Source organism: Erpetoichthys calabaricus, chromosome 16 (assembly GCF_900747795.2).
Source record: "Erpetoichthys calabaricus chromosome 16, fErpCal1.3, whole genome shotgun sequence".
NCBI classification, from domain to species: Eukaryota; Metazoa; Chordata; class Cladistia; order Polypteriformes; family Polypteridae; genus Erpetoichthys; species Erpetoichthys calabaricus.
Genome location: NC_041409.2, coordinates 22,751,981 through 22,860,569, shown reverse-complemented (window position 1 = coordinate 22,860,569; position 108,589 = coordinate 22,751,981). Strand labels below are relative to the sequence as shown.

At 41.0% G+C, this 108,589-nt stretch overlaps 2 protein-coding genes across 4 annotated transcripts; both read right to left on the bottom strand.

The window, feature by feature from the left end:
* Nucleotides 1-10,400: 10,400 nt before the first annotated feature.
* tmc4 (transmembrane channel-like 4) lies at nt 10,401-69,007 on the bottom strand. Of its 2 annotated transcripts, XM_051919799.1 has the most exons (17): nt 68,658-69,005; nt 57,791-57,923; nt 47,265-47,469; nt 47,029-47,177; nt 43,438-43,599; nt 40,602-40,684; nt 40,364-40,512; nt 40,036-40,183; nt 38,561-38,734; nt 36,759-36,922; nt 33,689-33,815; nt 28,955-29,052; nt 23,804-23,987; nt 23,555-23,685; nt 14,656-14,811; nt 11,119-11,197; nt 10,401-10,841 (listed from the first exon to the last, which is right to left on the bottom strand). In XM_051919799.1, exons 3-17 carry the CDS (start codon nt 47,342-47,344, stop codon nt 10,782-10,784), a joined length of 1,944 nt encoding a protein of 647 aa, XP_051775759.1. In that variant the 5' UTR covers nt 47,345-47,469; nt 57,791-57,923; nt 68,658-69,005; the 3' UTR covers nt 10,401-10,781. The 2 variants fall into 2 exon arrangements, with proteins under 2 accessions (XP_051775759.1, XP_028677835.1); XM_028822002.2 differs by lacking the exon at nt 57,791-57,923 and having other exon boundaries at nt 68,658-69,007.
* Nucleotides 69,008-82,463: 13,456 nt separating this feature from the next.
* On the bottom strand, nt 82,464-98,836 carry mboat7 (membrane bound O-acyltransferase domain containing 7). 2 transcript variants are annotated; one of them, XM_028822367.2, is made up of 9 exons: nt 98,756-98,836; nt 95,940-96,039; nt 95,635-95,764; nt 93,213-93,339; nt 92,901-93,057; nt 91,261-91,456; nt 85,086-85,238; nt 84,756-84,932; nt 82,464-84,016 (listed from the first exon to the last, which is right to left on the bottom strand). In XM_028822367.2, the coding sequence occupies exons 2-9, from the start codon at nt 96,013-96,015 to the stop codon at nt 83,647-83,649; spliced, it is 1,386 nt and encodes a 461-aa protein (XP_028678200.1). In that variant the 5' UTR covers nt 96,016-96,039; nt 98,756-98,836; the 3' UTR covers nt 82,464-83,646. The 2 variants fall into 2 exon arrangements, with proteins under 2 accessions (XP_028678200.1, XP_028678201.1); XM_028822368.2 differs by having other exon boundaries at nt 98,774-98,809.
* Between the last annotated feature and the right edge of the window lie 9,753 nt (nt 98,837-108,589).

The following is a 108,589-nucleotide window of genomic DNA, read 5'->3' as shown; positions in this document are numbered from 1 at the left end:
CAAGAAATTCAACTGAAAAAGAGTAAAGATCTGTAAAAGTGGTGCATGTGTGTTTTAGGGGGTTGGAATAACAACCCTTCAGCTGGTCAGTTCCAGGCTATTTTTCGTCATCTCATGGATCGGTGTGGTGCCTCTCCAAGCACATCTGGAGATATTCCTGCAATTGTGTGTGACCATAGCTACTTACCAACCCGCTTTGGTGGCCTCGTGGAAAATGCCCTTGTTTTTACATCTCAGGGTTTGTCGTTCGACAGATCTTGAGAAAGCTCTGCTGTGATGTGTGCCACGCTAGTTTGGTAACAGATGCTGTACCGGCATCATATGATCAAAGCTACCACTCACTCACGTTAAAAAACAAAGGAGGTTTGATGACTCCTTCTGAGGGTACAGTCAAGGTGGTCAAAGTAGCTGAACGTGTTATCTGACAGTCGACATTAGGGCAAGCTGTCAGTGGGTCCTTGATCAATCAGTTTGTTTGGGCTGAGAATGGTTCAGATGACGTGTTTTTTCTCAAGGAACACATTGAGGAAACACAGTTTGAAATTGACAACCATCACTTTATGCTCATGACTTTAGTTGTGTCTGTCTTTCACAAACTAAGGCTGCACCATATTCCATCCATCCATCCATCTTCCAACCCGCTGAATCCGAACACAGGGTCACGGCGGTCTGCTGGAGCCAATCCCAGCCAACACAGGGCACAAGGCAGGGAACCAATCCTGGGCAGGGTGCCAACCCACCGCAGGCTGCACCATATTGCCAAACTGAATTCTCTCAAATTACAGAGTGGCAACACACGGAAAAAGCTATGTAAGACAGTTCTGTTTCAAGGATTTTAGATCCTGTATATATTTAAATAACCACATTGTGTGTGTGTGCACGCATGTGTGTGTGTGACAGAGAGATTGAAAGAGGAATGAGTGAAATGTTTTCAGAAATTATTAAGCCAATTTGTATACAATAAAATTGTTTATTTTTGTCATTGAGTGTATCATTTCACTGTTAAAAGAAAGACCAGACTGCCACTTGCAGTCTTACTATTTTGTCTTTCAGACATCGGTCAAGTTTTCGTCTCAGTAATTGCCATTATTAGTGTACAAATGGATACAAATAATTGCATTTAAACGATTCGCCAAAATCTGTTGTATGTAAACGATACTGTTTTACACGTTATTGTTTTTTTCATCAGAAAACCCGGTTTCCACGTCTACCTGTATTAGTTTAAATGGCACTTTTGCCACTCGCAATGTGGCGGACGCTGACGTATCGTGTCGACTTGGCAACACAGTGAATACGGCGTCTACATATATATGTCTATGTGTTAGAACACTTGCAACCCAGCCACAGGGGATCCACAAACCAGTGTGTTTCTTTGTGCCGGTCCCAAGCCCAGATAAATGGGGAGGGTTACGTCAGGAAGGGCATCCAGTGTAAAATTTTGCCAAATCAATATGCGGACAATAATACAAATTTCCATACCGGATCGGTCAAGCCCCGAGTTAACAATGACCGCCACCAGTACTGTTAGTCAACAGGGTGCTGGCGGAAATTGGGATACTGTTGGCTGAAGAAGAAGAAGGAGAAGAAGAGGGGGGAGACATGTCTGGAGACAGGAGGAGAGGAGGAAGGTAAAGAGAGTGGAACTGAGGGTAGGAACTTTAAATGTTGACAGTATGACTGGTAAGGGGAGAGAGTTAGCAGATATGATGGAGAGAAGGAAGGTTGATATATGGTGCATGCAAGAGACTAAATGGAAGGGGAGTAAGGCCAGAGGTGGATCAGAGGTGGATTCAAATTGTTCTATCATGGTGTGGATAGAAGGAGAAATGGAGTAGGGGTTATTCTGGAGGAACAGTATGTCAAGAGTGTTGTGGAGGTGAAAAGAGTGTTAGGCAGAGTAATGATTATGAAGCTGGAAATTGGAGGTGTGATGATGAATGTTGTTAATGCATATGCCCCGCAAGCTGGATGTGCAATGGATGAGCTAAAAGAAGATTTTTGGAGTGAGTTGGATGAAGTGATGAACAGTGTACCCAAGGGACAGAAAGTGGTGATTGGAGCGGATTTCAATGGACATGTTGGTGAAGGGAACAGAGGAGACGAGAATTTGATGGGTAGGTATGGTGTCAAGGAGAGGAAGGAAGAAGGTCAAAGGATAGTGGATTTTGCCAAAAGGTTGGACATGGCTGTGGAGAATACGTATTTTAAGAAGACGGAGGAACATAGGGTGACTTACAAGAGTGGAGGAAGATGCACACAGGTACATTACATCCTATGCAGAAGAGTCAATCTGAAGGAGATTGGAGACTCCAAAGTGGTGGCAGGGGAAAGTGTAGTTAAGCAGCATAGGATGGTGGTCTGTACGATGATGTTGGACATCAAGAAGAGGAAGGGTGAGGGCAGAGCCAAGGATCAAATGGTGGAAGTTGAAAAAGGAAGACTGCAAGGTTGAGTTTAGGGAGGATATGAGACAGGCACTGGGTGGTAGTGAAGAATTACCAGACAGTTGGGGAAACTACAGCAGATGTAGTAAGGGTGACAGCAAGAAGGGTGCTTGGCGTGACATCTGGACAGAGGAAGGTGGAAAAGGAAACCTGGTGGTGGAATGGGGAAGTACAGGAGAGTATACAGAGGAAGAGGATGGCAAAGAAGAAGTGGGATAGTCAGAGAGATGCAGAAAGTAGACAAGAGTACAAGGAGATAAGGCACAATGTGATGAGAGGTGCCAAAGGCTAAAGAAAAGGCGTATGAGGAGTTGTATGAGAGGCTGGACACTAAAGAGGGGGAAAAGGACCTGTACCGATTGGCTAGACAGAGGAACCGAGCTGGGAAAGATGTACAGCAGGTTAGGGTGGTAAAGGATAAAGATGGAAACGTACTCACAAGCGAGGAGAGTGTGTTAAGCAGATGGAAAGAGTACTTTGAGAGGCTTATGAATGAAGAGAACGAGAGAGAGAAGAGGTTGGAGATGGTGAATCAGGAAGTGCAACAGATTAGCAAGGAGGAAGTAAGGACAGGTATGAAGAGGATGAAAAATGGAAAAGCTGTTGGTCCAGATGACATACCTGTGGAAGCATGGCGGTGTTTAGGAGAGATGGCAGTGGAGTTTGTAACCAGATTGTTTAGTGGAATCTTGGAAAGTGAGAGGATGCCTGAGGAGTGGAGAAGAAGTGTACTGGTGCCGATATTTAAGAATAAGGGGGATGTGCAGGACTGTAGTAACTACAGGGGGATAAAATTGATGAGCCACAGCATGAAGTTATGGGAAAGAGTAGTGGAAGCTCGGTTAAGAAGTAAGGTGATGATTAGTGAGAAGCAGTATGGTTTCATGCCAAGAAAGAGCACCACAGATGCAAGGTTTGTTCTGAGGGTGTTGATGGAGAAGTATAGAGAAAGCCAGAAGGAGTTGCATTGCGTCTTTGTGGACCTGGAGAAAGCATATGACAGGGTGACTGAGAGGAGTTGTGTTATTGTATGAGGAAGTCGGGAGTGGCAGAGAAGTATGTTGTACAGGATATGTACGAGGGGAGTGTGACAGTGGTGAGGTCTGTGGTAGAAGTGACGGATGCATTCAAGGTGGAGGTGGAATTACATCAGGGATCAGCTCTGAGCCCTTTCTTATTTGCAATGGTGACGGACAGGTTGACAGATGAGAGTAGACAGGAGTCCCCGTGGACTATGATGTTTGCTGATGACATTGTGATCTGTAGTGATAGTAGGGAGCAGGTTGAGGAGACCCTGGAAAGGTGGAGATATGCTCTAGAGAGGAGAGGAATGAAGGTCAGTAGGAACATGACAGGATACATGTGTGTAAATGAGAGGGAGGTCAGTGGAATGGTGAGGATGCAGGGAGTAGAGTTGGCAAAGGTGGATGAGTTTAAATACTTGGAATCAACAGTACAGAGCAATGGGGATTGTGGAAGAGAAGTGCAAAAAAGAGTGTAGGCAGGGTGGAATGGGTGGAGGAGAGTGGCAGGAGTGATTTATGATAGACGAATATCAGCAAGAGTGAAAGGGAAGGTCTACAGGATGGTAGTGAGACCAGCTATGTTATATGGGTTGGAGATGGTGGCACTGACCAGAAAGCAGGAGACAGAGCTGGAGGTAGCAGAATTAAAGATGCTAAGATTTACATTGGGTGTGACAAGGTTGGATAGGATTAGAAATGAGGACATTAGCAGGGTCAGCCAGGTTGGACGGTTTGGAAACAAAGGTGACAAGGATGGATAGAATTAGAAATGAGGACATTAGAGGGTCAGCCAGGTTGGACGGTTTGGAAACAAAGTCAGACAGGTGAGATGGCGTTGGTTTGGACATGTGCAGAGGAGAGATGCTGAGTACATTGAGAGAAGGATGCTAAGGATAGAGCTGCCAGGCAAGAGAAAAAGAGGAAGGCCTAAGAGAAGGTTTAGGGATGTGGTGAGAGAGAACATGCAGGTGATGGGTGTGACAGAACAAGATGCAGAGGACAGAAAGATATGGAAGAAGATGATCTGCTGTGGCAACCCCTAATGGGAGCAGCTGACAGAAGATGTGTTGGAACACTTGTAAACAGGAAGTATTAATATTCTGCATTAATATCAACTCACTTTTTTCACTCGTTTTTGCCAGCTGGAATTAAATAGGGGGTCTGTGCCTAGTAGTACTTGATTATATTGACCTCTTTGGTAACTCGCTTTGGATAAAAGTGTCCGCAAAGTGACTACATTTAAATATAAACATAGTGACCAAACACTGACCTGTTCATTTGTTTTCTTTTAGAAGTATAAATTCCTCTTCTCAACAGACTGTTATGAAGACACGCGTCTTTCTTTTTTAAATATGTAATCAGTAGATGACGGTGACAAGACTATATTTTAGTACTTTTACTGTGCCAATGAGCACAGCAGTAAGTGGAGTTCTTCGGGTTAAGGTGATCGCATTTAAAACAATAGTTTATATACTGTACAAAAGGAACATTTTATTCTTACAGGCTTTCTTGTTTAATGTGAGTTGTTAACCTCTGGGACTGAACCCTTAACGCTGGACTGACCATTTATGTTAAGCAAGGGTAATACATTTTTTGAGTTAAGGAAAATTCTTCACATAATCGACTGATAACTCCACAATCTTCACTTAAAGTTAAACCGAGTTTCAGAAACTATCGGTAACATTAACAAAGTTGTCCGGTTTGTGAAATAAAATGAAACGAACAATAAGGAGTATATCTATCGGTAACATTAACAAAGTTGTCCGGTTTGTGAAATAAAATGAAACGAACAATAAGGAGTATATCTAGATTTTGTTCTTTATGGTACACACCATAATAAGAGACGTCACGGTGTTTCATAAACTATATAACGTTATGAACCCCTTGACAAAACGTAGTGTGTACGGTGGCAGACAGCTAAAAAATTCCAAGTGCAAGATTTTCTTTATCTATTAGAGAAAAGCCAAGCAAAATGACACCTTTTATTGGCTAACTAGAAAGATTACAATATGCAAGCTTTCGAGGCAACTCAGGGCCCTTCTTCAGGCAAGATGTAATCAGAAGAAGGGCCCCGAGTTGCCTCGAAAGCTTGCATATTGTAATCTTTCTAGTTAGCCAATAAAAGGTGTCATTTTGCTTGGCTTTTCTCTACATTCATAATGGCTAACACGGTACAACACCCTAGTACTACTTTATCTATTAGTAAACCTGACATAACATTTTAAAATCAGCTTAACCGTCCCCTCCACAAAACCATAAATGAATTTGTATAACGTTTTTATTCGTAATTATTATTTTAAGAAATCCCACTCAATGCAATCTATATTGTTGGGCGTATTTACTCGCTGTTCTGTCCTGATATGTTGAAGGGTGGGCGTATTACCGCGCATTCCTCATCACAAGGGGTTCCGGCTCTTTGCCTTAAGGTGATTGGCTGTCGAATACAACAATTTGGACTGTGGGCGGACCAGCCACCAATTATTTTTGTGATAACCAATCGCTGAATTCACACTGGTCGAGACGGCACAATGTGTTTTGAGAGAGACTTGTCCCATTTTAAAGCAGCCGCTGCTCGCAAAATGGTGTTTTTAAAAGGAATTTGTTATTCTTATGGGTAAACGTTAAGTATATATTTTTCTATAGCAGTTTAGTTCTGTCACGGAGTGCAATTTTTGAAATGTAGGCTCTCGTAAGGAATACACCGTGGGAACAATAAAAAATATTTGAACTGTTGTCCTGGACGTTATTTTTTTTGAACGACTACGTTTCGTTGGATATACGCTAACCTTTAAAATGAAGAATAAGTAAGGCTTGACCACCTACCTCGTCCGCGTATGAAAAATTGCTTATGTGCCATGTGGTCTCGTTTGCACATTTGTCGAAACAGCCGGAAGTTACGAAGCGATGGATCGTTATGGAAGTACTAGGAGTTGTCAAACAAGTAGGGGGGACGTCGATTCGGTAAAAACATCTAAGGCTTAAAATTAGAAGAACAGAAAAAAATCGGGTTTGCACTATTTAAAGAATCATAAGAACATATTTTTCTTGTCGGGCCCGAGCAGCCATGAGTCGAGGTAGTTCTTGGTAGCGAAAACCAATCGGATCGCTTTCTGCTACCAAGATTATACCAAGAATTGAAAGCTCGGGCCAAGGATATCGCGTATTAGTCGAGGTATTAGCTGCGATTCTTGACAGACAATCTACCAGAAATTATTGCAGGGATTCGGGTTCGAATTCCGCTCATGGCACATTGCTGAATAGAAGAATATATCTCCAAAATATATATATGTTTTTTTAAACTTTCTCATCGACGAACGGTGCTTTGAATTCTACTTTGCAGATTTGGTTTATTTTTATTTTTTGATTAAACAAAAACTGTTTAATGAATGATTGATTTGTTAAGGAACACAGGGGCAACAAGCATAGTTAAAATCAAAATTAAACTGCCTGCAAATTCTATTGAACCATAATTATAACAAATAATAAGCATTTCACTTACTTATATAGCACCTTTACCATGGTCTCAGACGGCCGCACAGATAATCAAGAGGGGTACAATAAAAATGAAAGCACAATAAGAATGAATAAATAATAGTTCACAGCCTTGTGTTTGTATGTATTTATAAAATTTGGGAAGTAATATGTTCAATTTGATGCTGATTTTTAATTAATTTGAAGTAGGTAAAAATAAATATTTGGAAATATTGCAAAGGGAAATGTTTATATACTTATAGTAAACAGCACACACACCATTTAGTTAATTATACATATCTTCTTCTTTCGGCTGCTCCCGTTAGGGGTTGCCACAGCGGATCATCTTATATATACAGTATGCTGTTCTACAGCACGATTAGAATCGTCTGAGTATTAAAGGTGTAGCTCTATTTTATAAGCATATTTTATAACATCTATGTTAATATAGAGTATAACTATAATTATTATTCTGTATTAGCATTGATTTGAACGATTTGTGAAATTAGTGTTAAGTATAAATGAAACAATGATTATACAATTCAATGTTTATTATACTTATACATTATTATATGTCTTTACACGTTTTGCACACATATTTAATAAATATAATAAACTGCACCAAGAATGCTTTAAAAATCATTCAAAAATGTGTACGTGAATGTAAATATATCTGCGCAAACCGACGCTCGTGACTAACATTTTTAGAAAGTTCAAAATGAAACGCAAAGCGTCAGTGTGCCGACTCGAACAAGCTTTTGCAGAATACATTAACTGACAAGAGGCCGACCCGCCCTTTCTGAGTTTTGGTAGCCAACACGAGCCGTGATTCGCCCATTCTTGGTAGCCGACCGAGCCGTCATTGGTCAATTCTTTGTAGCCGATACGGGCTGCGATTGGCCCGAGCTTTCAATTCTTAGTAGAATCTTGGTAGCAGAAAGCGATCTGATTGGTTTTCGCTACCAAGCATTACCTCGACTCGGGGGCGCCAATTACAACCCGTATCGGCTACCAAGAATTGGCCAATGACGGCTTGGTCAGCTACCAAGAATTGGCGAATCACGGCTCGAGTTGGCTACCAAAACTCAGAAAGGGCGGGCCAGCCTCTTGTCAGTTAATGTACTGTATTCTGCAAAAGCTCGTTCGAGTCGGCACGTCTGCGTTTAATTTTGATCTTTCTAAAAATGTTACTCACGAGTGTGTTTGTGCAGATATATTTACATTCATGTACAGTGATCCCTCGCTATATCGCGCTTCGCCTTTCGCGGCTTCACTCCATCGCGGATTTTATATGTAAGCATATTTAAATATATATCGCGGATTTTTCGCTGCTTCGCGGGTTTCTGCGGACAATAGGTCTTTTAATTTCTGGTACATGCTTCCTCAGTTGGTTTGCCCAGTTGATTTCATTGGCAGATGGCTGAGAAGCTATCCAGCTTACTTTCTCTCTTCCTCTCTCTCTCTCTCTCTCTTGCGCTGACGTAGGGGGGTGTGAGCAGGGGGGCTGTGTGCAGCTGCTTCCTGAAGGACAGGCTGCACGGAGCTTCGCATACTTAAAAGCTCAAAGGGCACGTATTGATTTTTTTTTTGACTGCTTGCTTTGCACTCCTTTGAAAAGGAAGATATGTTTGCATTCTTTTAATTGTGAGACAGAACTGTCATCTCTGTCTTGTCAAGGAGCACAGTTTAAACTTTTGAAAAAGAGACAAATGTTTGTTTGCAGTGTTTGAATAACGTTCCTGTCTCTCTACAACCTCCTGTGTTTCTGCGCAAATCTGTGACCCAAGCATGACAATATAAAAATAACCATATAAACATATGGTTTCTACTTCGCGGATTTTCCTATTTCGCGGGTGGCTCTGGAACGCAACCCCCGCGATGGAGGAGGGATTACTGTACACATTTTTTGAATGATTTTGTAAACATTCTTGGTGCCGTTTATTACATTTATTAAATATGTGTGCAAAACGTATAAAGACATAATAATGTATAAATATAATAAATATTGATTTGTATAATCATTGTTTCATTTTTTATACTTAACACTAATTTCACAAATCATTCATATCAATGCGAATACAGAATAATAATAATTATAGTTATACTCTATATTAACATAGATGTTATAAAATATGCTTATAAAATAGAGCTACACCTTTAATACTCAGACGATTCTAATCATGCTGTAGAACAGCATACTGTATATATAAGATGATCCGCTGTGGCAACCCCTAACGGGAGCAGCTGAAATGAAGAAGAAGAGATATATAATTAACTAAACGGTGTGTGTGCTGTTTACTGTAAGTATATAAACATTTCCCTTTGCAATGTTTCCAAATACAGTATTTATTTTTACCTATTTCAAATTAATTAAATGTCGGCATCAACTACAATATATTACTTCCCAAATTTTATAAATACATACACAAGGCTGTGAACTATTATTTATTCATTCTTATTGTGCTTTCATTTCTTATTGTACCCCTCTTGATTATCTGTGCAGCCGTCTGAGACCACGGTAAAGGTGCTATATAAGTAAGTGAAATGCATTATTATTTGTTATAATTATGGTTCAACAGAATTTGCAGGCAATTTGTTTAATTGTGATTTTAACTATGCTTGTTGTCCATGTGTTCCTTAACAAATCAATCATTCATTAAACAGTTTTTGTTTAATCAAAAAAGAAAAATAAACAACTAAATCTGCAAAGTAGACTTCAAAGCACCGTTCATCAAAGAGAAAGTTTAAAAATATATATATATTTTAGAGAGATATTCTTCCATTCAGCAATGTGCCATGAGTGGGATTCGAACCCGCATCCCTGCAATAATTTCTGGTAGATTGTCTCTCAAGAATCACAACTATACCTCGACTAATACTCGATATCCTTGGCGCAGTGGGTAGCTGTGGGTTCGCTTCCCGGGTCCTCCCCGTGTCTGCGTGGGTTTCCTCCCACAGTCCAAAGACATGCAGGTTAGGTGCATTGGCGATTCTAAATTGTCCCGTGTGTGTGTGTGTGTGTGCGAGCCCTGTGGTGGGCTGGTGCCCTGCCCAGGGTTTGTTTCCTGCCTTGCACCCTGTGTTGGCTGGGATTGGCTCCAACCCCGTAGTTAGGATATAGCAGGTTGAATAATGGATAGATGGATAAAACAGAATGTAAGTTGCATTGTACAGCAGTGGCTCAGATTATTTACAATGTAAAAGGGTAAGTGAGGTTCAAAAAGCAGCATGGAAACAGGTTTCAGTATTTTTAGGTGATCTGTTGCTTAAATACATTTGTATATCAACTTAATGATTAATCTGTTAATTTAAAAACTCGGGCAACTGAATTGCTTGTTAGTTTATTATGGTCATTACACTGTTCACGTTCATGTTGATATATAAAGTACCTAGTGATGATAAATGTGGTGAAGGATACCATTTAATACAAAGATTAACAATGTGCAAGCTTCATCATTCATTCATTATAAAAAATGCAGATTATGTTTAATAAGTATTCTTAATATACAGATGTTTTCTTTATTGATACTGTAGTAAAATATAAGCTATAGGCTTTTGATAATTCAATGTGCTTACATCACAAACGTATAGTTTGTTTCATAGTAACACAGATGTGATGGTTACAGCAATATTTAACTATCATTATTAAATTGCAGTCCTTATTTTAATTTCTGTTAATCTGTGAAATAGAGTAGACACCAATTAAAGGCTGTGTTTAATATAAAAATAAATAACTTCTTTTTTTTGCTATTCAGTTATGAAAAACCATTTCTTGCTGTAGCACTGTTTTGCTTGATTCGACTTGAAGTGTTGCTCATTCTAACATCCAACTGCAGGCTTTCTAGTGGCCTTTGGACACGTCTGTAATCTCCATCAGCAGGAACTTTTTTTCACGCCCCTCCTGAAAACACAACCCGGAAAAATTATTTATGACACTTGAGTGAGAAGTTATGTCTGGCAACATGATTCAGATAAGCACAAACAACCACATTTCATATAGTCCCTTCCAGTTGTGAACAATTGTAAGCAGCAACCTTATACTTTAGAATTGTTATAAACAATATTTTCATAACCGGTAGTAGATATTCCATCTTACATCCTGCCATCTTTTCTCAATTGAACAAACTACAGAGAATGTTATAGTTGAATGTTAAAGTGAGATACAAGGAAAAGCTTACCCCTTTAAGCTTAGCCCGAAGCTGAGTGATGCTGTCTTTATAAACTGCTGACAGTGCCAATATGTAAGAGAGTACAACGCTGAAAAGAAAGAACAAAAACGAAAGCTAAAGTGGAGCCTGTTTGGTCAGTCAGAGGGGCAACTGGTTAGGTTCCTCTCACTTCAGTAGTGCTTGAAGGTTTGTAAAGCTAACCACACAAGTGTCCGGTGATTTATTTCTTTACGCAATCTCAATATAAGTTGCCTTGGTTTCCCTCTGTGCAGTACAGGAAGAAAGAGGCAGCATAAAGTGTGCCCAGTTCCACTTTCTATTTGACTGCATCACTTTGCTCACATAGAGAATCACACCTTTTGAAGTTTTACATTAAATTGACAGCACATGCGTCTTTCAAACAAAGAAAGATTGATTCCTAAGCAGTTCAGGCTTTATGGCAAATGTTAAAAGAGTAATATTCACGATAATACAATACCTATTCCAGAAATGTTGGGACAATAAGGAAAATGCTATTAAAATTAGAAAGGAGTGATTTGTAAATTCTAGTCACCCTGTACTATACCGAAAACACGGCAACACATTATTTGATGTTTTACCTTGGGGAATTTTATTTTGAAAATATACACTCGTCAAATCTGATGACTATAGCAAGCTCCAAAGAAGTTAGGACAGTCGAGTCTTCACCACTTTCTAGCATCACTCTTTCTTTTAAAAACGCTTACTAAGCATTTGGACACTGAAGGCACAAGATGGTTAAGATTATCAAGCCAAATTTCTCCTCACTCATCCGTTATGCATGTCTTCAGCTGAGCCTTCTTTGCTGTATTTTGTGCTTCATAATGCGCCACTCATTTCTAATCAGAGGCAGGTCAGGACTGCAAGCCAGGCCAATCAAGTACTTGCAGCCATGCACTTGTAGTCCAGGCAAAATGTGGTCTGCCGTTGTCTTGCTGGAAAAGGCAGCATCTGAATGGCAGCACATGTTGCTCAAAAATTTGTTCTTTAGACATTAATGGTGCAGTCAAGGATGTGCCAGATGCCCATGCCGTGGGCACTGTCACACACATATACCGTGACAGAAACTGGCTGATAATAGCCACTTTTTCCATAATCTGTTTGTAGTACTGGGGTGTTGTACCGTGTTAGCCATTATGAATGTAGAGAAAAGCCAAGCAAAATGCAAGGGGCCTGAGTTGCCTCGAAAGCTTGCATATTGTAATCTTTTTAGTTAGTCGATAAAAGGTGTCATTTTGCTTGGCTTTTCTCCATAATCTGTTTGAAATGTTAACTTGTCAGATCACAAAACACAATTCCACTGTGCTACTTTTCATCTCAGATGAGACCAAGCATAAAGAAGTTGTTGGGGCTTCTGAATAGTGTTTCTGTATGGCTTATGCTTTGTATAGTAAAGGCTTAACATGTATCTGTGGATGCAGCGACACATGGCATTGAATGACACAGGTTTACTAAAGTATTTGTGAGCCCATGTCATGATATCCATTATAGGTGCATGTCAGTTTTTAAAACAGTGACACCTGAAGGATTGGAGATTATGCAAATACAGAAGTATTTTTTGTTCTTGCCCTTTAAGCACCAACATTTGTCTGGATTCCTTGAATCTTTTAATCATATTGTGCACTGTAGAGGTTGAAATACCCAAAATCCTATCGATTTGTCTTTTGAGGGAATATTGTTTTCAAAGTGCTAGATTATTAATTGACACATCTGTTGGCACCTTCGTGAGCCTCAATCCACTCTCCCTCTTGAAGGATTAGGCCTTTGGAGGCTCCTTTTATACTATAACATGATTTCCTCACCTGTTTAACATCACCTTGTTATCTCATATCTATTTCACTTCTGGTTCGTCCTGCTTCCACTTCAAAACCGGTCCCGCCCACACGCAGCCGACACGACATTTCTTGACAAGCTACTGAAGTACGCTTACAAAATAAAGCAAACTCTGCATTAGGCAAAAATGTACTTCTCCAGCTAGATTCCATGCTCAGAACCATCAACCCCTTCGCTAAATCATACAAACACATGCATGAAATCGATTTGCATCTATCCCATAGGCAACTCCTGTAAACAGATTTTCACGCTCAATATGAATTGCGATCCTGTGGTTTACCCACTTTTATTCCCTTACAGAGACATTGGCTGGCACAAAGATTTACAACATGTTCCCGACAAAAGAACCGCCAAGCGAATATGGTTTACTCAATGCCAATTTTACACGTACAGATTAGAAATGAGGAATACATTTAATATTTTGTACTCCAGCGGCAAACTATTCCAACAGTACGTCGTAGATGTGTATGTTACAACAGAGGGCGCGCGTCTCAACTATCTCAGATTACATCAACAAGATCTGCGCGTGGAACAATACAAAGGACTATCAGACGCGCTGCAAGCAAACACTGAAAATAACAACGTACAGCAAAGTGATCATATTACCGTCCACATTTCCAGGAAGTCCAAGATACACGCAACAAGACTATCAGGATGCCATGGCCATAGTACGTAAATTCGGAAAGCCTGATTTATTTATCACTTTCACATGTAATCCCGCTTGGCCGGAAATTCTACATGCACTGTTGGATATCCAAAGACCAGAGCACAGACCTGATATTGCAGTACGAGTCTTTTGGATTAAGTTAAGGGAATTACTTAGAGACATTCTACAACAACATCTTTTTGGGGTTGTTATTGATTATATTTACATAGTCGAATTTCAGAAGCACAGCCTTCCTCATGCCCACATGCTGTTTACTCTTCAAAATAATTCTAACGACCAGTCTTCAGCCACAGTCAGTTGTACATGGCTTTTTCTAGGGTTAGATCTTTCGACTCATCTATCGTCTCCACCAAAACACCTATTCACAACTGTGTCTTTCAAGAAGTATTTATTTTTTCTTGATTTCTGAATTCCTTTCTCACTGTTTTCCGTTCCTATTCTTACACCGCCGTATGCTACGGTGGGCGTCGGCTAGTTTTGTCATATTGTTATTAGTCCTGAACCACCCCTGTCCCAACTTTTTTGCATGGAGTTGCGGACATCAATTTTAGAGTAAATGTGCGTCTTCAAAAAACAACGCAGTTGATTAGATAAAGCATGAAATGACTTATCTTTATACTGTTTTTGTTTTAATACAAGTCAAAGTATATTTGCAAATCACTCCTTTATGTTTTTATTAGCATTTTCCATACTGTTCCAATTTTTTTTTTGCTCTTGGGGTGACATAACCTGACTGCTATCCAGAGTGCATGCCTCCCTAAAATGCCAGCATGTCATTGAGTTCTTTCCTCCCTGCTCTTGCAATGAATCAAACACAATATATGAACACAAATTCTTGCCTGTGCATAGGTTTGCATGTACTGCTTCTAAACTGGTAGACCACCAGCACCTGTCTCCATACACACTACTCTGTACCTAGCACCTGCCACCCTCCGGTGAAGACTGGTAGTGCTTTCTTAGACTCATTATTAGAACTTGACATATTAGAAAACAAAAACAATATGGTTGTGATAATCATTTCTCATTACCAGCAAAGCAGGAACAATGGCACAGCAAAAGCCTGAGATCCAAGGAAGTACAGAAATTGTTGTGTTGTGATTGGCAGTTCTGCAACTGAATTTGGAATAACATCCCAAATCCTTGATAGTGAGCGGAATGGTCCACAGCCTTTAGAGGGTTGAATCCTGCCAAGAAAAGATCAGTCAACACAGTCAAATATATAGGAGGTATGTAATTTTGAAAATCAGATCTCACTGTAATGTTAAATAATCTTAGATGCCATCATCTATATGCTACACCGATCCCTATCCCACTTGGACAGAGGCAGTGGTGCTGTAAGAATTATGTTTCTAGACTTATCTAGCGCCTTCAACACCATCCAACCTCTGCTCCTTAGGGACAAGCTGACAGATATGGGAGTAGATTCAAACCTGGTGGCATGGATGGTGGACTATCTTACAAACAGACCTCAGTATGTGCGTCTCGGGAACTGCAGGTCTGACATTGTGGTCAGCAGCACAGGAGCGCCGCAGGGGACTGTACTTTCTCCGGTCCTGTTCAGCCTATATACATCGGACTTCCAATACAACTCGGAGTCCTGCCACGTGCAAAAGTTCGCTGACGACACTGCTATCGTGGGCTGCATCAGGAGTGGGCAGGAGGAGGAGTATAGGAACCTAATCAAGGACTTTGTTAAATGGTGCGACTCAAACCACCTACAACTGAACACCAGCAAAACCAAGGAGCTGGTGGTGGATTTTAGGAGGCCCAGGCCCATCATGGACCCCGTGATCATCAGAGGTGACTGTGTGCAGATGGTGCAGACCTATAAATACCTGGGAGTGCAGCTGGATGATAAACTGGACTGGACTGCCAATACTGATTCTCTGTGCAAGAAAGGACAGAGCCGACTATACTTCCTTAGAAGGCTGGCGTCCTTCAACATCTGCAATAAGATGCTGCAGATGTTCTGTCAGACGGTTGTGGCGAGCGCCCTCTTCTACGCCGTGGTGTGCTGGGGAGGCAGCATTTAGAAGAAGGACGCCTCACGCCTGGACAAACTGGTGAGGAAAGCAGGCTCTATTGTAGGCACGGAGCTGGACAGTTTGACATCTGTGGCAGAGCGACGGGCGCTGAGCAGGCTCCTATCAATTATGGAGAATCCACTGCATCCACTGAACAGGATCATCTCCAGACAGAGGAGCAGCTTCAGCGACAGACTGCTGTCACTGTCCTGCTCCACTGACAGACTGAGGAGATCGTTCCTCCCCCACACTATGCGACTCTTCAATTCCACCTGGGGGGTAAACGTTAACATTATACAAAGTTATTGTCTGTCTGTATACCTGCATTGTTATCACTCTTTATTTAATATTGTTTTTTTGTATCAGTATGCTGCTGCTGGAGTATGGGAATTTCCCCTTGGGATTAATAAAGTATCTATCTATCTATCTATCTATCTATCTATCTATCTATCTATCTATCTATCTATCTATCTATCTATCTATCTATCTAATATGTACAGATTATTTTCTGTGTGAAAACAGGAAATTATCTATTCGAATACATTTGTATTCAAAACTTTGTCACCTACATTTAAACCGGTTTTTTTTAATGAATCTCTTACTGAAAATATGTTTTTTTTTGTTCTTTATTTCACCTTATACAATTTCTTGTGTTAGGAATTTGTTAGTTTTCGCACACCCCTTGGGGTCAGAGCGCAGGGTCAGCCATTGTACAGCCAGCGCCCCTGGAGCAATTACAGGTTAAGGGTCTTGCTCAAGGGCCCACCAGAGTAGGATCTCTTTTGGCAGTGATGAGGATTCAAACCGGCAACCTTCTGGATACCAGAGCAGATCCTTAGCCTCAGAGCCACCACTCCGCCCTAAAGTTTTTTCAGAACATCTGCAGGGTAAAGACATGAACCAGAGATATGCCAGCCACTTTGATGAAGGGAGATGTGTCAGTGAATAAGCAGTGAACTTGTCCAGTTGATTATGAGTTTTAGAAGTATAATGAAGCAGTACAACAAACTTGACATGTATGGAGTGAATTCCTAATTTGAAGGCAAATCTGAAACATAAGGAGTCAAATTCTGAATGTAAAAGTCATATATAGCTGATACTGAGTCATTTGTGACTATTCAAAGCAAAATGTTAATATACAGTATATATACTGTATGTTAGGCTGGTCAGATTTGTGGTGAATAAAAATGGGACAGACACTTCTACCTAACACTACCATCAAAAAAAACATTATAACCGGCTAGGGAGTGCATTACAAATGAAGTCAAGGAGGTCTACATAAAAAAAAAAATACAAAACACCATTACTGAGAATTAGTTGAACTTGGGTTCTGGGGCAGCTGGGGCTTCCTATGAGGTGTATTTTGAACTTGTGGCAGTCTTTCGCAGTGTCCTTTTGTCCTTTGGCAATTTCTCATAAAAAGAAGAGCAGTCCATTCCAAAAACGACACAAAGAAATAGCATTGCTTTCGTGGTGGACACATTGAGAAGGGATTTTTCTGTTCTCCATGCAAAGTTAATCAATGAAAACACTCACTGAACAGAGGCAGGTGTTCCAGGCACACACATAACAAATTCCACAGCCATGGCTATTTCTGTAGAGCTCACGGTGCCGTTGAGCAACTCCCAGAAAACTTCCACCTGCAATGGCAGTGTTCTTTGAGTTCCAGTCAGGGCTGCAGCAACCAATGATTTCTTTTACATTGGTCCATTTGTCAGAGTCTGTTTTCACCACTTTGTTTTAGAGTGGGAACTCTGGAATTAGAAGCACTCAAGCCACTCTGGATGTCACCCCACTGTGGGATATCTTTCAGCAAGGTCCATGCAAGTTTGCCAGTGCTCTCAAATGATGCACTCTGCTGCTAGAGGTAATCAAGAGCTGTTAAATAAAAGCTGGCTACTGGGGCATAGCATAGAACATCTCAGGCTTTCTGTCACAAACTTCAACCAGGGAATTCAGTTGCATTTTGACACTCAAGGTAACAAATGTTTCAGTGAGTGCCTGGCCTGAAACAGATCTGGAATGTGTAGCGAAATTTTTTGTACAGGTATATTGTCCTGCTGTATTACCCCAGCTGCACACTTAAACACAGATGTTTGTTGTAAACTTCAGCCATCATTTGTTTTTTGAGGGGGTGGGGGGGGGGGGGGCACTGAAATTGTTTTTCAAATATTTTGGGCACTTGTTCTGAGAAAGGAAGTATGCACATAGTCCAAACAGGAGCAATAATCCTCCTAAGAGATGGTCCTAGAAACAAAAAAATGGATGTTTCCATGCTGGAGCAATTTTGAGTATTCCACCTGCACGAAATCACAGAATTCTTTTAGCTCTTGAACTCTATGTAGATATGGAAGTGTTTGTATACTGTCACAGCCTCCTGCATTCCTCCTGCAAGCTTCGTCCTCTTCATCCCGACTCTGGCTCTTGGAGTAGTGGCGGGCAGATTCCGGTGACCCAAAGGCTTGACCTGTGAGCACTTCTGGGTAAGGCTGGAGCCCCATGAAGTAGGGTTCCCCAATTCCCGCAGCTCCCCCTGGTGGCACCCACTGCACACAAAAGGGCTGAATCACCAAACTCCCATTCCCGTGAAGCCCTGTAGAAAACTGTGGTGTTGCTGCAACCCAGGGGGACTGCCTATGCCTATGAACATTCTATCCCTGGTCCTTCCAGTGTGAATGCATCCTGGCCGGGTAAGTGCCACGGCCGTCTGCTACAATACTTTGAGAGCAGAACACTCGAACTTAATCAAAAGACAGTCCACAGCAGTTTGCAGTGCATTGTGTTGAGGAACGTTTAAGCACATAAAGTTTTTAAGTAAATTTAGCTGTGCAGTCACTGTCAAGAAAACTATGGCAATGAACAGCAGAGTGATAAGCAAAAACTTCTTCACTTGCAGAGACCTTATCAGATTCCAGATTTTGTGTGGCAAACAATTCAGAAACACTCTGAGTTGTATACTTACTCTTCTCTGCTTCTTTCTGCTTTTTGCTACCGATATAATTTATTAATTTCACACAGACCTCCTTGTGCAACGGAAAAATGTACTTCACAAGTTTCACAAAATACCTTGCTGGCATCAGATGGAAATAAGTGATTTCTTTCTACATATTTAAATGAATTCTGAAGGATTTCATTGAAGTTGAAAGTTCATTAATTATCTATATCTTTTAGCAAGCTACACGGGGACACTGATTTGTCCTGAAGCTGGGACAAAACAAGAGTTCTTGAGAAAAAGTTTAGACACTTATAAAAGTCCTAAAATCAGGGTCTTTCCCAGAAATGGTGAGACATCTGGTCAGCCTAATATATATGCACATTTTGAAATATACAGTATAAAGTCAAACACCAAATTGTGGTCAGGGACATCCTGTTTGCTGCAGTTCTCCTGAAGAATTGGAGTCCACCTATAACAAACTGAATTAATCTGACATAGTTTAGAAAGGCACACACCTGCGTATGTAAGGTCCAACAATTCACACTGCACATCAGAACAAAAACCAAGCCATGAAATCCAAAGAACTCTCAGTAGATCTCCACAATCAGAATGTGGTGAGGCATAGATCAGAGCAAGGGGATAAAGCCATTTCTAAAGTTCTCAGTGTTCCCAGGAGCACAGTGGCCTTAGAAGTTGTGAAAAGGAAGGAGTTTGGAACCACCAAGACTCTTCGTACAATTGGCCGTCTGGCTACACTGAGTAACTAGACAAGTGGGACCTTGTACAGAGTGATGAGCAAGACCCTAGTAGTCACTCTAGCAAAGCTTCAGAAGTCCCCTGCTGAGATAGGAGAACCCAGTGAAAGGATGACCGTCACAGCAGCACTCCATTTATGAGATATTTATGGTAGACAGAGGCCATTCATGAATAAAATGTATATGATGGCCCATTTGGACTTGGCTAAAGAACATTTAAATGACTCTGGGAGCACGAGGAAAAGATTCTCTGGTCAAATAGGATTAAAATTAAACTCTTTGGGCAGAGCTCTAAGCACTATGTGTAGCACAGATCAGACAGTACTTAGCACCAGTCTAATACCATCCCTACAGTGAAGCATGATGGTGGAAGCATTATCCTATGGGGGTGCTTCTCTGTGGAAGGGACAAGGAGACTGTACGGAATTGTGGGAAGAATAAATGCAGCAAAATACAGAGAGGTCCTTATAGAACACCTGCTCCAGAGTGCACGTTACGTCAGACTGTGGCGAAGGTTAACCTTTCTGCATGACAATGACTCAAAGCATACAGCCAAGACAATGCTGGAGTGTCTTCAGGACAAGTCTCTGGCCATCCTTGAGTGGCCCTGCCAAAGCTCAGACTTAATCCCCAAAGTAATATGTGGAGGGTAATGAAGATATCATTTTACAGACGCTTCCCATCCAATCTAAAAGAGCTTGAGAAGAATTGCCAGGCAGAATAGGATAAACTGCCCAAATCCATGTTTGCAAAGCTTGTACAAACTTATCCAAAAAAAATTGAAGCCGTAATTGCTGCCAAAGGTACTTCTACAATGTAGCGAATTAAGGATCTGAATAGATATATGATTGAGAGAGAAAGAGCCTCTTTAGGGCAGTACATCACCCGGGATGCTAGATGGCAGCTCCCCTGGACGGAAATGGTTCTCTGGATTCCCGCAGGGCAGCATGGGACATGGAGTCCGGTTCTTCAGCCCTGTTGGGTACCGTGGGTGCCGCCAGGGGGAGCGCATCTATTTTTGAAACAGATGAGACCTGTTCTGCCACAATGGGTTACATATGAACCAAAGGGGTACCAATGTGTTGGGGAGGTGTACTGTATAAGTAGTTTAGTCAAGGATTGTTTAAACTAGGGTATGGGAGGGGCAGGGAGTTTAGGATAGGTCAGGTTTAGAACTGTACATGAAGGAACAAAAATAGTGTAAAAATAAAATTGCATAGTAATGTAAATTCAAGTCCAATATTTAAATGCAAAAGTAAAATAAGTAATACATTAAAAATAGCTTACATTAATGCTAGAAGTATCAAAAATAAAACAAGTGAGTTGGAGATGTATGTAGCGGAGAATAATTATGATTTTATAGAAATAACAGAAATCTGGCTAAATAACAAAGACAGCAATGAGAATAACATAGAAGGATACTAATTTTAAAGGGAGGATAAAGGATAAAGGAAGGATAGACAGAACAGAAAAGGAGGTGGGGTTGCTGTTTATGTCAAACATAATTTAAACACAAGTCCTCTTCAGTTAGACAATGAGCCCCATCTTAGTGAGGACATCTGGCTTCATCTGGAAAGCATAGGGGAAAGAAGCCTTATTGTAGGAGTGTGTTACAGACCGCCCAATGCAGACAGTAATTTTAATGTACATCTTTTTGGTAATATTAAAAACAAGTTTACAGTGAGATTTTATAGTCATGGAGGACTTTAACTACCCAAATATTAACTGGGATAATCTTGCAAAAAGCGGAGCACAAGAGCAAGAGGTTTTAAAAGTATTCAGTGACTGTTTTTTAACGCAGTATGTTAAAGCACTAATGCAGGCAGGAATCCTGTCTGAATTTAGTCAGAATTGAGTTTGTAGAGGTGATTGAACCATTAAGGTCAAGTGACCGTAATATAATACAATTCTCAGTGTTTTGGAAAGAGTGTGGATGCAAAGACTCGAACTGTTAAGTGTAACTTTGGTAGGGCAAATTTTAAGCAGATGTGGCAAAGTCTAAAAAGGATAGACTGGGATAAGCTTTTAAGAGTGGAGATAGTCGAGGAGCACTTGAACAGATTTAAAATGTTTTACATATTATGCAGGACAGGTACATACCTAAATTTGGAATTAGGAAATTTAAAAAAAAACTGCAGTGGGTTGATAAATAGCTGTATATGGTTTATAAGGTTAGTGAATCGTAGGGTATATAAGAACATGAGGGCAGCCATTAAGAAGGATATTAGTGATTTGGAAATTGTTGAGGTAGAAGTAGTGATCCAGCAAAATTCTTTTGGCTTAAGGGTGAATCACATACTCAAAGTCTTCAGTGGAATTAAGGGGAAGTGCTGTTAACACTGAAGCCAGGAAGCACTTCTCTATGTAAAGTGTTGTGGGACTATGGATCAAATTACTGAGCCATGTAGTTGAAGCAGACACCTTGACAACGTTTAAGAAAAATCTGGATATTTGGACAGCTTAGCTATTAGGTAAAAAGAACACGGGGACACAGTTGTAAATTTGCTAAGGGTAAATTTCAAACAAACATTAAAAAAATTTTATTTTATTTAATCATAGACATGCGTATTATCACGGACCTTTGGCTTACTGGCGCTGTTTTATAGCGCTATACGTGTACAGTCTATTTTGCACATGGACAGCTGCTTTACACAAAGAGACTTACTAGCCTAGCATAACCAGACCTAACAGTTAAGCTACACCTGAGCCATTCACCAAAGCAGGTATCCACTCACCATGCTGCTAATATTGGAAAATGTCATTTCCTCAGCGGCTAACCCCTGTAGGAATATGGTAATCCCCTACACCAGGTGCTCGGATCGCTATACATTGACCCAATCAAACAGTATAAAATGTATACTATTATAAAGCAACATTAATAAAAACACAATAAAACCAATGGCAGAAAAAAGTAGGAAATGTATTTGAAAAGAGACTTTAAAGGTAAAGAAATGTATTTGGTCTTATTGAAAATACTACTGAAGAAAATTAAGGTGATGGAAGCTAAGTCTGTTAAAGTCTAGGGGCAGAGTTTCTTCAGATTGGTGTTCAGACTGCAGAGATCCTTGTCAATTTCTTTCAATTGTTCTCCTTCTCTGCTCTCACTTGCTTTTATCTCTCCTGTTCTGCTCTGACTGCTGTCCTTCCTTCCTCCCTCCTGATCTGCCCAGCATGCACCCAGACTTTAAGGACCTAACTTCACCTTGAATTAACAATGATTACAAGAATAATCAATCAGTGTTAGCCTTTCTCAGGCTGTTAGTCCATTCTGATCCTATTTACCCCAAGTCTAATAAATTAACAGTTTGTTTTAAGATTCTAAAAAATGATCTAAAAGATACAAGTTTCAAGTCAGTAAAGATACAGAATTTAAAATCAATCTATAGCAGTTGTTTACAAATATACACAGAGTGTCTTTAACATGAGATATACGAGTCCAGAATTTAAAAAGTCCAAGGCGAGTCAGTTCAAATAAAGTCAGAAGGTGTAGGTTTTCTAATTACTGGCTGTTTACTCGGGTGTCATTATTAATCAGTGTTAGCTAACAAAGTTCACATTTTGGGTATGTTTTTTTCAGTCCATTTTCTTATTTTATATATTGATTTAAGGACAGTTTTGAGTTTTGAACATTAAAATGGCTTATTTTTATACCAATTCACACATATTGTGGTAGACACTAGTGATCACAAGTAGTGTGGTAGACAGTAGGACTTCAGGGACAGTTAAAACTAGACTAAAATTAAATGGATAGGGTTAGGGTTAGGGTTAGGGTTGACAGTAGGACTTCAGGGACAGTTAAGACTAGACTAAAATTAAATGGATAGGGCTGGCGTGCTTTGCTGGGGTGAATGGGCTGTTGTCCTCTAGATTGTTCTAATAAATGTTCTTCTAATGAATTCGACTGATGGACTGAGCTTTGATTTCATGGACATGTTACATTGACCATTGACATTATGTAATAACATTCTCTAATAATAATAAAACAACAAAATAGCTTTCAAAGTCGTAATATAATGTTATTCTTTATAATAGAAATCTTAATGACTTGGACACTAATAACAACTTGTGGATAAAATATGATTTAAAAGATGGAATTTAATTTAGTTACAATCATCGCAGCTTTTCAGTTTCACTGTGCTCAAATAATGTTTGTCTGTCTGTCTGAGGATAATCTGGTCAAAAGAAATATATCAAGAAAAAGTACTATACTTACTTAGCCACGCTGTATCCTAGTGGAACACAGGACACAAAAAGTCCAATAAGCAAAATAATCCGAAAAAAGAAGTTTGAGCGGGCAGACCGAAATGTTTTCTCTGCTGGACGACAGTTACGAAACAGTGTCAGCTGAAAGACACGAAAATGAACATAGACAAAAAAAGTCCAAGACTGATACAATCAGGAAAGATGGAAATAGTAACACAGAAGATATCTGGCAGGTTTACAGCTTTTCAGCTGATCTCACCTTCTTGCAGTAGAAGATCAGAATGAATTTGATTGTGTTCAGGAGAGGCAGGAGGGGACAGAAGAACACCCCTATCCAGACCACAGTTTGACCATAAATCAACTGAAGAATATTCTGAGGGACCAGAAATTGCTGATAGCCCCAAAGTTTGACAAGCTTCCAAGAACAAAAGTCAACGAGCATCCTTGAGTACACAAAAACAGTGTAAGTGATCAAAGCACTTTTAAACACCCACACAATATACAAAGAGATTAGGAAGGCCAGTGAGATATCAGTCTTTACATACAGTTTCACATTGTGTCAAATATAATAAGACATAATAAGATATAATATTCTTAAGCTATAGAATACACTTGTGAGGCCTTGTTTGGAGTACTGTATATAGTGTTGGCATCCATAATACAAACAAGACAAAGCACCTCTATGGAAAGAGCAACTAGGCTGACTCCGAGGCTGTGAGGTAAGAAGAATGATGGAAAGATTTCAGTTTTTTGATTTAAACAAACCAATGTAAAGACGAGCCATATGGTGGCAGAGATAAAAAACTGGTCAATGGTAAATTGTATATATTTAGCTGACACCTTTATCCAAGTCTTGCAACATTTGAGATACAATTGGTTACATTTCTTTTGTTTTTCCAGATGCAGCTCAGGCAGGTGAAGTGACTCAAGGTCACACAGTGTCAGTAGCGGGATTTAAACGCATACCCTCAGGGTTTGAAGTCCAAAGTCTTATCCCCAGTACCACACTGCCTGATACAAATTTCTCCATATGTTAGATGTTTTTCTTCCTACAGAGAACCACAGATATGTGGTATAAGTTACCAAGAAGTGTGGTGTATAGTAGAACTTGGGGACTTTCAAAATTCAAATGGGTGATGTTTTACCAAATTTAGTGGTTGAATGCTACTGGGCAGAATGGCTTGTTCTTATCAAAAATGATAATTTTTTTACCTCTGGTATTGTTTGGAAGGTTCTGATATATTTTCATGCCTTCCCATGGTGTCTTATATGGGCACCACCTTTGTTGCAACTCAATTGTTCAGGATTGTTACTGAGTTGTCAAGTGGCGACAACTGCAGAAATGTGACGGTTAATGTAACTATTGCAATGGTATAAATGTCAGTGTCGTGCGCTTCCTGGTTGTCCAAGATTTCTAATATGAACAATACAGGGTGAGTCAAAATCATGTTAACATCTGAATGGCGGAAACAATTTATTGACAAAACATACTTTATATGTGTAAGATGATTTACAGGAATGTCTCAACCTGTTCACCATCATGTTCAACACATGTACCATATGTGGCACATACAATAAATTGTCCACAAAACTTGTATATAAGTATATACATAGCAGTACCATTAGTGTTAACCTAATTTTGACTCACCCTGTACTTTCTTTTGTATACTTTAAGGATTAGCTTTTTTGGTTACCAGTCCTTCTGATTTGTCTTCATACTGTGATTTAGTTTAGTGTTTTAGTTTTAATATTTGATTAATTGATTTTCCACTAAAGACTTTTTTGGCCTGTCTTTTGAATATGTCTTATCCCCTGGTCCCTTATTTTAAAAAATTGTCACATTTTTCAGCTCTGGCAAAATAAATTACTTACATTTTTTAATCTTTTAGCTCTAATACAAAGACTTGAGTTTTGCGAAATGTTTTGGCTTTAGTTGCTGGTTCTTTTGTTTTCCTGGTTCACATTTTTGCATATCGCTTGTGACTACTCTAACTTTGCCCCTAAAGGTTATTTACCTCTTGTTCCATATATTTATGTGCTTTTCTTAATTTTAATTCTAAATTTTGACACAATATATGGTGTGTTTTTGAAAAGAACAATAAATTCTAATACAGGTCTCAAATGTGGTAGCTGGACTGCTACAATGGCCATATACCTAATCATTCTACTGAATTTTAGTGCAATATGGCGTTTTCCAGTATAGCTGGATTTCAAGCTGTCGCATCGCTGCAATCTCAGCCTTGTTCAGAGTGAATCTTCCATTCTGTTTGACACTTGCTGTTAATCCTCATTTGATGGTCCAAATTTAAAAAAGCATCTCATGAGTAAACTTGTAAAAATACAAGGAGCTAGGTTCAGATTAATAAAACTTGCGTACATACTAAAGAGGTTGGAATGTATGTATGCAAATTTCCATGCAAAAGTCGAGAATTATAAAAGAAAACTTGATGGAGCAAGTTAGTGACTCATAGTGTCATCCATGTTTCTGGATAATAAAAACATCTTTGTGATGTGTGTAGTTAGATTATGGGAGATATTTAGGGATCAAGAACTTTGCCTGCTTTTTCTTGACTTTGATTTCTGATAAATCATTTGGCTTTGCTACTTTCTATTTTGTATTATGTCCTATTTCTAGTTAATCATTTGGTTTTGTTACTTTGTATTTAATGTCATTTCCTGGCGCATGTAAGAGACTTTTATTGATTTTTGGTTTTAACTCCTGGACCTCAGTAGTGTCTTTTAATCCTGTGTTGTTCTTTTCTGGACTTAAGTTGAAAGCAAGATAATTGGAAGGCAAACTGCATGTCGGAAATATGGCCAGAGGAATCTATATAAGTAAGATCTGACCAGTGACAAGATAATGATCATGAGAAAGTAGCGCAGTTGCTGCTGTGTTCAAGCATACCAGGGCCTATTGTGGATGGAATTTAGGGGTCCTGAAATGATAATGTACAGGAAATGGTCAGTTTTTGAGACTGGACTATAAGAAATTTAAGACTGAGCCTCCTTACCCATCTGAGATACCAAGACTAGCATCAGTACCGGGAATAAATGTAAAGCCCAAGCTTATCAATATGTACATTCATGATCTAGATGGCTTAAGACAGACATCTCAGTGTTACTCAGCACAATACTTCTTCTTTCGGCTGCTCCCGTTAGGGGTCGCCACAGTGGATCATCTTCTTCAATATCTTTCTGTCCTTGTCATCTTGCTCTGTTACCCCCATCACCTGCATGTCCTCTCGCACCACATCCATAAACCTTCTCTTAGGCCTTCATCTTTTCCTCTTTCCTGGCAGCTTCATCCTTTGCATCCTTCTCCCAATATCCCCAGCATCTCTCCTCTGCACATGTCCAAACCAACGCAATCTCACCTCTCTGACTTTGTCTCCAAACCGTCCAACTTGAGCTGACCCTCTAATGTCCTCATTTCTAATCCTGTCCATTCTCGTCTTCAGCACAATACTAAAGAACACATAACATTAACTTATGGCTGCATTTTTCCACGGACAAAAGGATTTGTGCTCAACTTGCTGATGTAATCTACCTTTTTTGAACATTAGATACTTAAATGGCACTTAGCAAGTACTTGGAGGATCTAGCACACAGTTCCTTCAAAAGAGACCTTTAAGTTGTATGAATTACTCAAATTCCGACACACAAAGAAATACACACTGTTGGGTAAATCTTAATCCATTTTGATATTCAAGCCCTTGAGGAGCCTGTTAAGTTTAAGTATTTTTTGTTTCTTTGCTTGTTTTTTATTACTTTCATGTAAATGTAGGGTTGGTGATGGAGCCAAAAATTCACTATCGAGTTAAGTTTAAATTCTATGATGTTCAAAGCATCAAGAAAATTTGATTTTACCATGCTGTCTGCATGTGCATATATGTGTGTATGTTTATGAAAAATCTAATTTGATTTTGACATCTTAATATTAGTCTTTTTTTTTGGAAAATGATGTTATCTTTTGCATTGCGTAATGCTCCTGGATGACTACATCGTAGGAATGATACAAACATTTAGAATGAGCAGTAAACGAGATATCTACTCTGAATGCTGAGACCTATGTACAACAATAACTTCAAACAAATTAGTCCATCTATTTCAAACAAGTTGTTGTATTGGGTTTTTCTTGTTGCAGGCTCCAGGGCTACTATTTTTGGACCAATACTTATTCCTATATCCTTCAAAAATGGTTTGATCTTTGCCCAATGATAACTGCCATAGGAATTATTTAATTTACTCAGGGTTTTTTGTGGTCTGCTTCCTTTAGTCATGGGACCAAGTCTGTTGATTTGCAAAATATTTGCTCAAGTAGATTTTTGAGATACATAATCGATTTAAATATACATGTGTGCACACACGGAGAAACCGAAGCACGCATTCACTCACTCACTCACTCACTCACTCACTCACTCACTCACTCACTCACTCACTCACTCACTCACTCACTCACTCACTCACTCACTCACTCACTCAAATATATAAGTAAAGGTAGCCATACCAGAGCACATGCTGAGTGATGAAGAGAAAGAAATGAACACACACCACAATAGATCTATAAAGGTCAACTTGGACAGAGGCATTAAGGTACTCCTGTACTAATCTGTCTATCGGTGCAATGTGTTTACTTCACTTGACCCAATGTGTTGAGTTTAAAATTAAATACTTATGTTGTTTACTTCATTCAACTTCCTGTTCATTTTATTCTACATGTATTTGTGTGCATAATACATATTATATAAGCTAATATACTTGATTTTATATTATTGTGCAGTACAGTTGGTTGTATTGCATTTTTTCTGTGGTATCAATAAAGTGTATTTTACAAGGAAGAACTGTATGAACCCTTCCAAACTGACATTTTTGTCTTCCTGGTGACAGTACTGATCCCATTCTGAGCATGTATTGCTGTGATACTGCAGTGTTGCTATGAAAGATGTGTGACATCATGGCGGCCATGTTATATAATAGTGGTTTGTGGTGCATTTGACATGTGCTTTTTGATTTAATACTCATTCTAAATTGCACGTTGTTTTCCTTTTGAGCACATCACATTCTGATTGTTTATTGTTTTCTGAATCCTTGCTCATTCACAACTAGCTTTTGCCTTTGGTTTTGGTTTGTTGCTCTCTTACTGCATCTGAATATGCCTTGACTTCTCCTTTGGAAATCCTCTTAAAAATATAATTACTGTATAAGTATCTCCATAACTTACTCCTCCTTCTGTTCTTTTTCTTATCTGAGCATTCCATAACCTCTGTGATAATATAAAATATTCTGCATGTTAACATTTTCTAGCACATCTTGTTCCTCTCAAATTAAGGAAACTGGACAGGCCATCGTCGCACTCTGAGATAGTTTTTTAATAAGCCCAATCATTGTAGACATTCTCTTACCTACTTACCTACGAGGAAATTCGACAAGTAGAGTAACAAGTGTAATGGTCAGTAAGTCAAAAATCATCAGCTTGTACATCTCTTGCCCGATTCGGGTCTCCCAGCACTACAGAAAAGGGACAACATGAAGAGAAACAATTAAGGATAACATCGTATAATTACTTTAAGAAAAATTAGAAGTTACTGTGTTATGGTTGCACACTTTAGTAACAACTGAGAGTGACCATCTATACTATTTTTGGAAATTAAGAGCCAACACTAAACAATCACTGATTATCTGTAGGTAACCACCCTCTTGCAAACTGCTATAACTCGTAAAATAATAAAACTCAGGTGAATGAAAAAACAGGTGATACTCTTAATAAAGCAAAGGAAAAAAAAAACACACACACACACAATTCAACTTTAACATGTTGCACTCCCCCTCTGTATTTTTACACTACATACCCAAACAGGCAAAGAATTAAGGCATAATCAAGTTATTGGGAACTGCAGGTCTGACATTGTGGTCAGCAACACAGGAGCGCCACAGGGGACTGTACTTTCTCCGATCCTGTTCAGCCTATATACATCAGACTTCCAATACAACTCAGAGTCCTGCCACGTGCAAAAGTTCGCTGACGACACTGCTATCGTGGGCTGTATCAGGAGTGGGCAGGAGGAGAAGTATAGGAATCTAATCAAGGACTTTGTTAAATGGTGCGACTCAAACCACCTACAACTGAACACCAGCAAAACCAAGGAGCTGGTGGTGGATTTTAGGAGGCCCAGACCCCTCCTGGACCCCGTGATCATCAGAGGTGACTGTGTGCAGAGGGTGCAGACCTATAAATACCTGGGAGTGCAGCTGGATGATAAATTGGACTGGACTGCCAATACTGATACTCTGTGCAAGAGAGGACAGAGCCGACTATACTTCCTTAGAAGGCTGGCGTCCTTCAACACCTGCAATAAGATGCTGCAGATGTTCTATCAGACAGTTGTGGTGAGCACCGTCTTCTACGTGGTGGTGTGCTGGGGAGGCAGCATTAAGAAGAGGGACGCCTCACGCCTGGACAAACTGGTGAGGAAGGCAGGCTCTATTGTAGGCACGGAGCTGGACAGTTTGACATCCGTGGCAGAGCGACGGGCACTGAGCAGACTCCTGTCAATCATGGAGAATCCACTGCATCCACTGAACAGGCTCATCTCCGGACAGAGGAGCAGCTTCAGCGACATACTGTTGTCACCGTCCTGCTCCACTGACAGACTGAGAGATCGTTCCTCCATCACACTATGCGACTCTTCAATTCCACCCGGGGGGGTAAACGTAAACATTATACAAAGTTATTGTCTGTCTGTATACCTGCATTGTTATCACTCTTTAATTTATTGTTTTTTTCAGTATGCTGCTGCTGCTGGGGTATGTGAATTTCCCCTTGGGATTAATAAAGTATCTATCTATCTATCTATCTATCTATCTATCTATCTATCTATCTATCTATCTATCTATCTATCTATCTATCTATCTATCTATCTATCTATCTATCTATCTATCTATAAATATTAAAGACAGTCCCAGAGATACAGGCTTCACTGATTTGTAATGTGTTCCGTTCAAAATAAAGAAAAATCTTAAAATGGCCACCACACTAATCATAATTCATTATACTGTGAAAACATTGATTTCATTCATAAGGAAAGGTGCTACTCTGTTGCTGCAATCTCCCTATCCCTTGTTTGAAGTAATTTTCTTGAATGTGCTGTAAATTCCGTTTAAAAATGACTGTGAGTCTGTGGCCAGACATTTTAAGAAAGCAGGCAAGAAACAGAGTCATTGCAAGAGCCAGGGGTTGGGACACAAGTAAGTAGATAGATAGATAGATAGATAGATAGATAGATAGATAGATAGATAGATAGATAGATAGATAGATAGATAGATAGATAGATAGATAGATAGATAGATAGATAGATAGATAGATAGATAGATACTTTATTAATCCCAAGGGGAAATTCACAAAATGGCGTCAGGTTCCAAAATGAACAGTATTTCTTGGTAAAATGTACTAAGCAAGGGGACTTTTTTCCATTGCTAGCAAAACAGACGCTAATAAAGAATGTTTCCTTTGTGGAAAGGCAAATACGAAGTGAGCCCTTGTGGTATTTATTCCAAAAAGGGCTATTAATCAGTAATGGTTTACAGTAATCCAGAGGTTTTCAGATAAATTATTAATTAGCTGGTAAACAATCTCTGTTCTTTCTGTCAGACAGAGGCTATCCTATGGGTGCAAGGCAAGAACAAATCCTGATTTTTAAAATTATCTTTATAAAAGGAAACTTTAGTGTCATTTTGCCATCAGTTCATCACATCAATTTCTAATTACATTTCTATAATTCTTCATTTGTACAGATTGACTCAAATACAGATCAAGCATTCTTAACACATCGCTGAGAATAACAACATTAGCTTACTCTGCAGTAGACTGGACATGGCTGTTAATCTAATCTTTTATCAGGGCACATGCTCTTTTTGAAAATATTTTAATAAACAGTCCTAACTGTTTGATGTCTCTTTGCAGTTTAAAAAGGATTACACAGAGACATTTCTCATGCGGCTTCTTATCGTTACCCCAGTAATAATGTAATGTCAGTATATTGATCAATGAGCTAATGCCTTTTTAATCTGTACAAAATGTTACTTTAGTTTATATCCTCTTAACTCTTGAGCAGTCAACCTTTGGTCTATTTTATATTCTTAGCACACATATACCTTGCTCTAGATATGAAAGAAATAATCTGATTTGGAGAAATGGTAGATAGTATTGTAAACTGTGTTCTGAGATTTTTCAGGTAAGGAAGATGTGTCATTGTTATACTCAATAATTATGGTGCTGGAGAGTGACGACATATTGTATGTTGATTAGCACACATACAGTAAGTGAGCATTTTACTGGACTCTATACATGTGCCAATAATGTACTCTCTATATATAAAATCCTAAGCCTAAAAGTGCAACATGTGGGATATGGCCAGCCAGTCATTCCGGCCAATACCCCCAGGCCACCAGATGGAGCCCTTCCTACAGCATGGAGGTGCCCCGAATTCCAGCAGGGCATCCTGGACATTGGAGTTTTCCTGTACAGCCCTGCTGGATAACGTAGGGGCCGCCATGGGCCGCTGCAGGGAGGCCCAGAGACTTGTACTTTCACTACAGTCCGGAAGTACGTCCCAGTCACATAGACAGAGGAAATGATGTGCTTCCGGGTTGAAGAAAAAGGAGTTTTCATCTGACCCGGAAGTGTTGCCAGTCACATGGACAGCAAGAAGAGAAACACTTCCGGGCCAAGAACTATAAAAAGGACTGTGGGAGATCCCAGGGTTGACCTGAGTCAGGAGGAAGGGTGGCAACGTGTCTAGGAGTGGAGGATTGTTTATTGTATTGAGTATTGTGTATTGGTTTATGAGTATTGTGGAGTGGAGGGTGCTTGGTGCACATTATTATTATAAAATAAATAATAATTGGACTTTTAACTGGTATCTGGCATCTGATCCGAGGGATCAAGGGAGCGATAGCGCCCCCTATCTGTCACAAACAATTTTGTGCAATGATTTTATGTGATTTATTATGTCACTTTTTTGTCACACTTTAAATCGGGCTTATTTTACAACCTATATATATATGTTTGGTATCATTTTTTTCAGACTTTATCAAACTTTAAGGTGATGTCGTTAGATTTTCAGATTCTTATTCCGTTTTTAAATTATAAACTAAAATATCAAGAACTCACGTCCTGCGAGACGAGACTTTGTGCCAACAGATTTAACCACACCCGGGGCCAGAAATAAAAGACAAAGAGTAGATGACAAGGACATCTGCTGTACAGGCTTTTAAATGTTCAAAGCACCGTGCGAGATGCAGATCATGCAGCACAGCAGCAGCAGCAGCAAGCAAGCCAGCAGCTGATTGAGCAAAGAGGAGGTAAAAAAAAACACTATTTGTTTCCCATTGTATCACCGTTTAAGAGGGGGTTTCGAGGAGCGACCGCGTCTCCTTGGTGTGTGTTCAGCACCCCGTCTTCACAACACGAGCGGCAGAGACGTGAAGTAGCTGGCGCATAGTTCTGGCCCGGGGGGCTGGTGAACGAAGCAAGCAGGGGGTAAGCCCCCTAGTAACCTATAAACACTATATCGGGTGTGGATCTGCTGTTGCTCTTATGTTTTAATATTAAGGAGATGATGCTCCTGTTGGTGACCATCAGCTACTTCTCTGAGTGGATTGGGTTTTATCGTGAATTCAGTTTTCATTCACCTGACACTGCTGTCCAATTAAACGATCTGAAGAAAATGCTTAATACTTGAACACAGTGAACATTCAGTTCTTTAATCACCTCCTGTCCTAGCATGACAGAATTTACTGCTAATTCTTCATATCTAAGCAGATACCAGCAATGTAGTTTTCGGTACTGAGATCAAATACTCAAAATCAGTAAAGCAGTGGTACATATCTGTTTTAGATATTCAGTTGTTTGTTTTTTACTTCATAATTTTGACATCCAGCAAGTTTGGTGTAGCAGGTCATCCAAACTATAGGCACAATCAATAATGTACATTTTTTAGCCATGTATTATGTGAAAAAATCTAAATTGTAGCAAATTGCTGAACACATACACAGCATTACATACGATATGTGGTTTGTGCCATGTGTGATTGTTGAAATTTGTTACATATTATTTAGTAACACCTAGGCTGTTGAGGATTCTTACCTGATACTGGCCATAGTTATATTCACAAGCCTTACAGTCTGTGGCAGTGACATCGCCACCACAAGTGATCTGAGCCCAAAGTGAAAAGAGTAGAACTCCAAGGCTAGCAAACCTCAAGAACACTGCCCTAAAAAAAAAAAGATTGAATTGTAGAACAGGAAAGAGACAGTAAGGGTAGCATAAATAAAAAGAGACAGAAACTACAAGACTCCATGGGGCACAGTGGTGTTCCAGTCACAAGTGCTTCTAAAGAGCACATCTCTGCACATGAAGGATGGATAGATCTGTAGACAATTCAGAAATACTTTAGTTTGGTCTTTCTAATTATTTTAGTCTAGTTTACTAACACATCTTCCCAGGTGGCACAGTGGTTTTCACGTGGCATTTGATTCCCAGCACTGTACATTTTCTAATACTTCTACACTAATCAATGACTCAGGTGCCGCCGCGAGTGGCAGCTTTTCCAACAGCTCCGTGTACGACATTACCTTTCTACCTTTTTATCTATTTAACTGATCACTCCTACCACTTTCTTTTATGTGGACTCGTTCCCTGGACACTTTTTACTATTTGGAGATGGATTTTTTTTGTGTATTTCCCCTTGGGATTAATAAAATATCTATCTATCTATCTATCTATCTATCTATCTATCTATCTATCTATCTATCTATCTATCTATCTATCTATCTATCTAATGTAATAATTGTCAGGATTACGTAAATAATATTTTGGTAATGTTTTATTTATATTATTTATTTATTTATTAACTATTTTACCATTATTTCAGTAAAGTCATTTCAATGCCATTTTGTAGTGCCTCCATTTTGTCTGTTTGTATGGGCCATTGCCTTTTATTGTTTCTTCTTTTCATGGATGCCACTGTTTTGTGTGTCTGGCTGTTATCACGCAACAAGGTTTGTGTGCCAGGTGACATTATGGAGAGCATGTTATAAAAGATGGCCACTGTCATTAAACGGCATCCAAACTTTGTAAAAATATAAAGTAAACATTTGGTGAAGAACCTTATTCTTGACCACTTTTTTTGGTAAAGAAGTGTGTGGTAACGATTCTGGTCTTGCTTCTGATATGAGTTTAGCTTAATCCCTTTAACGTAATGATTTATCTCTCTCTTACCTTACTGCATATGTATCTCGCTTCCCTTTAGTAAGGACATTAAAACCTCTTAAGTAAAGCATTCTGTGAGGAGTGCCATAGAAAATATCGAAAGCCACGCCAATAATACCTGCAGTAATAATGGTTTGTAGGTAATTCACAAAGCTGCTGACAATAAAGTATGTTGTGTCCATCTCATGCAGTCCCAAGACTGCATAAACTAGTGGGACTGCATACTATTTTTGTAGCTTCTACTGGTTTTGAGTTTTTGCTTGAATCTAAGACCATTGATTTTAGAGATAGCGGGCTTTGACAATTGATTTTCTTGACTCCTAGTTTTGATCAATGCTCTGTTTTTTGATTATGCCGTATCTCCAGCCATTATCAAAAATCTTTCCTGACTTTTCCTATACAGTCAGTGCACCTGTAGGTTTATCTGATCTTCCATTTACCTGTGTGAAGCACATTGCACTAGTCTTTATAAAACTATGTTTTCATACATTTGCCCAAATTAGAAGATTGTTTGGGTCCTTCTGAATTGTTTTTCCTCAACCATTTCAAAAAATGTTTTGGAAGTCTAAGAGAAATGTCTTAATCTTTTTATCTGAAGTATTGTTTTGAAAAGTGTACAATCTTTTAGTTAATTTCTGGCTGTAAAAGCCACGTTCGTGCAAATGACAAAGGTTCAATTTGTTCATCTATAATCAGGAGGATCCAAATCCTTCTTCTTGAGTACTGGAGTCACATCTATAACTCTCAGTCATCAAAGACATTCCCCCATCTGAAACAAATAATAGAATATTTATTAAAAAGAAAAAAAAAGTTCATAACTTGCCTCTTTTATATTGTTCAGGACTCCCGTCTTGTCCAGACAGCTTGTTAGTCATTAGATCACTTTGGCTACAGTTGTACTGCAGATTAATTCCAATTTTTTCACTCATATGTGACACAGATCTGATTTTTTTAAATGAGAAGTGTGAACCACAAGAACCACATGGGATTAGAATTTTTTAAACTGGATTTAAAGCACTGTACACTGTTTTAATTGATTATTTATGAGACCTTCATCATACGTTTGTGTTGAAAATTAACGTGAATAACAGTAAAGACCTGGTGTGTCAGTAGAAAGATAATTAGACAGGGGTGTCATTTAAATTTGGGGTTACTCTCACTGTCATCATGTTATCAGTCAGTCAGTCATTGTCCAACCCGCTATATCCTAACACAGGGTCACGGGGGTCATTATGTTATGCTGTACATAATTTGGTGGAAATGGTACAACTCAAGCAGATATTTCTCTGTGAGAGTCTCGTAGACAGCTGTTAATATAATATATGAAATTGTTTTACATCTATGCCTTTCACATGTCACCCCCACCGGTCTGAGCTCCTCTGTCGTATCGTCAGGAGTCCACAGCAGTGATAACTGCACTCATAGCAACAGCTACAGTTTTCTGTTTCTCTTTGTTGTCATTTGCAAACATCCTGAACTGAAAACAACGTGAAGTAGTGCAGCAGTCAGCATGCCAGTTTGTTCATGGTTACCTATCACTGTAAGCTGTGTCAGTCTAACAAATTTATTTTTATTAATTTTGCACATGCAGGGCACATTCATGATAGATGTCTGTACAGAGTCACAAAGAATTTGGATCACTTGCTTTTTCTTTCGGCAGTAGTTTGGGCTTTTTTATGTTTCATATATAAGTGATTTTGTCTGTATGATTCCTTAAATATTTTTCTAGCTCACTCAGGCTGACTTCAGGCTCACATTAATAAGGGGGACCAAAACTGAAAGTGGTTGGATGGATGGAAATCTGAAATTTGACTGATTATTATATAAACGGAAAAAAATGTAACCATGGAAAATATTTGTGCTGCATCCCAAATGTTCTTTAAATTATTTTGTACAAGTCAGAATCATGACATATAGAGAGTTCAGAATCTCAGGAGAGATTTACCTGAAGAGAATAACTTTAATCTGCATTGATAGGGTGTAGGCCTCAAATCGCATGACGAAATCACAGATCATCGGGACAATAAAGTTGGCTGCAGTGATGACAACAGAGGGAAGGTATTCAATTAGCAGTCCCAGGAGGAAGCTGGTCTTGGTCAGAAAGTCATGCTGAGGAATTGAAAACAATACAGGTAGGTAAAATTTTGGTATCATAAAGTTATCTCAGGAATTTCTTAATAGCGGAGATTTATTAAAAGGAGAATATACACTTATTGATATACAGGATCCTAAACCATTTATCTGCTGCTCAGGTTTTTACACTAATTTTGGAAAAAGACTTAAAATGAACTAAAACCTCCTTGATTTACTCCTTTATTATTTATCCATCCATCCATCCATCCTCTTCCGCTTATCCGAGGTCGGGTCGCGGGGGCAGCAGCTTGAGCAGAGATACCCAGACTTCCCTCTCCCCGGCCACTTCTTCTAGCTCTTCCGGGAGAATCCCGAGGCGTTCCCAGGCCAGCCGAGAGACATAGTCCCTCCAGCGTGTCCTGGGTCTTCCCCGGGGCCTCCTCCCGGTTGGACGTGCCCGGAATACCTCACCAGGGAGGCGTTCAGGAGGCATCCTGATCAGATGCCCAAGCCACCTCATCTGACTTCTCTCGATGCGGAGGAGCAGCGGCTCTACTCTGAGCTCCTCCTGGATGACTGAGCTTCTCACCCTATCTTTAAGGGAGAGCCCAGACACCCTGCGGAGGACACTCATTTCAGCCGCTTGTATTTGCGATCTCATTCTTTCAGTCACTACCCATAGCTCATGACCATAGGTGAGGGTAGGAACATAGATCGACCGGTAAATTGAGAGCTTTGCCTTATGGCTCAGCTCTTTTTTCACCATGACAGACCGATGCAGAGCCCGCATTATTTATTATTTATTCAATATTAATATTGCATTACATTCCCAAAAAATGTTTTGTTCATTTCAAAATTTCAAAATAAGCAAAGGTTAACTTCTTGCAAGTTTATATCTATAATATGTCCTCGAGTTGTCTTCTTACATGCTCACACGAGATCCGACAAAACTGTCTTTTATTGTTGAGCAGCAGATTGCTAAAGTGCAAGTGACATATTGATTATTTCAGATAACACCACCACTCTGGATATGACTCATTGTTATTATGTTGCATCTTTTATTTTAAAATGTAAATAGTAAAAAAAAAAAAAATGAAATGACTGAAATTACTTTATGAGACAAAATCATGTGAAAAGCCAATTTAGATAAATGTTAGAACCCAACAAAGGAGTAGGGGGCTTCAACAAATTTATTCTAAATCAGTTTCTGTGGAAAATGGGGGATAGCTTGTGGGGTGGGGGTAAATAATCTTAATAAAGCATTTATTTTTGTACAAACAATATATTAAAATAGTCTGGGACATTGACTTGGGCTTTGGTTATGTGTTATTACATTCCAATATGTCTGAAAGAGAGAGCTTCCCGTTTAAGGCTGGTTTTAAAACATGAAGGCTTTTGCTCAACTTCTGAATCTTTTTATGGTTCCTTATCATTCATTGTACATGGCATTATGTTTATTTAGTGACTTTATCTTTTCTTCACACCTTTCATGAGGACACTGGACCCGAATGAAAAATGAACACATCACTATTTCTAGACAGAAGTAAGCAAAGTAAATCACCAGTTTAGTCTCCTTATACATACCTTCTGCACTACTGATGGAGGAAACAGTCATATTAAGAAAACATAGAATGAATTTTGCCTTACTCAGACTTTGCTTGTGGTCAGACTGACCTCGCTCTGCAACCTCTGCGACTCCTGAGTAGCCAAGTAAATACAATAGAAGGCGCCAGTGATACAGGCTATTACCACAAGGTTCAGGGCCACCCGGTAGCCGTATAGACGAGCATTATCAGACATGGTGCGGTGTAGCGCAGCTCTGTGAGCTTCAGCTTCTTCTAGCTCCATCTGCAGGAAAGACAGAAAGAGTAGAAGAAATAACTCCAAAGTGAAATTAACAGTAACTGAGTATAACTGAAGGAAGAAATGTAACTGCGATGCAAGCGCTATTTAGGCTTAACAGAAGAAGCTTACCCTCTCATCTTGGCTTTCTTTTGTTCATGGAACATTTCATCCACATTGTGATAATCACCTTTGCTAAACATTTTCAACTGGTTTTGCGTTTCTACTATGAAGCTGGGGAGTTTAATCATTTTGGTTGATTAATAGAGCATGGTAGCAAGGCTGATATATTGTGATATATATAAGGTTGATATATTGTGCGTACAAGAGACTAAATGGAAGGGGAGTAAGGCCAGGTGGATCAGAGGTGGATTCAAATTGTTCTATCATGGTGTGGATGGGAGGAGAAATGGAGTAGGAGTTATTCTGAAGGAACAGTATGTCAAGAGTGCTTTGGAGGTGAAAAGAGTGTCAGAGTAATAGTCGTGGTAGTGCTGGTCACATGGTAGGCACAAAAGATGTCAATCTGCAGGGCACACTCCATCACATAGGGACAATTTAGTCTACCTAACTACATGTCTTTGTAATGCGATGTGAAAACCCACACAGATATGGATAGAACATGGGGATAAACCAAGACAGGGTTCAGATCTGAATCCTGTCTCCTGGAGCTCTGAGGTGGCAGCATTAATGTGAATTTCCCATTGGGATTAATAAAGTATCTATCTATCTATCTATCTATCTATCTATCTATCTATCTATCTATCTATCTATCTATCTATCTATCTATCTATCTATCTATCTATCTATCTATCTATCTATCTATCTATCTATCTATCTATCTATCTATCTATCTATCTATCTATCTATCTATCACCCAATAGAGACATCAAGCCACTGAATTTCAAAAAACAATAAAATAACTTTGGTCCAATACTGCCAGGTCTGGCTGCCAGTAAACCTATGAAACTGGCAATTTCAGAAAGTGGAACATAGAAATAACAAAGATGAAAAAAACATGTTAATGGAAGCTAAAATTATTATACATCAAAACATTTAAATTATCTTGTATGAATGTTATAAAGATCCATCACAATAGATTATCACCCCATCCATGGTTAGCTCCTAAATAGCACTATATGCTAAAAAGACAGGCTCCAACGTCCATATGCTTTGTAATGCATAAAGCTGGTTAGGAAAATGGATAAATAAGAGAAAGCAATATTATTGGAACCATAACTTGTCCTGCTTTGAAATGACAGTATGTAGTAGCGTAGCTCTTCACTCAAATGTGGAATTGCACTCACTTGGAACTCGTAACGAATTGTTTTCTGCTTCAGCTTTATAAATTTTTCACTTTTTAGTCGAAAATCCCAAGCTGAGAACACCAAACTGCCATAATGTGTCAGAGATTCACCTTCGATTAGCACTAGAGCTTTGAAACCAGAACCAGACCTGCAAAAGTAATGAAGAAAGACATCATTGCTAAAAAATATTTTTGTTTGGCACATGACTACATTTGAAGCGGTCATGATATCTGCTTCTATGATTTCTTTTCCTAAGTTATCTTAGTACTGTTACTCCTTAGGATAACTTGAACAGAATGTGACAGCCAAATCAAGGAAGTTCTGTCACCTCAGTACAATCCAGATGATGCAGAACAACATGTAACACAAGCATGTGACAAGGTAGGAGACTGGGATGTTGTAGGAGATCTTCTTTACCAAATCGACTTCTCCACTTTCATAGAACCCATAGAAAAGGTAGGAAAATTCCAGCATACCCTGTGTGGGATAAGCAAAGGGTTTCGGTTAGTAATGTTAAGTAAACAAAGATACAAAGGAGTGAGACAGATAGCTAGGTGGCTACTAACCGTTCCCGACAAAATATCAAGCACATAGTTGAAGAAGTTGACAAGACCAGTTGGAGTGGGGTTGTAATATGTGCACTCGGTATCTGCAAAAAGAACAGTTGAGCATTATGTAATTGGAGTTTTATTTTACTGCTTTATTTTTATGAATTACCTGTCTAAATTGCTGTGGCAGAAGTCAACTATAAAGATAAATGTCCCTTAGTGGTGACCTGTCTTTGGAAAATTACTGAAAGTTCTGTAATGTAGTCCAAGTGAGCTGAAGATGGTGAGAACCAGGGACCTCATGTATAAACGGTGCGTATGCACAAAAAATGTTGTGTACGCTCATTTCCACACTCACATCGCGATGCATTAAAAACTAAACTTGCCATAAAGACACGCACATTTTCACGCCAACTCAATCCCTTGCGTTCACAAGTTCTCCGCTCGGTTTTGCAAACTAGCGGCGCCCAGCGTCAAAGCAGTGCTACTGTTCCTGGGTGGTTACCCTTTATTTTTTAGAATCACATCCCTGACGCGGCTGTATCAAATACCCTGAAATTAACTGCAAATTGTTTTTTAGTTCAAGGCATCTGATTGTAATCAACCTGTAACCATATAATGGTGCACAGAATGGCCAAACTATTCCAAATGCCATAGCCACTTTAGTGTTGTTACTATAAGTGCACTACTTGGAGTATTTAACCCACTGTATCCAAGTGTGGAATCACAGCTCTACAGCAGCTGATTGGAAAGAGGATTATCGGGGTACAGCTTCTAGCACACACTGCCTCAGTCATGCGCACAATCTATTTGAACTGCTCCCATTCAGCAAACACTTCAGAATCTTTCCTGTAGGGACCTCATGGTTCAGAAACAGTTTCATCTGAAGAGCTATAAACGCACTCAAACAGTCCATCAAGTGCTCGTGGGAGAACTGTTTGTACAATTACCTGACTCTAAACTTGCATTACAGTTGTAATATTGCACAACCTGAGCCCTTATGCTTTCGTATTGTATATTTTTCACTATTTTTTATCCTATTATTATTATTGTTGTTTTTGTTATTTTACCATTTTATAGGAAAATAAGTTTATGGAGGATTTGCATATTGAATCTCATTGTAGCATACAATAACAATAAAGGAATTGAATTCAATTCAATAGAAGAGAGCGCGTATTTATAGATGATGATGACTGGCTTCTAAGTCAATACAGATTTCCAGGTGCTATCTTTATGGAGTTCTTGATATCATTTTTTAAGATGAAATGCAGTAAAGTATATATATTACATTATACGGATTCATTTTTAACTTCATTTAAATAATGTAAACTGTTATTAAACATGTGGACGCGGTGGACAGCAGTAGCAATGAGCTGGCACCCCATTCAGGGATTGTTCCTGCCTCGCGCTGTATGCTTGCTGGGACTGGCGCGACCCTGGAAGGATAGATGGATGGAATAATTAAACATGTACTACAAAGATATTTCAGTGTTGCTTGAAAGTTCTGAAGAATCAGTGTTCTAAGCTTACAGATGGCTTAATGTCTATTACTGAGCTGATTGTGTGGCGATTGGTTATTTGGAGAAAGAAAAGGAAGGACAGGAATTGGGGGTTAGTACGTTTAAGAGAGTCAGTGCTCCATCCATCCATTTTCCAACCCGCTATATCCGAACACAGGGTCACGGGGGTCTGCTGGAGCCAATCCCAGCCAACACAGGGCGCAAAGCAGGGAACCAATCCCGGGCAGGGCGCCAACCCATCGCAGGAAACACACACCAAGCACACACTAGGGACAATTTAGGATCGCCAATGCACCTAACCTGCATGTCTTTGGACTGTGGGAAGAAACCGGAGCATTTAACATGCTACTTTAGTTACGATGGGATTTGAGAAACTATTAAATTAAATGATTTTAAGATGAAGTTTATGACATTCTACTTTAATGACAAAAATAAGCTACATGATTCAAGTGGAAATTTCAACCTTTTTTTCACACTGTGTCCCAGTTTTTTTTCTTTTCTCTGTACCCTAATACGCTTCCATATGACACTCAGACGGTGGGCTACGACAGTTCACCGCAGGGCACAATATGGATTATCCTGATATAAAATAACAGGAACCTTGCAGATGTTTGTTGCTGCATTAAAGGTGCTATATAGATAAAATGTATTCTTCTTATTATTATTAGTAGTAGTAGGAGTAGTAGTAGTATTAATAATAATAATGTGATGAAGACATTAGGAAATCCACTTAATTAGCCTTTACACCAGATGCGTATTGCAAAATAAAGACTGTTTCACCCAAACCATTCCTTAAGTTTTTGGAGCTGTAATGACACTTATGTGAGTGTAAACTGATGAGTTCCTGGGTCCATGAAAGAGACCTTTACATTTCTCCAGGTATTCAGAACAGAATCAATGGAAGACAATCAAGACCTGCTCTTGCGAAGTCCATTTGAAAGTCAAGAAGCTGAAAAATATGTGGGGGAAACTGAGCAAAGAGCCAGATTTACCCGGTTAGTCATGTACTTGGCCTAATGCAGTGAAACCTGGGGCACCATTTGGCAAACTCGTTCCAAAGGCTCATAGGCTGTGAAAGGTCAAATGTTTAGCATGATGGTGGGTTTACTAGATGACATTAGCAGAACAAGCTACTGAATGACATTAGTTAGAGAGAAAAAGTAGGCAATTGTAATGCATTGGTTTTGTACAGTAAGAGAAAGTGATTCCATGATAGAAAAGGGTTCCAGAGGATTTTTTATGCCTAGTAGGCAATTCAGTTTTGTTCACATCTGGTTAGGTAAGCATGTAGATACAATATAGAACTAAACATCAAAATCCGTCTAGTGACTTACCATTTTTAACGGAGCTGTTGCTTGTGGTTGTTAGTTTTAGGCTCCTAATTGTGACGTTGGGAATCAGCACAAAACACCCAATCAGGAAGAAGGACATCAAGTTAAGAAATACCAGGAAACGCAGAAATCTGAAGTAAGACTCAATACCATTTCCAAAATTAGCTGCAGGACAAACAAAAAAAAAAAATTAATTGTACACAGAGTGAAGGAAAAATTGACTTGATTGTATATGTCATGGGCAAAGCCAGCCCATGGTTTAGGCGACCATAGCCACATGCAAGATATTTATTTATTTTTCTTTATGTGGCAGTATAAAGTGGTCATATTCAGGTTTGATTGGCTGATTGTTCTTGTATTCTCTGCTTGCTCTGCTGACAAGTTGTTTTTCTGCTCATGAAAAGATACCTGAGATACTGGGAGCCTAGGAATCAATGGAGGTACCCAGCACAGATTCCACTATGGGATACACAGGAGGGGGTGGGCAGCCAGTTTCATGATGTCTCCAGGACTCTGGTCATGTCTGACTGTGTCTATCGTCCCCCCCAGAGGTTTATTTTCTCCAGTGACACTGCTGACTGGAGTTTATATTTTCCTTTCCTCTGTTGCCAACTGGTCATAGTACAAAAATTATGTTAATGGATAAATATTGTTAAGATTCATTAATGTTGTTCAGTTTATTAGTAATTTGTAAAGTTTGTAATTGCACTTACATGTGAACTAGTTACAGTGTTCTGAGGCTGCCCTCTCAGTGAAGAGCGCTCTTCAAAAATAAACTAAATTGAACTGAATTTATGTAATGATTAGAAATACAAGGACATTGTTTTTTTTGTTTGGCACAGAAACTGATGATGTGGCTCTAATTGGCTTCTAAATAATAAGCAACGTGAGTATTCAAGTACACTGACAATTATAGCTTCAGTCTAAACTAAGACATGGCAATATTATTACTGGGACAGGTCTAAAAGGTAGAGAGTCTTGTTGGCCTGCCCCCCATTGAATATGCTTGGAGGCTAGTGGTGTGCTATCCTGACCCCTTGTAAAATTGCAGTCCATTAAATTTGTGGGTTGATGGGAGGAGAAGGCAGCCAGTGTTAGAAAACCAGAACGATATGAAGGCAAAGTGTTTAGTGCAGGTCTGTGAACAATGAGGGGCGTAAGGTGTACTTATTGCTTCAATCTTTTTTGTACCCTGATACTACCTACTTCTCTCTTTCTTGACTGTATAAGCAGTGGCTAATGCATACATTCTGAAACAATAAAGGAATAAAGTGACATGGTGTCTTCAGGGATTACTACCATTGATAATTTCAGCAAATACCTTAAAGCAAACTTTGAATTTTAGACAACTAGGGGGCTTTGCCTTATGCTTGCTTCGCTCACCAAGCCCCCGCCTTTGCTTCACGCCAGTAACTTCACGTCTCTGTTGCTCACGTATGTGGATTTCACTTTCACCAAACAATAAATCTTTTAATTCTCATGGACCAGCAAGCCCGCGATTCTCGAAAGAATCGCAAATCCAAGAATGGCAATCACTTTCTGTTCCCTCCGATACTTGGAGGGATGAAATATCATGGAGGGTGGGTGCGTCCTGGGAAAGTTCATTTAATTAAATAAACATATTTGTACTAAAGCGGTTTCTTTTTGGAGCTGTGACTCATCTGCGCCTTAGTTTATTGTTTTTATCCATGCAGTCTCTTTTTTGTTTTTCTATGGCTGTGTCGTCAGCGAGAAGTCGTTTGATGACGGCGGCGGATTCGCGTGCTTAAGTGACTATGGTGGTGGATCCGGTGCGGTGCGGTTTAGTTCCCAGGTCGTAGCCATGGTAAAGTTTTCATTTAATTAAATAAACATATTTGTACTAAAGCGGTTTCTTTGTGTGGGCGCCTTCGTTCATTGTTTTTATCCATACGGGCTCGTTTACAGGTCGTAGGCATACGGGCTCATGTTTGTATTACTAATCGTTGAGCTCCTTCCATTTGGAGCCGTGACTCCTTTGCCTCTGCTGTGTCAGAAGCGCGTTATGGGCACGTTCGTTCATTATGTTTATCCATACAGGCTCGTTTTGTATTTCCGTTAGTTGAGCTGTTTAATTGTGGAGCTGTGACGTCTTTGCTTCTGGTGTGTCTGAAGCGCGTCGTAGGAGCCTCTGTGTATTGTTTTTATCCATGCGGTCTCGTCTTTGTTGTTCTGTGGCTGTGTCGTTAGGTAGAAGTCATTTACTGTTAGGAAGCATACTCCAACTTACACACACTGACTACTGGCACAGTGAATCAGAGCAGGTGTAGTTTACAGGTCGTGGTGTTTGGGCGCCACGCACTGACTCTGGGAACTACGGGCTCGGTTTTGTATTACAAATCGTTGAGCTCTTTCTTTGGAGCCGTGACTCCTTTGCCTCTGCTGACACCGACTGCTGGCACAGTGGATTAGAGCAGGTTTAGTTTACAGGTTGTGTTGTTTGGGCGCCACCTACCGACTCTGGGAAGCCGCTGGGTTTGACTCTGGGGTGATGCGGCGCAGTGCGCATGCGCTTCGGTGCGTCCGCCGTCCGTGCATAAATTAAACTGTGGTTTAGTAATATAGATACATCTCTTCATTGGGAAGAAACACTACTTTTTCCTGATGACAACACAAATTAGACAATCTACAAGTCTGTGACTTAAAGTTTAAAGCCAAACAATATGTACATACTTCTGTCATATCACCTATGTCCATATATTCAATCTGTTTTTGTTTTTACCTTTTCATCAATATTGCGTGTTCGGAATTACATTGTGACAATCAATGTTCCCTCTAAGGAGTAGCATATAGTGAGCAAAAAACATTGTTTATGAGCGACATTTTGTTTAAGCCAAAAATTTATGAGCACCAACTCCGACGGTCGGAGTGAGCGATCGTGCGATAAGTACGAGCGACGCCGTCGGAATGAGCGATCGTGTGGGAAGTATGAGCGACGCTCTGAATTCGTGTGAGCGATTGCTCACGCGCTCAGCTTAGAGGGAACATTGGTGACAATGCAATGTATAACTTCCCGTGAGTGAATATCATTTCTTTCTCTCTACAAGAACTGTGTCTGACAATAGCATTCACACAAATGAGAAATGATTGAACCGCGTGCGTGGTTATGTGGGCAGCACTTTTTCAAATCTCTTTCCATAAGCTCTTGTCTCGCGGGGCTTCAAATTTTCTCTTGTGGGATTTCACTGTCACCAAACAAATGTTTTACTTCTCGTGGATACGCCTCTTCATTGGGAAGAAACACTACTTTTTTTTCCCTGATGGCAACACGAATCAGACAATCTACAAGTCTCCGACTTAAAGTTTAAATCTGAACAATATATTCGATCTCTTTTTACTGTTCCATTATTTCACCAAGTAATAATTTCCATTTGTTTGCGCTAATGCGATCTTTACTATCCTTTTTTTGAGACTTTAGAATTTTCGTACTTCCATTATCTCTAACCTGCTCTGCATGTGTACCACGCCAACGTTTTTGAATTCTTTACGACGTTCTACTTTGTCATCTACTCTTTGTCTTTTATTTCGGGACCCAGGTGTGGTTAATTCTCTTGGCACAAAGAGCTCAGGTCTTACCCCCAATTCTGTGGAAAGCTTGCGTCCATAGGTCCAAGTAGGCGGTCAAATCTTCCAGGTGTTCTTGTAATTGTTTTAAACTTCTCATCTTCTTAAGCTTCCATGACTGCCATTTTGTAACGATAGGAATGTAAAATTTTCGGACCTGCCTGTAAATCAGAAGCACAGAGGTAGGGTGAAAGATTTGTGTTGCCCTGTTAGCCCCCTTCACTGGGTTTCCTCCTGATCACACATACCTGATTTCCCGTTTCTGAGCCATGGTGAGGGGCATCTCTCTTATAGTTACATTTTCTGGGCTTTGTCCACTTTCTTGCATTTTTTTAAAAAGGGATAATATCTCTTCAGATAACCGAGGAGTCACCACTATTATCTCATTCCCAGAAAGTTTGGATTTTCTTCCAGATGAGGCACTTTCTTTGTCAGGGACATAAGGCTGACTGCCTGGATATTGTCCACCCAACCAAAAAAAAAAAAAGAAAAGGCATGTTTAGCATTTGTTTATTAATCCATCACATCACCTCCACCTTTCATAGCTTTGGCCTTAGCAATACTAACAACAAAACCTTTCATATGTGCGTACTCTGTGTTATCAGTCCACATGAAAGGCATTGGCACCAGTGATAGGAACTGGCACATTTGTAACAAAGTTCTTCTAAAAGTCATGAATCTTGCATGGGCAAAATTTGCCAAAGAAGTTGCCTGGGCCAGGGAATTAAACTGGATATGCTGGGAATTTAGCACTTTGCATAAATTCAATAGATTGGACATTTAAAAGCAGGTCCACCAGCAAGTGAATGAGCAGCATTATTACTGTCCAGAGGCAGGGTTCACTCAGGGATCACTTTAGTCAGTAGAATCCTTATATTTAAATTATGGTAAATACAATTCTCTCCATCATAATCTTGCATAGTTCAAATCATCTGATATTAATTCGATAGACAAATACTTTGCAAGTAGAGCTTTGGCCATTCAGGAACAAAATGAATGCAGGATAACCATGTCTTAGACATGGACACCCTCTTAAGAGTTTTTATATATAATGGGCTTGAACCCAGCCACAGGGAATGCACAAACCAGCGTGTTTCTTCGTGCCGGTCTCAAGTCCGGATAAATGGGGAGGGTTATGTCAGGAAAGGCATCCGGTGTAAAATTTTTCCAAATCAATATGCAGACAATAATACAAATTTCCATAATGGATCGGTCGAGCCCTGGGTTAACAACGACCGCCACCAGTACTGTTAGCCAACAGGGTGCTGGCGGAAATTGGGCTACTGTTGGCCGAAGAAGGAGAAGAAGAGGGGTGATACAGGTCCGGAGGCAGGAGGAGAGGAGGAAAGTAAAGAGAGTGGAACTGAGGGTAGGAACTTTGAATGTTGGCAGTATGACTGGTAAGGGGAGAGAGTTAGCAGATATGATGGAGAGAAGGAAGTTGATATATTGTGTGTGCAAGAGACTAAATGGAAGGGGAATAAGGCCAGGTGGATCGGAGGTAGATTCAAATTGTTCTATCATGGTGTGGATGGGAGGAGAAATGGCGTAGGATTATTCTGAAGGAACAGTAGGTCAAGAGTGTTTTGGAGGTGAAAGAGGGTCAGACAGAGTAATGATTATGAAGCTGGAAATTGGAGGTGTGATGATGAATGTTGTTAGTGCATATGCACAGCAAGTTGGGTGTGCAACGGGTAAGAAAGAAGATTTTCGGAGTGAGATGGATGAAGTGATGGGCAGTGTACCCAAGGGACAGAAAGTGGTGATTGGAGTGGATTTCAATGGGCATGTTGGTGAAGGGAACAGTGGAGACAAGGAGGTGATGGGTAGGTATGGTGTCAAGGAGAGGAATGAAGAAGGTCAGAGGATAGTGGATTTTGCCAAAAGGATGGACATGGCTGTGGTGAATACGTATTTTAAGAAGAGGGAGGAACATAGGGTTACGTACAAGAGTGGAGGAAGATACACACAGGTAGATTACATCCTATGCAGAAGAGTTGATCTGAAGGAGATTGAAGACTGCAAAGTGGTGGCAGGGGAAAGTGTAGTTAAGTAGCATAGGATGGTGGTCTGTAGGATGACGTTGGAGATCAAGAAGAGGAAGAGAGTGAGAGCAGAGCCAACGATCAAATGGTGGAAGTTGAAAAAGGAAGTGAAGTGATGATTAGTGAGCAGCAGTATGGTTTCATGCCAAGAAAGATCACCACAGATGCAATGTTTGCTCTGAGGATGTTGATGGAGAAGTTTAGAGAAGGCCAGAAGGAGTTGCATTGCGTCTTTGTTTTTGTGGACCTGGAGAAAGCATATGACAGGGTGCCTCGAGAGGAGCTGTGGTATTGTATGAGGAAGTCAGGAATGGCAGAGAAGTATGTAAGAGTTGTACAGGATATGTACGAGGGAAGTGTGACAGTGGTGAGGTCTGTGGTAGGAATGACGGATGAATTCAAGTTGGAGGTGGGATTACATCAGGGATCAGGTCAGAGCCCTTTCTTATTTGCAATGGTGATGGATAGGTTGACAGACGAGATTAGACAGGAGTCCCCGTGGACTATGATGTTTGCTGATGACATTGTGATCTGTAGCGATAGTAGGGAGCAGGTTGAGGAGACCCTGGAGAGGTGGGGATATGCTCTAGAGAGGAGAGGAATGAAGGTCAGTAGGAACAAGACAGAATACATGTGTGTGAATGAGAGGGAGGTCAGTGGAATGGTGAAGATGCAGGGAGTAGAGTTGGCGAGGGTGGATGAGTTTAAATACTTGGGATCAACAGTACAAAGTAATGGGGATTGTGGAAGAGAAGTGAAAAAGAGAGTGCAGGCAGGGTGGAATGGGTGGAGAAGAGTGTCAGGAGTAATTTTTGACAGACAGGTATCAGCAAGGGTGAAAGGGAAGGTCTACAGGACGGTAGTGAGACCAGCTATGTTATATGGGTTGGAGATGGTGGCACTGACCAGAAAGCAGGAGACAGAACTGGAGGTGGCAGAGTTAAAGATACTAAGATTTGCACTGGGTGTGACGAGGATGGACAGGATTACAAATGAGGACATTAGAGAGTCAGCTCAAGTTGTCGGTTGGGAGACAAAGGCAGAGAGGCAAGATTGCGTTGCTTTGGACATGTGCAGAGGAGAGATGCTGGGTATATTGGGAGAAGGATGCTAAGGATAGAGCTACCAGGGAAGAGGAAAAGAAGAAGGCCTAAGTGAAGGTTTATGGATGTGGTGCGAGAGGACATGCAGGTGACGGGTGTGACAGAAAAAGATGCAGAGGACAGAAAGATATGGAAGAAGATGATCCGCTGTGGCAACCTCTAATGGGAGCAGCCGAAAGAAGAAGAAGATGTATAATGGGCTTGAATTCAGTGTTTTAAAGAAAACACACAATTCCTGGGAAATTCTGCTACAGGTTTTTGATGATGGCTATCTATAGGACATAAATATTTACCTGTCTTACAAAAGAGTCACCTGCTTTGAATAATCAGACTGCTTTGATTAATATCTCATTAACACATAATGTGGTAATATAGAACTGCTTGCTTCCTTTCAAAATGAACAAGTTCTGGGGATATTGGTTTCTAATCAGGTACTTCTTGATAGCTGACTACAGTATTATTGTTGAACTAAAGTAAATGTGTTTACACTGTTGTTCTGCAGAGGAAATTGGCATGCAGCATTGTTTAACTGATCGTCATGTTGATCTCTGCAGAGATTGACGCATTAATATATTTCTGGGTAAATGAGAGTGAAGTAGAACAGAGACGTATGGTCTGAGACTTGTGACTCCTGTCTGCTTCTTTTATGCTTTTCACCATATCGCTGTGGCTACACCCTGTAGCAACAGTGGCTTGTACTGTAACTGGCCCAGGACTTTCAGAAAGTATTTGATAAGGTGCCACATGAGAGGTTGGGTATCAAACTAAAAGAAGTGGGAGTTCAGGGTGATGTTTGTAGATGGGTGCAGAATTGGCTCAGATGCAGGAAGCAGACGCTTGTGGTGCGAGGAACCTTATGAGAACTGGCTGAGGTTAAGAGTGGTGTTCCACAGGGACTGCTCCTGCTATTATAAATATATATAAATGATTTGATTAGGAATATAAGGAACCAGCCGGTTAAATTTACAGGTGATGCCAAATTAGGTGGATTGGCAGATAATCTAGAATCCATAGAATTATTACAGAGGGATTTAGATAGCATACAGGCTTTGCCAGATTTATGGCAGATGAAAATGAATGATAGTAAATGTAAAGTATTACATGTAGGAAGTAAAAATGTTAGGCTTGAATAGACAATGGGAGGTCTGAAAATTGAGAGTACATCTTATGAGAAGGATTTAGGAGTCATAGTGGACTTGTCACTATCAACTGCCAGACAGTGTTCAGAAGCCATTACGGAAGATGATGTGTGGAGTACAATTCACAGGAGGTTCTGCTCAAGCTTTATAACACGCTGGTGAGGCCTCATCTGGAGTACTGGGTGCAGTTTTAGTCTCCTGGCTACAAAAATGACATAGCAGCGCTAGAAAAAGTCCAGAGAAGGCTACAGGGGATGAGTTATGAGGAAAGATTAAACGAGCTGAGCCTTTTGAATTTAAGCAAAAGAAGATTAAGAGGAGACGTGACTGAAGTGTTTAAAATCATGAAGGGAGTTAGTCCAGTCGGTTATTTTAAAATGAGTTCATCAAGAACACAGGGACAGAGTTGGAAACTTGTTAAGGGTAAATTTCACACAAACATTAGGAAGTTTTTCTTAACACAAAGAACGATAGACACTTGGAATAAGTGACCAAGTAATGTGGTAGACAGTAAGACTTTAGGGACCTTCAAAACTAGACTTGACATTTTTTAGAAGAATTAAGTGGATAGGACTGGCAAGATTTCTTGGGCTGAATGGCCTCTTCTCTTCTAGATTGTTCTAATGTTCTATTGTTCAAAGTGGTGGTAAACTGAGAGCAGACTGTGACCTGGGGTCCAGCCAGTGAGATAACCTTCCATTGTCAAGGTATCCAGAGGTAAGTATTGCACGGTGTAAATGTAAAACAAGGTTAATAAGCTAAGGAACAGTATAAGTGCATTTCATTTTGTTCACCAATAAAAAAGAACCTAGGAGGCTAAAGTACCCTTCATCGATGCTTTCACCTCTGTGTCTCCCTTCCTCTTAAAGTTTGTTCAAGGGAACCTTTTATTGTTAGTATCTTGGCCACCTTGCCATCATATTGGTTTTAGTGATGGGCTGAGGGTGCCCCCAGTCCTTTACTAAGTTGAAGTGTAAAGTTTAAATGTGACTTGTAATGACTAGAGGAGACTGAATGACAAGTGGACATTTTGCTCTTCTATGTTACCAGCTGACCCTTCCTCAACATACTGTACTTACTGTAGACACTGAATTTACTTATGTTAGTACAATTAGGAAGAAGCCCTAAGAAACTAATCACAAAAATACATTAATGAATGCCTATTTGTACCATATATATTATTTGGTATTTTTGCTATATGATATTCTTAAATAGTGCATTCGGATCAATCTGAGCTTCTTCATGGGGTGAACCACATTCATCATTGGGTAAAGTTAATTTTGAAACCTTTCAAGAATATACAACATGGAGAGGAATACAAAAAAGTATAATTTAAGTACAGCATTTAAAGAGTGTAAGGTGTGGACACAATACCTAGACTTTTGTTCAGACACAGGACAGAGAGTTAGTCACAGGCCCGTCCTTCATGGTCACCTTACTTCCTCATTCTTCATTTCATGTGAATACAGTGCCGGTAAAAATGACTTACCTCCTTGGAAGTTTTCACATTTTATTGTTATACAACATTGAATCACACTGATCAACAGAAAACTACTCTTTAATTTCAAACTGCTGATTAACAGAAAAAGACTCTTTAATTTCAAACTGGAAAAAGATCTCTGTAACGTGGCCTAAATGAAATCCACTGTGATTCAATGTTGTATAACAAAAACAATGTGGAAACTCGCAGTGTGATGAATTTACAGACATTGCATATTAGCATATAACAAGTAAGCCCGCGATTCGCCAGTGAACCGGAAATCCAAGAATGGCAATCAGTTTCTATTCCGTCCGATATCTGGATGGATGACATATCATGGAGGGTGGGTGCGTCTGGGGAAATGTCATTTAATTACATGCGCATATCTGTAGTAAAGCGGTCTCGTTTTGTGGAGACGTGATTCCGTTGCCTTTGCTGACACCGACTGCTGGCAGAGTGGAGCACAGCAAGTTCAGTTTACAGGTTGTGGTGTTCGTGTGCCAGCCACTGAGTCTGGGAAGCCGCTTGGTTAGAGTCTGTGACTGTTATGTGATCTATATTACTGGCACAGTGGATTACAGCAAGTGTAGTGTACAGGTTGTGTTGTTTGGGCGCCACGTACTGACTCTGGGAAGCCGCTGCGTTTTGGGAAGCTGCTGCGTTTGACTCTGGGGCGGGCGCCACGGCGCATAACGTTGTGTTATTTGGGCGCCACCTACTGACTCTGGGAAGCTGCCGCGTTTTGGGAAGTCGCTGCGTTTGACTCTGGGGTGGGCGTCACCGCGTTTTGGGATGCCGCTGCGCAAGTTCAGTTTACAGGTTGTGGTGTTCGTGTGCCAGCCACTGAGTCTGGGAAGCCGCTGGGTTAGAGAGAGCAAGTGTAGCTCACAGGTTGTGTTGTTTGGGCGGGACGCCACTGCGTTTGACTCTGGACTCTGGGGCGGGCGCCAAACGGAATGACCGTTATGTGATCAACATTACTGGCACAGTGGATTAGAGCAAGTCTAGTTTACAGGTGGCGGGCTCGTTGCAGTGCGGCAGTGCACGTGACATCCGGTTTACAACCTTCTCGTTTCTGTGTTTTCTGTGGCTGTGTCCTTAGCTATGGGCGGGCTCGTTGCAGTGCGGCAGTGCGCGTGCGCCTCGATGCGCCCTGCGCCCAGCACCCTGCGTCCATATCCAGTTTACAACCTTCGGTTAGTAATATGGATGTGCTTACTGAAGCTAACTTGTAGTTTGTAGGGAGTTCCTGTATGGAATCCTTCATAAAATGTTTTCTGTTTGCTGTGCAAATTAAATTCCTGGATCCCCTGTGCAGTTGTAGATAGATAGATAGATAGATAGATAGATAGATAGATAGATAGATAGATAGATAGATAGATAGATAGATAGATAGATAGATAGATAGATAGATAGATACTTTATTAATCCCATTGTAGGCAGAAGCTCTCTGCCATGCCAGTCCAGGGTCACTCTACCCCAGTGTATAGGCTGAAACAGGGGTCCTCAATCACGGTCCTGGAGGGCCGCAGTGGCTGCAGGTTTTTGCTCCAACCCAATTGCTTAATGAGAAGCTCTTATTGCTCAAGTAACACTTCTGCTTCACTTTAGTTGTCTCGGTCATTATTGCTTATTTTAGTCCTAATCAGATGTAGTCTTGGTTTTTAAATTGCTCCTAATTAGCAATAAGACACAAATGACAAAAGAGACCAGCATTTCTCCATTTAGCTTGTTACCATTTACACCTCTGTGTGTATTTATCATACACTATTGGGTTTAATTAAATACTTGGAAGGAAAGTGAAGAGAAAAAAGTGAAGGACTGAGAAGTACTCCTCCATTTTAGCATTACATTCAAATCATTTGGATGATATCCTTAGAAAGGGGAAGAAAATCGAGGATATGAGAATGACCTGACACAGCAGAGTTAAAGCACTAACAAGCCATGAAATTAAATTATTGGCATGAATTGCTTTCTAATTAAGCAACCGGGTTAGAACAAAAACCTGCAGCCACTGTGGCCCCCCAGGACTGGGATTGAGGACCCCTGGGCTGGAGGGTTTGAGAGAAGTTGCATACTTTAAGGTGTGTGCTGCATTGCCATGTGTTGGTGTGCTACAGGCTTTTAATAAATGGAGATGCTGCAGTTAAAACATATAGTTGTAGTGTGTAACATGGGAAAATATCCTATCACAACATTCGTACATCAAAAAGACATGGCTGCTATTTCAAGATTTAAGAGTTATGCACTGATAAACACAAAAGTATTTAATCATCTACTGGACAGCTGAAACACAAGATAAAAATGGTTTAAAAAGCTGATGTGGTAATCGCAAAACAACAGATCAAGCTACCTAAGCTAGCACCACCTAATCAGAGCACCATGATGTCCCTACATTGATGGATTAAAAGCCAGAAGTCCATGTGACCGTCATCATCAAGTCCTTCCTTGAGAACTGAATACAATGACGACTGATAATTGATGTTAGGTAGAATGCCTAGAGGGGGCTGGGTGGTCTCGTGGCCTTGGAACCCCTGCAGATTTTATTTTTTCTCCAGCCGCCTGGAGTTTTTTTTTGTGTTTTCTGTCCTCCCTGGCCATCGGACCTTACTTTTATTCTATGTTAATTAGTGTTCTCTTATTTTAATTCTTACTTTGTCTTTTTTCTCTCTTTTCTTCATCATGTAATGCACTTTGAGCTACATTATTTGTATGAAAATGTGCTATTTAATAAATGTTGTTGTTGAAGATGCAGTACTGATGCAGGCATAGGCCACCTTAAAGCACTTCTCACACCCCCTAACTACAGATTATAAAAGCACCGGAGTGCAGATTTCAGTGTGGAGTACTGATGGCATTTTAACTGGTGAAGCAAATCGAACGCTTAAACCACTTTGCTAAGAAGAGCAACAGCAAGAAAAACACTAGCGGTCATGACAAACACGTGCAGATAGGCAACACAGGAGTGAAACAAATGTGTAATCTGTAAACAAATCACTCTATTCCTTATCAGTGTCAGTAATTTCAATGCACTATCATAGCTTGGGCACTGGAAAAAAAAACCCTCATAGACAGAGACCATGCTGGGAAATGAACACGTATGACAGTGTAGTCCTCTAACTGGCCATTGTAGGTCTACGATTTTGATAAAATCGCATGGAAACACCAGCTCTACACTTGGCCCATGCTCCTTAGTCCAGTGTGGGAGGTTGTTTGCTTCTGTCCAACTCTTTTATGTAAACTTAGTAGGACTTAAAAAAAGTAATCTTACAATGGTCCACCTTTCTTCAACTGGTGCAGTCACATTTACTTGAGCTCCATTGATTTTTTTGCCACCTTGCGTCTTGTGGACTTTCAGTTTCAAGTAGCTGCTCTGCTTTGACTCTTCTTTGTTTGCAGGCATTTGTTTATCGATGACCCACATTCCAACAATAGCTTGGATTCAGTCATTAACGCCATGAGCAATTTCTGACTTACACAAACACTGTCTGGCACACCACTGTTTGTGAAAGGTCAATTTTGTAAACATACTTTTCTATAATGCATAACCGGGGCTTATTTCAGTACTGCTGGGCATGAGACAGGAAAAATCCAGTCCATGGCAGGGCTACTATTATAACAGCCCAAAATAATGTGACATTGTCAAACCTGGAAAATTCAAATCAGAAGTGTACAGATCTGGAGCCTATCCCACTAACACCAGGACGCACTCATGCTTGATGACTTTAGAAGCACCACTCAACCTAATATGGACGTCTTAAACTTTAGGTTCGCCTGCTTTTGGTTCACACAGAGTCATGAATCACCATTATATTTAATGGGAAAGGATCCTTACTCTTTGCAAAGTGTCACATGATGGGTCACTGTGGATAGTTTAAGCAAACAACATAGCTCTGCTCTGACCTGTGGTGGCGATTCTCCAAGGGGGCTTCACTGGTGAATATCCAAGGGGGACAAGGCAACGGCAATCGGCAGTGATTCTGTGTCTTGAAGACAATAAGAACGGCAAGACAGGTGAGCGAGAAACCAGAATACCCAGAAGAAACCCCAGACAGATAAGGGAAGAACCCTGTACAGTCTACGCAATTCAAACCCAGGGCACTTGAGCCCAAAGGCAGTGGGGCAAACCATAGTACCACCTGTACCATTATGAAGTCCATTTAATTATCTCTAGAACCTGTTCTGTCCAACTTTGGGTCAAAAGTAGGCTTAAGCCTATGTCTTGGCCCCATTGTTGATCAATGAAGCCTCTACCTTCATCAGGGATCAGAAAAAGCCATTCAGCCAAAGAAGCCCATCAATAGTTTCAACAACAACAACCGTGTAGCGAATGCAAACAAGTCCCAAATTCATCCTAGTGAACTTCCACAAAGTACCATTGCACTGCCTCACTGGAGGTATCAAATATAAGTTTCTCCTTGGGGCCAAATAATGTTCTATCTATCTATCTATCTATCTATCTATCTATCTATCTATCTATCTATCTATCTATCTATCTATCTATCTATCTATCTATCTATCTATCTATCTATCTATCTATCTATCTAAATATAAAGATGGATGGATGATAGAACTGAATGTCTGATGCCTTAAAAATAGAATATTTACTAAGTTACAAAATACACACTATTAGTTCAAGTTCTTTGAGAAGCCATAGAACAGTAACTTGTAAATAGTAAAGTTTGGAAGACAAAGAAATTAGCCTGAAATAAAAAAAAATAAAAGAAACAAGAAAATGTGCGAAAAGAGGAAATTGGAGGAGAAACCCAGTGGTGTGATTAGAGGTGGTCAACGTAACTTATAGCTGTGGAAAAGTGGTGGGGTTAAGGGTGGGTAGTGCAAGTTATAGTTGCGGCTCTTATAAACCATGCCAAGCCTCAACTTAATAAACCATTTAACTCGCACATCAGCAAGATGCCTCAAGCACCATTTTCATGCTTCTGTTTAGTGAACCTGCTTGATTCCCACCTCATAATTGCTGCTTTTAGTCATTACAGCTGCACTTACTGGTTTTGATAGCTTCTTGGGTTTTTCTTGACCAACTGCCAATTAAAAATGAGATGGAATTGTTGCAGGAACCAGCGGATCAGCCTCTATCTTGGTTTCATGTTCATCGTTGTGTTGGCCATGACATACCTCTCTAATATATTTACAAAGAAATGGAAGTGAAAAAAATGGAAGAACTGAGAAATACTAATCTCCTCTGAGCCACAAAGTATTTTGATGATATCTTCAGAAAGGAAAATCAGCAATTTAAAAGTGACATGACATGAGAGAATGAAAGGCAAAAAATTACATAACAAGTTCTGCTATCAACAAGGATCAAGTTGTGCTTAAACAATTGGTCAAGAACAAAAAACTGCAGCCACTCTGGCCCTCCAGGACTGAACTTGAGGGCTCGTGGTGGATCAAAAACCCTCCCTGACTCTCCATCCCAGTGATCTGCAGTCACCTGAACCTTGGGGCGATTCTGGTGGATTCCTTTGTAGATATCTTTGATAGGATTTTCTACAACATCTCTTACCCCATAATGCCTTTTGATAAGATAGGAATCAAATTACAAATAAACTGCTCTTTGGTTCTTTTGTATGCTACTAAAAACAGTCCAGTTCCAACAAATATCAGAAGCCATTAAGCTACACACCTTTACTTCTCAGGGCAGGACTGGTTTGAGCACAAATGTGATACACAGATTTCTACCACTGTAGGACTGCTCCAATTCTACAGGGGCTCCTTCAGTTTGTTTCACATACGTAACACAATGTGCTCCATTTTGTGATGACGTCGACTCCATCAATGTTAAAGAGTGCTTGGCTATATTGGCTAATGTGGGGTTTAGAGAAAAAGTCAAGAACATTTTGTTTTTCTGTGCCTTTGCTGCAGTGCAGAAGCTTTCTTTGACCTTTGTTGCTCTGAATGGTACACTCCAGTCCAGCAGAAGTCTCCATCTAGAAGTGCGCCCAACAACTAGACTTAGTTACATTGCATCTGAGCATTTATGGTTTGATTCAAGATTCCAGTGAATTATTTAATATATCTTTCCTGTTTATTTGGTCTATAGTTACCATTTTCATTTTAAAATTCAGAAACTGAGTATCAGCAATAACTTGTTGGATGGCAGCCTGTAGCATTGCTGGTCTACATCCCCCTTGATTCTGTGCCATAGCTACCTACAAGATCTAACACTTACAAGGTATTCTTATGAGTCATCACTAAACTGTTATTTCCTGAAGGTGTTATTAGAGGGGTTTGTATGTTCATAATTTGTTCTCGCCTTCTTGATCTCATGACATCTTCTTGTGTATATCATCAAAACTGATTTGATATTCCCATGCTCAGTTCTTCAAGTCCAAAGAGACAAGTTAATTCCTTCCATAGCTTTCTTTTCATTTAATGCCTATGTTTCACAGTAGACAGTGAGACATAATGTCCAAAGGGTTCTTCAGACAGCACCACCTTTGCATGGAATCTAGTGGTCAGAATCTAATGCGGCCAACCATAGTATAACACTGACTCTGCCCAAGGTTTACGCTTTACTTTCTCCAGTACAATATATTAAAGTGATGATAGTGCAATTGGCTCCAGCAGACCCCCGTGACCCTGTAGTTAGGATACAGCGGGTTGGATAATGGATGGATGGATGATAGTCCACCAACAACTTAAAAAAGCTATAATTAAAGGATAAAAAATATGTTATGTTAAAAATATGTTCTGTGATGGAGAAAAATGGTTTTCATTTTGTAATTCAGCACCCACAATAAAATGTAAAAATCAAATTAAATGATCAAAATTATTTTTTCAATGTACATCTGTGATCAGAGCAGAAAGACTGTTCAAGGTCCTGATTCTGCATGTTCATACTTTGAGACACAAAAGCTCAAAAGCAGAATTAAATTACTTTATGGCATTGTGGATCACATTTATTGCCTAAAAATATTTCATTTTCTGGGGATGCTATAATGGAAGAATCCATCCATCCATCCATTTTCCAACCCGCTGAATCCAAACACAGGGTCACGGGGGTCTGCTGGAGCCAATCCCAGCCAACACAGGGCACAAGGCAGGAACCAATCTCGGGCAGGGTGCCAACCCACCGCAGGACACATACAAACACACCCACACACCAAGCACACACTAGGGCCAATTTAGAATCGCCAATCCACCTAACCTGCATGTCTTTGGACTGTGGGAGGAAACCCACGCAGACACGGGGAGAACATGCAAACTCCACGCAGGGAGGACCCGGGAAGCGAACCTAGATGGGTCTCCTAACTGCGAGGCAGCAGCGCTACCATTGCACCACCGTGCCACCCCTAATGGAAGAACCATCCATCCATCCATTTTCCAACCCGCTGAATCCGAACACAGGGTCACGGGGGTCTGCTGGAGCCAATCCCAGCCAACACAGGACACAAGGCAGGAACCAATCCCGGTCAGGGTGCCAACCCACCGCAGCACACACACAAACACACCCACACACCAAGCACACACTAGGGCCAATTTAGAATCGCCAATCCACCTAACCTGCATGTCTTTGGACTGTGGGAGGAAACCCACCCAGACACGGGGTTTGAACCAACCCACTCAATCCTCTTAACAGATACTTGGTCAGAAAACTACTCAAAGCTTCCACTAGATCAGACGGTCAAGGCTTTGGCTTTCTGTTGGAAAATCTAAGCGTAAATTAAAAGCAAAAAAATGGTACATAACTACAACCCCAAAAATGACAATCCCGGGCTTTCAAAGTGCATTGTTTTAAGTGAAAAATAACCATGGAAGCTCAGAGAATCAACACAAGTAGGACTATCGAGTATGTGACTGGCTGCCATTGCTGATTAATTGAAATTGTCTGCTCGTGGACAGAGACACTTCCATCTGAGCTGACTCTCAAGTCTTTCTCATAAGATTTCATTTCAGCTCTCAGGCCATGCACACTTTCTGGATTTATATCCAATATTTTTACTTATGGGCGGCACGGTGGCGCAGTGGGTAGTGCTGCTGCCTCGCAGTAAGGAGACCTGGGTTCACTTCCTGGGTTCTCCCCGTGTCTGCGTGGGTTTCCTCCCACAGTCCAAAGACATGCAGGTTAGGTGCATTGGCGATCCTAAATTGTCCCTAGTGTGTGCTTGGTGTGTGGGTGTGTGTGCCCTGTGGTGAGCTGGCGCCCTACCTGGGGTTTGTTTCCTGCCTTGCGCCCTGTGTTGGCTGGGATTGGCTCTAGCAGACCCCCGTGACCCTGTAGGTAGGATATAGCGGGCTCGATGATGGATGGATTTTTACTTACTGTTTTTAAATATTTGTTAGAGCCAATTCTGCACCCACTTCCTTTATTTTAGCTTTTACATTTTTTGTTATTTCAGTACAGTAATCAAAATGTTTACAAATAACATAAAATACAGTCAAAGATACACTCATGTAATGCTGGATTGGTACTAAAATGTTGACTTCAGTATCAATACCAGCATTTCTACCTCAGTACCGCTATCAAAATGCTTCTGAAGCAAATAATGGATAACAGTAGTACAACCTTTGTGTAAAAAAAATTGTACAAAACATGCAAAAAAAATCAAACTAAAAGAAACGCACAAGACTTCTTCCTCCTCTCTGCTATATGGCAGAAAAGCCCCTCATATTCATTAATACAACAGCAAAGGTCAAGCAAAAACCTGGCAAGCCACTGTATTTTATAATTAATGAATTCTTGCCAAATTCTAAATAATCCTTGAGCCATTCCTCAAAGAGGGAATTCTATATTTTTTCCAATTTGACATAATTAACAACATTTATTTATATAGAACGTTTTCATACAAAAAGTAGCTCAAAGTGCTTTACATAATGAAGAAAAGAAAAATAAAAGACAAAATATGAAATTAAAATTAAGACATCACTTTCCCATTGGTCATTATGAGAGGTGGATCAGGATTCTTCTTCTTCTTCTTCTTTCGGCTGCTCCCATTAGGGGTTGCCACAGCGGATCATCTTCTTCCATATCTTTCTGTCCTCTGCATCTTGTTCTGTCACACCCATCACCTGCATGTCCTCTCTCACCACATCCATAAACCTTCGCTTAGGCCTTCCTCTTTTCCTCTTCCCTGGCAGCTCTATCCTTAGCACCCTTCTCTCATTATACCCCCCATCTCTCCTCTGCAGATGTCCAAACCAACACAATCTCACCTCTCGGACTTTTGTCTCCCAACCGTCCAACTTGAGCTGACCCTCTAATGTCCTCATTTCTAATCCTGTCCATCCTCGTCATACCCAATGCAAATCTTAGCATCTTTAACTCTGCCACCTCCAGCTCTGTCTCCTGCTTTCTGGTCAGTGCCACCGTCTTCCAACTAAACAAAATTAAATCCTCTATCATGAAATTAACTTTTAAATGGACGGAATGGTGGCTCTGAGGCTACGGATCTGCGCTGGTATCCTGAAGGTTGCCGGTTCGAATCCCCGTCACTGCCAAAAGAGATTCTACTCTGCTGGGCCATTGAGCAAGGCCCTTAACCTTCAATTGCTCCAGGGGCGCTGTACAATGGTTGACCCTGCACTCTGACCCCAAGAGGTATGCGAAAACTAACAAATTCCTAATACAAGAAATTGTATAAGGTGAAATAAAGAACAAAAAAAAATGTGTGTGCTCAAAACCTACGCTGATGCCACCCCGTAACAACAATATATGAACCTCATACGTATGCAGTGATGATGCTGCTGGTGTTCATTGACTGGCAGTGCAGCCTCCCACCAGACACACCGAGTCCCATGCTGCGCTAACCGCTGACCTCACCAACAGCACGTGCTTTTTTGTTTTGTTTTTTTTCTTGTAATTTTCTTTTTGACATCCTGTAAAGACTTTGAGCTACAACGTTTGTATGAAAAAGTGTTATAGTATATAAATAAATGTTGTTGCTATTAGAGCTTCTCCTCCGTCACCTTGTGTATGTAATGACATGATTACTGTTACAATGAATAGTACAGGTCATATGAAAAACTAGGAGTTCACCCAGTTAGTTTCCAACAAGCCAGCCACGGTGCACAGCACCAGCATGTCTGCCAAAGCTACTTTGCCTCAAAATAAATGAACCACAAACTGAAACAGGCTGTTGAGTCAATATTTGATAGTCTCATTTTGGCATCATGATGACTTGTGCATTAAAAGAAATGTTACTGCTCATGGTTAACAAAAGCAGCTTTATACTCTCTAGGTTATCTTTATTGTTATATGAGTGCAGTATATTATTCTGATTATGGTTAGGAGAGCCAAACACTGCTCAAATTGACTTTTTATGTTGGCAATAACATGTTATGTTTTACGTATGTACACCTATGTGATACAAAAACTGGATGTAGCACCTCGCCAGTCGGTTCATGTCTTCCACACCAGCGGGCTTTATGGAGTGAAGCTTGGCTGATGTATCCCTTACCCATCAGCCAGTTCACTTAGAAGTGACAACAGGTAGCTGATATAAACTGATGAAAGTCTAAAAAAGTTCTTCAGTGCAAATACACAGCACTAACCTTCTTGAAAGGAAACTAAAATACTGTCTGCACATCACATTCACCACTTTTGAGATTTAATATGTTTGTCACATCAATGCACATTATAATAATGGTTCGTTGATATAAATTTTTATATGTGCGAGTCATCATTTACCTGCTTTGGTTTATTGTCACTTCCCACTTTTCCCAAATTGTTGCATATGGATGGGTCATAGTTACACATATACACGTGTTTTACTGTCAAGATTTATTTTTATTTCTTTTTTATGTGTGGAAAATTGCATACACACATTTCAAGCCTCTTTTTGTGGGTTTTACAAATCTGACCCTTCAGTACATTCAGCCGTGCTCTTAGCTTCCTGTATTGTCAGCCCTGGAGATTCTACCCAGTACTAAAAATGACCCCTATGAATACATGACCATCCCAGTTCTGGTCAATGTGCAGTTCCGCTGTTGGAATCATTTTTACTCATGTGTCACGTAGTCTGTAAGCCAGTTTCGTTGCTTTATGATGAAATAATTCTTTGTCTTAGAATACATGCATATAGATAGATAGATAGATAGATAGATAGATAGATAGATAGATAGATAGATAGATAGATAGATAGATAGTACCCGGTACCCGGATGGGGGTGGTACCCAGCTGGGACGCCCAGGAGGACCGGAGGAGGGCTTGTGCCTCCTCCAGACCACGAGGGGGTGACTGCCCTGGTTGCTTTGGGGGCCACAGGTACAGACCTGTAAGGGCCCGTGGTCACCACCAGGAGGCGCCCCAGTGCCTAGAGAGCCCTGGGCCTCAGCACTTCCGCCACACCAGGAAGTGCTGGGGGGAAGAGGAGCAGGGACACCCGGAGTGCTTCCAGGGATACAGCCGGCACTTCCGCCACACAGGGGAGTGGGAAATGTTGGGAAGCACCTGGAGCACATCCGGGTGCTTATTTAAAGGGGCCGCCTCCCTTCAGAGAGAGAGACTGGAGTCGGGCGAGGAGTGGAGGAAGTCTGAGTGGAGAAGAGTGAAGGCGGCCTGAAGGAAGCAGGCACTGAGAAGAGAGGCCTGGACTTTGGGGGATTGGTGCTGGAGGCACTGGGTTTGTGCAAAATGGAACTGTACATAGTGTAAACAAACATGTGTTGGGTGAAAATATGATGTCCGTCTGTCTGTCTGTGTCCGGGCTGCTTCTCACAATAGATAGATAGATAGATAGATAGATAGATAGATAGATAGATAGATAGATAGATAGATAGATAGATAGATGTTCGCTCGTTCGTTCGTGAACGAATCCTTTGTGAACGAAAGAACTAACTAACTAAATTCATCCCCAGTGGACCATATAGTGTTTTATTACATTTTATTTTGTATCAGGATTGGTCAGTCCCTTTAAAAAGAGCAGCACTGCAGTAGTTGACCAGAGGGGTCGCTCCAGTGCATGAACAGTTTATCGTCCTTGTTTAATTTTTCAGAAAGACTCTGCCTTTTCATTCACACAAATGTCAGTGTATGAAGTACTGCTCTCACCCGACATCTGCAGTACTGACACTTTCTTTTGGCAGCTGTCTACGTAGGATATCATAATAATGACCATCATTATCATCACCACTTTAATGTCCATGTTTCAGGTTTACCCAGGCTGGCCAATTTCCCTCTAAATCCTTACCCTCCACTCTCTGCCCTTCCACTGATGACGCCAATGGAGTCATTCTTTTCATATCATCTAACTGCACCACATCTTCTTTGCCTCATCCCATCCACCTCTTTATTTAGTCATCCTCTCTGCCTTCTGCTCCAGTTGCCCAAACCACCATAGCCTGTTTCTTCTCAGCACAACACGTACTGTTTTCACACTAAGTCTTCCTCTTAACCTCCTCTCACTCCAAGGCACTCCACATATCCACATTATCATTCTCATCTCTTTTCTTTCCAGATGTGTTCCATTACCTTCACCTGCTATGTCTCACTCCCATACAAGTCCTCACACAGCTTTTCAAAACTTTACCCTTCAATATGAGAAAGACTCGTTTAGGAGTCTGAATGTTGGGCAGCTCTCAGAATTTCTTCCAAGCACCCCTCACCGTCACTGCTGTGCCTGCACCCCTGTCAGCACTCAGTATGTCACCCAGAGAGCAGAACCTCCCTACTTTCTCCAAAACAACTTTGTCTCCAATATATCATTTATGCTTACATCAGCATTCTGCTCTCCAAACAAAGGTTGCACTTACTGCCTCTGGACTTCCCTTCCCTTCCAACAGAAATCTGTGCGGCCCGCATGACAGATCCTAGTTAGCACTAAACTTGTACAAAATGATTATTATCATTTGTGATTGAATCATTCTGCATCTTCGGTGTTACTTATTGACTTTTCTTACTTCTGCCTTCTGCCGAAAGCGCGTTTTCCCATGGCATTACAGTACGGAAACGTTATCTGCTAGTATAGCCACAAGCCATGTCCAAAATTAATGAGCCATGACGTGGCTGAACTGAAGTGCTAGGCTGCAGCAGTCTGGCAGCAGGGGCGGCCTTAGCCATGTGCAAACTGTGCACCTGCACAGGGCCGCCATGCCAATATATATTGAATATAAAACAGAAAGAGAAAATAACAACACAGCTGACGGCAATGTGGCCGAAAAACATTGTGTTTCTTGTTATTTAGTACGCTGTATTTACTAATGTCGCTGAAGTCGGAGCAGTAAGCTATATGTTGTATTATAACGTTCTGCCGTAATGAGAATATCATGGGCTGCCACTTGGTTTTCAAGATACAGACACGCGTATATAGAAGTGTGTCATGAGTATGAGGCGGCTATGCAGTGTCCGCAACGGATGCGGCCTTCCGCCGTGCATAAGATACCATATTGACATTGGCGGGTAAAGGGGCCACCGATTCTTTCTCTGCCCAGGGCCGCCACGAGCCTAGAGCCGCCCCTGCTAAGGCTACACTACTGGCTGGGCTGCTGAGACTGGCCACTGGGCAGAACTGACCATCACGAGTAGTAATAGCCCGCATATTTTCATGTTTTTTTGCTCTAATTTTATGTAATTTTGTGTTAGTATTGTAACGAACAGTTAGTGCAGACTACAGCTGAAGATCTGAAGTGGACACGAGAAGTTGGTGAGTTGTTTATTAACAAATTTTTGTGATTTTGAGTTTGTAAAATTAGTGTAGGTCAGGGGACTTTTTGCATATCGGCTTATTTTATGATATAAACTTTGTAGTAAACTCAGTAAAGGAAAATTTGATTTTTGGAGGATTTGTTTTCCAACTTGAATTACTGAGCAATGAATTCAGTGAGCGTTTTCGTGATTTCAGTTCACACGAACAGGACTTTGCGCTGTTTACGTCACCATACTCTTACAGCATTGAGAATGCGTCTGAGAATATCTAAATGGAATTGATTGAATTGCAGTCAGATTCTATTCTGAAGGCAAAATACAACGAAGTTGGTGTGCCAGGCTTGTATGCTTACCTGCCACCCTCGTATGTGCAGATCCGTAAGTTGGCATCGAGAGTACTGTCTATTTTCGGAAGCACTTACCTTTGTGAGCAATTGTTTTTGTTAATGAAAGCTACCAAAACCCCACATCGCTCAAGACTTACCGTCGAGCTCCTTTCATCCCTCATAAAAGTTAACTTAACTCCTCTTTGTCCTTTTACTCTATGTAATTGCCTGAGGTTATAAATGTACAAGGGAAGGTGGGGAGAAGTTATAAACAGTGGTAAGTCTAGGGAATTTGAGGCATTCTGATAAAGTCTACACAATAAAGAGTAAAAAACGGGAAAAGCAGAGTTAAACAGGACTCTACCAAAACGAAGCACATGGAAACCTCCCACAAATATGAATTAAGAGCTTTACTATTTCTTCTTCTGTATATTCTATTCCCCTGTTGCTATCATTGATGCACTTGACCTTCATTTTTCTAGTAACATACATGCTTACATTTCTCTGGATTCTGATTTCCTTTGAACCATTGCTCTCACACACTCAAAAGGCCCGCCGATATCTTTGACATGTGACAAAACTGCTTTAGAAATGATAATCAACCACATGGCAAACGTGGTGAATTCAGAGAGTCTATGTGAAGTCCACGTGGAGACTTCCCAGCCAGCAGTCAAACCAGCACTCTACCACCAATACTAACTACAAGTCTAAAACACAACAAACAACTGAATTAAAAAATGAAGAATAAAAGTCAAACATGAGAAATGTAAAACACTGGCAAGTGTACATGTTGCTGTAAATCTGCACAAAAACAGAGACAAAATGTTTTAATGAGCCAAAAGTGGAGGTTGTTGGAGAACATCAATGATGCCAGGGCCTACCTAAATAGCCTCAGACCCAACTTATCCAGTGAGTGCCGCCATTCATGCCACCAGGTGTTCCTTCTTTTGTCCAAAAATGGTTGAAAAAGACGTCCATGTAACCTCTACCTCAGTTACATGCCCACTCGGTATTAACAGCTTAAACACCCTACAAGTCAAGTCAAGATGGGGAGCACCCACTACACAATGAAACAACTCAGGATCCCAGTTGGCAACCCACCAAGCAGACATGTGGTCCAGTCCCACCCTCCGGAAATGACGCTCTATCTGCTACAGCCAGGTATTACGTGGGTGGCCTGGTCCAGCCACTCGGGTCCCCAACAATGAGGATCTTATGAGCCGGATCACCCTCGGGGAAACGCGCCACTTGGCCGTAGTGCTGTAACTGAAGCTCTCTCACAATGCAGGTAATGTGCCTCATTCGGGACTCCATGAGCAACCGCTCATTCGACACAAAGTCAAACCAGCTGTACCCAAGGATTTTCCGAAGAGACACAGTGCCAAAGGAGTTCAGTCTTCGTCTCAGGTCACTGGATAGCATCCGTGTCTCACAACCATATAGCAAGACAGGGAGCACCAGGACTCTAAAGACTTGGACCTTTTTGTATAGATATCGGAAGCACCACATACCCCTTTCCAGCGACCTCATGACCTCCCATGCTCTCCCAATCCGTCTACTGACTTCATATGAAGAGTCACCAGAGACATGAATGTCACTGCCCAGGTAAGTAAACTTCTCGACAAGGTCGACACTCTCTCCTTAGACAGACACACTGCTGATGGCTGTGCCCAAGAGGTCATTAAAGGCCTGGATGTTGGCTTTTATCAGAACACTCGCAAGCCCAGACCCTCAGACTCCTCATTCAGTCTCTCGAGCACCCCGATCAGAGCCTCCATTGACAACGGAGGCTCCCTACTGCGTATGTCACACAAACAGACTTGAACGTTACTGTACATTATGTGAAGCGGCAACATAAAGATATGCCAACACACATACAGTATACATGAAGTGTAACATGAAGATAAGCAGGCAGCCAAAGAAGGAGACTGAGTCCTCATCCTACCTGCTCTAGGCTGGCCGCCTGTTGGAGGTTCCACTCGGTCCATTGGCTGTCTCTTCATCTCACGTCTATATCAGCTGTATGTTAGGTCACATATCACCAGCTTGTCTCTTTCTGACTAGGTGATTCTGGATGGACGTGCTGGCTTTGCTCCGCACCCTCCTGTCCTCACTGCCACCCTGACTTCTGTCACACCACAAGAGCTGTTATACAGTGTGTGCTAGACGAAGCAGGATGCTTGTGGAGCCTCAGGATCTCCACTGCTCTGTCATGTCACTGGACTCGGTTGTTTTGTACTAACTCAACAGGAAGTGCTTAAGTTTTTAATTTGGCTGCTTGGGAACTCCACCAGCTGACAGTCTAAAGTCCAGAAGCCTGCCTGACCGGTCAGCAATCGGACAGCGACAGTGGCTCAGCAGGTTAGGCATGTTTGAGCACAATAAAGTTTTCTCATTTCTTTTTACCTTACGGTTGCCATTGTTTTCAGACCTTCATGATCTGAGGTGTGGTGACCTGTTTCATTGTTGTGACGTTCATGCCCGCCTCCTCTCCAACTTCACTCAGCTGCAGCATGTCTGGGCTTGCTGCAGTTTATTTTCTGCTCTCAGTTGGCTTTGCTTGTCCAAGGAGTAAACTTTATTATCTTTAATGATTGATGCTTTCAGGCAAAGGAAATGGTGCCTAACATAATCACTGGCAAATACTACGTGGACGTCCATCTTTTAACAGACAGAGATGAACTGGTTTAATTCTAAGAGGATGCCAGTATTGGAGCAGTGCCTTCTGGATAGAAGACGTTGGAATTACAAAGTACTTTTAAGTTGCTATATTTTTTAATATTTCAGTTTGTTACATTTTGATTATTGTTCTATTAACAAATAACCAGCTAGTAGATAGATAGATAGATAGATAGATAGATAGATAGATAGATAGATAGATAGATAGATAGATAGATAGATAGATAGATAGATAGATACTTTATTAATCCCAAGGGGAAATTCACATACTCCAGCAGCAGCATACTGATACAAAAATAATATTAAATTAAAGAGTAATAAAAATGCAGGTATAACAGACAATAACTTTGTATAATGTTAAATGTTAACGTTTACCCCCCCGGGTGAAACTGAAGAGTCGCATAGTTTGGTGGAGGAACGATCTCTTCAGTCTGTCAGTGGAGCAGGATGGTGACAGCAGTCTGTCGCTGAAGCTGCTCCTCTGTCTGGAGATGATCCTGTTTAGTGGATGCAGTGGATTCTCCATGATGGACAGGAGTCTGCTCAGCGCCCGTCGCTCTGCCACAGATGTCAGACTGTCCAGCTCCGTGCCTACAATAGAGCCTGCCTTCCTCACCAGTTTGTCCAGGCGTGAGGCGTCCTTCTTCTTTATGCTGCCTCCCCAGCACACCACCGCGTAGAAGAGGGCGCTCGCCACAACCGTCTGATAGAACATCTGCAGCATCTTATTGCAGATGTTGAAGGATGCCAGCCTTCTAAGGAAGTACAGTCTTTCTTTCTTACACAGAGCATCAGTATTGGCAGTCCAGTCCAGTTTATCATCCAGCTGCACTCCCAGGTATTTATAGGTCTGCACCCTCTGCACACAGTCACCTCTGATGATCAGTAGTATTCACCAATCTAGGTACCTTGACTTCTCACAAGAGCCAGGGCTAAAACTACAGAGCAGAACACAAAGCAAGTGCAGGAAACTAAGAGGGCATCAGTGGGCAAAATACGGGCACTCATTTCAAATGCTAGAAGGATGACAAATGGAAGACTGTGTTGGTAATCGATTTCTAAAACAAGCATGTGAAAGGATTCAGGGTTAATTGTCTGGGGGGGGGGGGGGTATTGTATGACAAATGTAAAACTCAATGATATTTGCACTGCGGGTAACTCTAACCCAGTCAGGTTTCATACACCATTTTAATAATAGTAATACATTTTATTTATATAGTGCCTTTCCCATGCTCAAGGTGCTTCTCAGTGTCTCAGAAAGATCAGCAGGGTATATGTAACAAATCAGATCAGGTTGGGGAGTATGCGCTGGTACAGCGCATTGCCGTACCCACCACACGATGAAACAGTTCGGGATCCTGGTTGGCAACCCCCCAGGGCAGACATGCAATCCAGTCCCACCTTCTGGAAATGACCATCTATCTGTCACAGCCAGGTGTTATGTGGGCGTCCCCTTGGCCTGGTCCAGCCGCTCAGGTTATTAACAATGAGAATCCTACGAGCTGGATCACCCTCGGGGAATCGCGCCACATGGCCGTAGTGTTGTAACTGATGTTCCCTCACAATGCAGGTGATGTGCTTCATTTGGGACTCTGTGAGCAACACAAAGACAAAGCAGCGGTACCCAGGGATTCTCTGAAGAGACACAGCACCAAAGGAGTCCAGTCTTCATCTCACGGCACTGGATAGTGTCCATGTCTTGTCCTTTTGCATAGATATCGGGAGCACCACACACTCCTTTCTAGAGACCTCATGACCCCCCATGCTCTCCTAATCCGTCTACTGACTTCATAGGAAGAGTCACGAGAGACACGAATGTCACTGCCCAGGTAAGTAAACCTCTCGATAAGGTCGACACTCTCTCCACAGTCAGACACGCTGCTGATGGCTGTGCCCAAGAGGTCATTAAAGGCCTGGATGTTGGTTTTTATCCAGGACACTTCCAGGCTCAGACACTCAGACTCCTCACTCAGTCTCTCAAGCACCCCGATCAGAGCCTCCATTGACTCCGCGAAGATCACAGCATCATCAGCTAAGTCAAGATCTGTGAATCTTTCTTCATCAACAGATGCCCCACAACCCTGCTCAACACCCAGTCCGTGTAACATTGGATACAAATATTTTCAGCACAGAACATTACAACAGATAAAGACAGGATATACAAAGCATTAAATAGAATAAAAGATAATAAACCAGAATTCATTACTAAAAGAAAAGCCTCAACAAATAACATAATTTGAGATGTAACGCACACACAAACTATCCTGAGCATCTGGACAGAGAGGTAAACTGAAAGAAGGGGCAGAATATTAGGAATCAGGAATACTCAGAATATCTATACTAATAAAAGGTAAAGCCCTCACTGACTGACTGACTGACTGACTGACTCACTCACTCATCACTAATTCTCCAACTTCCCGTGTAGGTAGACGGCTGAAATTTGGCAGGCTCATTCCTTACAGCATACTTACAAAAATTAGGCAGGTTTCATTTCGAAATTCTACGCGTAATGGTCATAACTGGAACCTGTTTTTTGTCCATATACTCTAATGGAGGAGGCGGAGTCACGTATCGCGTCATCACGCCTCCTACGTAATCACGTGAACTAAAAACAAGGAAGAGATTTACAGCACGAGTCAAACGCGGGAACGAAGGTAATTGACGTTAAGATTTTATATAATAAGTAGACATTAAGCCCGTTACTATAACGGGCGCTAGAACAGTAGTCCATAAACATTAGTAGGAACAGTCTATATTAAATGGCAAGGGACCTTTTACCTCATTAAATTTTTTCTGTAAAATGCCTGTAATTTTCTCTGACAGTAATACTGGCTTTGCTGTCTGTAGTATGCGTTTAATTTTCTGTCACAACAGTGGGCAATTGGCAGATTCTTCCCAGCAACTGATGTAATGTGCGCGAAAATAAATCTACTTTCACTTTACCGGGTCAAGCTTCTTAATCGCAAATCTGACATCCTCAGAGTGAACACTTGCACAACAATAGGGAAGCTGGTCTCCGCGTCTCAGTACCCGATTGGATTTTTCGTGTTTTCTGTTTCAGGTCTTACCTCATTTACCGAAATCCGATTGGATCAGCCGCACGATATTTTATAGGTCCCGCCCTCTCTGTCTTGTGTGACGCGTCAGGCGTCCTTTGAAGCAGCGCACCGTGCCCCGCGCATGCGCACATCACCAGAAGACACACACACACGGACACTGGACGCACACAGGGGTTTTATTAAAAAGGATAGACTGGATCACATACATTTGCAATCTCCTAGGTCACAACACGTTAACACGCAAGTATATTGCTTGACTAAACTGAAAATAATGACAACAGGAAATTCTGTAATTGATTTATCAAGCGTGATGTGGAACAGTCTAATACGCCACTGACAACCTCATTCGAAATAATCGCACGGTGTGTATTTGATAAAGTTTGACTTGTTACTGAATCAAATTCAAAATAACAAAGTATAAAAAGGAACACAACCTTAAGTTAAAAACAGCCCACACCTCACAGTGCCTAGCCCCCCAGGTCTTCTTTAGACAATATGGAGGTGGTATGGCAAACCCAAACTACCTAAAGGGGAATTTTAAGGCAATACCCACCATCATGTTACAGGGTATCAGACCTCCAGGACTTGACCACCCAAGCTGAAACATGTCCAGCATTCATTTTCTGGATCCCCAAAAATGGACTTTAAATTAGGATTCTTCTGTAAAACTTGAGAAAAACAATATCACTCGCTTTATCTTAAAAACTGCAACCTCCATTTGACATTACAGTCTGAACTTCCTTACGATCTCCGCACAGCAGACATTTTAAATTGTATTGTAAGTGATATTACAACATTATTATGTTGAAGTAAAGTTTCACTTTTGCAATAAATGCCCCCAGCACTGGGTTGACCCCCAGGCACTGTTCTTATCTGGCTTACTTCACACTTATCAAATCACTTTATTGCATGCTTAAGTCTCCCATTCACAGATGATGTTTACTGTTTCTTCTCTTCACGCATTTTGTACCCATTAGGAAATGTTATTAGGAAGCTCAACTTAAATTTCATTCTTATGAGGAAGACGCCTGCTTATATTTATGATAAAACCTTAACATGCCACCATTATAAAACCAAAGGGTGCTTCTCTTTTTATGTCAATAATTAACTGTGTAAGCAAAGCGAAACAGTGGATGAATTTACAAAGCATGACTTCATTTGGCATAAGTGTGTTTCAAATATTAGCACAGGATGGGTGCATCTTATTTGTAAAATGTAATGCTTACTTTTACTCGATCCTTATAAAATGTGCGACTTGGTTTTCCCACCAATCTAACCTTTAGATTAGGGGTTGGTGGCAGGATTGGCACTCCAGCCACTGGAAAAAGACTTACACTGTTCCAGTGTGGTGCTGAGGTGTCAACTGCTGCACTCGGGTCCCAATCTGGGTGGTCCGTTGTGTGGTGGGTGCAGCAACGTGCCATCAGCGCATGCTCCAAACCTCCTCCTCCTTAGACTTCACATTTCTAGCTGATCTGTTTGTTTTTTTCCATCTTAGGCATTTTGCAAAGTCACTGTACAGAACCCAGCAAATTCATTCATTTGAATCAAGCAAAACTGTGAGAGTAGGGAGCAGGTTGAGGAGACCCTGGAGAGGTGGAGATATGCTCTGGAGAGGAGAGGGAACAAGACAGAATACATGTGTGTGAATGAGAGGGAGGTCAGTGGAATGGTGAGGATGCAAGAAGTAGAGTTGGCGAAGGTGGATGAATTTAAATACTTGTGATCAACAGTAGAGAGTAATGGGGATTGTGGAAGAGAAGTGAAAAAGAGAGTGCAGGCAAAGTGGAATGGGTGGAGAAGAGTGTCAGGAGTGATTTGTGACAGACGGGTATCAGCAAGAGTGAAAGGGAAGGTCTACAGGATGGTAGTGAGACCAGCTATGTTATATGGGCTGGAGACGGTGGCACAGGAGACAGAGCTGGAGGTGGCAGAGTTAAAGATGCTAAGATTTGCATTGGGTGTGACGAGGATGGACAGGATTAGAAATGAGGACATTAGAGGGTCAGCTCAAGTTGGACAGTTGGGAGACAAAGTCAGAGAGGCGAGATTGCGTTGGTTTGGACATGTGCAGAGGAGAGATGCTGGGTATATTGGGAGAAGGAGGCTAAAGATAGAGCTGCCAGGGGTGTGGTGAGAGAGGACATGCAGGTGATGGGTGTAACAGAACAAGATACAGAGGACAGAAAGATATGGAAGAAGATGATCTGCTGTGGCTACCCCTGACGGGAACAGCCGATAGAAGAAGAAATATGGCTGCTGCTATGATTTAGTGCATATTTACTTTACAGTCCATTTTAAATATCACAAGAATTAAAAACAGAAGTAGTGTAAAACACCAGTTTTTTAAATGGCTGCAGTGCCTTCAGAAAGTATTCAGACTCCTTCACTTTTTCATCATTTTGTTACATTGTAGACTTGTGCTAAAATATCATTTACATTAATTTTTTTTCTTCATCAAAAAACACTCAATAGCCCAGAATGACGTGAAAACAGGATTTTAGGAATTTGCAAATTTATTAAATACTGGGGGTTACCCCTTGCTCGCCAACTCCCGTGACCTGTGCTACGCACCAGGCAGTTCACATCACTGTCACTCGTGTTGTGAAGAGGGGGCCTGGACGCACCCCAATGAGATGTGGTCGATCTTCTGAAACCCCCTCTTAAACGGTGATACAATGGGAAACAAATAGTTTTTTTTTTCCTTCCGCTTTGCTTGATCAGCTGCTGGCTTGCTGCTGCTGCTGCCGTGCCGCATGGTCTACATCTCGTGCGGTGCTTCGAACATTTAAAAGCCTGTAAAACTCTTTGTCTTTTATTTCCGGCCCTGGCTTTGGTTAAATCTTTTGGCACAAAGTCTTGTCTCACGGGACGCAAGTTCTTGATTTTTTAGTTTATAATTTAAAAACGGAAGAAGAATCTGAAAATCTAATAACATCACATTAAAGTTCGATAAATTCTAAAAATAATGATACCAAACATATATATGTATGTTTTAAAATAAAAACAATTTAAAGCGTGACAAAAAATATCAAATAAAAAGGTCACATAAAATCGTTGCACTTTTAGGCTTAAGATTTTATATATCTATTGTGGCACGTGGCTGGGGATGGCACCCTGCCGGGACGCCCAGGAAGACAGGAGGAGGGCTCATGCCTCCTCCAGACCACGAGGGGGCGACCGCCCTTGTTCCTTTGGGGGCCAAGGGTACAGAGCTGGGAAGCTCAACCTTATAGGGGCCCGTGGTCATCGCCAGGGGGCGCCCCCATGCCTAGAGAACCCTGGACCCCAGCACTTCCGCCACACCAGGAAGTGCTGGGGGGGAAGACGAGTGGGGACACCCAGAGTGCTTCCAGGTATGCAAGCTGTACTTCCGCCACACTGGTGCGTGTTCGCGGGAGATTGCCGGAGCACATCCGGGTGCAGATAAAAGAGGCCGCCTTCCTTCATTCTGAGACTGGAGTCGGGTGGAAGTGGACGAGAGTCGTGTTGGAGAGGAGTGGAGGCGGCCTGAAGGAAGCAGGCACTGGAAGATGAGGCCTGGACTTTGGGGGATTGATGCTAGAGGCACTGGGTTTGTGCATACTGGACCTTGTAAATAGTGTAAATAAACGTGTGTTGGGAAAAAATATGATGTCCGTCGGTCTGTGTCCGGGCTGCTTCTAACAATATATATATTGTGTGGGACTGCCGGCAGTATATCCCGGCCAACACCCCCAAGCTGCCAGATGGAGCCATCCCTGCAACATAGAGGGGCCCCGAATTCCAGCAGGGCATCTTGGAACTTGGAGTCTTTTGTCACAGCCCTGCTGGATAACGTGGGGGCTGCCAGGGGATGCTGTAGGGAGGCCCAGGGACGTGCATTTTCCTTATAGCCCGGAAGTACTTCCCAGTCGAGGGGACTGCAAGAATGACATACTTCCGGGCTGAAGAAAAGAAGAAGTTTTCACCTGACCCGCAAGTGTTATAAAGTCACATGGACTGAGGGACAGAAACACCTTCTGGGTTAAAGACTTTAAAAGGACTGTGGGAGATCCCAGCAGGGAGCCGAGTTGGGAGGAAGGGTGACAGAGCTGCTGGGAGTGGAGGATTAGTGTATTGATTTATTGGATTTGTTTATAAGTATTGTGGAGTGGAGGGTGCTTTATGCACTTTAACATTATAATAAATAATATTTGGACTGTTTATCTGGCGTCTGATGTGTGGTCGGAGGGTTCAAGGGGATGACAGCGCCCCCTATCTGTCACTATATATATATATATATATATATATATATATATATATATATATATAGATAGATAGATAGATAGATAGATAGATAGATAGATAGATAGATAGATAGATAGATAGATAGATAGATAGATGAAATATCCCATTGACTCAAGTGTTCAGACCCTTCACTTCCGACACTTGAAGTTGGGCTCAGGTGCATCCCAATCTATCGATGTTTCTGCACCTTGTTTGGAGTTCAGCTGTGGTTAATTCAATTGATGGGACGTGATTAGGAAAAGCACACACCTGTCAATAGAAGGTTCCAAAGTTAAGAGTGTGTATCAGAGCAAAAACCAAGCCATGAGGTCAAAGGAGTTTCTTGCAGAGCATAGAGATAGAATGGTGTTGAAGCACACATCTGGGGAAGACTACAAAAAGTTTCTACAGCATTGAAGTTCCTAAGAGCACAGCAACCTCCATAACTCTTAAAAAGAAGAAGTCTGGAACAACCAAGATTTATCCTAGCACTGGCCATCTGGCCAAACTGAACAATTGTAGTAGAAGGGTAAGAGAGATGACCAAGAACCCAATTGTCATTGTGGCTGAGCTCCAGAGAATCTGTGAGGACATGGGGTAAACTCCCAGAAGGACAGTCATCACTACAACACTCCGCCAATCTGGGCTTTACGACGGAGTGGCCAGACAGAATCCTCTGCACAGTAAAATAAACATGGAATCCTGCTTGGAGTTGACAAAAAGGCAGCTAAATGGCTCTCTGACAGCAAAGAATGAAACCAAAATTAGCATATTTATTTAATTTTGGAAACCAGGCACCGCTCATCACCTGTACAATACCATTCCAATGGTGAAGCATGGTGGTGGCAGCATCATGCTGTGGGGTTGATTTTGGGGGACAGGGACTGGAAGACTACTCAGGGTTGGAAGAAAGCTGAATGGAGAAAAGTACCAAGATATCCCTATTGGAGACCTGCTCCAGAGCGCTCCAGGCCTCAGGCTGGGCCAAAGGTTCACCTTCCAACAGCACAATGACTTTAAGCACAAGGCAAAGACACTACTGGACAAGCTTAGGGACAACTCTGTGAAAGTGTTTGAGTTGTCAAGCCAGAGCTTGGACTTGAACCCAATCAGGTGTCCCAGGAGAGACGCGACAATAACTGCCCACTAACAGAGCTTGAGAGGATCTGCAGAGACGAATGGAAGAAAATCCCCAAATCCAGGAGTGCAAAGCTTGTCATGTCATATCCTACAAGATTCCAGGCTTCAACTAAATATTGAGTAAAGGGCCTGAATACTTGCGTCAATGTGTTATTTCAGTTTGTTTATTTTTAATAATTTTGCAGAAATTTCTAAAATCCTGTGTTCGCTTTGTCACTCTGGGGGTATCGAGTATATCTTGATTAAGGGAAAAAAAAAATTAGAGAATTTTAGCACAAAGCTGCAAGGTAACAAAGAATAAAAAAGTGAAAGGGTCAGAAAACTTTCAGAATCCACTGTACATTTGTCTCCATTAAAGCGTGTACACAATTTTAAAGTCTTCTTTGTAATAAAGAAAATCACGAATGGTTGTGCTCCTCTTTTCGTAAGAAAACTTATTCATGCCTATAGTCCAGATTATATGCTGAGATTCCTTAACCTTCTAAATTGGTTGAATAAAATCTGCATCGGAGGCAGAGTCTTTCATGATAAGGAACCTAAAAGTGCCCACAGGTATTAGAGAAGCCCCATCTGTCAGAATATGTCAAGTGAGGTGAAAATGTCCCAGTTTTCCCTCAGTGCACTCTTGTACTCGAGCTGCTGCTGTGCCTGTTCATATTGCTTTTTATCAACTGCAGTCCCTCACATTTCCTTGGCTTCTCCATGGCCACAGATGATGCTTGGCATTACTGCTACCTAGGACAAAATTAACCCAACCGAAAAAGTCATGGAACTGCACCTCCGAAGAGACATACTCTGCATTATAACATGGATGGTTCCTGCCTTGTGCCCAATGCAGTCAGGGCAGCTGTGCGCAGGGTCTCTGCAGTCCAGTACTGAAATAAATAATCATTAAGTCTTTATTTATTATGTTGTACTTTTATTTTTTTCTACTTAAACAATATTTGCAAATGCTTACAGTTCTCTGAGATATATAAAAAATTAATAGAATTAAGGTAACAAAATTAAGTTTGAAGACCATAGCAGTGTTTTTACAGATTAAGGACAGTGCATTTCAATGTTTTTTAATGTAATAATTCGCATACAAGCTAAAATCCCATAAAACGTATGCATTTCCCTTTGATGGACTAACAAATTTTAAAGTTCTGCCAAAAACATATGGCCTTTGGAACACACTCTGTGGATTTGGCCATATAAAGCCGATTTTTTATATGAAGACTAAGGGGCTCTGCCCCCTGCTCGCCAACCCTTAGCGCTACACGCTAGCCACTTCACAGATCTGCCGCTCGCGTGTGGGGAAGCGGATGTACAATTTAAACAGATTGTTATTTTCATGGGAATTGTTACATATGCATAATAGAACTAACTATTTTACATTACAGCGAATAATTAACCATATTAAAAAAAAATAGTAAAACGTAATAATTTGAAAGTAAATTATGTTTCATGTTGCATTACAGGTATTTGTTGCGTTATATGTTTTTGTTCTGTTTGGCTTTGAAATTAACACGCAAATACTTTTCAGACTTACACTTTTACTGTAAAACTTCAGTAAAAACAATATTTGGAATTAACTTTTCATCAATATCGCATTGAATTTTGATTCCGTGTTCGGAATTACATCGTGACAACGCAATGTATAACTGCCCGTGAGTGAATATCATTTCTTTCTCTCTAATAAATAAACCGACTTTTTTAAATGTTTGTCCCTGTGATTTGTTAATTGTCATAGCAAAAGCTATTCTAATGGGACACTGTAAACATTTTAAATCGAATGGTATATCAAGATCTCCTTTGGTGTCTAATGTTATCCGTGGAAGTTGTACTACATTACCTTTCTTGTCGCCTGTTAAAATTTTACATGTCAGAATTGTTCGACCAATTTTGAATACAACAAATCTTGTCCTATTGCATAGCCCATCACTCAGACATAAATTACACAATAACATTACTATACATCCTTCTTTCAACAGTAATTAGGCCAGTGGAAAACCGGATGGTGTTAATGGTTGTAGATATTCTACGGGATATTGTAAGTTGATGTTTTCATCTTCTGCACCATCACCACCAACTGTTTCAGCATAGTCTATTGATACGCATTTAACCAATTTGCTGTGTAACTGATCGACAATTTTCAACACCAAATTGGTTGGATTAGCTCATTAAGCCTTGAACTTCATAGACAGGTGTGTCCAATCATGAGAAAAGGTATTTAAGGTGGTCAATTGCAAGTTGTGCTTCCCTTTGACTCTCCTCTGAAGAGTGACAGCATGGAATCCTCTCAAAAGATCTGAAAACAAAGATTGTTCAGTATCATGGTTTAGGGGAAGGCTACAAAAAGCTATCTCAGAGGTTTAAACTGTCAATTTCAACTGTAAGGAATGGAATCAGGAAATGGAAGGCCACAGGCACAGTTGCTGTTAAACCCAGGATTGTGAGAATGGTGACAGACAACCCACAGATCACCTCCAAAGACCTGCAAGAACATCTTGCTGCAGATGGTGTATCTGTACATCGTTCTACAATTCAGCGCAATTTGCACAAAAAACTTCTGTATGGCAGGGTGACGAGAAAGAAGCCCTTTCTGCTCTCACACCACAAACAGAGTCACTTGTTGTATGCAAATACTCATTTAGACAAGCCAGATTCATTTTGGAACAAAGTGCTTTGGACTGATGAGACAAAAATGGAGTTATTTGGTCAGAACAAAAAGCACTTTGCATGGAGGAAGAAAAACACCGCATTCCAAGAAAAACACCTGCTACCTACTGTCAAATTTGGTGGAGGTTCCATCATGCTGTGGGGCTGTGTGGCTAGTTCAGGGACTGGGGACCTTGTTAAAGTCGAGGGTCCGATGAATTCAACCCAATATCAACAAATTCTTCAGGATAATGTTCAAGCATCAGTCACAAAGTTGAAGTTACGCAGGGGTTGGATATTCCAACTAGACAGTGACCCAAAACACAGTTGGAAATCTACAAAAGCATTCGTGCACAGGGAGAAGTACAATGTTCTGGAATGGCCGTCATAGTCCCCTGACTTGAATATCATCGAAAATCTATGGGATGATTTGAAGCAGAAAGATTACATCTTGCCTGAAGAAGGGGCCTGAGTTGCCTCGAAAGCTTGCATATTGTAATCTTTTTAGTTAGCCAATAAAAGGTGTCATTTTGCTTGGCTTTTCTTTACATTCACAATGGCTAACACGGTACAACACCCTAATACTACTGTCAAATAATGCAAAGAGTACGCGACACGTGTTTCGCCCTTATTTGTGCTCATCAGGCGTACACACTCCACTGCATCCCCTCGTGGGGATCGAACCATGGACGTTAGCGTCAGAGGCGCTTACATTGCGCCATGGCGTGTGGTTCATTTATGTGACAGCCTGGAGATCGGAGTAATTACATTCATAGTCTGAATCACAATCAGATCGTGATTCAGACTACGAATGACATACTGTATATACTATGTGTATATATGTATATATGTATATATATATATATATATATATATATATATATATATATATATATATATATACACACACATACACACACATACATAATATATTTATATACACATACACACTGGTGTGCAGTGTACGTCTCAGGAAATATAACATGGGGTGTCACATGACTGCCGTACTTGGTTTTAATCATGGGCCTGGCTGCTGCCTACCAACAGTCTGCATGTTACCCCATGTCTGTGTGTTTGTTCTCCAACATTCCCAGCAGATCTGGTTAAATGTTGACTCTAAACTGTGTGTAGCTGGGTTACTGTTCAATTGATAGTAAAACTTAGACTTCAGTACCGATATCAGCTTTCGCACCTCAGTACTGATACCAAAACAATACTGAAGCAAATAACAGATAACTTTGTATTTTCAATAAAATAAAGTGCAATATTAATGTTTTTCCCCCAAAAAAGTACCAAACACCGGCTGTAGTAACAGAAAGCGCACTGCTCGGCAGCTGTGCTGCTACATCCAGCTCAGTCATTACAATACTATCTGAAATTTCTAAACATAAGAAAATTTCAAAGAAATTAGTAAAACAGAGTTGAATGATCTTTCCTGACACCTTAAATTTAAATCTGGTGCAAAACACCCTTCAGGATATCCTTGAGGGCTAATCGATATTATTAGTGAAGTGTGCATTATTTGAACTGTAGATTAAGTCTATTTAGTTTGGCATTTTGCATCAGCCTTTACAGAACCACAATGATTAGGCCTGAACTTGTTTGTGTTTGTTCATTAAACAAGCTCAGGAAAATGTGAACTCACGCTGTGTGAAAACGCTGCACATCGAAATCTATTAATCTTAACTTGTCTCATTTTTACTGTAAATACCATTTCACACCTGTCGAGTTCTGAGCCTCTGGAAGACATTGGGATGAGCAAAGGGTAAATGCTTGGAAACCTTCGATGTGTTGCTCATTGGGTGAGACAAGCCTTGTAACACAGTTTGGAAAAGTGTGCTGTAATATCTTCAGGTTCAACTTTTTCATTTGCCTCACAATCAAAGTATTAACATCAATACTTTTTTTCCCTTACTTTGACTTGTGTTATTCAAATTGGGGACGACTAGTGTTATCAGTCATTTCTCATCTTTTTTTTGTAAGTGAACTGAAGAGTAGGCAATAAAGCTCAGATGGCACAATCTGATTTTCTGCTAGACACACAAACACAGCACCACCTAATCCGAGCTTTATACGTTTTTTATGAAGACGGAGAGATTTTGTTTTTCAATAGAGGCAGAGTAAAGCTATTTTGGTCACATTTTCATGTAGTAAGATTACCACATTTCCCATAATGCTGATATAGTACCATTTAAACATTTGGTAGTCTGGTACTTCTTTATTATCTCTACACCACACATTACCAGGTTAGGTTCAGTGGAAGGTTTGTGCCCAATGCTACACAGACAGGCTGCAGTCCCCTGTGACCCTGAATTGGATTAGGCAGACTTACAAGTGTCATGGTATGTTACATACAGCACAGATTTAAAAGAAGCTTTATCAATAACACATTTTAATAACATCAGGGACAAGGATAGTTCTGCATCAAATGGCTCAACAAAATTCCTTTATAAGGAAAGCAGCTTTACAATTATCCCAGTACACAGTCATGATGCTGTAGGATGGAACTTCTCGACATTAACTCTGTTCTGGCACCTTATTGTGTCATTTACATACTTCTAGATACTAGTAAATAAGAGTGGCATAAACAGGAGAACTTGACTGAAATCCCCTGCATAACATTATTGAGACACTCCCAAACTGATAGAGCTTTATAATAACTATAAATGAGCTGAATTTATGAGGTTAAAAACCAAAGACACTGATCAACTGGCTTCAAATCCAGCAAATATAAAAAATACTAACACACAAAATAATACACAAAATATAACCGTGTGTGCTTACAGTATATGCATTATAAAAAAGTGGCAATAAAGAGTGACCTTGAATTAGAAAAAGTAGTCTTTCATACTAGAGGAAATTGGTAACTGACATACTGCAGGAATGTTCTTTGATAACTGTCTTTAAACGTTTTACACTCTTTTTGCACATTGTGTCTCAATGCTGCCTTCCTCCATGAATGCAGCTCTGAGGTGTGAATCAGACGCCATATAAAAACCATAGCAGTGTTCCAGCTGAATATTTTTTGAGAGAAGAAAAAAAAACAAAAAACGGTTGCACTGGCAGACAATCTGACAAAATGTAAACAGTTTAACAGTGATACGAAGGGTACTCTGGGTGCCCATCTTTCTTGGGAATTCAGTCTCAGCTGTATATTTATCAGCCACCTTATCTCGCATCACCTTTCGCTTGTTTCTCTTTCTGGCCTCCTCTCTCTGCACTGCCACCCAAAACTTTACCCACCCCAATGCATAACAGTGCCACCACATGAATGGTAAAATACACAGAACCCCAATAATATACGGTGTCGGACCCACTCAGCAGGACAAAGCCCATGCACATGTAGTCATAGGCTCTCATTTTTAGGAACCAGTGGACCCAGTCAAACCAGTATTGGCCCTTATCTGTTAGTCGTGTCCGAAGTCCCTTCTCCATTGAGGTTTCAGCAGCAATGCACAGTGGGATGGTCAGGAAGGACAAATAGTATCCAGCATGCAGGCCATGCCAGTAGGCGCTGACAAACATAGTCCAAGCCGCTCTGAACACACAAACAGAAACAGAAAGAAAGAAAAAAAATATTAGGTGAGCAGAGAAAAGGAGGCAACGGGATTCTCAAACCTGTTTAGTACAACACTGGGTTAAGGGGTTTTCACCAAATATATTCTACATATTTAAGATAATGGTAAAAGTTGTACATATAATTAAAAACAAAATTCATTTAAATAATTCAGTACATCATTATTCAAAATTAGATTAGCAAGTTGTGCCTTTCTAGAGCTGATGGATGCCACACTGATTTCAGGTAAGTGGTTATTAAAAGACACGGGTACAAGTAGTGAGGTGATGGATATAGTAAATTGAAATGAAACAATAAAATATTTACGGAATTCTGCATGACTTACTCAGTATGAACAAAGAACTGCAAAGATGTCATTACACAAGTTATTATGTAACTTCAGGGAGTCTGATAAATATTCTTTATTCACATTCAATCCACCTCATGCATTTTGTCACCTTCCACACCACACCTTCCAAACATGTAAAACATTAGCAGTGAATAATTGCTTTAGCAAACAACCCACACAAAGTCGTAGCTGAATCATACCTGTTTGAACGGTGTAGATACATCCCAACATGAAAGTGGAAAGTCTCCACAGGGTAAAATTAAACTTGCTCGATAACTTAGAATTAGCAATTAAATTAATTAAATTAATTAGAATTAGAATTAGCTCATCAAAACAAAACTACTGTGGAGTTGCAGGCATCCAACTACTTACCGAAATACATAACTCCTGAATGGAGCTTTCTGGTAAATGTACTGGTGTAGCCACCACTGCACTGTCATGTTCCAATACCGCATGCCATGTCGCACCTTCACACAGAAGTCAGTGTTGTAGCAGTCTATGTTACGGATTGTCTCAAAATTGTACTGAACTGGGGTTTCACTGTAAGTGCTAAGGAAAAGTTATCAAAAAGAAAAGAACTGTTGGCAGAAAATAAACAGAAAAGTTTTTAGAAAAGTATAACTCTTCAAAAACCATACTATTATTATGACCGCCCGCCCCACCCATGAGACTTTTCTTGTTACAGCATTAGATGAGATTTACTTGTACTCCACAGAAGGTCCACCTCCTGGTTTGCATTGTGCCTCCTCTGGGTAGGCCCCAAGTCCAGCAGATATGCACCCTGCCTCAGCAGCATTCCAAGCTGCGTAGAAGCGCATACGGAAGACAAAGAAAATAGGCACCATGTAGAAGATCCTGTATAGGAGACAATAAACAGAATATTTATAAATACAGATGTACATCAGGTCAGTCAAAGGGAAAAAAAAAATCTAGATAAACAGTATATTTTACTACTAAATCTAAATGCAATACATATTAAAATAAGTGATGAAGGTGTGGTGTGGGTCTGTTTTAATCAAGGGTGTTATACTTGAAATATTTATTTCAACAGAAATTACACAGGGCAATCAGCATGGGATGAAATAACAGAACAGAGAATATCAAGCATCATAATTGAAAAGGACAGGAAGACACAGAAAATGGAGTTTTTAACATGACTAACAATTATACAGGTACATCACAAATTGAGTGTATTATAGTCATAAAGGGAATTGATATAATTCCATTTTTATTACACAAGGGAAAAATCAAAGACCCTATTTGAAGAGAGGAGTAAAACTATACATGTTTTAAGTTGTACACAGTGTTCACGAAGATCAAAGAGTTTTAAAATCCATTATATTGTTAGAACTCCTCCTGCAAGGTCAATGCTTTCACAGAAAAATACCCACACACATACCACCACAATTTACAGTAGCACCCAATATAAAAGCCATAAAGAGATGTGATGCAGATGCAGAGATTGTGTGGAGAAAAATTTAACAACAGGCATATTAATTAACCTCCATAGTGTTCTGTTTACCACCAAAAAACAAGCCAAAAGTGCCGATTGTTTATCCAACAATAAAAGATGTCTGTCTAAATGCCACAATAACTACAGACCAGTGGTACTTACGTTTCACATCATGAAGAGCTTTGAGGGGCTGGTCCTGGACTATGCGAGTCCTCTTGTGGTAGACCACCTGGACCTACTGCGGTCTGATTGACGGGCAAAGACTGAAGTGGAGGAGGTAATTATCTGTCTGCCCAACAAGGCTTATTCTCACCTGGACAAAGCTGGCAGCCCTGTGGGGATTATGTGGGGACAAATAAAGTTCTATCTAGCTATATCAACATAATCACTGTAGGAAAAGTATGCCTAGTGTCCACCGCTGTACTGATTTAGATTTAGTACATGTGCTTTGTGCGATATATTTTCAAACAGTGTCCAACACACATAGGCACTATTCGAGCAGATGTTGAATGATTAATAATAATAATAATAATTCATTACATTTATATAGCACTTTTCTCAGTACTCAAAGCGCTATCCACACAGGGAGGAACCGGGAAGCGAACCCACAATCTTCCACAGTCTCCTTACTGCAAAGCAGCAGCATTATATTGTACAAATGCTGCTGTTGCTTGCACAGAGTAGAATGTCAGTGCTTAACCTGCACAATCAATTCTGCTCATTGTGTTATTATAGATTACTACAGCACCAGGATTAATGACTTGCACATTTCCTTCGACATAAAAATTGACAGTTGGTGTATTATAAACAGTGCTTAGGAGGCAGACATCTTTTGTGTTGTTTCACTTGATTAAAGTCATTTTGTCTTTTTGCCACAAAGCTACTGCACCAGGGTACAACTTGAAGAGTTCACGTTCACCAGAGTCACTATGGATATCAAGGTGGTTTGGTCTCACAATGTCACATATGTCCATTTTCCTTTCAAGTAAAATCTCGAGCAGTTCAGGTTAGGTGTAGAAACTGTCCATTATTATGCAGTAACCTTGGTTAAGCAAAGGGTCCACAAGTGACAGCGCAGATGATGTAGCAATGCCATATTGACTATACTTGTCAACACAATTGGTCCACTCTACAGGGGTAAAGTATCAAGTTCCAGATGTACCTACAACTTGCTTTGCACAGCACATTGATACCAAATCAGGTGGGAAGACTGTGAAAATGTTTAACTTTGCAATGCTGCCGTAAAATTTAATGTTCTTTTACTTCTAAAACACTTAACATGCTTTTTTATTGGTAAACATAATGACTTATTACTTTGCAGTTTGAAGATGTTCTTACTTGAAAAACAAGCAATGAAAATCACTGAATTACATTACATCTTCATTTAGTGGTGTATTATGAAGTGTCTACTATTGAAGCAGGAAGTGCAGTGTAGGTGCCAGGGAGGAAGGACAGTAACCCTGGCCAGGATAAAGGATGGATTCATACTTGGCCAGGGGGCCAGAATGGATGGACTAGGTGAACTGACTTACTGGGAGTCATTCATTCCCCGACATGACAGATACCAGTGTTCTTCAAGGCTGGACCAGATTTGGACACCCGCAGGGTGGCAGAGGATCTGAAGTCTATGAATACAGCCCTGTCAGGGTCTGTGGAGAACACCAGTGGGTGCTGGCGCGGGAGGACTACTCTGCTTTCCACATGACCCAGAAATGCTCTGGACAACCTGGGCATGACACCAGAAGCAGTTCCTGGGTGGAATTTAAAAGAGAGACACTCTTGGAGGTGGAAGTAGAGAATTACGGATTTGTGTATTTTGCTAGTGTTCTTATGAAGAAGATGTCTGTGATAAATAAAATCCTTTATCTGAACCTGGAATTGTGTTAGCCATTACTGCATATGTGGTTTGGGGCACAGTGGTACCACCTTGTGGTTACAGCAGCTAATTTCTTTTCATTTTCTAATGGTGTTTACAGCACCTCCAACAGCTGTGCAGAATATTTATTTATATAGCACATTTTCATACAAATAATGTAGCTCAAAGAATATTGATGCTATTTTAAGAAATCACACAGGTACTGTGATTTGTTTGATTTCAGCCTATTTAATCTGACAATACTTCTCCCTCTACAATTTCCAAATAATTCAGTACCTCCTAAGTAGCCCCTTTTACTGCTGAGAGGTTATGTGCTTTCTCACATGTAAAGACCTCAAACAAAATGAGAGTTTAGAGCATCTGTCTGTTTTTTTTTTTGTTTTTTTTTTTAAATTCTCCTATACTATTCCTGATGCACTTCACCTCCTCCTTGACTGTTCTTTTACTCCTAAAATACTGAAAGAATCTCTTTGGATCATCTTTCTCTTTATCTGCCTTATTGCTGTCTAACTTCTTTTTAATCTCCCTAATATATTTCTTAATGGTTGCCATCATGCTCTTCTATGTCCTACGATTCACATTGGAGTTATTAGTCTTATACATATTTTTTTCCTTTGCAGATTCTATTTCATCTCTTTATTAACCCATTGTGGAGGTGTTTTTTTTATTATTTACCATTAATTCAAAATTTTGTTATGTTCCAGTCCTGCATTATTATGTAAAGTGTTTTTAAACTTGTCCCACTGCTCCTCAACTATCTCCACACTTAAAAGATTATCCCAGTCCATTCTCCTTAGACTTTGCCGGATAGGGTCACAGGGAGCCAGAGATCATCACAGCAGCACTGGATGTAATGCAAGAAGGAACCTGCTGCTTCCAGTAACACTAGGCATGCTTGTGGAGGTACAGGTGAAGAAAACAAACATTCACCTTGCAATGAAGGGACAATACCTGAACAAAAGTTATAGGCATACATTTAATTTTAATCAGATTCAAATTTAGTAAGCTTGGTATTGACATTTTAATATAGGTAGAGTGGTAGCATAGCGCAGGTACAACATTAGGATTTGCAGAGATCTGATTTGTTGTGCGCAGTCTTACTCAGATTACCCAGATATAAAAACAAACAAACAAACAAATAAATAAATAAACAAACAAACACAGATCGATGAGCCTGGGGTATGGTTTTAGGGATTGTGTGGCACGGAACTTCCCTCCTGAAGTTGCATGATTGTCAACCCAATATATAAATTCAAACAGCATCCATCTTTAACTTTTCGCTCTATGATCAGGGGCTGAATCAAATAGGATAGATAAAAAGATCATGGGTTTAGCAATAGGAGCTGGGAGAAATTGGGGCTAAATCCTCTCATGACCTTCCCATCAGTATTCCTGACTCAAAGTGCCAGGGTCAGCAAGTGAATGTCAGTTAATTGCATGCTACAGATCTGCCTAACCTACCTCTCCAAGCACAGGCCAGATGTTATCAGCAGAAGCAGGCAAGATCTTTAAAAATTGAAAATGTATCCAGAACACTTCTAAATTAACAAAAAAATGTTTAGTCTTTCTTGTGCTGTCGGGTCACCAACCCGACCCTCTGAACATTCAATGTATAAACGCCAGCAAATGTACCACTAGATAACATGGATTCAAAACATCTACAGTAAATATCTAGATTAAAACTAAACAGATACTTTTTAAAACATTCCGTTAGCGGACAGCTTGACTTTGTGATGGTTCCCTGCAAAGGACAGGTTTTATCGTCCACCACAGTTGCTTCCTGCTTACACTGCAGACCCTGGTGGAGTGAGTCAGGAATGCTAACTCTGCGCTACCACTCCACCTATGTTAAAACATCTGTACCAAACTTACTAAAGTTTAATCTGATTAAAATTAAATGTATGCCTATAACTTTTGTTCAGTTAGTATCCCTTGATTGCAAGCTACATGCTTTTTCACCTCTGCCTCCACATGCATACATGATGTTACCGGCAGCAGCAGGTTACTTCTTGCCTAACACCAAATTCTGCTGCAATAATCGCTCACTTCCTTGTGATGCTAAATTTGTCGGATTAAATTCACACCTCAGCACAGGCAGAATTAAATGTATACCTATGACTTTTGTTCACTTCTTGTCACTTGATTACGCATATACACCTTCTCAACCGGTCTACATATGGAGCATGCAGGTGCACAAGAAACCGACCACACCAGGTAACATCTTTTGCATAATAATCCAACACTTTTGTATAATATTGCAATAATTATTGCAAAACAATGCAATTCTTGTGCAAAGTAATGCAATACATTTTTTAAGTGGCAGGAATAAGGTCTCATACTAATTGTGAGTGGAATTAAGTATTTTTTCAGACTATAATAAGTTATTTATTCAGAATAGCTAAAGTTAATGAAGTGGCATGTTTAATGAAGAGCAGTTGTGGACTGTTTTACATTTTATATTTTTTTAATTAATTAACAGCATACTAAAGCATCCCTCAAACATATGTTGACCCAGGACATGATGATAATATTATGACATACAGATAACACACAATGTTATATATATATCTCTGCTCTACTGGAGTTTCTCTGGATTTTTTTTGACAAGACTAAAATAGCTTGCGTATGTGGATTTCCCTTTCACCAAAAAACAAATCTTTTAATTCTAACATTGGGAAGAAACACTACTTTTCCCTGAACACAAATTAGACGATCTTCAAGCCTCCGACTTAAAGTTTAAATCCGAACAATATACTTGGTCTCTTTCCGCTATTTCACCGAGTAATAATTTCCGTTTGTTTGTGCTATTGTGATCTTTACTATCATTTTTTGAGACTTTCGAATTTTAGTACTTTCATGATCTCTAATCTGCTCTGCATGTGTATCGCAGCAACATTTTTTAATTCTTTACGACGTTCTACTTTGTCATCTACTCTTTGTCTTTTATTTCCGGCTCCGGACATGGTTAAATCTCTTGGCACAAAGTCTCGTCTCACGGGACTTGAAAGTATCTCTCTGAAAAAGTCTGGTCTCGTCCCAGGATTTTTTTATTATAATAGAGAGATGGATTTGAACGACAGCATGTTGCATGTTGGTTGGACATGAAAGAAAGAATATCTGTACTCTGTCCATATGAAAAGACTACTACTACTCCAGTACTCTTACGCTTTAAACATTTGATTATCAAAACTTGTTAAACAAAGAGGCAAAAATTCATTCAAATAAAAAAGAAGTTAAAAGTTGTAAACTGTGGATTTCAACTTGAAATGTATGTTAAAACTAATACCAAATACATCTTTTAATATTTACTTGACAAGAAGATTAAAAAGAAATACGGTAAAAAAAAAAAAAAAATACACTTTTAAGGGGGCTGGGAGCTCCAATGAGAATCACAAAGACAAGCATAGAGAACTTATAGTTGTTAAAAATTTCAGTTAATTCTCAAGTCACCATCTTCTAAAAATTTAGACGTATCCAATGGTTCGGTTTCTATGTAGGAAATCACCTCTTTTTGCTAAATTTTACAAAATTCCTTTTCAAACCCATACCTGTATATATAGTAATGCTGAAGAAAATCAGGACTGCGTACATAACTGAGAGGAAACACTGAAGACACAATGGTGAAGAGGACAGCGTACACAGGCACCATGCGAAGACGTATTAGGCAGTAATTCAGCCCTGGAACTGAGCCTGGATCTCGCTGCTGCAGCCAATCCCAGTATGTTTGGTAACGGAAGAATGGACCTAGAATCAAAAAAAAAAAAAAAAAAAAAAAAAACACCAAGAACAATACATAAAAGTCAGGCTGTAATTTCTTTATGAAAAGTTACTAATATAATACTATATATAATAGTAATACAAAATGATGAATGCAAATTTCTGCAACAGCCAATCTTAATACATAATTCGCCTGCCTCCTCACTCACTCACTCACTCACTCACTCACTCACTCACTCACTCACGTCCGTCCGTCGCCGAATGCGCAGTCGCCTTCTGCGCACGTCCGAAACAGAATGCGCAGTCGCCTTCTGTGCAGCTGCCCGAAAAACCTTACGAGACCGACATCCAACCCTAACATCGCGGCAGGCGGCGGATTTAGGGTCACAAAAATAGGCCGCAAACCTATATCGGGTTTGTGGTGCTTATACTTATTACTATTCCATATTGTACTGGAACATTCATCATTCAATATTATACTATAGGCCTGGAAAATTCATCAACTAACAGTACAAGCCTGTACAGTAATGAGTAAAGCGGACTACAATCATTACAAAACAACTTCTTCGTTACTTATCATTTGTTCTTCATACACTGCTGACACAAACTCATGCCCCTTTCATCTTACGTTGTCAAAACGGGCTCTTTGTCTAGTTATCTAATAATCTGAAAGCAATCCTTTACTGCTACCATTTTAATCAATTTCTTTCAGACAGTAAAAACTAGAAAATCTTTAAAATGAACTAATGATTTACCATTCTGTGCAATATAAGGACATTTTATAACCTCCATAAACTACTTTTTTTATTATTCATTTACTTATTAAACATAGATAACTGTGAAAACAGACAATGTATTACTTGAAGTGAAAAGTGATCTTAATTGAATTTTTATATCCCCCCTTGAATGCACAATTTTATGAATAAATAAATGATAGTACTGTATTTCATGTTTTGTGAGGATTATGGCTTTACCGTTATTTTTAAAAGCCATAATTTGCAATATAGTGGTTTAATTTTCCCAAAGTAAAGTCAAGTAAAATACAGTACATACAAAGAAGTGTAATTAAGCATATGAAGTCACTGCAATATTTAACCAGGAAGAAAATTAGTTTGATAAAAGACAGATTTTTATTTTTAAATATAATCAACCTGATCAGGTCGGTAATGTTGCATTTTGTTTTGTAAAAGATTTATGTTTAAACCCCCACATTTCTAATCTTACAAAAAGCAAACCCTCACCTATAGGTTAAGTACACAGTGAAAATATATAAAACATACACTGGAATTCTTTATAAAGTGATCGATTTTACAGGTTTTCTAAAGCAAAACAAGATGTGTGAATTAAGTGATGAGATGTGCTATGATGCTTTGTTTTATCATATGATTAAAGCAAAATTATGTATGCCGAAAACAAATATAAAAAATTAATGTATAGTTTATCAAATGAAAAGAATAGGACAATAACCAACCTGTCATTATACCAATATAGCAGTAGCTATAGCTCAGTACATCATAAAGTGAAGGCAGTTGCAAGATTGAGCAAACAACTCCAGATTTGCTAAAAGAACTTGATTCTTCTTTCTTGGCCAAGTGGAATGCTTGAACTTCATTGGCCAAACTGACCATCTAAAATGATCAATTAAAATAACACAAGAGTCAGTAACTCAGAATATTTTGTATGATTGCTATAATAATAAATGTATCTTTTGATAACCCTTTGAAAGCAGCAAGTCTGATTAAAGTGACATGGAAAATATACTGACCACCATCTACATTCTCACCTTCAAGGTCAAAACTAGCTGCACAGCATTGGTGATAGGTGTAGGAGAAGGAAGTCCAAACCATGCTACAAGTCTGAAAAAGAATAGGTATGAGAAGGTCCAGAAAAGAGTGAGATTGGGGGCCGACCTGTGGAAAAAAAAGATGGAATGATTAACAAAAGGTGAGCAGAAAATAAGGTTACTGCATTGTAAGTTATTTTTTGTAGCACACCACACTGCTAAGACATCAATCAACATAGCAAGGTAAAGAAATTGGTCTTGTCCATTATGCTTGATCACAATAGAGAAGACTGTAACCCCTGGTCTCTGTGTTCAATCTGTACATTTACCTCATACCTGCACATTTTTGTTTTCCCCATATCCCCAAAGACATGCACATTAGGTTAAATGACAAACCCAAACTGGTCTATGTGTAGGTGCTTGCGAGTGGACCCTGCAATGGACAAGTTTCCTATCCAGGGCTGTTTCCTGTCTTGCATCCAGTGGTACCAGCATAGTTTCTGGCCCCTGTACTCATGAGTTTGATTGCACAGGTTGAAAAGAGGACCTTCTATTTCCATAAATCCAGGATTCAAATCATCTGCACTGAAGGATCATAGTACGACAACAACAAAATCCTGTTTAACATAGGCAGAATAATGCCTCTGACGGAATAACAACTGTCCACTCATCTAAAAACACTTAAGTATAATGTAAATAACTTCACAAGAGGAATCTGTCACTATACTCTAAATCTGTGGAAACTGTGACATGTTACTATGCCCCTGCCAAGAGGAATTCACAATATTCCTAGGACTAAGGGTGATGCTAATTGCACTCCAACAACTGGACTCTTAACATTCTGCAGTTCACAGAGACTGTTTCAACGTGTTATAATTTATAGTGTAATTCTGAACATAATATAATGCTGGCCAGACACATCCCCAGCTTATCTTGTAATCAAAGTTCAAACTCCCAAGACTGTTCAAACTATCTTCAAAAGTAAATGGTATGCTATCAAATAGAACCATTCAGGGAGGCATAAAAAACTTTTTAAATACTACCTTAAACCCTACTCATTTATAAGTCAGTCACTCAGTCATTTTACAACCCGCAATATCCTAACACAGGGTCATGGGTGTCTGCTGGAGCCAATCCCAGCCAGCACAGGGCACAAGGCAGGAACAAATCCCAGGCAGGGTGCCAGCCCAACACAGGACACACACACACACCCACATACCAAGCACACACTAGGGACAATTTAGAATCACCAATGCACCTAAACTGCATGTCTTTGGACTGTGGGAGGAAACCGAAGCATCCGGAGGAAACCCACGCAGACACGGGGAGAACATGCAAACTCCATGTAGGGAGGACCCGGGAAGCGAACCCAGATCTCCATTTATGTGATAAATATTATTTGCCAAAAAACAGATATTTAAAACACTGAAAATGAATATAAAATAGGTAAACATGATATTTTCCTTGTTCTCTTTTACTGTTAAATGACTGAATATACGTTCCATGAGTCAGAAATATTTCTATATGGATATAATTCATTACATCTTTTCCTATTTTGAGAACCTCAAAGTATGCCAAGTGCAGTAACAAAGCCTTGTCATCACAAGCCAAAAAGAAACAGATATTCCTACTTGTGCAATACCCAGCAATACTGACTAAATGAAAGAAAAGAAGAAGCATGCAGAAGAACATTACATTCTCAGAATTCTCTAGGTTCTAATTTATACCAAAATGTCTGCTGCATAGCAGTTGTTGCACATCACTTCATTTACGCATAAGTGATGACACAGGTTTTATGATGTTGTTATCTCTGCCAGGTCATCTCAGTCTCATCTCCTCTTTTGTTTGTTATTTATCAAGGGAGGGCTCTTAATGTATTATGCTTTGATGGTCAACCAACATTTCCGTTCTTGTCTGGATCCAGTATAGGCGGTTTCCAGTTTCTGAAGCCTGTCTGTTAGTTTGAGATATTCTGGTAGAGTGGACATCATGCTTAATTTTTTCTTATTTAATGTCTTGATTCCAGTTTTAGTCTCTTTGTGTGTGCTTTATTTATTTATTTATTCTTATACTTTTTAGGGATTAAATGTTATAGAAAAGTAGAGCTTTAATTTTGCTGGGTCATAAGGAAAGATCCATCCTTTATTCAACCCGCTATATCCTAACTACAGGGTCACGGGGGTCTGCTGGAGCCAATCCCAGCCAACACAGGGCGCAAGGCAGGAAACAAACGCCAAGCAGGGCGCCAGCCCATCGCAGATAAGGAAAGATGAAGACAAAAAAATGAATGTGAGAAGGAGAAAATTTGATCTTAAAAATACAGCAAGAAACTAATGAAAAGAAACAGTAAAGATATGTTCATGTAAGTTTTAGCAAAAAAATAAAAATAAATAACAATATGTGAAATAATAACAACTCTCACCTCCAGCTGTAATTGATTAACACCCAGGATCCAATTACTGTAATTAGTGAATGTAGAATATGAAACCCACAGGTTGTTAAAACAACAGCCAGGCCAAGTATGAGTGAAACGGCTTGCTTCAATGGAGGACCTAATGCAAACGCAAAATAAATTTAGATCAGATAAGTGCAAACATAGACTGACATGAGATTATGATCTCCACCACACAAACATACATCATGAAGACTGGCTTCCTCTGCAGATAATTATGCAGATACCCATGGTGATATAGGAAGATGTTGCAAAACAGCAAGTGACTCACTTACTTAGATATCTGAAAATGAATCCAACTGGAATTGACAAGGCCAAGACCGATATATAAATCAGCTCGTCTGGAGTCATGGTTGTGTCCAGGGGAGGGCTGGGCTATAAGCAAAACAAGGAAGCAACAATTATTTTTTAATGCACCTTCCATTTTGATCACAATAGTAATTCAGGCAGGACTATTCACACTTTCTCAGGTAGATTAAGAGGTAACTTTTATCCGCAGCTCATAAGGTTACTGAACAAACAGTCATAATAACAAATACTGAATGTATAGGTTAGTTGTACTTTATATATTTATACAAATTTTGCATGCCATGTACACTGTTGTATTATTTGTGAATATATTACAGTCATTATACTGAGAAGACATGCAAGTAAGGATTTCATTATATTTGTAAACACAACAATAAACATGAACATGTTTCAGTTAATGTTTTATTAATTTTGGCTTATTTGGCTGATTGACAGACTAATGTAAACACATTACCCTACTAGAAATGTGCAGGTAACTTTCCTAGTGGCCATGGAACTTGTAATATAATGAATAACATAATACTATTAAGAGAAGCATGGCGGTGCAGTAGGTTTAGGTTAATTAATAACTTTGAATTGGTTTGGTGTGAGTGAGTGTGCCCTGTGGACTCTTTCCCTTGGCAGAGTTGGTTTTGCTGGTGTAAATGTTGGTTTCCTTCAAGCCTGCACTGCATAAACAGCTGTCAAAATGAATGGCAATTGGATTGTACTTCTGCATTAAGTAGTAATAAATTAACTGGTAAAAAAATTGACAGTACTTCAACCTGAAAAGAGAAAAATGCAATAGTCTTAAGTGTAACTGAAGAAGCCATGCATAATACTTTATTATTTAATACTGATGCTCTGTGTAAGAAAGGACAGAGCCGACTATACTTCCTTAGAAGGCTGGCGTCCTTCAACATCTGCAATAAGATGCTGCAGATGTTCTACCAGAAGGTTGTGGCGAGCGCCCTCTTCTACGCGGTGGTGTGCTGGGGAGGCAGCATTAAGAAGAGAGACGCCTCACGCCTGGACCAACTGGTGAAGAAGGCAGGCTCTATTGTAGGCATGGAGCTGGACAGTTTGACATCCATGGCAGAGCGACGGGCGCTGAGCAGGCTCCTGTCAATCATGGAGAATCCACTGCATTCACTAAACAGGATCATCTCCAGACAGAGGAGCAGCTTCAGAGACAGACTGCTGTCACCGTCCTGTTCCACTGACAGACTGAGGAGATCGTTCCTCCCCCACACTATGTGACTCTTCAATTCCACCCGGGGGGGGGGGGGGGTAAACGTTAAAATTATACAAACATTAAAATTATACAAAATTATTTTCTGTCTGTAATACCTGCATTGTTATCACTCTTTAATATTGTTCTTTATCAGTATGCTGCTGCTGGAGTATGTGAATTTCCCCTTGGGATTAATAAAGTATCTATCTAATATCGCAGAGTTAAATGTACTCTAAATGTAAAGGCTGAACAGAAAATTCTTACCAGATGTAAGCTGCGATTGGTTAGGCCAAATTGATAATTTGGACGATTATTATTTTTATTCCAGTGTATGAAGTTACTCATATCATATGGTGATCTGTTGTTATTTCCAACAGAATTAGCAATTATGATAACTGCACACAAACAGCAGAAAGAGAATCACAGACTTAAACAGAAACTTCAGACCTCCAGATCTCAGTGAACAAATCATATCACCAAACAATAATCTTTTGAAAAACACTGTAGCCTTGCACTAATGAGGCTTACGGACTCTCTTCCCTATCTCTTCCTGGTTTGTATGCATCTGAAATCAACAGGCCACCTGCCTTACCACTGGTAGGACACTACATATATGCATCAATATACAAAAGCATCACTTTTAAGGGCTGGCTTACCTTTCCAGTTGTGCCTTAGCAGTTGTGGGTACAGATTACATATATGTCCACACTAACATAACGTCAGTTTAGGGGTGTCAGTCAGTCCAAGAGTATGTTTTAGTATTGCAGCAGAAACCCCACATTAACGAGGTGAGACCACGCAAAGTAAGCACAGAAAGCTGGGTCCATGGTTCAAATTATGTCAGGAAATAGCACAGCCTTATAGCGGACTTTACATTACACTTTATGTTCTTTCAGTTTGCCTTTTGCTGTAAAGTCTGATTAATGTTCAACTGGTTTCTTTAACAATAAATTGTGTTACACATCACCGAGGAAAATACGCGACTTGCATTAGGAATCACATAACAAATCACAACCTGCCATAGTGGGCTGTTTTCTGTGATAGTTCATTTTGGACCAAAGAAACATTGGCATTCCGCCCAGCCTGTAGGATCAATTAGCAAGGCACCCTTCTATCTGGTCACTATTAATATCAACCACTGGGCTGACCGCAAGACAAATCCATATTCCCAATCCCAAGATCCATAAACTACTTCAAGTAGCCAGCACTGATCGACGTTTAACCTATTTTGAGAACCTGGGTTCCTCCCTTCACGCTGTACCCAAATACATCAGCTTTGAATGGTATGAACACAAAGCAGCTGCTTCACATAACATACACAGCCGCCGTGTTCATATTCGATTAATGCAAAATGAGGCAGCTGCGATTCCTACCGTGCGGAAATTCCTATTTCACAACACACGTCTCAATCCGAAGCATTTTTAACTCTTTTACAAAAACAAAAATGAAGGAATGACACAGTGCTATCACAAAAACTACTTTCACAATTCTCCCACTCTACTCGACCGTGTTTCTGAAACGGACAATTTTTGACTAAAGACGAAAAGTAGCAATGAAAAATATACATACCCTGCCACTCACACCTACCCCTTTTCAAATTTTCAACCTTCGAACCACTACTTCCCACGCAAAGTGTTGCACCCGGAAAACTATCAGCGGAGCACTTAATACTTGTTATTGGCTAGATGTTGACAGATAACACCGCCTCACTACCCAGCTCCGATTCTCATTGGATCAATGAATGCCACTTATCTTTAAAGTAATTCATAACACGCCCCCAACAAGCTAGCTCAAGTTACCGTGTCGAGCTTTTCATTGAACTTGCTACTTCGTGAACCCGTAACATAAGAAACATTAATATATTTTGTACGTTTCTGCGCTGTAGTCTGTACTAATTCTCTATGAGAATATTATTCTTGAAAATTCTTTTTTCTTTTTCTGTTCAGGAACCAGCTGTTTATCCTAAGAATGAGAGCAATGCAAACATCCACTCTGCTAACAGCTCATCTAAGAAGAAAAATATGTATTCTAATTAAAGGCACGTTATAAAGATTGACAAATGGATAAAATTAGTAGTTACCAGGATTTTTCAGTTGCGTAAAATGACTGACTGACTGTTAGCCAACAACAATGCGGTCACATGAAGAAGTGAATTAAAAAATACTACAGGGCTGGAATGGAAATGAAACCTGTAAGCAAATCAATCAATCAGTCAGTACAGTATTTTAAAATATATTCCTAGCCAGCATAATGCCCTGAAGATAGGAGGGTCTGGATTAGATTGATCATTATTGTCACATATACCGCATGGTGTAATGCTTGTTCCACAGTTGCGATGAGGAATACAGGGCAGTATGTACAGACAATAAAACAACAAGGTGATATGTAGGTAAGTACAGTAGGACTAGCAGAAAAATGTTCTGAAAGATAGATCTGTTTTGTTCCCAGGGGGAAACTTAACTTTTTACAGAATCTTTTCAAATAAGTAAATACATGCATACATATATAAATAAAAACACACTCTGGTCTGAACACACACCCTACTGACTAAAAAGAAAGAAAATGTGTTAAGACAGAAAACATCTGATTTGGCAGTCCCAGTCATAGTGGAGCATTATGCAAAAAGAAACTGTAGAGTCATATAGATTACACTGTTTAACAGTACTTAAAAAGGTGCAGATGGCATAACATACAGTAGAATTTCACATACCTGTATACAATACAATTAATTTTTGTATAGCCCAAAATCACACAAGAAGTGCCACAATGGGCTTTAACGGGCCCTGCCTTTTGACAGCCCCCAAACCTTGACTCTCTATGAAGACAAGGAAAAACATATAGCAAGCCAGCAGGTGTGTACAGTATAGGACAGGTAAGTTTAGGTTACCAAGAGTTCAGTGACCTTATAGCCTAGAGGAGGAAGATGTCCGTGAAGCAGATGGAGCAAGTGATGAGGCTCCAGTAGAGTTTACCAGGTGACAGAAGTGAAAACAGGGGATGAGCTGCATGGCTGGCATCAGAAATGATGGATTCATCTCTCCTCAGACCTTGTGTGGAATAGATGGCATGAAGGTGTGGAAGGTCAGCCCCAATCATATTAGAGCCAGTATGGGCAGTCTTTGGAAGAACCTGCTGTCCTGGCAAGACAAGTTACCAAACCACATCATGATGCATCTGATCATCATCATTGCTGATGAGACCAATCTATGGTGGTGTCATCCACAAACTTGATGATGCTTTTCCTCATGCTTTTCTATTTATTCATAGGTGATTAAACAGCATAGCAGTGCGCTAAGGCAGCAGCCTTGTGGAACGCCAATGTTGGTGAGCAGTATAAAGAAGTACCTGTTGCCAATTCTCACTGACTGGGGCCTATTTGTCAGGAAGACAAATGTCCAACCACAGACGGAGCAGCTCAGACCAAGGTCTCTGAGTTCCAGCACCAGGATTGTGGGCACAATGGTATTAAAAACAAAGCTATAGTCAATGAACAGCAACCTGACATAAATGTTTTTCCATGGATAGCCGATTCAAGAAAGTGGTAGGAAACTCCCTGGGCACTGGATAAATGGAGCTTCGAAGAAGATAAAGTGCATTATGGAGAGAGACACCACATGTGACTCTGGAAGTCAATCAGGAACATTGGAAGAGTGGATACGTCTACAGAAACAGCACAAAGGAATAACTCTGGCAAGTTTCAGTAATTGTTATTTTAGGAGTTGTTTCCCACAGCCATAACAGCCAAATAGTTCATTGTTAAATAAATGCCTCTGCTTTTGGGTTTAACTCTCATTTGGTATGTGTCTTAGTATTTTCATCTCAGTGCTTGTTACAATACTAAGAAGTAGGCGCACACTGCAAAATGTGTTGCTTGTACAGTCACATTCTGTGTAATTAGTATTTAAGTTATGTGTAACAAAGTGCAATGTGTCATAATTGAAACATAAAAATGCAATCCTTTGTGTCAGTTGTTATATTAAGGACAAATTTATGTTTCACACAGTACATTATGAACTCTTAATGTATGCATGACTATGAATGTAGCTTATTTATATTCTTTTAAGTTCAAGATATTGATTTTTTATGATATGCTGGTACATACAAATATCTTCAACGGACCTCAGGGCCGGTTCATGCTCTTCTGCTATTCTAGGCAAAATGCAATCATGTTGCTGCTGCTTTTAAATTAGCAACATCACAGCTAACAGGCCCCTCCTTTAACCGTCACCTTATCGTGGTGGAGGGGTTTGCGTGTCCCAATGATCCTAGGAACTCTGTTGTCCGGGGCTTTATGCCCCTGGTAGGGCCACCCAAGGCAAACTGGTCCTAGGTGAGGGATGAGACAAAGAGCGGTTAAACAAACCTCCTATGAAGAAAAACAATTTTGGACGGCGTTTTCCCTTGCCCGGACGCGGGTCACCGGGGCCCCACTCTGGAGCCAGGCCTGGAGGTGGGGCTCGATGGCGAGCGCCTGGTGGCCGGGCCTGCACCCATGGGGCTCGGCCGGGCACAGCCCGAAGAGGCAACGTGGGTCCCCCTTCCCATGGGCTCACCACCTATGGGAGGGGCCAAGGAGGTCGGGTGCAGTGTGAGTTGGGTGGTGGCCGAAGGCGGGGACCTTGGCGGTCCGATCCTCGGCTACAGAAACTGGCTCTTGGGACGTGGAATGTCACCTCTCTGAAGGGGAAGGAGCCTGAGCTAGTGCGCGAAGTTGAGAGGTTCCGGCTAGATATAGTCGGACTCACCTCGACGCACAGCTTGGACTCTGGAACCAATCTCCTTGAGAGGGGCTGGACTCTCTACCACTCTGGAGTTGCCCCCGGTGAGAGGCGCCGAGCAGGTGTGGGTATACTTATTGCCCCCCAACTTGGAGCCTGTACATTGGGGTTTACCCCGGTGGACGAGAGGGTAGCCTCCCTTCGCCTTCGGGTGGGGGGACGGGTCCTAACTGTTGTTTGTGCGTATGCACCGAACAGCAGTTCGGAGTACCCACCCTTTTTGGAGTCCCTGGAGGGGGTGCTAGAGGGCATACCTTCTGGGGACTCCGTCGTTCTGCTGGGAGACTTCAATGCTCACGTGGGCAATGACAGTGAGACCTGGAAGGGTGTGATTGGGAGGAATGGCCCCCCTGATCTGAACCCGAGCGGTGTTTTGTTATTGGACTTCTGTGCTCGTCACGGATTGTCCATAACGAACACCATGTTCAAGCATAGGGGTGTTCATATGTGCACTTGGCACCAGGACACCCTAGGCCTCAGTTCGATGATCGACTTTGTGGTCGTGTCGTCGGACTTGTGGCCACATGTCTTGGACACTCGGGTGAAGAGAGGGGTGGAGCTGTCAACTGATCACCACCTGGTGGTGAGTTGGCTTCGATGGTGGGGGAGGATGCCGGTCAGGCGTGGTAGGCCCAAACGTGTTGTGAGGGTCTGCTGGGAACGTCTGGCAGAGCCCCCTGTCAGAAGTAGCTTCAACTCCCACCTCCGGCAGAACTTCGACCACATCCCGAGGGAGGTGGGGGACATTGAGTCCGAATGGGCCATGTTCCGTGCCTCTATTGTTGAGGCAGCTGACCGGAGCTGTGGCCGTAAGGTGGTCGGTGCCTGTCGTGGCGGCAATCCCCGAACCCGCTGGTGGACACCGGCGGTGAAGGATGCCGTCAAGCTGAAGAAGGAGTCCTACAGGACCCTTTTGTCCTGTGGGACCCCGGAGGCAGCTGATAGGTACAGGCAGGCCAAGCGGAATGCGGCTTTGGTGGTTGCTGAGGCAAAAACTCGGGCGTGGGAGGAGTTTGGGGAGGCCATGGAGAATGACTTTCGGACGGCTTCGAGGAGATTCTGGTCCACCATCCGGCGTCTCAGGAAGGGGAAGCAGTGCAGTGTCAACACTGTATATGGTGGGGATGGTGCGCTGCTGACCTCGACTCGGGACGTTGTGGGTCGGTGGGGGGAATACTTCGAAGACCTCCTCAATCCCATTAACATGCCTTCCAATGAGGAAGCAGAGCCTGGGGACTCAGAGGTGGGCTCCCCCATCTCTGGGACTGAGGTCACTGAGGTGGTCAAAAAACTCCTTGGTGGCAGGGCCCCGGGGATGGATGAGATACGCCCGGAGTTCCTCAAGGCTCTGGATGTTGTAGGACTGTCTTGGCTGACACGCCTCTGCAACATCGCATGGACATCAGGGACAGTGCCTCTGGATTGGCAGACCGGGGTGGTGGTCCCCCTCTTTAAGAAGGGGGATCGGAGGGTGTGTTCCAACTACAGAGGGATCACACTCCTCAGCCTCCCTGGAAAAGTCTATTCAGGGGTCCTGGAGAGGAGGGTCCGTCGGATAGTCGAGCCTCGGATTCAGGAGGAACAGTGTGGTTTTCGTCCTGGTCGCGGAACAGTGGACCAGTTCTATACCCTTAGCAGGGTCCTGGAGGGTGCATGGGAGTTTGCCCAACCAGTCTACATGTGTTTTGTGGACTTAGAAAAGGCATTCGACCGTGTCCCTCGGGGAATCCTGTGGGGGGTACTCCGAGAGTATGGGGTACCGGCCCCCCTGATAAGGGCTGTTCAGTCCCTGTACGATCGGTGCCAGAGCTTGGTCCGCATTGCCGGCAGTAAGTCGAACCCGTTTCCAGTGAGAGTTGGACTCCGCCAGGGCTGCCCTTTGTCACCGATTCTGTTCATAACTTTTATGGACAGAATTTCTAGGCGCAGCCAGGGTGTTGAGGGGGTCCGGTTTGGTGGGCTCAGGATTGGGTCACTGCTTTTTGCAGATGATGTTGTCCTGTTTGCTTCATCAGGCCGTGATCTTCAGCTCTCTCTGGATCGGTTTGCAGCCGAGTGTGAAGCGGCTGGGATGAGAATCAGCACCTCCAAATCCGAGACCATGGTCCTCAGCCGGAAAAGGGTGGAGTGCCCTCTCAGGGTTGGTAGCGAGATCCTGCCCCAAGTGGAGGAGTTCAAGTATCTCGGGGTCTTGTTCACGAGTGAGGGAAGAATGGAGCGTGAGATCGACAGGCGGATCGGTGCGGCATCCGCAGTAATGCGGGTATTGCATCGGTCTGTCGTGGTGAAAAAGGAGCTGAGCCGCAAGGCGAAGCTCTCAATTTACCAGTCGATCTATGTTCCTACCCTCACCTATGGTCATGAGCTATGGGTAGTGACCGAAAGAACGAGATCGCGAATACAAGCGGCTGAAATGAGTTTCCTCCGCAGGGTGTCTGGGCTTTCCCTTAAAGATAGGGTGAGAAGCTCAGTCATCCGGGAGGGGCTCAGAGTAGAGCCGCTGCTCCTCCGCATCGAGAGGAGTCAGATGAGGTGGCTCGGGCATCTGATCAGGATGCCTCCTGGACGCCTCCCTGGTGAGGTGTTCTGGGCACGTCCAACCGGGAGGAGGCCCCGGGGAAGACCCAGGACACGCTGGAGGGACTATGTCTCTCGACTGGCCTGGGAACGCCTTGGGATTCTCCCGGAAGAGCTAGAAGAAGTGGCCGGGGAGAGGGAAGTCTGGGCATCTCTGCTCAAGCTGCTGCCCCCGCGACCCGACCTCGGATAAGCGGGAGACAATGGATGGATGGATGGACAGCTAACAGGTAGATTGCAAAATTCTGCAATACTTGATATTAGCAATTGTTTGTTGTCGGAATCAGCAGGCAGCAACACAAGGTAAAGGGGGAGTTAGACTTGCAAGCTCCAAGAAATTAACCCATGGTAAGAAAGCAGGGCTGTTGTGAACCAGCTGGGAGTAAGCCAACTCAGGTGAGTAAGGGGATGGATGTTGCATTCTATTTTTTATCTGTAGCTAACATTTTTGATTGTTATTTAACTTGTAAATAATAAAGAGTGGCACTCACAATGTTCGCCAAAAGGAAATATATGGTCTGGTCATTTTGAGGGAGTGGGGAATGATGATGGGTAGAGCCTTTACACCTTATAGGCAGCGACAAATAAAGATTAAATATCCATATTACTAACCGAGAATGCTAAACCGGATGATGGACGCAGGCACATCCGGCAATGGGCCGTAGCTGCAAAAAGACGTACTGCGCAGGCGCAAAAAGAGTCCGCGAGAGTCGGCTGAGGAGCCGAGAAAGGCGGACGCGAAACTAAACACACCAAAAAAAAAGAACAGACGAGCGCACAACAGCAAGGCACGACCACACCCCCCCCCCCCCCCACCCCCCCCCCACCCTACAGGCACTGGACGGGACGGGACACACACCAAGAGGGGGATTCAACAAGCCCATGGAAGACAAAAAAAAGAACACAAAACCGCCCCACAGACCCTACAAGCAAGGGACGGGACACACACAAAGAGGGGGATTCAAACAAGACACAGGAACACAAAAAGAAAGAAGACGCTCGCGCAACAACAATCCCCCCCCCCCCCCCCCCCAAATCAATAAGAAGTGACACCCAAAGCCACAAATTTAAAGGAAACGTCCATATTAAACATACGTCATCTCAAAACCTTCACACTAGGCAGCATAGGTGGATCTCATTAAAATAAAGCACTATTAACCGTTCAACTGGAGAAAAGGCTCCATATTAACAGTGAGTGCGATCTTCCTTAATACTTATACATATTTCGCACGCTGAGGAACAAACAAGTCATGCATACACGGTCACGGGTACAAAACGATTCGGATCGGATAACGGGACCAAACACACGAACACGAATGAAACAAAAACAATACACGGCGGCGCATACAACGCGCTTCGGAAAATACGTGAGAAAAAATGTCTCGGATCAAAAAACGCAAAGCTCAAGTAACCCCGTTACAGAGACGTGCCCAAATGAACAGACACATTGAACGTAGACGCATACAGCGCGCGTCTCAAAGTGCTGCATCGAAACAAGCACGATTTCAAAAGAAAGAGCTCGCGTCTCAGACATACAAAAAAGGGAGCAAAGCAACGCGCATATGACCGGCCAGAAAACAAGCAAGCAAGACTCCAAAAGCAGAAAGCTCGACTGACCAACATACAAAAACGGACAAGGCACGATACAAACAATGCACGACGTAGAGTGAAACGGACTTTGCGCAAAGCGGAGGCGAATCAATTAAAAATCAAAAATAGCGCGTCACAAATAATGGACATGCAACAACGCGGCACTCAAACACCACAAGCAAAACATGTTAACGGCAGCGAAGGCTACAACGGGCTTCTCACACAGCACAGGCAAATCGATTACAGCTCCAAAACAAGACGTCCCAAATACTACACATGCAACAACGCGCCTCTCAAACGGCACAAGGAAAACATACACCAGGAAAATTCATTCGGATTAATGAATGTCATTTGCAATCATTGTCATTCAGTTCACTTCCCTGAAGAAACAACTGGCAATACAAGTTATACATTTACACGTTGTTGTCAAAAGGGTCAAATTAGACTGCCTCCTTTACATTCATATACTGAATATCTACAGAACCTTCTAACTAGCGATGTACCTGAAAGTGAAATCTTTATCAACTGCATTAGATCCTACAAATCGGAATCCACTATGAACATTAACGGTGGCACTGCACGTGGCATCCGTCTTCAAAAAATGTTGTTTATTGATGAATGTACAATGGCATGAAGTCACTTACTCAACACCATTCATAAACTTCTACAAACGTTTATGAATAATAATATTCGATTTGGAGGAAAGGTTCTTTTATGAGGAGGAGATTTTAGACAGTGATTAGCTATTCTTCCAGATGCCATGCACTCAGCTATTGTTCAGTGCACCTTAAAATACGCAGACAATTGGCATTGCTTTCAAAAGATACAGTTAGTAAAAAAGATACGATGTCCAGAACCAGATCATAACAATTGCTTATTACAACTGAGAGATGGTACACTCACCAATACAGATGGACTTCAGCCACATATTATTACAATTCCTCAAGCCTTTATCTGCGACGACTTAGTTACAGAGAGATTTGGAACAGCAATCTCATTAGACCAAATGCCCCTTTTAACACAACCCACTATATTATGTCCAAAAAAGATTAATGTGGAAAACATAAATACCCAAGTCATTCCATTACTTCCTGGAGAGACACAACTCTTTCTAAGCTCTGACAAACTTGACTCTGATCACAACAATAACCATCTTCATTGACCTTACAAGTTCTGAGCTGGAATTACCTTTTACACTTAAACGGCGTGTACAAAGAAATTTTCAAATAAACCTTTACACTGTGCCACACACTTTATTGTTTGCTTTCTATTTGCATCATCTACACCTTCACACTATTCTATATCTCATTCATACATCACACTCTTTGTCATTCCCAACACCAGGGGTTGGCGAGCGAAGCGAGCAGGGGGTTGTAGCTAAATGAACCTCAGTTTTAACACTTGTTAAATGTATCACAGGATATCTTGTGCCCTGAAAGATTTAATGAAGGTTTTATACACCAATGCAAATCTCTCCCTTAGATGTTTCAACAGGCAAAAACTTGAATTCTAGAAGAATACATTGTGTACTTAAACAATTAGATAAGCATTATTTTACATTAATGATATTATTGCATTTCCTCCCACAGTCCAAAGACATGCAGGTTAGGTGCATTGGTGATTCTAAATTGTCCCTAGTGTGTGCTTGGTGTGTGTGTGGGTGTGTGTGTGTGTGTGCCCTGCCTGGGGTTTGTTTCCTGCCTTGCCCCCTGTGTTGGCTGGGATTGGCTCCAGCAGACCCCCATGACCCTGTTGTTAGGATATAGCGGGTTGGATAATAGATGGATGGATGGATATTATTGCAGTGTGGCACAGTGCTAGCGCTGCTGCCTTGCAACAAGGAGCCTGGGGTTCCTGTCCTGGGTTCTCCCTGCATGGGCTTTGCGTGTCTCATCTGTATCTGAGTGGGCTTACTCCAGGTTCTACTGTTTCTTTCCCCCCACGGTCCAAATGGGGGAAATGGAGATGCTAAATTGGCCCTAGTGTGTGTGTGTGTGTGTGTGTGTGTGTTCACCTTCTAATGATATGTCACCCTGTCCATGGGTTGTTCAAGGCCACTACCCTAGTCAGGATTAAGCAGGTTTGGAAGATGGTTGGATGAACAGATGTTATTACATTATTTAATGTGGCCTTTCAGAATTGTCCATGCCCAACCTTTATGGCTCCAAAGATTTTAACTGCATCTTCTAGTTCAACTTTTTCTACCAGCTTTCATGTTCTTTTTTGCAACATTATTGTTTTCATTAAGATCAAAGTAAAGGTTTGGTTACCGACAGAACTATTTAAATATTCAGTCATTTTCTAACATGCTTAGTCCTGAACAGGGTCACAGGGGGTGCTGGAGCCTATCCCAGCCAGCGCAGGGTGCAAGGAAGTAACAAACCCTGAGCAGGGCACCAGTCCATCGCAGGGTGAACACACACACCAGAGTCAATTTAGGATTGCCAGTCTACCTAAA

What these genes read in the sequence shown, in the direction of transcription:
- mboat7 (XM_028822367.2), bottom strand. Translation starts at nt 96,015, where the DNA reads ATGACTCCAGACGAGCTGATTTATATATCGGTCTTGGCCTTGTCAATT. An exon ending in TTAATCAATTACAGCTGGAG is followed by an intron (nt 93,340 to 95,634) that starts GTGAGAGTTGTT and finishes TTTTTTCCACAG; the next exon opens with GTCGGCCCCCAATCTCACTC. An exon ending in TTCAGGAGTTATGTATTTCG is followed by an intron (nt 84,017 to 84,755) that starts GTAAGTAGTTGG and finishes TTGTGTGTTCAG; the next exon opens with AGCGGCTTGGACTATGTTTG.
- tmc4 (XM_028822002.2), bottom strand. Translation starts at nt 68,715, where the DNA reads ATGAAGAGACAGCCAATGGACCGAGTGGAACCTCCAACAGGCGGCCAG. An exon ending in CGCAGAGGTTGCAGAGCGAG is followed by an intron (nt 36,923 to 38,560) that starts GTCAGTCTGACC and finishes TCAATTCCTCAG; the next exon opens with CATGACTTTCTGACCAAGAC. An exon ending in TTCGGGCTAAGCTTAAAGGG is followed by an intron (nt 10,842 to 11,118) that starts GTAAGCTTTTCC and finishes TTGTGTTTTCAG; the next exon opens with GAGGGGCGTGAAAAAAAGTT.